At 40.8% G+C, this 144,179-nt stretch overlaps 6 protein-coding genes and 1 long non-coding RNA gene across 12 annotated transcripts in view; 3 read left to right on the top strand and 4 right to left on the bottom strand.

Moving 5' to 3' along the window:
- Window positions 1-517: 517 nt before the first annotated feature.
- Window positions 518-54,271, bottom strand: LOC109624239 (RNA-binding Raly-like protein). Of its 3 annotated transcripts, none has more exons than XM_020078784.2 (8): window positions 54,050-54,271; window positions 44,778-44,850; window positions 27,103-27,153; window positions 12,269-12,453; window positions 10,256-10,369; window positions 7,077-7,216; window positions 3,636-3,687; window positions 518-2,318 (listed from the first exon to the last, which is right to left on the bottom strand). In XM_020078784.2, exons 1-7 carry the CDS (start codon window positions 54,084-54,086, stop codon window positions 3,649-3,651), a joined length of 639 nt encoding a protein of 212 aa, XP_019934343.2. In that variant the 5' UTR covers window positions 54,087-54,271; the 3' UTR covers window positions 518-2,318; window positions 3,636-3,648. The 3 variants fall into 3 exon arrangements, with proteins under 3 accessions (XP_019934343.2, XP_019934344.2, XP_069384905.1); XM_020078785.2 differs by lacking the exon at window positions 54,050-54,271 and adding an exon at window positions 44,957-44,987; XM_069528804.1 differs by lacking the exon at window positions 27,103-27,153 and having other exon boundaries at window positions 54,050-54,226.
- On the top strand, window positions 46,416-54,028 carry LOC138410861 (uncharacterized). The gene is made up of 3 exons (XR_011243494.1): window positions 46,416-46,484; window positions 47,553-47,628; window positions 51,169-54,028. It is a non-coding gene; the product is annotated as an uncharacterized lncRNA (long non-coding RNA).
- Window positions 54,272-62,937: 8,666 nt separating the features above from the next.
- Window positions 62,938-72,031, top strand: LOC109624234 (fibulin-7). The gene is made up of 7 exons (XM_069528873.1): window positions 62,938-63,171; window positions 65,248-65,407; window positions 65,877-66,047; window positions 66,158-66,457; window positions 66,531-66,668; window positions 66,746-66,881; window positions 70,262-72,031. The coding sequence occupies exons 1-7, from the start codon at window positions 63,106-63,108 to the stop codon at window positions 70,620-70,622; spliced, it is 1,332 nt and encodes a 443-aa protein (XP_069384974.1). The 5' UTR covers window positions 62,938-63,105; the 3' UTR covers window positions 70,623-72,031.
- A 2,458-nt stretch (window positions 72,032-74,489) lies between these two features.
- On the bottom strand, window positions 74,490-109,032 carry glg1a (golgi glycoprotein 1a). 2 transcript variants are annotated; one of them, XM_069527916.1, is made up of 26 exons: window positions 108,365-108,740; window positions 100,018-100,047; window positions 99,311-99,397; window positions 98,733-98,948; window positions 96,816-97,019; window positions 95,666-95,737; window positions 93,581-93,767; window positions 92,785-92,999; window positions 91,963-92,084; window positions 90,961-91,062; window positions 90,399-90,552; window positions 89,356-89,397; window positions 88,102-88,326; window positions 86,079-86,141; window positions 85,650-85,763; window positions 85,240-85,328; window positions 84,047-84,164; window positions 83,703-83,795; window positions 81,377-81,514; window positions 80,893-81,016; window positions 80,652-80,794; window positions 80,206-80,307; window positions 79,844-79,951; window positions 79,436-79,556; window positions 78,689-78,795; window positions 74,490-77,467 (listed from the first exon to the last, which is right to left on the bottom strand). In XM_069527916.1, the coding sequence occupies exons 1-26, from the start codon at window positions 108,695-108,697 to the stop codon at window positions 77,300-77,302; spliced, it is 3,477 nt and encodes a 1,158-aa protein (XP_069384017.1). In that variant the 5' UTR covers window positions 108,698-108,740; the 3' UTR covers window positions 74,490-77,299. The 2 variants fall into 2 exon arrangements, with proteins under 2 accessions (XP_069384017.1, XP_069384018.1); XM_069527917.1 differs by lacking the exon at window positions 89,356-89,397 and having other exon boundaries at window positions 108,365-109,032.
- Window positions 109,033-110,856: 1,824 nt separating this feature from the next.
- LOC109644152 (homeodomain-interacting protein kinase 1-like) lies at window positions 110,857-114,638 on the top strand. The gene is made up of 8 exons (XM_020109481.2): window positions 110,857-111,218; window positions 111,687-111,878; window positions 111,974-112,155; window positions 112,346-112,469; window positions 112,562-112,681; window positions 112,806-112,892; window positions 113,001-113,188; window positions 113,378-114,638. The coding sequence occupies exons 1-8, from the start codon at window positions 111,012-111,014 to the stop codon at window positions 113,586-113,588; spliced, it is 1,311 nt and encodes a 436-aa protein (XP_019965040.2). The 5' UTR covers window positions 110,857-111,011; the 3' UTR covers window positions 113,589-114,638.
- A 1,656-nt stretch (window positions 114,639-116,294) lies between these two features.
- On the bottom strand, window positions 116,295-128,521 carry rfwd3 (ring finger and WD repeat domain 3). The gene is made up of 13 exons (XM_069527918.1): window positions 128,293-128,521; window positions 126,376-126,659; window positions 125,949-126,193; window positions 125,690-125,745; window positions 125,386-125,577; window positions 125,102-125,193; window positions 122,969-123,083; window positions 121,686-121,929; window positions 121,026-121,176; window positions 120,741-120,917; window positions 119,760-119,974; window positions 119,190-119,404; window positions 116,295-118,646 (listed from the first exon to the last, which is right to left on the bottom strand). Exons 2-13 carry the CDS (start codon window positions 126,657-126,659, stop codon window positions 118,503-118,505), a joined length of 2,130 nt encoding a protein of 709 aa, XP_069384019.1. The 5' UTR covers window positions 128,293-128,521; the 3' UTR covers window positions 116,295-118,502.
- A 3,306-nt stretch (window positions 128,522-131,827) lies between these two features.
- The window catches only part of LOC109624097 (mixed lineage kinase domain-like protein), a 15,003-nt gene continuing 2,651 nt past the window's right edge, over window positions 131,828-144,179 (bottom strand). For 2 of the 3 annotated variants that reach the window (XM_069527920.1, XM_069527919.1), the window contains 10 exons: window positions 142,575-143,028; window positions 140,685-140,783; window positions 139,605-139,782; window positions 138,419-138,519; window positions 138,200-138,335; window positions 137,027-137,111; window positions 136,775-136,923; window positions 134,312-134,361; window positions 132,566-132,706; window positions 131,828-132,359 (listed from right to left, as the gene is read on the bottom strand). In XM_069527920.1, the coding sequence (XP_069384021.1) occupies window positions 132,313-132,359; window positions 132,566-132,706; window positions 134,312-134,361; window positions 136,775-136,923; window positions 137,027-137,111; window positions 138,200-138,335; window positions 138,419-138,519; window positions 139,605-139,782; window positions 140,685-140,783; window positions 142,575-143,022 (1,434 nt within the window). In that variant the 5' untranslated portion in view covers window positions 143,023-143,028 and the 3' untranslated portion in view covers window positions 131,828-132,312. The remainder of the gene's footprint in view (window positions 132,360-132,565; window positions 132,707-134,311; window positions 134,362-136,774; window positions 136,924-137,026; window positions 137,112-138,199; window positions 138,336-138,418; window positions 138,520-139,604; window positions 139,783-140,684; window positions 140,784-142,574; window positions 143,029-144,179) is intronic. The other variant, XR_011243375.1, reaches the window with a different exon arrangement.

Raw genomic sequence — 144,179 nt, forward strand, 5'->3', positions numbered from 1 at the left:
CATTGTTGTGGCGGCTGCTGTGGAGCAGGAGCAGGCGGCTTCGGGTGAGTATCCAGAGTTCCTGTTGAGGCAGGCCAAGGAGTCAGGCTGTTCCAGGAGGAGAAACACCGTGCCCATCAAGGAGATGGCTCAGCACTGTTGGCGCCGCACACGATGGGCGCAGGAGGTCGAGCGTGTCATCGATGAGTTAGTGGAGGTTTTCATGGTCGCCACAGACACATCCCAAACCTGGACCTGGAGCGCACGAGGGACATCTGGAGAAGAACACACGCAGACACACATATCCACCCCACACACATGTCCTGTATTCACGTACATCTGCTTCACCTCCGACAGTTTGAAGTTGGATTATAGTTTCATCTCGTCAGAGAACTAAACTCTAACATCCTGTTATCACCACATCCAGGATCCACCTGACGTCCCACTCAACACAGGGACAGTGCTTTTAGTGTTGAATTAACCCATAATACTAAAATCATTTCAGTTACCACACAAAAATAAAACATAACTCATATAGTAAGAAAGGTCCCAACACACCTTTATTTTATGAAAAATACCTTTCTACTCTCACATTAAAATACATCACATTCAGCACTGAACAAACACAAACACATCAACAGCAGAAACTACACTGAAAACAAATGAAGAGTTGTCATGTTTCCAAAATGATGATGTACGTTCAGTTACATAATTTCTTCTTAAACATTTTAGAATCATTTTTTAAAAGTTTGAAATAATGTTTAAGTATAAAGAGCCACTACTGTACACATAAATATTTTCAAGTATTCTTATTCAAACTGACAAATATTTTACATGAGCACTGGGTGTACAGTCACAGTTGTCCATATAATCCAGCAGGGCAAAGATGCTAGAGGTCCTTGTGTGCTTGTGTGGTTTGAGACTATAGTTTTGTGGCTGTGCTTGGCACAAAGTCAGTCACCCACAATCTGGAGAAAATAAAACTATGTCCAACAACGCAAGTCAAATATATTGGAGGCAACTCAACAAAAGTTAACAGTGTTTTGAGATTGGACCATATATATGTATGTACACAGGCGTAAGTTGTGCAGCGCAGCACATCATCATGTGACAGTGGGATGAAAGAATATAGTCTTTCCAAAGGTTGTGTGGTAAAGTTATCCTTATTTTTTTATTGAGATAAAAGTTTAAACTAATAGTATGACTTCATGCTGTCTGTCCCTGAATGCTGCAATCTTGACATTAGGTGGAACGCATAAATTAAAGGTTAACTAATGCAAACCCAACTGTTATAGGTACTGAACTATTAGATACATTTAGTTTCAGGTGCTGAACAAACCACAGGTAACCGCTTTAGCAGCTATCGTGAGATTTTATGTCATTAAAATTAGATAAGATCATTTTTTCCAAACTGTTTTACCACTAAAGCTAGCACTTAGCTTAACTCAACAGTTTTAGTTGATAAATTGGAATTTTTATTTCAGTGTTAATACTAATGTCAGGAAATTGAGTCTACCAGTTTATAACTGATTTCCTGAGTGAATTTGTAAAAGCGTGCTCATTGAGCCTTCATCACAGAACGCTACAGCAGTCCTGCACACAGCTGGTTACACATAATAACCACAGGTCCGATGGAAATAAACTGTGTGATAAGGAGCCGCCAGCTGCTGCCACACTTACTTTATTAACATAGATCTGAATGGAGCAAAACATGGGAAGCAACTCCTTAGAGGGATAAATGAGGCCAATGTGATTTAGATAGTTCTGTTGTTTTTGAGCATACTGTGGAATAAATATCGTATGGCCTTCACAGACATGTAGTATATATGTGTGTACTGTATAGTACATGCTTTTGGCCTCTCTTGGCAGATTTCAGAATCAGGGCCTGATGGTGCATGTGTGACAACTGAAAATCTGGCAAACATAGCTCATGAATTTGATACTTATGGGAAGTTACACTGTTCATGTTAAGATGCTGGACCATCTTTGATCACATCAGTAATGCAAGGGCGAAATAAAGTCAAATGAATTGCTTGAACTGCAATTACTGTAGTTGAACTCAAGGGCTGCCTGAAAGGTAGACTTCTTCTATGGTGCTTTACAGGGAACATTGTAAAACGTTTAGTTACTGTGGCCCATGTGTCAGTGTGTTAGCATGGAGCATCAGATCAGGTACACATGGGATTTTGTTTGTACTGCGGAATAGAGACGAGAACTAAGAAGGCATCAACGACTGTGACTGATTCAGATGTGGAGCGTGGTCGATCTGAAGTTGATAATGCCAGCGCCTCCTCGAAAGCAATTTCAATCCCAGCTGTTATCGGTTCAGGCATCAGTTTCTGGAGAGAAAAGAGAAACAAGAGAACGTAAGAAAACATCTAAAGATCTGCGAGACTCAAACAGAGTCTATGAAATATGAAAATTCCACAAGTAGGATATCCAGTCGGAGAGCACAGAGAGTAGATCAGTTCAAACTGTTCCATACTTTTAGATTTGATATCAGATTACACTTTTAACATCATCATGTTATGTGATGATGTGATTATCACAAAGAGGAGCTTCTGATCATTTTAACTAAGCTTAAAAAAACATCTTTTCTTGATGTTCTTGGCTTAATAGGATGTAAATCTCAGTGGGGAAGGAGATGTGTTGTGGTTATACCATTGAATGCTTTACTGACAAATTGCACTTAAATCGAATTAAGTGTAAATAGTTCTTAACAACACTATTGGTAAAGCTTGGCAACAGCTTTTTGACTTCAAAGCTGCTACTAGCTTCAGTTCATTTCACTATGTCATGATTTAAAGAGACTTAAGCAGTTTTCAGATGTGAACACACGACAACACGTATACATTTCACTGTGTAGATCACATGCTTTTGTTTACAACAACATCACCGGTGGGTCCTTATCAGTCATAGCTTTGTCTGCATCTTCTATGTGTATGGCTCCACTTATCATCCTGAGATATTTGTATTATTTTTGTGATTTTCAGTCACAAGTTAGTAACGTCACCGACACATCCACTTGCTTGCAGTGAATCCTGCAGAGGATCTCCTGATGTGTTCTCACATGAGCTCATTAATGCATTTTCCAGAGTTTTTACTAGGGCCTGGATGGAGACTCCAGACAAAAGCCTCTCACATAGAGCCCCTCCAGAGAATGTCAGAAATTAGTTGTTAGATCTTCACAACTAAGAGTTGCCTTTATCTATTTCTGCCTTAACAGTTGCAGGGACTGTGTTGAATTACAGGACACTTTGACATGTGACATTTAACGCTTTCATATGTCCAAACTATTTCAAAAAGGTTATTTCCACACGTGCTGAGATAAACTGAAACTGTTCACCAGCAGCTGAAACTTGAGATCAAATCTTTGGCTAAGTAGTGCTTTGAACTAACATCAAATAAAATAAAAATGCATGCTTATTTCCAACATCTTAGCTTATCATGTTAGTATTTTAACATTTGTACAGCCCCCTGCTGATGAGAATGTCATTAGCTGAGCAAGTATTGTGTCACGAACAGAAGCACTGAACAAATTGGTGGTGGATAAAAAGTCATAGGATCAAAAAAGTTATGATAATTAATCAACATTGAATGTGGAACAAATGTCATGACAATCTCTCAGTTCTATGTCTCAGTTTGAGAATTCATACCTGAGCTGCAGCATCACAGGTCGTCCTCCAGATCAGACTGATGCTGCTTTATCTGGAAACACACAGGAAGACGCTCTTAACAAGACACTGGGTCAGCTACAACACATTTCCACAAGCCTTCATCATCACCTTCATCATCATCATCATCATCACCATCATCCACATCATCATCATCATTATCCACATCATCATCACCATCATCCACATCATCATCATCATTATCACCATCATCCACATCATCATCATCATCATCATCATTATCCACATCATCATCACCATCATCCACATCATCATCATCATCACCATCATCCACATCATCATCATCATCATCATCATTATCCACATCATCAACATTGTCATCACCATCATCATCATCACCATTATCCACATTATCCACATCATCATCATCATCATCATCATTATCCACATCATCATCATCATCATCACCATCATCACCATCATCATCATCATCATCATCATTATCCACATCATCATCACCATCATCATCATCATCATCATCACCATCATCCACATCATCATCATCATCATTATCCACATCATCATCACCATCATCATCATCATCACCATCATCCACATCATCATCATCATCATCATCATCATCATCATCATTATCCACATCATCATTATCCACATCATCATCACCATCATCATCATCATCATCACCATCATCCACATCATCATCATCACCATCATCACCATCATCATCATCATCATCATCATTATCCACATCATCATCATCATCATCACCATCATCACCATCATCATCATCATCATTATCCACATCATCATCACCATCATCATCATCATCATCATCACCATCATCCACATCATCATCATCATCATTATCCACATCATCATCACCATCATCATCATCATCACCATCATCCACATCATCATCATCATCATCATCATCATCATCATCATCATCATCATCATCATCATTATCCACATCATCATTATCCACATCATCATCACCATCATCATCATCATCATCACCATCATCCACATCATCATCATCACCATCATCATCATCATCATCATCACCATCATCCACATCATCATCATCATCATTATCCACATCATCATCACCATCATCATCATCATCACCATCATCATCATCATCATCATCATCATCATCATCATTATCCACATCATCATTATCCACATCATCATCATCATCATCCACATCATCATCATCATCATTATCCACATCATCATCACCATCATCATCATCATCATCATCACCATCATCCACATCATCATCATCATCATCATTATCCACATCATCATCACCATCATCATCATCATCACCATCATCACCATCATCATCATCATTATCCACATCATCATTATCCACATCATCATCATCATCATCCACATCATCATCATCATCATTATCCACATAATCATCATCATCATCATCATCTTCCACATCATCATCATCATTATCATCATCTTCCACATCATCATCATCATTATCATCATTATCCACATCATCATCATCATCATCATCATCATCATCTTCCACATCATCATCATCATTATCATCATTATCCACATCATCATCATCATCATCATCCACATCATCATCATCACTATTATCCACATCATCATCATCATCATCATCATCCACATCATCATCATCGTCATCACCATCATCATCACCATCATCACCATCATCACCATCATCATCATCATCATCATCATCATCACATCCACATCATCATCACCATCAACCACGTCATCATCATCGTCATCATCATCATCTTCATCACCATCATCATCATCATCATCATCAACACAGCAACCACAGCCTTATCTTCACACACACATTGCTGATTACCCACACATATTTGTACATCCTTCACAAACACACGCACACACACACACACACACACACACACACACACACACACAGAACGGTAATTGCAAACGCACTCTTTATTCACACACACTCCTGTGAGAGGAACACTGCAGCTGATAAAGGGCTGTTTTCTGCCTCTGCTCAGAATAATGAGGCAGCTTCGCTCTGACAGGCAGGTAGGAAGCCTGCAGAATAATTCTGTATCATTAAGCTTTGTTGTAAAGGAACAGAAACAGTGGACACACCGTTGCTCCAGGAGGCTGATTATACCAGTGAGGTGCTGAATAAAAAGACCCTCAAGGCAACAGTAAACACGTCGTCCTCTACAGATTATACAAATTGTCTTTGGGACAGTCGGTGTAGTGTGGAGATGTGTGAAACATGTTATTACTGTTTTTAAGACAGAGGAAGGGATGGAATCAGACAGATAAATAGGATCCCCTCAAATTGTGCTTTGTCGTTTACAACAGTAATCTTCACTTGTTCTTTGTACTATATCTGAACTACACATTAAACAGTCCATCGCAGTATCTTTTCTGAAGCTCTACCTCAGGCTAAAGGATTTGACTTGAACTGCTATTCTATCAGGCTTCTACACAGGTATGTATGCTGCTAGAACATCATTGACTGTTGGTCAGTAAATACAGATGCACTTTAAAAAATGGTTACAGGCATTTTACTTTTCTTTGACATTTTGTCGTTTGATAAATTAATTCATTGAGAAAATGATCTACAGATTCATTAACAACAAAGATAACTATTTCTACACAGTTGTGCCCAGCTTTAAAAACATCACTCGAACACATAGACTGTGTATCTCGAACACAACAGTTTCATCATTTTGTTGAGCTAAAAGATGCTGGTGTAAGTAATTGACTCTCCACTAGAGGGCAGACATTAGCTTCTACAGTAATGTTTACTGCCACAAGGCAGTAGTTGAGGTAATAATGTACCCTGTGGGGTTGTAGTTGAAGGTACTTATTCGAAAATCTGTGTGGAAAAATAAGGTATGCACTAGTAGTTGTAGAAGTCTGGGTAGTATTTGACTTAAATATATGGTATATATTTACCCAGCTGGGGTATCAGTGGTATATACATTTACCCTGTGGAGGTAGTAGTGACATATTTACCCTGTGGGGGTAGAAGTGGTATATATTTACCCCATGGAGGTAGTAGGGACATATTTACCCTGTGGATTCAGATTCAGATTGCCTTTATTTTCATTGAACGTGATTCAACGAAAGTTGCATTGCTACAATGCATTGAGGTAGTAGTGGTATATACTTATCCTGTGGGGGTAGTAGTGACATATTTACCATGTGGAGGTAGTAGTATTATGTTTGTACCCTGTGGAGGTAGTAGTAGTACATATTTACCCTGTGGAGGTAGTAGTAGGACATATTTACCCTGTGGGGTTGGTAGTAGTACATAGTTACCCTGAGGAGGTAGTAGTAGGACATATTTACCCTGTGGAGGTAGTAGTAGGACATATTTACCCTGTGGGGTTGGTAGTAGTACATAGTTACCCTGAGGAGGTAGTAGTAGGACATATTTACCCTGTGGGGGTAGTAGTGCTGGTAGTGCAGCTGCTCGTCCTCGCTGGCCTCTCCTGGTTCAGGACTTTCCCTCTCTAGACTGCTGACTGAACCTCGGTGAGGAGAGCCGGACACACTGGGCTCCCTGCTCTGAGGACACTCTGACAAACACAGAGACAAACAGCAGTATTACCACCATTGTGAGGACCAAATCCTGCATTCTTTGAATGAGAAAGAAAGCAGCCATCCTCATCTACCCTTCTTTTGGTCTCAAAATTAATTAACCAATATCTGGGGGCGGCTGTGGATGAGGGGTTAGAGCAGTTGTCCTCCAATCAGAAGGTCACCAGCGAATTTCAGCCCATGTCGAAGCGTCCTTGGACAATGCTGAACCCACACTAAAAATGTCCCCTCCTAAATGGCATGTAATGTAATATCTACTGGGTTCAAGATGGAACTTGTGACACTGCTGAGTCTGAATCTACCAGAACTTTCAAGCAGCTTTATAATTTTAGTCTTTTGGTGTAAAATAATTTATCTAAATGACTAAAAATCATTAATGCCATTTTGAATAATTCCCTTATCTTTTTACCAGAGTGAAATACACACACACACACACAATCACACACAGTTGACTGACAACAAGATAACTCCTGAGCACTGAAGGGAAGCTTATGAAAGGTTATGAGGCCGTTGTTTATCGGTGTTTACTTCACTGTCATAATCCACGCTCCACTGGCGGCAATTTTGTCATTGAACCATTAGTCACAGATAGCAGATCACATCTGATGGTACACACACTGACACCCCTGCAAATCATATTCAATAATGCATTTTAATTTAAAGTTCAGTTGTTCTCTGGCTGGATTACACCTGAATCAGACTGATGCATTAAAGGTCCAGTGTGTAAGATTTAGGTGAAAGGAATTTTTGGCAGAAATTGAATATAAAATAATCCTAGTGATGTTTTCACTGGTGTGTTTCATCTTAATTGTATGAATTGTTGTTTTCTTTACCATAGAATGGACCTTTATATTTAAATACTTTATATTTACATGGAGGGGGGGTCCTCTCTGTGGAGGCCGCCACGTTTTTTACTGTCGTCCAAACTGGACAAACTAAAACCTTTTGAGTTTTCATGACAACTGAAGATCACCACAGGTTCTCCTTCATGTTGGGAAGGGGAGGGGGAGAGGATATCTATTACACACCTCGAGGTGTCGAGTACCTCGGGTGTTATGGACATGCTTCATAATGACAGATATGTTAATTAAAACTGTCTGTGGTGTGATGTGATATAACACCATTGTGCTGTACAAAACAATTTCATGCTATTATTTATTGATTGTCATTCCTTTACTCGCTCAGATGATGTTTTCATTTACTTTCACAATGTTTACAGACCCTGACAAAGCAGGATTACTATTTTACCTAGTTTGAACACCAGCTTTGCACATGATATTCTCCTCCAGAGGCATAGTGGTGAGTAGATAATGAGTGAATTTTCATTTACACCAGAATAAGCCCTTTATATTTAAATACTTTATATTTACATCAGCAGCGGGTCCTCTCTGCAAATGGACAGGCTTGAGTTTCTAAGACAACTGAAGGCTAAAAGTTCACTCTCATGTTTGGAAGGGGAGGGTGAGGTGAGAGGGTATTCAGCTGCACCATGAAACTTCACTAGATTTCACTACATTCTACCCACTGAACCTTAAATATTGCCAAAAAAGAGAGTAAAACCAAAGTTAAAAGTTAAAAGTAACAATCCTAACCAGTTGATGGTAATACAGAGATCATGAAGATGAATGTATTGTTCTTTTATTGCAGTTTAAAGCTAGATTGCACAAATATTATATACTGTAACAAACAATATCAAGCTGTTTTCACATTTGACTTCAGTGTGAAAATACATGAACATGCTCATAGTTTTGGTGAACTAACTTAACGATGGGGGCAATACCTGTTTTGCAGTAATAATGTCACCCTGGAACTGAGAATTAAATGGAAACTCTCATGATTCATTTTCTCAGTAACACAGAGACATTGGATTAGCTGGCTTCATCATTAAAGGTGGGTAGGAGAAGGTTCTGTTGAAAAGAATTTACTTGGAGCAGCTTATTTTAAAAAACAGAAGAAAGAATGTCGGGGGACACATGACACATGAAGCTTCTCTTTCCTCTTCTCCCTCCTTATCACATCAAATAAATTAATGTCTCATCAATACATGTTACTGCTGACTTTCCCCGGAGTCCATGTGCCTTATCGTTTGCAGATCCAGGCCCGCGGCAGCTGCCACCTCGAAGATTATGATGATGGATCGTGAATCAGAGATCGTGATCGTAATAGCGGATCCTGTTTTGTGTTGGCAGTGGATGGTGGTGGTGGACCATGATCGAGGTGGCAGCTGATGGTGGATCCTGATGGCGGCAGTGGATCATGATGATGGATTGTGGATTATAGTGGCATCCGATCGTGATGGTGGCAGCTGATCGTGTATTATGATTACAAGAAGACTGCTTGATATACAATATGTCTACTCAGATACTGTACCATTACTGACAATAATATTTGTATTTATATTTAGCTTTTCTAGTCTTGATGACCACTTGACAGCACAGTTTTCATTTCACTCATTCACACACACATACAGTTTGGGGTTCAGTATCCTGCCCTAGGATACTTTGGCATTCTGAATGGGGAAGACTGGTATCGAACTGCCTTCATGCTGAGGATGACCGCTCTAACCCCTGAGCCACATCCACTCCATAATAAAGGCAGTTAACTACAAATGGTAAATGGTCTGTATTTATAAAGCTTTTCTAGTCTCGATGACCACTCAAAGTGCTTTACAGTACAGTTTTGCCATTCACCCATTCACACACACATACAGTGCTTCTATGTGCAGCACTTTTTCTATGAGAACAGCACAGCCATCAGGGGCAATTTGGCGTTCAGAATCTTGCCAAAGGACACTTCGGCATACAGAATGGGGTCAAACCACTAAGTTTCTGGTTAGAGGACGACCCGCTCTAACCCCTGAGCCACAACTGCCCATTCAAGTTTATACAGACATCCGAAACACACTCTTTGTTGATAATGTACCCTAAGAACAGTGACACTAACAAAACAAAACAAAATCCAGTGCAACAGCGAGTCAACAGATTTGATAAACAGTTAGTATTCATCACTTTCTGTACCTGAGCAGTCCATCCTCTGTCTGTCCATCTTGTCTACACGGTCCAACAGGCCATCGATCTGAACCTTGATCACTGTCAACTCCCTCTTTATGGCCAGAAGCTCTGTCATCTTCACTGCAGGGAGATAGAAAGAGAGGGGAAGATATTTGGTGAATTAATATAGACAACTGGAAACAGTGTAAGCTTTGAGCCCTTAGACAGCAGCAGTTTGTCCCCTTTCTGTTTCATCATGAAGGAAATGTTTAGTGTGGATGATGCTGATTGGCCATCAAACTGTCCAATACAACAGCAGACCTTATCACCCCCCAGTAGCATTGCACCTCAGTAATGCTCTAAAAAGGCTAAATGAGAGAAAATACATGCAGCAGGTTCAACATCTGGTGGAAGGCCTCAACAACCACATACAGTTGTGTCCACACGTCTGGCCTAGTTGGGACCATTATACCCCAAAACAACATGCAAATGTCATCCAGCCACCTCTGCACTCGTCAAGCCTGTAGTCCTGCACCATCAACGACTTTCAGCATTGCACACGTACCTCCTTCAACCGCAGGAGCCTTCACTCTCGCTGTGCTGGCTAATGGACCGCCAGTGCAGCTCGCCAAACGACCCTGAAAACTGCATCACCACTGTAAGCTTTTCGACCTCTGAAGCTTGCAAAGGCAATCTAATTTCCTTGTGATGGGGTGCAGTAAAAACTATTAAGGCTTGTAATAAACTAGTATAAACAATTCTTATTTGCTATGCACTATTAACTCTGTCTAATTGCGAGCGCTGATAGGCTCAGCTGGGTTATAGCAAGGTGGAGAGACTGGCGGTAGAGAGGCGTTTAATGAAGAAACCATCTGGTGCCCCACCCCAACCGCCTTCTCTCCAGTACCCTGGGGCCCTACCAGTGAGACGAGCCACCATACAGGCAGGGGATAACATGAACAGAGTTTTAAAAAGGAAACATCCTGAAGGGCTTCAGGTTTCCATACAGGCACATGCCACTTTCAGATTTTAGATTTTAAAAAAGTACAATAAAATATTAGAGTGGCAAATTTTTACAAATGTGAACACAGGGTCTCAGTCTCTTATACGGGTATAAAGTTTAAAAGCCACTGGACAGGGTTAAATGTAGCACCTGTGTATCAACCTCTACTTAGTGTCTCAGCTCTCTTCAATTAAGTCTTTTAACATTCAATCCCAGACCTGTTTCTGCCACCAGAATGCAGCTGCAGTTAAAATAATTATTTTCGTTCTCTATACAAATCAGAGTTATAACACCAGTTCTTTTTTTTCATATGGTGTGATCATAGTGATTGGATCCTCATTGGAACCTCAGTCAGATGTAGCACTTATGAAGGAGCATTGTTGCTGCTGTGGACCTGCTTGAACCAGACAAACTGAAATGGTTCCAAAGTGTCCGTTGGTGTCAAAGAACTGTAGCAGATCAGATTAATGGTATACCACTGAAAGACACAGCAAGACATTTCCAGTTTTTCTCTCTAGTTGGAGGAATTGTTTTAGACATTATCCTCACCCTCCTCATCATCATCATCATCATCATCACTGCCATCTGAAATCAGACAACTCGCAGAAAGAAAAAACAATTCCAGCCATCGCATCAGAGAGCTTAGTGTGATATATGTGTTCAATAATTTATGATGGTCCTCGGAGGATGTTATTTAAAACTGAAATGGACCATGATAGGAAAGTGTCTCCCCACCCTGGCATTGATGTGTAAGCATCACTTATGTTGCTACATTATATATTACTCTGCTGCTTAATCTTTACTCTCTATTACTTCATCATTTATTAGTTGGGAATACTTTATCGTATGAAACTGCAACATAACTAAGAATTAAAACTGTAAGATTAAAATCGTAGAATTTATAAAATGTATCTTCCTTCCCACCACAAATGTGTGTCACGCCAAATGTTTCCTGATGTCAGAGATGTGAGCTGTTGGTGTTGGTCAGGGTCTGAACGCTGCAGTGACGTGGAGCATGTGAATAAAGCATCTCTTACATTTGGCTTTGCTGCTGCTGGAGGCGGGGCTGAGTGTGTTGTTGGTCCTGCCAGATGCTCTGCTGCTCTTCATCCTCAGAGCCGCTGTGGAGGAGGAAGAGGAAGAGGAGGATGAAGGTCGGGGCCTCTTGATGGGGTTGGGATCCACTGGGACTGAAGATGGGACACGCTGGTAGTCGAATACCCTGCAAAAAACACACATGCAAGTTTTTAACACACAGACTAAGGATGGGACAATATATAATTTTACTGCGCATCCCTCAAAAACTCTCACAGTAAGTTTACCATGGTACTTGTCTATCATCGGGATAACATAAACATGCCAACATTTGTGCACTCTAACTGTTTGAAAAGAGCCGAGGTTTGGCACATCTCACTCTATGATGCTGTGGTGTTTGATGACCACACTGTACCAAACCGTTCACTTTGATTCTAAACCTGGTTGAAAAAATTCAGAAAATAACATGTGAGAAAGAACAGACTCACAATGTTGCTATTTTTATTTATTTCCCTTTACTTTTCCCTTTATCTTTAATTTAACAGGGGACTTACTTATTTATAACTATCTTATTTAAGCTTCTTGTTTTTCACTTTAAAATGTTCACTAGAAATATGTAACCTATCTGTGATTCATTAAAAACATTTGTTTCTTAGCAAAATATAAGGTTAAGTGTCTTAGAGCCAAGAACTTAACTCAAACTGTCACCATTAAATTAATAATATTGTGAATCACAATTATTTAGGCCAGGACACACACACACAAACACACACACAAACACACACACACAGTGCAGACAAACTTTTTTAATGTGCCTCTGCCTGAGGCTCTGCCGTTTGTATCTTGACTGTTTTATTACTGGAATGAAGTGGGGGTAAGTTTATGTCATGAACAGATTTAATCTTTATGTTTGTAACAAAGTGAAGAGCAGTTTGGTTTGTGGGGGAGTCAGTGAAGTTATTTATACAAAACAATAAAACATTTTAAAATAAATCAGTTGGAGTGATTCCCCTTTTACAATGGACATTTTCTTTACTCAAAGACATAAAATAAATCCACCACAAGGTGCGCCACTTCTTTTCTCTTAGGCATTAGTGATTAATACCCAGTGTCAACACTAATTTATTTCTTTTTTACAGATAAGCCTGCAGGTACTTTTTTACTATTTCGAAAAGGCTCAAGTTGTTGGTAACTGTATTTTTTAAACTAAAGGAGAAAATACAGTCTTTTTTGTGGACTATTTTAGTGGTTTAGTATTTTTTCCTCTTCTGAGAAATTGTCAGTGAGACTTAAAATAAACTATATAGTGTATGTGTTTGTTCATGATGATTAAAGAAAATGTCATCCAGTGTGACATGCATTGACAAATTGACAACTAGAATTGAGCTCTATATTTGTTGCTGGATGATAAAGTAAGCAACTGCCCAGGCTCCCCCAAAGCCCCATTATTGACTAATGAATATATTTACTGTGTGATTGAAAAGCCCCACAGATTTAGAAATCCTAAAAAAGAACACGACAAAAGACCATAGTGGGCCAAGGACGGGCAATTTAATTCTTTATCACAGTATCAGCAGATGCAAGCACAAGAGTATGGTTTAGAGGGCTGCATTGGGATTGGGTCCCGCCGGGTCCCGTGGGACCCAACGCAAATCTCGCTGGAGCAGGTGGTTTGAACTTTGCTGCGGGCGGGAACGGGCGGCTAAAAAAAAACACTGCTGGATCGGGAAAATACTAGTCTACAACGTACACAAATCCAGCACCTCTGGGTTGAGGCGACACACCTGCTCTGTTCTCCCCGGTCAAAGTAAGCTGCTTTTCAAGGAGTGCTATTCCTGACCAGTGCGTCAAAGGACATGCAGGCCGGGGAAACGAAACAAACTACCTCATGAATCTCTTTATTAATAGCCCATAAAATGACGTGTTTTCTCCTGCGGGACGGGAGAAGACGCAAAATCAATGCATCTCTATTATTGTGCGGGCATTCATTCTCAGAGTTTTGCGGGTGAGGGCGGGAGTGGACACACACATTGCGGTTGCGGGTGGTAATGGTCAGAAATTCAGCGGGATGAAGAAAACAGTCCCACGCAGGGCTCTAGTACGGTTGTGTGCAAGTAAAGTGTATTGTGTGAGAGCATTACAAAATCTGAGTGTGAAATCAATAAGCCCTCTCAAAGTAAAAGATCACGCTCTTGAATAAAGAGATGGGGAAAACCCAAACATCTATTAGTTAGCAGGATTACAAAAAGCTACAGGACAGATTGAGCGTTGGTGGATGGAGGAGGGGATGCACATGCACACACATGAACCTCACTGTCACGCACAACAGATTCTGAATGGCAGTGAAAGAGAACTTCTCACATGAAAGAGAATTGCAATGCATGCCACTTGCAGATAAATGCAAAACTGCAGCTGAAACTATGAGGTCCGAAGGACATGATAGCTTCGAGCTTGCACAAAGCATATAGTGCTGCACATAGCTATACAATGCAGCTATGGAGCAAACCACCAAGTTAGAGATCTCTTATGTTATTATGTAAAATAATATTTTGGTTCATTATGAAACTGTGGCAGGTCAAATTACAATGTGACGAGATAGGACGTCAGCCTTGGCAGAGGTCTACATACTCAGAGCCCTTGCAGTTGAAAATGTTTTAAGGCCAGAGGTACAAAGCCTTTGATTTTTTCTTTGATTTAGGGCTAACACTGGGATGACTAACCTAGAACAACATTTTTGTCCATAAATGACTACATGAAGTTATTTGGCCTAGTGTTACAAATCGCAACCTTTGCTTCAAGGGGCTTTAAACTCTGCACAGCTAACAATACAATCTATTAATATATCCTTAACATGCCTGCACTTCTATTTGATTACCTGTGCCAAGGAAATGATCTTTTCATAGCTGTTTGTCTATTTGAAGGATTAAAGGTACAGTATAAATCTTACACACTGGACCTTAAAGCGAAAGCTACTGAATTGCATTGAAACTTGATGGAAAGGTGGGTAATGGGCCAACAATAAATACATTAACTTTTGGAGCAGATTTGATGAAAGGGATCGGATCCCCAAGATTTGTTTTTCTTTAACATTGCAACATTGTGTTTTTTGACTATTGTGGCCATCCATCCATCCATCCATTGTCTATACCTCGTGCTGGAGCCAATCCCTGCTGACATTGGGAGAGAGGCCAGTCCAGTTTCTCAAGATATAATGCAGAGATCAAAAACATTAGTCATATGTAGAGTGATATTGCTTATAAACAGGTGACATTTTATGTGGATGTAAGCTGTTTGCTTACATGGTCTATGTATTGGATCTCTGGATATGCCTTATGCAAAAGGCTTATAAAGTGGCCAATCAGCCTTGGCAGAGGTTTTTAGGAGAAACCTCAGTTTCATTATTATCCACATGGAGATGTGGTTCGCAGCCAGGCATTAAATAGTAAACCAATAAAAACTGCACAACCATGAAAGCAATACGAAATATAAAAATATAGATTCAAAAGTAAATGATGTAGAAAAAGAAGCTGCTAGTTCAGCTTCTTCACACCCTGCCGTGCTGAACCACCATAAACAGTTCCCTTTAACACACACACACACACACACACATACACACACACACACACACACACACACACACACACACACACACACACACACACACTGACAGATTGTCAGAAAGTACCAGGTGTATCTGAAGTGATGCCTGCTTGCAGGACGATGAATGAGAGGAGCTGCAGGATGAAAGATGACCTCTCTTCGCACAGCTCTTTAGTATTCAGGCCTGTGGGTCGACTGTAATTGGGTCACATTCATATAATGGCTATTTATTTTTCATATTAAACTTCTTCCTCCATTAGTTTGATTGGCACATTCAACCTTTAGCTGGAGGAAGACAACACAGCCGTTAAATAGGTGTTAGAGCTGAAGGTGGTTCTGTACCAGACTCCTCTCAGCTATTCCATTAATGTATCACTCACACCAGCAAGTCTTTAGTCATGAAATGTTTTAATTAATCATTTTATTAAACCTACTTTTCATTCGGCTGCTGTGTGCAGGTCCTCAGTGGAGAGGTTTGGACTTGCAGCTGTTAAATGTAAACGTTATTTAATGGTTGAGAATGGTTGAGAATGATCATCATACCTCCGCCACAATTAATGTCCTATGTCACTATGTCAAAGGAGCATTTCCCATTAATTATTTAGACTGTGGAATATTCTAATTTGTCCAGCTACAGTTTCATAATGAACCAAAGTATTTTTTTACACTTCTCATAAGAGAGCTTTAACATGGAGTTTTTCTCTGATGCTGCATTTGATAGCTATTTGCAGTACTATTTGCTCCCTAACACTATCGTGTGGTCATATCATCTGGAAAGTTTTTATTGTCCAATATAATCCAGCTAACTGACAAACAAATGCTGCTGAAAATATAACCTCTTTGGTGGAGGTAAAAAAGATACAATGTTATGTAGTGTTGGATGGTACTATTAGAATTGATGGAAATGTTAAATGATCTGTATTTATATAACACTTTTCTAGTTGCCATTCACCCATTCACACACACATTCATACAGTGCATCTATTAGCAGCACTTTTTTGTTCTATGAGGGGCAATTAAGGGTTCAGCATCTTGCCCAAGGACACTTCAGCATACAGATGGAGAAGACTGGGATCAAACTGCCGACCTTCTGATCGGAGGACGACCGCTCTACCCCTCAATCACAGCTGCCCTGTTATATATAATATACTGTAGTGAAGGACAAATATGAAGTACTTGTACTATAGCGAGTATTTCCATTCTCTGTTAAAGGAGAGTTATTATTGGGAACAACTGTTGATATTTGAATACAACTTTCTGAGTGATTTATTCAATAAAAAGAGACGACCCGCATCGATTTCAGTCTATTGAGAAGCCCACATTCCATCTTTTCATTGCTTCCTGCATCTCGTCCCTTTTACTAACAGGTTTCAGTGGCGTGTTCTGATGTGTTTTCTCCAACAGTTGCTTCCTTCTGAGAGAATGTGATGTGCTGTGGTGCCGAGCTGAATGACAGCTCCAAATTGAAGAAGTGAGCGATGGAGGAGGTGATGAGGAGGTATTTCCTCTCCCTGTCAACCTCTGCTGTCTATCACAAGCAGCCATCTCCATCTGGAGGAGGACTGACTGCAGGGGAAACATGAAAACACTTCATCTCTTCCACCATCACGCACATATACACCAACAAACATGCCTAAAAACACACCTGAATGCACCCACGCAGTTCATTTTCAAAAGATGCATTCGTGGCATGGAAACTGCATTTACACTTCATAGGCCTGGCTAAATAATAACATATAGACTATGAAAAATATGGAATAACGCCGAGGGGATTTTCACGTTAACACCCGAAATGAAAGATTACATGCTCTGTGCGTTGGGTAAAATCCTCCATGTGCCCGGTTTTGTGATACACGAATTTTGATGAGCTTGATTCAGTCTGGATTCTGCTGGAGCTCTCAGTGAGAAGACGTTTGTACAGAATTCAATACACAATACTCTTACTGAACTACTTACACTCATGCTTCAGCCACAAACAGATCACAACATGAAATTCGACAATTCCATTACAGTTACTAATCCCAGTAACCACTGGTGGATTATAACTGAGCAAGTGCATTTTTAGCTTACTTGAGTACTTCCATTTTATGATACTTTATACATACATTTATTTTGCAATTACAATTATTAGTTTTCAGATTTGCCTTGTCTACACTACCGCAGATATCGTAGTGAACAGATATTCCCCGTGTTAATCTGATGTCTCTTGCTTTAAAAAAAAATCTCTGTTCACACAACTTTCATTTACAAAATATCTCTGTCCAGGTGAGGAAAGAAAAACGACTACAGCTTTCAAACAAGCATGTCGAGCCAGTATGTTCAATGATCAGTGATCCATCATTCACCAGAGAAGAACGCTGTGGTTGGAATAATATTGGGACAGGGCAGATGCCTATGAATGACTGTTAATGTCATGCAATGATCCTAACTTTAGCTGCAAAATTGTAATTAGAACAAGCAGTGTTTCTAAACATAAAGGAACCGGTGTAAAGCCATCAATGCTGTTGTTGTTTCTGGCTCATGCAGGCTCATTACACAAAGCAACAATGGCCATGTTTGGAGCAAGCTGTGATGTTATTTCCCAAATGCTCTGTTTTATATCAACACAGAAACTGGAGGTTTTTTTTGTTTTTTTTATCTGTAATTTGGAAATTGTTTGTGAAAATCTCTAGTTCAGTGACTGAAATCACTGTTTGTGTGTGGATGAGAGGAGCAAACGCAGATGATTGTTTTGCAAAATATCCTGATATACTAGTGTGGAGGTTTGGAGGATCTCACTAACAAAGTCTCAGCTCTGTAGATATGATGCATTATTATAAATTTAACAATCCAAAAATACATGAAGTATTAAAAAGTATATGTATGAGTACTTTCACATGTAATACTTAAATACTTCAGACTACGGAATCTCTTACAGATTCCTCCTTTAACAGGGGTTTCTGCCACAGAGACAATGTTGGTAGTTCAGTGTTACATTTCACCTGTTGACATCAGCACCACTATGATATATATGCTATCTGGTCATATGGAGCTTGACTTACATTACCATGTAGCTCTGGTGACATTCTTCCACCTTGTTGCTTCACTGAACAAAGGACTGTTCCATGTGGTTTATTGTATTCACATTTTGTTTGCTGTGTTGGAGTGGAGGTGGAAGTGAGTAGACGGTTCGCAGATACTGCAACTGTCCTCACGTGTTAAGAAAAGAGATGATAAGTTGATTCTTTGTTCAACATGCTACATGTTGTATCGACTCTGAAGCAGCATCAGAGTGACAAAATAAACGCAGCCCAACTCGTGTTTTATCTACACATCCAGCTGACATGTAATATGTTGCATGTCTGCAGAGGCACAATGCTCAGCAACAGTGTAGCCTGCAGCGTAGCTTCAGAGTCACAAACATCCATGGAACGTACACCATAGACTCCTAACACAGAAGTAGAAATCCAGATCTAATCTTTAGACTCATCCCCCTGGCTTTAAACCATGCTCTCTCTCATATGGCTGCTGATGTTTCGCTGTACGTTCTTGCATAAAGTTACTTTTAAAATGTAGATCGATCTTCATTTAAAAGTCATTTGTCCTCAAACTTAAGTGTGTTGTTGAGAATCTGTGTAGGTGCAGGATTGACTGTCAGGTTTTTTGTAGGATGAGCATTTAATGAGAAATATAAAAGAGTAGCATTAAATGTCAGTCAATTAGAGCTGGGTCGACACATCTGCATAACTACAATAGACAATTATGACAACAGCTCATTGCAAAGATGGCTGAGCTCAGTCAAAGCATGAACTCCACGGTACACAAGCTGCTGCTACATAACCTGCACAGGAGAATCTAACTGAGGGCTCCAAGTTGAACAAAAGTCATTCACTTGAAGTCAGAACAAGACCGTAATAACAACAAGCATTTTATATATGAATTATAAACAGGCAGAACATATTATATTATATATATATACATATATATATATATATATACACTGCTCAAAAAAAATTCAGTATAACAGCAAGTCAGTTAAAACAAGTCAGCACTGCCAGAGATCTACAAAATGACCTCCAGCAGGCTACTGGTGTGCATTTTTCTGATCAAACTGTCAGAAACAGACTCCATGATGTCATCCCTGTTCTCTTCACAGATGAGAGCTGGTTCACACTGAGCACATGCAACAGGTATGGAAGAGTCTGGAGAAACGGCCGGTTGGCCTGGGGAGGCATATCCTTGGAGGGTCACACAGACCTCCATTCCTTAGCCAACTCTACCCTGACTGCTGTTAGGTACGGAGATGAAATCATGGCACGGCATCATGTAAATGGTAAAATGGTAAATGGTCTGTATTTAAAAAGCGCTTCTCTAGTCTTGATGACCACTCAAAGCGCTTTACAGTTTATTGCCATTCATCCATTCACACATAAATTCATATAGTGCATCTATGGGCAGCACTTTTTTCTATGAGGGGCAATTGGGGGTTCAGTGTCTTGCCCAAGGACACTTTGGCATGCAAATGAGGAAGTCTGGGATCAAACCGCTGACCTTCTGGTTAGTGTGTAGGCAGTTCCTGGACGATGAAGGCCTTGATGCCATTGACTGGCCCTCTCCTTACCCTGACCTAAATCCAACTGAGCACTTATGGGACGTTATGTATCGTGTATCTGACGCCGCCAAGTACCACCACAGACTGTACAGGAGCTCACTGATGCTCTGATCCAGTTCTGGGAGGAGATCCCCCAGGACACCATCCAACCAACTCATCAGGAGCAGGCCCACATGTTGTTGCGAGTGCATACAGACACATGGGGGCCATAGACACTACTGAGGCGCATTATTAGTGGCCCTGATGAAGATCAAGTTGGATCAGCTTGTGATTTAAATTTTTCACTTTGATTTTCGTTGTGGTTTTGAATCCAGTCCTCATATATTTATGCATACAAGCATGTGGGGGCCACACACACAAACACAACACATATAAGTACAAGAATCCTCCAGTATTGAATGCTCTGAGAAAATGTTGAAGATAGTGTATTCACTTAAAGCTCAAAGTTCAGTTCATAAAGATACAAACTAGGTCATGTTCAGTGCCAACAAACAGTCCCAAATATGAATCAGTTCATGCTCATTTCTCCTGTTTACAGACAGTGAGAAAGTAAAATATATGAAGTAATGTTTTGTCAGGAAACACATGCTATACCTTGTTGGAACTGGTAGAAGCTTGGCTGAATGCTCATAACAACCGTTTTTCATTTTTGTGCTAACAACACAAGCATAGACTCCACAAATTCCAGCTGTATCTTTTTTTTATGTATCGTTTTACGACCAACACTCACTGAACCAGCACCTGAACAACAGAGAAAAAACAAAGTTCAAATCAGACATGTAAATTACATCTTAGCCCTGATGTTTTTTCACAACAAGTTTAGTTGTGGTCCATAACTCTGGTAAAGCCACTAATCCAATGTCTCTGTGTCACTATGAAATGACTCCATGGTGTCTGTTATATTGTTATTATGTAGTCTGTATGGAACTGTCTGAGAGACATTCTTGATTTAGATTTCATTAAAATCTTTATCGTATATTTTTGTTTTAATTTCAGCAATGTTAGAATTCAAACCGGTATAAAAGTTGATTAAAAGGTAAAAAATAAAAATGTGACGTGCAACAGGTCACATGCAACAGGTCACGTGCAACAGGTCACATGACATTATGGGTGACCTGTTGCATTGTGGGCAAAAGTGAAGGAAAGAGCCGGCATGGCTGCGAAGTAGAGAGCCAACGTGGCTGCAGAGGCCCTAAAATACTTATAATCTGCACGGTCCAAGAGGCGCACACAGTAACCTGACATTTGTACTTTCATTTGTGTTATATCTTTGGATCATTCTGTTTCTAGTGCCTTTTAATTAAGAATTTGATGCATTTTGTTTGTGTCTTCTATTCTGTTGTAGTTTTCACGGTGTTTGAGGAAGCTATAGAGAAAATAAAAAACTTCGAAAAACATCTGCATGGGGCGTGGCCATCATTATTGGACCGGTGCGGCTACACTGTACTAAAACGATTCTAACTTTGCTCTTCACTTTAATAGAATTAAATGTGGCACAGATAATGTTCAGATGTTACACAATGGATTACAAAAGATATTGGTCTACAACTGCATGATTTCATTGGGGATATTCGCCTTATTTGTTCACTCCTAAATAGGGTTGTTCGGTATACCGGTACTAAATTGGTACCAGGGTACTGATGCATTTAAAATGGTACTATACAGTGCTTGGATAAGACCGGTACTTTTTTTTTTTTTTAACGTCGCCGCGTGACGTCACCGCGTACCAATTTAAGCCGGGGCGAGCAGGTGAGCGAATGCGCGAACAGCGCGGAGCAGCAAACGGAGCAGGAGTCTGGCGACAGAGAGAGGTAAAGGAGAGAAAGTGAGACACAGGAGCAGAGAGAGAATGGCAGCTGCTGCAACCATCACCACGCCGCAACTCATAGATAAGCCAGGTGAGCGAAGTGCTACATGGAATTACTTCGCCTTGAAAACAAATGAGCACGGTGAAGCCATTAACACCGATGCACCACTGTGCAAACAGTGTTACAAAACATGTGTGGCCGAGGGTGGAAACACTTCCAACTTGACAAACGCTTGAAGGACAAGTACCCAGACCTGCACAAGGAGTTCAGAGAACGACAGGTAATAACTTATATACCCATGAAAAAAAGCCACATTCAGTGCTAAAAGCAAGAAACACCAGCTCCCTTCACTCTCCACAAAAGTAGCTCTGGAAAATATTTAAGCCTGTCTTTGTGTCATTTTATTTTAATCACTGATGCATAATGTTATAGTTCTAAGATTGTCTATTAAAATAAAGTCAATAATGACTTTTTTTGTGTTCTCTTTTTATTTCGAAAAGTACAGAAAAGTATCGAAATACATGTTGGTAGCGGTACCGATACCAAAATGTTGGTACCGTGACAACACTACTCTTAAAGTGTAACATCGTTAATTGTACGTATTGTTCAGTCCCGTGAGAGTAAACAACATCACAGTCATGTTCAGCAGTTGTAAACTGATCGGTTCATTTCACCGTGCACCAAAAATATGAACAGGTTTGATAAACGATGCTCTTAAAGCATTTTGAGGTTTGACCCAGTTGCTGACCGCTGCTGCAGTTTGGACGTAAAAGAGAAACATTCAACTCAGTCTGTTCTCTACCCCGCCCCCACGGACTGCTACAAAGTGCCGTCTGTTTATTTATTCTTATTATTATTAAATTTGTATTAATACTGAACATATCAGTCTCCTAGATTTTTTTAGTAAGATTATGCTGTCAAATCTTTGTGTTGAAGGTAAAAGACAATCTTTTTAATGCCATGCAGCTGGTCATTTGTAGTCTGAGTCATATGACTTGTCCTCCTAGATGTATATTTAATCTCCATCTTTTACAGTTCAGAATTCTTTATTCAAATGTCTTTCTGAAGATGAATGTGATGTCTGATGTTTTGTGTAATGCAAATGCAGTTTTCTGTCAGGACCGAGAAGTACAAGAGCACAGCAGAGGATTAACATACCATTAGCAACTTTTTGATTTGTGGGGTTGTGTGATCAGCATGTGTTGTGTGTGTGCGTGTGTGTGTGTGTGTGTGTGTGTGTGTGTGTGTGTGTGTGTGTGTGTGTGTGTGTGTGTGTGTGTGTGTGTGTGTGTGTGTGTGTGTGTGTTGGTCGATGGGGGCTACTGTACCTCACTAAGCTGATAATCCGCAGCCCAGCAGATAAACGCCTATAAATATTTACAGGATGGCAGTGTTGACGCAGCCAGGCTCCACAGCTTTACATCCTGTCTGATTTCACACAGAGGCTGAAGCTGTGTTATTCTCCGGAAAATAAAGAAATAAATAAGATACTCCTGATCATTCCAGGAGGCTTTTCAGAAAAGTCAGTGTGCATGAAATTTTGGCTCAGAGGGTCAAATATTCAGATGTGTTTGGTCAAACACAGTTCAGGTGCTCTGCACAAAGTAAATAGCTGAGTAAAAAAAGTCCCAATGGCAGACGTTCATTATGTTTGTGTGTCTGGTGGTAGGTGATGTATTTAGATGAATGTGCATGAGCTTTGTTTGTACATTGGTATCTACATAAGTAAGATTTTAAGTCTTTATTCTTTATTATTATAAATGTTCTTTCACTGCAAATGCTTTAATCGGTGCATTAGTGCAGGTCAAAAATATAGAAACAAATCTTTTGCTATTTTAGCGAGTCTGCAAATCAATTCACACTGGTATACGCACTGCCTCCAGTGTAGTGCCTGCACTTAAAGTCCTACACAGACAAAAGGTTTCACCCACATGGACTCACATTTTTCTCTGAACCCGACACGTTTCATTCATGCTGAACCGCAGCCTATACGTCTGAGACTGACCCATAGTGTCACTAGTAACATCCATATTTATTTTGTACTTATGCTACTGCAAAACACCAAATACTGGAAAACTCAAAAAACTTTACAGAGGAAAAAACGCCTGACAGTAAGGTACATCACATGTATTCCTCCGTCACTTTCGAAACAATCTTACATTGACAAGAGGGAGACGGGATGACACTTTTCAGACATCTCGTACACCCAACGCTCTGTCTCGACATTTAAAATGTAGCTATGTTCACATTGCTTGAGTTGCTGCTTCGAGAGGACAGTCATTTACACAACCACAAGAGCTACGGGAAATGTAACACAGGCTGTTTTAAGTGATGGAACAAATGACTGACACAATGATTTTACTGGTGAGGGCGGTGTCACATCGTCCTTCAGTCAATGGAGCACAACCAGAGCTGCACTGCACAAATGAATCATCTGAGCTTATCTGTTGGGGTGTGAAATGGAGGCATGTGTAAGGAAATGTGTGAGAAAAAGACAAAGAGGATGATGCAGACGAGTGAGCAGAGGGGGAGGAAGTGTGGATGGAAACCAAGTGGAGCGTTTATCTAAGCGACTGCCGGGTGCCGACATACTCGTTTTTCATGCTGTCAGCCTCTTCCTCTCTCTCTCTCTCTCTCTCTCTGCACTCTACTGTTGTTCTTTGCGTCCTCTGCTCCTCCCTATCATCTCCTGTCTCTTACTCTACAGCTTCCATACAGTTCTCCTCCTCCTCCACCTGTCCTTGGCTGCCTGCAGTGATCTGTATTTGGAGCCTGTGGAGGGGCGGTCAGCTGCTGTCAGTCCACTGTTGTTTGGTTTTGCACTTTTTTTGTCTGTGTAAAGTCAAGTAAATAAAAAAATAAATAAAAAAAATAGATCTTCATCTCTGTAAATATGAACATGTGTTCTCTGTTTGAGTGATGTTTAATGCAAACGTTTGGATAAGAAATGTAACAGTTGATCTGTCAGTTACTGTCACCATCATCTTCTTCTGCCTTTCTCTCCTATACACCAATCACTTCTGGCTGCTTTTCGCATCATTATTTTTATGTTAACTTTTCTCTTTTCTTTTTATTTGTGGGGAGTAGGCTGATTTTGATTTGCTTATAGGTCTGTAATACAGAAAGAGATTCATTATTTATTCATGCATGTTCAGGTTGTCAATTTTTATTTGAACCTTGAATATTTATAGTCCATCAGTGCAGATATATTTAGAAAAATGATATATATATATATATATTATACATATAATATATAAGTTTACCTTGTGATCCAGCAGCACACTCACTAAAACTCAGCTTGATCTATGCTCCATCACCTATTTGCTACAAAAATGGAGAACACTGGCGGGCAAATCCAAATAGTGTTTAGGAAAGTACAGCAGACAGCAGGAAACACTGCAGTGGTTCTACTCCAGAAAACACAAGGACACAGCAAGGTCCATGTAAAGCATGCACAAACTGAAACCTGTTTGCAAATGCCCCCCCCCCCCCCCCCCCCCCCCCCCCCCCCCCCCCTTCACTTCTTTTTAACTACCTCTAATGTTCCTTTGCCTTCCTCATCGTGCTACAGTGCATCCTACTGTTTAAAAATCTCTTTCTGCTTCCATCGCAACCCACATCTATCCTCTGTCTCTCCTTCACTCACTGTTTCATCTTTATTTTCCCTTGCTCTCCCTCTCTTGCCCACAGACTCACTGCACCTGCTTTCTAAACGTTTGAATTGTATTTGCAGTATATAGCACTTTTCTAGTCATTTCGACCACCAAAGCACTTTACAATTCATATTCACACACACACAGTGTTTCTATGCACAGCACTTTTTCGAACACACTTCACGCTGGCGGCACAGCTGTCAGTGGTAATTTGTGGGTTCAATATCGTGCCCAAGGACACTTTGGAATGCAGACTGGATTAGCTGGGATCAAACCAACCTTCTGCTTAGTGGATGAGCTGCTCTACCTCCTGAGTCCAAGCTCCGCATATCATTTATGATTTTTATTCTTTATAATTAAATATTCATTGATCATTCATTTGTCTCTCTTTTCTTTGCCTGCTTTTTATATCTGAGGCTTTTTCGGGAATACATTGCTGCAGTCACTATCTCTTTCTTAATTTCTTGACCTTCAGTAAATCCTAGTGATGGGATTTTAATCCTCCTAACTCACAGCAGTAAGCCATTTTCTCTCCTCTCAGTATTATGTCCTAAAGAGAGAGAATCTGTCGCTCTGTTTTTGAAGAAAAATAGGATAGATGGAGGGTGGAAGGGAGGCCCTGCCCATCCTCATAAAATGGATCTTCAAATGGCTGAAAGCTGAACACAACATGGCCAAACACTCATACTTTCCATCTTTTCCTGGATGTGCAAACAGCTGTCAGGGAGAGCCAGGTCTTTTCCTGACCTCAGAGTTCAGTGTACGCTGCCATCAGAGAGCTTACAAATGGGGAGTTGAGTGGAGTGTTCTCATACCAATTTCCTTCTCTCAGTCTTAGTTTGGACCACTTAGAACACATGTAGGAAACACTCAAATGTTGAGGTGACATCTGAGGTTGTCAAGGCCTCAGTCTTCAGCAGAACTAAGTTTTAGCAAAGAGACTCGGGAAGCCATCACACAAAGCCGTCTGATCTTTTTAGTTATAGGTGAGGTACAAATGAACCATTTGCTTCAGTTTCCTGTTGGAATTAAAACAACTGCAACAAATCTTAATTCGCTGGAGAGAAGCAGTAACTTGCTCAGCTTCCTAACACACTTTCTTGATAATTAGATGACTAAATACATTGTCTGTGCGTACCCTTTAGAATGACGCACAAGACACATCCCACAGATGACTGCCGTACCTGTTATAGTAGTCCTCAGGGTATCTGTCGTATTCAATCTCATAGTCGGATCTGCAGGAAAAAGAGAAGTGAAGGTAACACAAAGCATAGCTTTAGTGCATTTTTATTTAAAATATTAATACAGCTTAAGATTTGAGGTGAAGACCCAGAGCAGACAAAGACAAAACAGATTGATTTAAGGCGAGAAAAAGACGATGATCATGGCCCCCTTTTTAAAATACTTGACGATCAGTAATTAAGAAGCGGTAGCAGCAGGACCGTAAACAGTTTTAAAATGTCTTAAATTCGATTTGAAAATAGGTGTTAAAAAGCTTAGAATTGAATTAAGGGATCATTAGTTCTGGTATGTGCTGCATTATCAGTCTATTTCAGGTTAGTTTTATGCATTAGGCTAATGCCTATGCAGCCAGTCTGATAAATAATTTATGAACTTGTGGAAATGCAAGTTAAATGATTATTTTGAGCCATATTGTAATGACGATTATTTAACACGATCACTCATTGAATTTGGAAACATCACACACTTTACCGATTAGAGTGTTTACATGCCTGAGCAAGCAGCGCAGCTCAGCAGCGTGACTCTGCTCCTGTGACGTTATCAAATCCCTCACACATAGAACTGATCTTTACAACAACCTGCTGAATTCACATTTATGTTCATGAATAAACAGGGCGTCGCTTCCTCTGCAATAATTTAGTGAAAACACTGCTTGCGTCATACAGTCTATGGTCATTATCTGCAGGAAAAAACTTCTGTCTACAGTGTGTGTGAGTGTGTGCGTGCTCGTCTCTGTCACTCTCCACACAAACTGACAATCACATTTATTTAGTTATTAATTGATGCTGTCAGATCATAAATCTGGATTGTTCTGGTTACTTTAACCCTGATGTCCTGGCTGTGCACATCACGTTACATCTCCTGTTGTATAGTTGGTGGACTGCGTGCACGCAAAATGTTTTTCAATTACTTTAACTTCAAGTACTGTACGTGTACTACTAACTTCTTATCAGGTCAGCGTGGAAAGAGCGAGGACAAGCGGCACAGTAATACAGCACGTTACAAGGATACATTTAGTTGAGTACATAGCCCCACTTTTATTCAAGGAAGTAGTCGTTTTACTTTGTTTTCGTTGGAAGCCAGAATCGTAATTGAAATTCAATTCTTCGCGCAGCCCTAATGACTGGTAGTTAAAGCCAGCGCCTTGAGGTGCTGATGAAAGCTGCATGTTGAAAGCAGGTGAATTGTATTAGAAAGCTCTTAAAAAGTTAAATTAACTTTGTTAATGGGTGTAGACACCTTGAGAAAACAGAGTCAATTTCATTTTCAATTGTCAGCCAATACATCAAAACATGCTTGACCTCATTCATTTCAATCAGACCACATCAATGCTGCTCAATGCAACACAATGGATTGGCCAGCCAAAGAATTAACAGTGTGTATTTTTACCTTGTCAGTGGCTGCAATGAAAACTGGAAAATCTACTCTCAGGTTTTGTAAAGCACTGTCGGCGGCTCCACAGGCTGAACTGAGCAGATGGTATTCAGACCTACTTAGAGCCTCTGGGCAGTTTTAGTAGGTCAACAAAACCACAGAGATCTGGTGCAATTCTAATTTTTACACTTTAATGCTGGGTTCAAACTGTTTGCATTTGAGACGGCCAAAGAACATGTGGCATCAAATGAAGGCTAATTTTTCCACACCAGGCTGTTTCTCCACCATATGACTTGAACATGAACAACCTATGGCAATACAATCATTTATGGATTATGACCATTATGACCAAACTAATCCCTTCCTTGCTTGATCAAAGCTTAAAATAAAAAGTTACACTGGGGACCTATTTCACCATAACATAAAGACATAACACAGAGAAGATTGAACTCCAACTGCTGCACTATTTATCCACTGGGAAGGGATCAATAACCATCTAACACGCACACACACACACACACACAGTGCAGACAAACTTTTTAATGCGCCTCTGCTCACTATCAACAAAGCCTCTGTAATAAAGAGAAGACAGGAGGAGATAGACCTGGGCGGCCAGAGAGAAACTGAGGGATGAACAAATAAAGGTAAAGAGAGACAAAAAGGTAACGACTCAGGAAGAGAAACAAGGGATTTGGAGCCGAAATCATATCCTTCTTTTGTAAACAGTTGTATCATCCATCGCTCCTGCTGCTGCCATCATTCATCTTCATCATTCAGGACGGATAGAATTCAGCGATTAACGACAGTATTGACCCGAAGCCGACTTGGTGCTTTGGCTCAGTCATGCGTTTCCAATGAGCTGTGTCGGCGCAAACCTTTAAAACATGACTATTGATCTGCAGGACAGCCCCGCTGTTCTGAGCTGAGATCACATTAACTCTTTTTGGCTCATGCTGCTGGTTTATCTGCTTGATTAGTTCACATATTATAGCTGCAGCTCCAGCTGACAGGACGCTCCTCGCTATGATTATGGGTTCATCACAGGCGATACAACTGACTTGAGTCTCCAAATCCCAGTTAGAAATTGTCCTTCAGCTGTTTTGGATCTCATATACATACAAACTATTTGCTCTCTTCAGTGGTGCGTTAAGGAAAATTAACTAACCCTCACTTATCCTCCTCATCACCAATGAAAGCTGCTGGAGCTCTTTTCCAAATTGGCTTATTTCAATTCCCCTGACCTAATTTCCTCCTGTTATAGGAATTCAGTGATGTTGTTTAATGTTGTGATCTTGTTGGACTTGGCACATTTAAAGTTATTGCATTACCAAGACCCATTTTCTCCAGCCAGTAAAAACAAAAAGCCTGGCATCCACAGATGTCATGGACAAAGTAATTGGACTTTTATCGAAAAAGGAAAAAAGCTCATGCCATCGTGCACTATTGAATGAAACCAGGATCAATAGATAGTGTAATGAAGTGATCATTTACTAACACAAACAAAGTGAACTCTGTGTGAGGTTACACAAATGCAGAGTAGATCCTGAAGTAGAATTCATTATCTGCGGACCATGAAACAAGCAAGCATCAGCAAAAGGCTGTTTGATTGTGATCCATCCAGCAGGGGCAGTGGTGAACAGGCCAACACTGTCTTTCCTAGAGCATGTTGACTATTCAGCAGCATAAGAGACAGTTATGGATAAAAGCATCCAAAAGGTAAAAACAATCAACAAGAATAAAAATATGTTATGAAGAGGCGGGACATAACTTGTGAATTCCATCGTGGAGATCACATGTTTTTACATCAACACCCTTTTCACCATAAGCTGTCAAATATTTCAGAGTTAACATCTTTTTTGAGATTTTTTTTTTTTCACTTTTTGCTTTACAAACATAATCATCACTCTCTTGCGTTGTGGTGTTAAATAATGCTCAGCACAGTGGGGCTGAACCTTGATCTGTTGGACATAAAATGGCATTAGTTTATCCTGCTAATTAGCACATGAGTTCTTGAGTTGTGGCCATAAACATGTTTTGTGAGGCCACAGTGACCTTTGACCTTTAACCACAAAATTCGTATCAGAATCAGAAGTACTTTATTAACCCCCTTAGGCAAATTCAAAAGCTTGTAACAGGCAGCACACGACTTTTGCGCATGCACGCTGATATCTGTCAGTATCAACTCAACTTTGAGTCCATGTCTCTGCCAAATTCCCTCAACAGAGAAATGTGTGTGCCAACATAATATCTTGTTATAATGACTGATTTTACTGTTTACTACTACCGTTACAGCCATTTTACATAGTTGCTTGTATCTGATGGGCTCATCACAGGTTTTGTATTTAAAATCTGCATCTGCAGAGAAATGAATTGTGTGTACTGTGTATATATTACTTGTTTCATCATATGTTGATATTTGGGCATATTTGCTCTTTTTCCTTTTTTCTTAATCCAGGTCTGGATCATTTCAATCATGTATCATTTGTGTGTTAGAAGTAACTCGTGCTGTGCCTGTTCTAGACATGCCTGTTTAAAATGGGCTTTTTGTTTGTCCTATGTTAATGCTCTTTAGAAACGTCAGAATGATCGCTTGTAATAATAGTGAGTCTTCCTCAAACAGTTCTACAATATACTTTCACTTTCTACTGTTTGACTGCTGGACGTTGTGTGTAGAGCTTTTTCTGAACAGTCTATGATGTGGAGGGAAGTTTGTGTTTATCCTACCTGGTTTATGTGCAGTGAAGACTTTATGTTTGATGTTTTCATCAAATGAAAACTGAATTAGCTTTTATACAACACTATAATATTTTGAAAAATGTATTTACCTGGTGTTATGTTTCATATATTGCATGTGCATTATTTCATAGGTTTCTTAAGTAATCGACTAAATCTTCAGACTGAACTCTTAAAATAAAAGTTATGTAATTCAGATCAGGAAGTGATTTTATGAATTTTGTTGCCGTAAAGGGGGTCAACGCCCATGAATGTCTGTCAGTCTGATATGGTGAAATAAAAATAATAAGATTATCAATCTCTGGTGGCAATTTTGATCAGTGCTTTGACCCAGTTGCCAACCACTGCAGCAGTTTATCTAAGGTCTGGCAGATTAAGGCCCCTGTCAAATATTATTTGGAAGATAAGTTCAATACATGGACAAATTATTGTCCAAATAGCAACAAATTTGACACGGCACTTTCCTGGCCCTTTAACAATACACATGTCAGGTGTGAACCAATAAGATGAGCGGTTCTCAAGATATGCAGACGAGAACTCGCACTGCTCTCTGTATCCAGTATTTAGAGGATTAGCCCTGTCAGGCAATCAGTCAGCAAGCCAGCACCCCACTCAGACTTCACCTGTCAGCCAGCACCTTACTCTACCACTTTCTTTCATTAAAATACAGACTAATTGTACCTTGTTACTGGTAGATTTTTGATTCTGCCTTGCATGAGACAAATGCATTTAGAATAGCCTGCAAATTATTTTAGGCATGGCTGTTATCCCTTTAAGGAATTTAGAAACACTAGGGTTCAAGAAATGGAGCTCGTTAGGGGGGGGGGGGGGTTCAGATGTTCTGATGATCTCCTTAAGTTAAGGGTGTCATATGTCATTTTGAAGTGCAGAGATAAAATGAAAATATCTCTAAAACCAAGTCAGTGGGCTGCAGCTTAACATGTGACAATGAATGATTCACACAGCATACTGGAAATGCAGAAGACACCATCTGCTTCACTTTGATTTTGAGTTTGAGTTAGATAAATGTGTCTCACATAACATGGATAGAATAAGATAAGATAATTCTGGATGGTTTTTTGTGTCCACTGTAATAACCACATAAAGCTACATTACCTATAAAGTAGGCCTCAATTGTTGGAATGTGAATAGGTTGGTTTAGTTTACTGTGTGGATCATACAAAGGCAAATTAATATTAAATACATATTTACCCTCAAAATGAGTGGGGTTGAAGTACAAGGTTATAAAATTAAAATAAATAAAATGAAAACAGTCAAATTTCTATTTCGGTACAGTACACAAGGACAGTAACCTTCACCCACTGCTGCTGTGAAGTTATGTCAAAATTGTGCTCCTAATTGCAGTGAAGATGCCATTTGAGGTGTTAATTAGGCTTTTAACTTGCTCTGCGCTGTACTGCTTCCAACCTTAATGGAGTTATTAGAGAACTCAGAGGCTGTTCTCCTGATGGGAATAATTACACAGCAGCGAGGAACGTCAATAAACACTGCAGACAAGCACATTTAGAGAGAGCGCTTGTGGAGGAAGGGAGAAATCAATGATCTGTTTGAATGGCCTTTTTCTATTTTATTTTGCAGCAAGTTATACCAGAAGTCAGCTGAAGCAGGAGAGTCATCTCAGTGGCGATAAACTGGCGATAGATGAAGCATAACAAGGTGTGAGACAAAAAAGTGGAGGTGAGCAGCTGAACTGAGCCCTCTCTGACGCTGCCCTGGAAGCAGCAAGGGAATGATGAGGAATTTGCATTTATATAGCCACTACTTACTGCTCTCTCTCTCCAACACTAATGATAGCATTCAGCATCAATAACCCCCCACCTGCACCCTCACACACCAGACAGCAAAGGGAGTGTGTGTGTGCCTCTGTGTTTATACATATTCATGGCCTCCTGGGTGTGTGTGTGTGTGTGGCAGGTGAGTCCACACTGAGTGGTTTGATTTTGTCATCTATGCAAGCATACACACACACACACACAAACACACGCACACACACTGCACCGCCACATCCATTAATTCTGATTTACCGCTCACCCTCACCAGCCTGCAGTGTCATAAATCAACGGCAGTGTACTGTAGCGTGCCGTGGTGAGAAGGAGGTTAATGGGCCGTTCAGCCGGGTTCTTGCCACCTCAGCTTGCTCGGACCGAAGGGTGGCTCAGGAGGTAACGGCTTTCTGCAGTGACCTCAGTCCGCCACAAGCTCTCAGGTCAACATGAGGTCAATCAGTCAAGGTGGAGCCGGGGGGGTGGAGATGGGAAATGATGCGGCTGTTATGAATCTTGAGAGGGTTACTGTAATTAACTAGTGTCTGAAGACTTTTAATATATTTTTATATATATTAATATGAATCCAGTGCCTGTTCTAAACCTGCCTGTTAGTAATGGGCTGTTCTCTTGTCCTGTGTTCTGGAGCTACTTGAGAATTCTACCATGTCATTAGTGAGTCCAGTTCTACAATATACTGTCACTTTTCATTGTTTGTGGGCTGGATGTTGTGTGCAGAGCTTTTTATCAACGGTCTATGATGCAGAGTGAAGATAGAAAACTTTGTGTTCATCATACCTGGTTTATCTACAACTACTAAATTTAACAGACAATGTTTTTTCATTAAGTGAAATTCAATTTGCTTTATTACTGTTGATGTGTGGTTTATATATAAGTTTGAATGATTTACTGAACTGGTGTTGTTTTTTCATTCTTTGCACGTCAGCTATTTCAGAGATCTGTTACGCAGCTAACACAATCTTTAGACCCAAATTCACAACTTTCCAAAATAAAAGCTCTATAATTCAGCTCAATATAAAGCATTTTACCAACAAAAGAAACGTTATGATTTTACTTTAAAGACAACTTGCTAAAGAGGAAGTCATTCGGATGTTATTGCCATGATGGATATAAGCATGCACCAATGGCACCAATTACACCCATGAATGTCTGGGTCAGTGCAATATAGTAAAATAAAAATACTCCAATCATTATTGTTCACAGGCTGCCAGTGAAGTTTAACAGAAGTCTAACTCGGTCCGCGGACTGAAGGTACACTTACTGCTACAGAACACAGTTCACTTGTTGATACAATTTTTATTCAAAATGAACAGTTCAGGAGATATATGTTCGACAGACTGGAATTAACAAGGTCTATGGATGGAAACAAGCTACCCCGACAAATACTTGCACTGCCTGATTAAAGTCTCTCTTGTGCTGACAAAGAAGGAATTTTATTTTGTTGATAGAGTTTCCATTTTCTCATGGTGATTTTTCAAAGAGATTAAATGAGATTGAGTGAGTGAGTGGTGTACATAAAGGCTATAACCAAGAAGTTACTTTGGATCCCCCTGGTTTACAAGTAAAAATCCCATTCATGTTTCCCTTGGACAATATTAGATGAGTCAAAAGCACTGGATATGTTAAACTGCACAACACCTGTCTCTCCTAAAAAGAGTAAAGAAGAAGGCATGTGGACATAAATAACTCCAAAGTACAAGTCCCCAGGTGTACTTCAGCAAAGAAACCTCCAGTTAGTCATCAAGCTTAAATTTTTATAACGTGAAGATGAAAACTGAGAAACCTTAAAATACTAGCAGCTTAAATCTACTCACTTTTAAATCCTGGGTCATTTTTAAAGAAACACATTATGCATAATGGATATAGAGCTGTGTAGCAGTACAATGTCAATCTACTTTAGCTGCAGTAAACACTACATCACAAACTGTCATCTTCTGCAGAACAGGAACGTCTGGGAAACGTTACAGCAGTTTTACTTTGCACCAAATAAGAGCGAATCAGCAAGAGCATGGTGCTTCTGCTGGTCAACCTGCACTATTATCTTAAATATATTCAAATTGCATGTTTTGTCTGCATGTAAACACATTCAGTCATTTCAGAGTTGATGAGGTGAAACACGGGAAACAGCAGCCGCCATCACAGCTCCATCAAAGGCGACATTTAAATTTAAACAAGGGGGTTATCTTCCCTGTGTGTGTGTGTGTGTGTGAGTGTGCGTGCGGGTGCGTGTGTGATGGGTAAAATGGTTTTGATTTTTTTTGGTGGGGTTTGCAGCCTCTTTATCGAGCTGTTATTTTTCTCCTCAAAGGAAACGCTGATTCATCTCTTTCCACTCAACACTCATCTCAGCAGGGCAATCGAGGGACAAGAACTCATAATTACAATGTTGTGCATAGTGCACTCTCGCTCCATCTCCATTTCTCTCTCTACCCCTCCATCAATACTTTATCTTGTCTCTTGTCCTCTGTCTCTCCTTTGATTTTTGCTGCATTTGCTCGGTTGATGTGAAGTTAATCAGGAGGTTGTAAAAACAAAGTATTTGCAGTCAGGGACTCCACCTCTACAAACCCACAGATCAATGTGTATCAGTGAATCAGTACCAACTGAAGCCTGGTGAGCCTTCTCATCAGTTAATTACACATAGATCATAGGTTCAGCGGGAAACCGCAGGCCTCCCAGCATGCCTTGTGTGTCGGAGCGGAGGGGGGCTTTTGTGATTTAGCTTGTTGTGAGACCTAAGCAAAAGTAACTGAAGCTGTAGTTGTATGGGAAGGTCTCTCAATCAAAGGGCTTCTTTATACTTCATCCATAGGATTATATTCTGATTGAAAATGCTTCAACTCTGCTGCGTCTATGCCTCCACTATTTTTAGAGCCATAAAAACAGATACATTTGGAAATAGCCCTGTTTGAGATTGAAAATCTAGGGCTGTGTTTAGTCTGGACAAGCACAAATGCACATTTTTGGAAACAATGATGTAGACAATCACAACCGCTGGTGATTAGGTCTTTTTAGTCACAACATAGCCTTCACTAATTCATCAGCCTCATCTCCGATGACCCCCATATGGGGGGGAAAGCAACCGGCATCAAACTGAGCTATCAGTGTTATTTATTTTAACTATATTTATTATCAATATAAGTTCTAGATATCTGAAAATATATATAATATGTATTCAAACTTGGAATTATGATAAAATGAATTACAGGTATATGTAAATGAATTAATGGTAATGTAATGAAAGTGAATAAATTACATTTGAAATTGAAATGCTTGGATGCGCTGCATTATTTTAAGTATGAATCAAAAGCACACAGCTTCAGTTTGCTAGCAGGGGTCTGTATGCAACCCTGCCAGGATGCTATGTTACTGCATCTACCTCCTACATATATACATACATATATATATATATATATATCATGTGCAATATTTATATTAAATCTTTAGGTGTGTGTGCAAGACTTTATGAATTATTATATCCAATGTATATTTTCCACTTCCCATGTGCAATATCACTGTGAATTTCCGGTATCTTTGTGTTTACATCAAGTTTACATTTTTCTTTATATTTCTGTCTATATATGTATATTTTTATTCTTATTTTATTTTTATATTTTTATTTTCTCTATCTTAATGCCCTTCTGCTGCTGTAATGTTGAAATTTCCCCAGTGTGGGATGAATAAAGTCTATCTTATCTTATCTTAGAGGAGCAGTTTAGTTCAGAAACGTCGCTGCTATATGTGGGTTCGATCAAGTACACTGTGTGTCTTCAAAGGGGGGGGGTGTGATATTATATTATGTGTAGGGATTATCATGCAAAGAAAGGGTTTTTTAAGGTTGAAGAAATGAGCATAATACATTGAAAGGATATCAAACTAAGATATTACAATCATTATCGTAATTTGTTGATCCGTATTAATGGAGAAATACTACATTTGTGGGTCTCTCTCCCAGCTTGCCAGTGATTCGCAAGGCATTCTGGAAAATTTCCAGACCCCTTGGTGTCAAATGAGAGTCGGAAAAATCTTCGTTTCAAGAGCTCCAATTCCTCACATTTGGCCCTACCCCTCCATCCCATCATGAAACTACCATAGACTGCAAGATGAACCATTAAAATTAATTCTACATTTTAAAGGAAGAAACTATTTCACAAAATTTGAGCAACAGCTGATCCAAGTGATGTAAGCATCAGGAATCAGATTAGGATCAACTATTAGTCTTATCAGACAGTTGTGACATTGCAGAAGACGATAGTAGCACCTGAGATGCAGCATGACTCCCAAATAGTTTTTATGTCTTTAAAAATGAAATGTGTGTCATCTTCATGAAGCAAAAGTGTCACTTCTCCTAGAAAAATGACAGCCCTACCCAAACAGTTGTGCAGAAACAGGGTTTGTATCACCCACTGGCTATCAGGGAGTGAGAGCTTAAAGGGATGAAACCTTATGTTAATAAAATACTGTACATACACAGGTTTTTAAACGCAGGTAAACCAGTTAAAAAGTTGACTCCTTTCCCATTGCCAATTGGGAGTATCATTCCGTTGGTGCGTCATGTTGAATGCACTGCCATCTAGAGACACCTTATCAGCCAATCTTCTTTTTTTCCACTATCAATGATCAAAACAATTAAAACATCTTGGAGTCTGGGGGGGGAGGCTTTGAGCCCGTCACATTAATGCTGCAGGGGAGACGGAGTGTTTTTCTCAAACACTGTGCAGCTTCACTGCACCGGTGCAGTGAAATAACAACAAAGTGTGGCACACACCCACACAGTTCTGTTTCTGTCACTTCAGAGCAGAGCTCAGTCACTGTCTGAAGCTCAGAGTCAGACTGGAGCACTGAGATGCGTATGCTGCTTTAAACAGCTTCTCCTTATAACATGAAAGGACATCTGTGCTGAGAGAAGTGACTTAAAATGCAGGACAGAGCGAGCGGAGGCTCTCTGAGGGCTACAGTGTGAGAGTGGAAGCAGTTGGGGATCGGGCACAGAGCAGACAATCAAAGAGTAAGAGATGACATGACGGTATCCAGATATTTGTCCAATGGTAGTCACAGGGTCACAGTGCAGGAGATTCTTTGATATACAGAATGTGCCGTGCTGCAAGAAACTCATCACAATTTCTAAGGAAGCAGGAAGTGTAAAAATATTTGATCAAAAAAACACCAATCGTACACTGAACTCAGAAACTGAATTCTGACGAGTCAAAACTTCCACAGACCTTAAAGCTAAAAAGTCTGGAAAGTTTGAGCTTTTTAACCTTTAACAGGTAAATGGACTGCATTTATGCAACACCTTTCCTGTGCTAGCCAACACTTAAAGCGCTTCACAGTACAAGACCCACTAACACATTCATGCACAGCTACCAGGAGCACTTGGAGTTCAGTATCTTGCCCAAGGACACTTCATACTACAGACTAGAGGTGCCAGGGATTGAACCAGAAACCTTCTTGTTAGTAGATGACCTTCTCAACCTCCTGAACCACTGCCACCATTCTGCCAAGAGACACTTTGGCATCAAGTCATAATTATAGTACTTTAGGTGTATTTTGTTCCGTAGGTTTGTACTTGTGGCTGTTGTTGTGTTTTATGTTATTTCTACTGGCACACTTTTGTTTGTTTCGTATTCTTATTCGTTACCCTTTTTCAGCAGTATTGGACTCTTGTATTTTCAAGTTGTGGTATTCTCAGCAGTGACACCAGATACAACAAGGTTTTTTCCACATATTACCTTTTTATGGCAAAAAATAAAAAGTAGCATCTGTAAAATGTTTGTGTCTTTGTCGTAATGGTTCAATTCGAGTTTTAATTCAGAGGAAGTCGGTGATGAATATAAGGGTTGAAAAAGAAGATTTTGTAAATATATTGTTATTTTCACTATTGTCAACAATAAGGGGGAGGTCTAGAAACAGGTTAAACATACTCATACTGTGCTGTTATTCAGATGTCAAATAACAACATAACAACATCATCTGAGCTGACAGGGAGAAAACCTGTTCAACCTTTAAGGTGCTGTATGTATTTGCTATTGCAACACAGCCAGTGAACCAGCAGGCCAATCTCTTCACTTTCAGATATCGAGTCCCTGTAGTGTCCAGTCTGTCCTGAAGAAGTAGCCTTGCTCAGAGGGTCAATCGGACCTCTTTTCTTATCAACACAATGATGGCTGAAGCTCTTGACATGGGACCACCTTCTCCCACCAAGAAACCGAGTTCACCAGCGGCAGAAAAGTTACTAATACCTTTATAATTTCTGCAGGATGGAAAAGAAACACCACTGCTCCAATAAAACAAAACAACATATCTCTGTTTCAGTTTTAGGGTAAGCTGTTTTAATCACAAGAATCCTACTACAGCAGTGACCCTCAAATTAAAAAAAGTTAGCCATATCTCATATGAACAACACAGCGAGACATTCTCCACTCAGACATGTTCACAACAACACAGAAATCTCTGCAGGATTCGGGTGAGGGGCGACGCATCAGACAGGGGGAGGATGTAACATGTTAATTCTGCTGCAGAGATTCTGTTTTTGCTGACACCGGCATTATAGGCCATTATCACCCAAAGCTCCCTTGACATCTTTGTCAGTGTCCTCTACGTGTGTGGCATCAAATAAAACATTAAACATGTATAGTCATGTTTGGTATTTTATCTATATTTATATAATAATTGTATGTATACCAAACATAATGTGAAATAATGCTATACTGGAAATTATAAGGTTCAAGGTTTAATCTAAGTTATATACAGGCACACATACCAGTCTTGGGTCAGTGTTCAGGTGGAGGGGTGGAGGGGTGGAGGGGTGGAGCAGCAGACAGAGGAAGGACATAATGTATTCATTCTGCTGTGGAGATCACGTGTTTTGTTAACAACACATCCACACCGGTGTCCGCCCTCATCACCAAAGGTTCCAAAATCTCATTGTCTTTCCAAGTTGGCATCTTCGTCAGGATCTTACCTGCATGACTTCTGTTTTTCATGCTGAGATTTTATTCTTTTGTCCGTAGATGCACTCTATGAATGTGTGTGTGAATTGGTAACAGTAACTGGTAATGTCAACACACTGTACTGTTCAGTGCTTTGAGTGATCATCAAGACTAGAGCATTTTATAAGTACAAACCATTTAACATGTAAGTAAACATTAGGCATTGCAAAACTAATGGAGCAGTTGAACATACTCAATGTACTGGTGGAGCTTAAACAGCTGTTTAAGCTCCACCAGTACATTACCCTGAGGAGTTAGCTGACTCCTCAGGGTAATAACACAGCCAGAGGGACTAAAAGGAACTATCCTAACCTGAGCACCTTTAAGTTGGAAAGGCCAAAAACAGACTATTAACTTTGATTAAACTTTGGACAATATGTTGCAACTTTTCCCTGTTTAAGTGTCCTTTGCTACTGGTGAAAACTTTTGTCATTGATGAATGGTGGATGTTCACTGAGCTCCTGTTTTTATCTCAAGCAACTGCTCAGCTGCTCAGAGCAGGTTTGGTGTCATTAGTTTTGATTGGGACACAGAGAAGGAGGTTGGATCCATCTGGAACACAACCTGGTGTGTTCAAACAGGAAAATATTACATGAATCACACACACACACACACACAATATTGTAATTGAGGCCAAAGAACTCTATTGTTAAGATAAGCTGTAGGCAAAAACTGTTCCGCTGAGTAGTGCATCAGTGGCCACTGCCAACTCCTACAACAACATGGGTGGAGGTTAATGATGATGATAGAATGGATCATCTTGTTTGGTTTATAATTAGAAATGAGCTATTTGGGCTGAAGTAGGTTAGAAGTGGATTCATAGGAATCCCATTTCCTGGGATTTCACCCTATAATGACTACAGTAAAGACAGGATTATGTTTACATTCTACATCAAAAAATGTGAATGTTGACTTTTACAAGTTGTTTTCTTTTTATATTTGTCTAGAATTATTTTTTTTCCTTTTCAGTACATGCATCAGCCGATATATCAGAATCAAATTTATTTTACTCCCCAATAATCTCTTGTACTCACTATGTAAAGGGTCACTCCTCTAAAATCTAACCCAAATTAATTCCACAGGCCCAAACAACACAAGCAAAAAAAAACAGTCTTACAAAAGTTGGAAAAAATAAATAAATAAAATTTGCCCATATCTGAATGACACAAAGCAGAAATGTTACTTATTCCATGTGTGAAAGGGATATGTAATACTCTAACATCTTTTGCCTCCTTCTCCTCTTCACACAAAGGCACGAGGAAGGCACGTGTGTTCAGCTGAACACACAAAACATTTGGTTGTTGGTTGCAGAATTGTCGCAGATTGCCTGAACAATATATAATTTCCTATGCACGTAAATTGTTGTATCACTGGAAAATGCAAAACATAACAGCACAAACGCCGTTAGCAGAGACAACAGTGTCAGCAATGCTTGTAATTAATTATCCATGTTGTGTTCTTCACGTGTAGATAAGGCTAATGTCAGTTGTTTTATTCTAGAGGAGAGTCATGTGATATGGATTCTAACAAATCAGCAAAGGTTACTTCATGACCAAAAAGATTGTCTATGTCATTGTTTCCAAATATCTCTGTTTCTGTTGTTGTATTCTGAACTGTGACCCCAGAGTTTTCAGGCTAAACGGAAACAGCAGAGTCTCTTAACTTCTCAGTTTGAGTGGTTCTAAAACTCAGCAGTAGTGTGGATGCCAGGCATATCAGGAGAGTTGATGTATTTTCAAACTAATAATTTAACTTCAGTTCGGAAGCTGGACCACACCTCGGCCATTCCTCTATTTACCCAGCCTCCTTCTTAATTTCCCACTTGTCTATCCTTTCCTCCTTCCCTCCACATTCCCCAACACCAACCATCCAGCCACCTCTATCACTCAGCCGACCCTCTCCCGTCTCTCCCACATGACGTCAACTGATCCTATCCAGTAACTATGTAGATCTAGGGGAGCTACTTCAACAATCCATCATTGACACTATAGGCAGCTCAGGGAAATGCAGACCAATCCCGGTTCCGTGCACTCCCTCACCCTGATGATGTCCAACTTTTCACGGACACAGCTCCTTCCACAGGTTCTTCGGCTATTGCAGAGGAAGATGGTTCGCCTCTGCTTAGCCGCAGAGCTCAAATCTCTTGGTTCAGACTCCTTCATCTGTGCTTCATGAAAATATATCCCATAATTATAGCTGCCATTCTTTGGGAGCACAAATGGTCCAGGAAGTCTATACTCATCCACACCAATAACACCGCAGACGTAGAGATTCTTATGCAATTCCTGCACTGACTCACATTAATCTCAGCCCAACACCAGTTCATCCTTAGCCCACATCCCAGGTTACCCGAACAACATCGCAGATTCACTTTTTTGGTTCTAATTTCAGCAAATCAGTCTCTTGGCCCCAGAATTGGAAACCTACCCCATACCAGTCCCACCATTTTCAGCCATGATTATCAACTAAGTCCACACTTGGAAATCCTCGTTCACACCTCACAAGAGGCCATCCTGAACAGCCTCGCCTCAAGCACTCTCTCAGCCTGCCCTACTGGAATTTCACGCCTCATACCACCTTCTCTTCCCATCTCTCGACCCCATGTCTATATACAGTTTAATTACCCATTCTCAGTTTATTTAAAAAATCTGGTCCTCCACCATCCAGGTCCTTGGCCGCTGGTCACCACAAGCATTTCATTCCTACATCCACAAAAACCTCAACGATATCAGTCAAGCCCAAACTCAACTGAGCTAAATTTAAATCTGAGTTTTTGGGGGTTAGACATGCAGGTTGGGCTGAAATGTGCCCAGGATGGAACCCCCACACTGAGTCTCCATGTGCCCAGTCCAAAGTCATATCCTCCCAGACCCGCCTGACAGAGACATCCACAAGATCCTATACTTTCCATTCTAACGATACACTGTCGTCCAAAAAACGTAGAACTGTAAAGAACTAAGACTCAGTTGCTGTATTACTTCACTGCAGTTCCAAGGTGGAAACATTGAGCCACGGCATGATTATTACTGAACATGATGATGTTATATAGCATATAAATAAACACCATACGCACAACAAAATTGCTGCAATGAAAGCAAGAACCCCACATGCAGGTTACAGTCTTGTCAAAGGAATTTTGCAATCTTAGGGCCATCGTGTTCAGTGGCACAGAATTAAAGGTTCGACGCACAGAATCAACTCTGTTGATGTTCTGTCCCGAGTAACATGCATGGGGCGCACAGTGAGACAAATTTATTCTGTCCAGAGTCCACTGTCACAGGTCCACATAGACACGAATCACTAACTAGTAAGGTTTGTGTGATATGGCATGCATGAGTAGTAGTAGCCATTAAACTTAAAGAGAAAATGCATGTTTGAAATATTGAAAACTCTTGTTTTCTCCTAACTCTATGGTGAAGCTGCAGAAAATCTTTGCTGCAGATGCGTCCAGTTAGGTCACAGTTCTGACATCTAGTGGCAGTTCTTAATAGAAGTGCACTCGACACACAGGGCGAGAAGTCTCTTTTCAAAGTGAGTGTGCAAATGGAGACATCGATGTGTACCTCATGTCTGTGCTCAATCACAACTTTTGTGCTGATGATAACAGTTTTATTTGCCACAAGGTCCTTGTGCTTGTTTATTTTCTGTGTGCGATTTCATAATAAATAAGCAAACAACATAAAATTTGACTAATTCAGAATCAAACTAACGCACACAAATACAAAAACAACAAAAACAGCAAAAATAGAATCAAGCCAAATCGACCTTAAACTTGTAAAGCACATCTGAAGAAGACAAGAAAACAACACATTGTAACAAATGCAACCACAAATGACTAAAACACAATCATCAGATTAGTACATTTGCCAAACTGTATGGCATTGTTGCTTTTCAGATGATGAACATTACAGATTCCCACTGATTTTTCATTCTAAAATCCACAACCATCCTCTGTCCAGACTGTGAACTCTGACCCTGCCTCAGTTTCTCCCAATAGTTGCGATCTGAGAATTAAAGCTTATTTGAGCCAGCTGTCTCTCAGCGCTGAGTGAATTTTGTAAAAAAGTCTAAGCAGCGTTGGTCCATGCTGAGTGAACTGTTTTCACTGGATCTCTCCACAGAGCTGGCTGTGCAACTGCCTGGCTGTAAATCCCAGCTCTGGCCGGCACAGACTCGTGTTCACTTTAATCCGTCCAGCGGCGGGCGGCGATGGGATTTGTACGACGGTTTGGCTTCAGTTTCCATGTAAACAGAAATTGAGGTTAATGCTGGGGACGGCTGGACCGTCACTCACTGTCAGCTTCACATCAAATACCAACAGCAGAACCACCACTGAAGCTACTCACCACCTGCACAATTCTACTTCTACCACTGCTTGTGTTCTCTTATTAACTTAACACTAGATGAGCATCTAAAACACTACTGTTTTAATCACGCAGTAACTATTACAAAGTAGAAGCTTTTGTGTTTGTGAACTGTGTAGATGGTTATTTTGCCAATTTATGTGCAAACACACACACACACAAAAACACACACACACACCAACGACAATTACGATACACCCGCAACCCAAAAAGCCAGGTGTTTGAAAAAAGAAGGTTGTTGACTTGAAGGCCAGTGGCAAAAGTGGTGCGTGTGTTAATGTTAATAAATAAAAATAACATTGTGAACATATAGACAGATGAGACGTTCAGTGTACAGATGCTCACTCACCTGTTAGAGGCACTGCTTCCTCTCTTGGCTGACGTGCTGCGACCGGCTCTCTGCTCGGTGTTCATTCCAGTTTCTGAAAAACAAACCGTCAATTCAGGTTAGACACTGATTGCTGCTGGGTGTCTCACTCCTGACCGGAGGGAGACAGCAATGAAGGTGGACAAGTAACACTGTCTCACCCTGCTACAGGCTCTCTCACACACACACACACACTAAAAAAAACAACTGCCATACACACCCACAACACAAACTGAAATAGAGGCTACAGCACAGCATGTTGCACACACACACACACACACATTCACACACAGACCCAGCGGGCTCAGCCGGCCTCTTTAACAAGCAGCCTCAGAATCTAATTGGCCTCCATCTGTCAGACCTGAGTTAATTCTCTCTCACACTCATGTTGCTTTGCTCGATGCAACAACACAACATACCTGTCTATGAGCCTGAGAGACGGACAGGGTTTCCACGCCAGAGTTCTGAGATTCATTTTAGAAAATGCTGATGACTCCTGGCAAGTGACCACTGGACCGTTTGTGTGCTCTCTTTATTAGCCCCAAACAGCCAGCGGACAAGTGCGGACATTAGTTGTAAGAAAACTAAAAATGGACTCAAAAGTTGTGAGATGGTGATGTGCCTGTGCTCCGTGAGCACATCGACACAAGCATAGAAAAGTAAAATTATGCTGTTATGATTAAGCAGGTTATGCACTGTAATGTCTGATATTTTGGCGTGAACATTTTTCTATAATGTTAGGGATCTGTAGCATCTCGTCAAGTTCTGCAAATTTTCCCATTTCTGTTTTATTTTGTCATTACTAACATTTCCTGTCTTTTCAGTTCCTGAGTCCAGGGCTGCGTTCAGCCTGGACAAGACATAGCAACATGTTTATTTAAATGTAAACAGCAGTGCAATGAACCTCTTGTTGTGATACGCAAGCATTGCTAGAATTGTTAGAATTTGGAGGTGGATAAAATTGGTTTATATGTGTTTAATACTTCATAATGGATGTTACAGTATGTGCCTTTGGTAATAAAATAAGATAAAAATTAAACAACTCTGATCTTATTGAATAAATCATTATAAAAATGCTTGTGTCTTCTTTCATCTCCAATTGATTTGAACACCAAGCAGAGGTTGCCACATCTATAGAGAACTTAAAAATCCATTTTCTGCATTGTGTATTTAAAACGGCAGGATTCATATACACATCACTGGTGATTGGGCAATCTTGTTGGCTTATCTTACCCTCATGTACACGCATTCCAGCTCTGTTGTGTTGCTTTTTCATGTATGATCCTTGCAAGAGTTTTTAGACTTGCATACATGAATTCATTTCCTCATTATGTTAAAAGAAATCTGTCACATTTGCTGTTGCACTTCAGCTGGTTTCATCTCTCTGTCCCCCTCAAAGGTCAGAAACATCAACATGTATTTCCATTGAGTTAAACTAGTAGATCTTCTTAAGTTCAATTTGGTTCTGTCTGTTATTTCCCTCCTCTCTCCTTTTTCCTCCATTATTCAGACGATTGAGAATTGCTTTCAAGTTGAAATATTTTCACCTTGTGCACTCACAGTTTCTTCACAGTTTACAATGCTTCCAGCATACTCACACTAGTCGTGTCTCGTCACTAACGATTCCCCTCTTTCAGCTGCAGATCCTTAGTGAACAATGGGAGCCAGCTCACAATCGTTGAAGTTAAGGTAACAAGTGGATCCAGCATCCATTTCCCAAAAATGATGTTGAACAACTACAAAAGTTAAATGATTTTTGAATACTCTCTCTCCTCTGTGATAGCTCAAGTTTTGATGAATTTCAAACAGACGCAGGCAGCTAACAATCTAACAATGTTTTCACTGTGAAGATAGTTTGATACTGATAATGATCAGATCACCAATTCATATTCTCTTGCCTCTTTCCATCTAAAAGAAGTCTCCCAATGGAATCTACTCATGGTTAGAATACAATTAAACTCACAATGTTAAGCATACTTTTTCTTCAGTGAGACAAAAACTTAACATCTGGATAGTTCATAGCAGCAAGGTGTTGGGATGATAATATATATCATGTAATGAAAGATACAATTCTATTGCTTCGTATTATGCTCTAAATGCTTATTTTGCTGTTGCAAAAAATATTTGTCATCATTTTGATGGCAGTTTGTGTCTTTACAGCCAAAACAAAACAAAGAGTTTGTATCTAAAAGAGCGGCTACATCTCTTGCATGACTGTGTGAAAGGTCCGACACCGATCAGAGAACTGTACATAGCAAATGATGCCTCGGACAACTCTGAGCTGTTTTTACCTCCTTCACAAGAATCATGTCAAACAGTACAGAGTCGATGGATGAGAGCCACATAAGTATAGGTGAGGGCTCAAAACAAACGTCACAACCTGCGACACAAAATATGACAAGGAATCGTGAAGATGGGAAGAGAGAACAGCTGCTGTGCAACTTAGCTTCTAAGACAGGCAAACAGTTTACACATTCAAATTTGCATTTAAAGTAAAAGGTCATGTTTGTTGGGGATGGCAGCATCAGTTGGTTCATCACGTCTCAACAGCTACTGGAATGATTTCAATGGAGATATTTATGTTGTTCTCAGGGTGAATTGAGATAGAACTGCAGTATTAGTTCAGCTTCACAGAGCCATTAGCATGATTGTGAATTACATGTCCAGTGCTCTTGTGATGTTTTACCGATGATGGTTCCCAGACTCAGGACAGAGTTGAGAAAAAGCTTTTAACTATGCTGCATCTTTCTTCTGCAGCACAAGGAGAACCTGAAGAGCGGACGCTGTTGGTGACATCAAGTCAGTTCTAAAAGATCTGAAAATACTCCTCTTGGTAAATGAAAGGTTTTGTTTTTAAATGTATTGCTCTTGTGTCTGGTTTCTCGTTTTTCCTTTTCCTTTTATTTCATTTCATGACATTTCATCCATAGTCTATTTTTATTCTAAACCGGTAACAGCAAATGCATGGAAGAGCTTGTGGCAAAATCACCTTTTTGGGATTATTTTAGCTCTTAGTCTGACGCAAGCATATTAAATAAACTTACTAAGTGGAGTTATTTGTTTTCTTTATAAATGTGTTGTGCAGCAAAAGATTCAAACGTATCATATGTCTTTGTGAACCCTTCTTTACCCAATCTGAGTTTAGTGATGTGTCACTGTTTGTGTGTGGGGGTGGGGGGTGGTGGGGGAGTGAGAGAGATAGACACATACACAGACCCATTATATGAGCAAAATAAAATGACAAAATCACCTGAACAATCATCCAAAAGAATCGCCAATCCATATGTTCATCCTATCACTCAACCATAATTCTGAATGGCCAGAGCCAACAAGTACACAGTCATCACAGTGAGACTAAGAAGCCCCCACTAAACAACATATAGTGCGATATATAGTGAGTTTACCAGGTTGCAGTGGAGTCCAAAGTTTTTTAATACCCTATCTGGTGCACTCATTGTTTCCCATAATGCATAGTGAAAAGTAGTGTCACTAACTGAGCAGCGTAGAGACAAGAGGAGCGAGAGCAGCAGGAACAGCCCGACCTGTTGTACAAATGTAAACAGAAGCAAATCAGCACAAAGTGCAGGAAACACGTTTATTTCTACATTTAAAGAATCATTCAGTATTTTTACTTAACCTCAAAGTATTAATACCAAGTGTAAAATAAACATTTCAAATTGAATGTAGGATTCTACATCGGTTGACATTGTTGTATGTCGTAATATTGCAATAATGACGTCATTACCGGAGCAGAGAAAATGCGTAGAGTAGTGTTCGAAAGCCGACGAGTTCACTACATAGTGCTCTATATAGTTATCACTGTATAATGAAGTAGGGATTAGTGAGTGAGTGGGTGATTTGTGTGTATAAAGTCGTGCTAGTAACTCTGTGAAGCTGTATTTTAGCACAGGTGCTTTGACCTTAATGTAAACATGCTTGTTTTTAGCACGTGTAATGATTAGAATGTTCGTTGGTTAACCAAATGTGCCCTAATGATTTTGTGAGGATAAGACAGCGCATTGTGTTAGCTGGGCTCAAAAAGTCCCTTCCCTGTAGCCATAGCAACAAACTAACTAAAAAAACTTTACAGCTCTCCCTAGGTCTCTTTATTCAGACCTGTCCTCTTCAGTCACCATGTGGGTCTTGTAATTGAAAGCTGAGAGCAGTGTATCTCTCCATGACCTCCATCAGTGCTCGGTGCTCAGCTCAGAGGACCCCCTGGATGTCAGACTGCGTTTGGCGAGGCAGCAGCTTGCACTCTCTCCTACTGCAGCGCTGACAGTTGGCAGCAGGGTTGTTTATGACTGCCACAACGGCTGCAGCTTGTAGGACATTAGTCTTTTAGTGCGAGGTTTATGAGCACCGTCACTCACCATCTGTTAACTGCCGGGGTGCCTTTAATCGTTCTCCCCACCAGAGACCGATAAAGCTGCCAGGTTGCCGCCGTGCCTGCAGCGTGCTGAATGGGTGATTGTGCATCATCGACTGAGAGATTACAGCTATTTGCTTGCTTATTGCTTTGCATTGTTTTTGACAGCACATCAGCTTTACGGAGGGGTGGGGAAAGATGAAGGAGAAAGAAAGAAAATGGGAAAATGAGAGAGGAGGGAAGGAGGAGAGTGACGACAGAACAATTTCACACACTCATGGTTATTGGTTTTCAGGGACTGGTTATTCAAAGTTTGGCAGGAAATCCACAGCAGAGGAGTGGCTGATCCCACAATGATCACTTCTGTAACTTCTTTCCATCTACAGTCTTGTTGTTCACCATTTGTCAGGGAATGTCTGTTTGCCGTACAGTGACGGGGAATATCTGCGTTCCGCCAGATTTGTGTTTGAAACATTCAAAGAGACTGAACATTTTGAAACAGATCATCATGAGGTCATAATCAGGCAATGGCTCAAACTGCGCCTGAGGAATTCAAAACATTTCAAAGACGAACACAATTGTTAAATCAGATCAGAGTGGCAGCACTTAATAGATCCTGTTCAATAGAGTTTTCTCTTGAAATCAGTCAGACTTGACTGCTCCCCTTTCTGAGGATGTATCCTTGGTTGTGAGGCCTTGAAGTGAAAACACAACATACACCCTCTTTCAGCTTAGAACATCTATATCTTAATGTGCCATTTAACCATAGTGATATTGATAATAGCAGTAGGGTATTTGTAGGGGGGTAAAGGGGCATCGCATCCTCTTTTAACCAAAATTACCAAACACCCATCCCCCAGAGTAGGGCTCCAACAATTAATCTATTTAAACAATTGATTATTATAATTGCTGGCAACTAATTTTGTCATTGTGTGATAGAGAAAGTGCTGCATATGTATGGATGTGTGTGTGAATGGTCATCAAGATTAGAAGGCTCTATATAAATATGGACTGTTTACCACGATCAAAGTCTGTTCTTACTGTGTGGTGACAGTGCTAACCACTGCACCACCATGCTGCCCGGAGAACCGCAGTTAATAAAAACATTCAATAAATGAAAGGTGAGCTGTAGCAGGTGCTGGACCTGAGCATTGCGGTAACGATGGAGCTGAGTGGGAAAGCAAAGCTCTCAATTTACCAGTGGCTCTTTGTTAACCTCTTACCTATGCTCATGAGCGTAGGTTGTTACCAAATCAAACAGGAAGCAAGCGACTGAAATTAGTTTTCGAGCCTCTGCGACTTCTGTAGGAGGTCTTAGAGGTATGTTCAAAATACACTGGAGAGATTATATATCTTATCAGGTCTGGAAATGCCTTGGGATCTGCAGGTGGAGCTGGAAAATGTTATTGGGAGACGGACATCTGGATGACTTTGCTTAACTGGGGCCACTGATATTTGTAATCTTTAACCGACTTAATCTTTGTGTTTTAATTTCATTGTTGCAGAAGAAGTGATGCCCTGTTATCCAGGAATATAAATATGACTTCAGAAGGTTATTGTTTAAAATGAATCTTAATCAAGGTAAAAGTTTGAAATAATCTAATAATCTAAAGTAATATTGATTTTAAGTCGTGTTGGTATTTTTCTGAAATGGGACATTACTAATCATAGGCTTGTGAATGCACACTTGCACATTGCTGCAAAGCTGAGGATATTGGGAAGGGCCAAAAAATGTCATGATCCAAGCTAAAGCTATGGTAACCATCATTTGTTCCTTCCAGCACATCATCTTGAAAGATGACAGGATGCTTTCATATGTTCAGGAGCATCTACAGTATCAAACTTGATTTTACAGGAATCATTTAAGTGTCTTTTGCATTTTGTGTTTCTGTCATTCTGCTGTGGTACAACACAGATGGCATCAAGAGGCATCCTAAAAATGTTTTATTTATAAAACCAATTCAGTTTCACTGATTCTTCTTCTTCTTTTTTTTGTCTGGGCAGGAACTACATCCAGGTGAGCTGCTATACCCCCGATCCCATGACCAACCCTGAGCATCAGCTGTTGTATGGGCAAATCAAAAACAGTGCTGGGATGATTCAAATGCAGCTTACCACCTACATGGCACATAAACACAAATCAGTCACCACCCGTCTGCGGCATTATGTTTTACAGAACACAGACACACAGGAGCTTCTCATTCAGACCATCTGGATGTTTAAAGTGGAAATGACACATCCATTTGGTTTCCTGTTGCTGAACACTTTTCGTCCCCACCACATCCTGGTTGCATTACTGTCTGTCATTCTTCATTCACATGATGACTCAGAATAGAATGATGCTCATCCTGCTCAAATGTTCTGCTGTAAAATGGTCTCTTACAATAACCGTTTTCAGACAATTTGACGTATTGATGCTATCAGGACGTGAACAAGATGTCAACAAGTAAAAGTGTTTCTGGAACAAATCACCACTAATCTTTCCATCCACCCATCCACCCATCATCATCCATCATCCAGCCAGCCATCCACCCATCATCTATCCAGCCAGCCACCCATCATCCATCCATCATCCACCCATCATCCATCCATCATCTATCCATCCATCATCCATCATCCATCCACCCATCATCATCCATCATCCATCCATCCACCCATCATCCATCCATCCATCATCCAGCCAGCCACCCATCATCCATCCATCATCCATCCAGCCACCCATCATCCATCCAGCCAGCCACCCATCATCCATCCATCTATCCATCATCCATCCAGCCATCCATCCATCCATCCACCCATCATCCACCTATCATCTATCCATCATCCACCCCTCATCCATCCATCATCCAGCCATCCATCTATCAGCCTCCATCCACCATCCAACTCTTCAACATGGTGCAGAGTAACCACACTGTCTCACAATAACAACTCTCTATTTTCTTGTTTCTTTGTGTGCACTGCCTCCAGTGTTTCAAGGCTCCTTTCAAAAGCTGAGCACTGTATGTGCTGTTGCCTTCTTCACCACATCACCATCAGTCATGAACAAATGCTTGTTCCTGTGACCTCTGTTGCATTCTGGGAATAAATGAGTGGCGGCCCTCACTCTTGTCACTAAGTTAAATGAACTTTACACATCAGTTCAATGCACCTGAGACATTCATTCCATTGAGATGTGTAGTCACAGGAGTCACCTGTCAGAGTTACTTCCCAGTTGCATCCGTTCTCACTGCAGTAAAATAACATATGAGAGTTCCAGGGTCACTTCTTCACACCCTGCTGATCACAGCCGCTGCTGAAATGTTCAGACCACTTTTAGAAACTCTAACGCCGATTGCTATTTCTCATCTGTGACCAGAAACTGTGAGGATGTGAGCACTGACATTTCAACAATTTTATGGATGACTAAACCGAACCTTGAACTCTACTCGCAATAATGAATGTGCAGGCTGAAGTGGATGCTAATGTCCGACATGGTTAGCAGTTTTCATCAAACACACATTTAACATTTTTTACTTTCTTTAAAAAATACACCTTTAAAACACACACAAACACACACTGTCTTTTCTCCATGACATTGACTTGCATTCATTTCAAGGAGTGTTACTCTAACCAACCCTAACCCTGACCTCAAACCATGTCTTCACCTTACAATTTAAACATTCGTATGATGAGGAGTTGCGCTTTGTGCTCATTTGTACCTCCTTGGCTGAAACCTCATTGAAACTTTACATATAATACCATTATGTTTTTGTCTTTGTTCCATTTTTATTTTTACATGTATGTGTATGTGTATCTTACATATTTCTTTTAACTGCGCCATTAAGGACATGTTTTCACCTCAGTCTGTTTGATTGTTTGTTGGTGTGTTTGCCTGTAAGCAGGTTAACACAAAAACAACTTAACAGATGGGAAGAAACCGTTCAGTTTTTGTTCAGATCCATATCAGCGGGTGGATCCAGGCTTTTTTATTTGTCATTTATTAAGAAATTGTCCTGGGGAATCATTTATTTACCTTGATGAATAAAAATCAAGCGTATTTAGAGGACTAATATCTATGAGTGTGGTTCTGCATTAATGAATTTAAGAGGAGTTTGAGCATTGACAGAGGTATGTGCTCTACTGAATGGTCCTGTGTTAACAGCGAGACACCAAAGAGTCAAACTCGATGTATGCACCGACATATTTTAAGCTGATTGAGATTCTGAAATGTAAAAAATATTTCGCAACAGCTCTATAAAGAAGAAACTGGACAAAATATCCTGGCTGTCAAGAAATGTCCTTGATAGAGTGCACCTGATAAACCAGCTGCTCAGTGTCAACAGCCACTAAGTAAGAGTGCATCAGATCTGACAAGTGATTTTGATAGCTGCTGTGGATGTAGAAACAGTGTCACTGCAGCGTTTGTCCACCAGAGAGCACTGACCTGATGAAGTGTGTCAAACACCACTCATTGGTCTTAATTCTTTACTCTTAACATTTAAGGGATTCTTTCTTGTTACATAAAACTATTGTATGACCAGATTTGTGTGTACTCTACATAATGACACATTGACCTAGATATCTCTACATCAGCAGGCTTTGAAAAGTGTCCTCAGTGTGAGGACTGACAACTTTGTCCACACAGAGACACAAGTACAGAGGCAGGAACACAACGCATGCACACATGCACACACACACACACACACATCTGTGCTTGTGTCCCATCCGAGCAGTTGAATGACACAGAGAGCATCCTCTGCATGTTGAACTGCATCAGCTGTCACACACACACACACACACACACACACACACCTGGACATGCCTTGTAGGATGTGTCCAGTCACAGTGCAACATCCCCACATGTGTGTTCAGTGGCTCAGGCAGCTCTGAGGTGTGTTGTACTCACGTCTGTCTCGGTGGCAGTCACTCCTGAAATGGGTCATAACAAGAGATGAAGGAGAAGAGGAGCAGAGAGATAAAACCTGACGACTCAGACAGTGAGGGAGAGAGAGACTGAGTCCCTGCTCACCATCAACAGAGGGAGAGAAAGAGACAGAAGGATGGAGGGATGGAGGGGGGGGGGGGGTGACCGCTGAGTATGGCAGCGGGTTGTACCATCCAACACTCCACTGAGAGGGGTGGAGGAGGGGGAGACTGATTCATTATCTGCAGGAAGAGGGGGTGGGATATGAGCGAGCATGTGCAGTGAGCGAGAGAGGAAGAGACAGCAGGGGGGGAAGAGAGGGAGAGAGAGACCACTGATGGAAGGGGAAGGAACTGCCACATTGGACTCTGAGGTCACTCTCCACTGAACCCCTCTGTGGAAGTTAAAGATGCTCTGTCATTGACTCACCAAACAGGAAATCCCTTGTGTGTGACCTGTGGAGATGCCATGCCCCCTAGTGGAGGAGGGAGTCTGTGTTCCAGCTGTCCATTCACAGCAGGGCATCTGCAACATCTGGATCAACAAATGGTCCATTCACTGCAAATATCCTCTGCTGGAAAAAGATGTGATGCTCAAGGTTCGTATCATCTCGAGGCGCTCATTACCATGTCATCCAGTCTAGTTTCTACCGTCACAGAGAATGTTGCACGAGTTCAGGTTTCAGTTTTACATTGAAACCGATGTGCACACTTCCATTTCCTTATGATTGCTCCTCTGTCATGACCTCTAATGTCACATAAATCACTTCTGGCATAGAGCAAGAAAATAAAATAAATAAACTATCACTCCTCTTTTACAGTCTTTATGTTTGATTGATTGATTTTATTTGAAGTGCCAATATTTTGTCCATTCACTGGATCTGAATTTTGATTTTAGGGTCAACTACAATAAGTTTTAATGTGGCAATGTTAAAAAAATACACGTTATTTGTCTACGCCATAAATTACTGCAGCGCATCTTCTCATCCTCTGTCTGAAATGCTCCTTTTTAGTGCTAGCAACCAGCCTATGTTCTGATTGGTCATCTTCCCCATAGTTTTTTGTGGTCAACTGCTTAGAGCGTTTATCACTAAACGTAAAGTCTGAATTAAGTCGTGAGTCCCCGGTGTTTGAATCCTAGCGCTAATCTGACTCACCAAAGTTCAAATCTGAATTTTTAAGGTTCAGATCCAAGTCTCCTGAGGACAAACAGGTCCTGGTTCTGTTTACTTGCATTATTATTACAGCCACTATCAGACAATGAGTGTAAACAACTGCAAGCAAACTGCAGAGTGTATCCTTGGCCACAAGGTGGTGCTACATGACTGCTCCCACTGCTCAGCAGGTGAAGGGTCAGAGAGCAGAGGTCGGACTCGTCTTGAAGAGCACAAATAAAGAAGCTCTCTGATAGAAAACCAATTTTTTGCGAAGAAACAAGAAACTGTTGACGTCGTTCAAAAAAACGTCCTCAGTTTTCTGTAGGATATCAAAAGCAAAAAAAGCTGATTCATGCATGACTTAGAGATGCAATTATGCTCCAGGCCGCAGGAAGGAATTACAGAAAACCTGAATGTAATTTCCATTTTTCTCAGAAAGGAGGATGAATTATATATATCACAGTGAGACACAGAAGAGAAAGATATAGACCATTTTCAGTAAAACACAAAGTTATGTTCTGACAACTTTTTTAATAGCAACCAGATGTGAAATAAGTGACAACTGGATCTGGGTCTTGAGGAATGGTTTCTTGGTTCTTCATGGTTCCAAGAGTAGTTTTTAAATCATAGAAAATCCAGGACATGTTCTGGTCTGGCATCTCTTGGTTCTCTACGGGTTTACCTGGACTTTCACTAAACAGAAAAATATCAATGCTCGGGTCCAAGTCCAAGTCAGGGTCATCACTGCTCAGGTCTTCTTGATCAGCTGGAAACACAGCTGTGACCGAGTTAACGATGGCGTCAGTCTTGTCATAACAATTCAAGCCGAACTAGTTTCTGTTCTGCGTTACGTGTTAAACGTGACATGTTGAAGGTTATTTGGTGAAATAAAAGTTTTACAGAAATAAAATGAAGGAATGCCTTCACCCTGTGCAGCAGCAGAGTTTTCTCTGGGACAGAAGGACTCCCATTGCTGTGGAATCTGGCCTTTGTAACTAAGCAGAAAGTTTACTATACTACGCAATATTACATATAATTATGCTTTCTGGGAAAAACCCAAAAGGCCTAATGTGTGCACTTAAAGTTCCTACTCATTACAGCGCTGCATGGGCTGGCCCCAGATTCCATCTCTGAATTACTTTCCCTTTTTTAATGCGGTCTAGTATGTACGAACTGCCTGATGAATTTAGACTCACTAACTTCTTGTTAGACAGTGTTCTTATTATGTCTGCCTTGATGAGTGTTACAGAAATAATTGTTCTCTTTTTTTAAGTTCCCCCATTGTAACATTATTGTCAGGTAAGATCTAGCGACAACATATGACAGGAACAAAGACAGTTACTCAGCGCTGCAAAACTTTCCCCGGGGAACTTATCACTCCCTCTCTCTTTACTGCAGTAGTGATGGACCTGTGAGAGCCCCCACTGACACACTCTAATGTCTTCCCTATGTTTTGTGCCATTGAGAGAAACTGTAACAGAGAAGCCAGGCCCAGCCAGCACAGAGACAATGTTTTCAACTCAAGGCACTTTACATAATAAGGACAAGACCTTAAATGTTATAGAGAAACCCAACAGTTCCCACAACGAGCAAACACTTGGGGACTGTGGAGAGAAAAATGGGGAGAAACTTCCAACAGAACCAGACTCGATGTGGGCGGCCATCTGCCACAGTCTGGGGTGAGCGGAGAAAAATAGGGGAGAGAGGAAAGTTTGGGGTTCAATTTCTTGCCGAAGGACACTTTGGCATGTGGAAGACTGGCATCAAATTGTCGATCTTCTGGTTAAAGGAAGAGCGCTCAAACCCCTGAGCCACAGCTGCATCAACATTGTTTCTTTAAACCACAAACTTAAAATGTTAAAGTGTATTCCACAATACTGCAATGTGAAGCTCTACAAAGTGGAAATGAAGGTGGATTAACATTTATAATGGAGAAGTTAAGCAATGATGATGGTGATGATGATGATGATGTCTGAAATATTAATATGCTCACGCTTTTGAGTGTCCAGTCATTAGTCAGAATCGGTCCAGTGGATTGTGTCCACTGGCAGTTGAACACAGCACAATTGCCCACAGAGTAATCTTAATGTTTTTGAATCAGTTCATATACTGGATAGTGAGCAGCCTTTGAGAACTGTCTGTATCTGTGAAACCTTCATCATGCTAAATGTGCCTAATGAAATCAAATCATCAAATACAAATAGTGAAAAGATTCTAAAATAGGCCCCAATGTCATGCTTCTGATCCAACGTCTAAACCAATCATCTGGGGGCTGCCAGGAGTTACCCATCATGCCCTGAGGTCTTGCAGCTGCCGCTGCCTCGATCTAATGATGTCATCATAGTTTATGATTTCTAAATGATGTTGGAGTGAGGCACCATCAGGCTTTATACTGTGTCCACATATGCACTAAAACCCCCCAACAGGCACAATGGCAGTGAGCAGAGAGACAGACTGCCTCCAGAATTGAAGCAGTGTTAATATGCTGATAAAAGTCAAGTGGAAAAATTGACCGAGGTCAGATGGAGGGAAACGTGCCGCGGCCCGACCAACCACCCTCATCTAACCCTGTTTTAATCACAAAATCCATTCCATGATTTCATTTTAATTAAAGCTGTCCTATCTAATTAAGATACCATGAAGAAGAGCGCTAGGGCATCTCCTGGGCCTCTTTATTTATCTTGGAGTCAACCTCTGTCAGCAGCCGCCAAATAGCCTCCCAGCATGCATTTCAGCGAGGGCTTATCCATCAGACGGCAGTAATTCACCCAGTTTAGTTCTTATTCTGGAGGGTATTTGCATTTGCATGCATTTTGGTATTTTAGCCCTATTGTTTTACACAATATATTTGACTATATTTTTGATTTCTCCTCTTCACACTCAGTGGGCACTTCTAGTTACACTTATATGTTGGTAACTGGATGTTGAGCATTATTGTTAGTAGTATTACTACTATTGTTAGTAGTATTATTATATGCAGTGCCACAAAAGTGATAAAGGGCTACTACTACCTATATACCTACCTACCTATATAGTATATAGACTATATGTTATTCACAGATAAGGACAGCATCAGAGAGAGAGAGAGAGAGATGGATGGATGGATGGATGGATGGATGGATGGATGGATAGATAGATAGATAGATAGAGAGATAGATAGATAGATAGATAGATAGATAGATAGATAGATAGATAGATAGATAGATAGATAGATAGATAGATAGATAGATAGATAGATAGATAGATAGATCATCTTTATTGTCTGTCCCATCAGTGACAGAAAGTCTTTCCTGATCACTGAGCAGCTGCACAGTTCAGATGGTGGAGTTCGAGCTGGACTGATTTTGCCAACCTGATGGTTATAAGTGAAAGTTTAGTTATTGGTTTGATGGTGAGTGAGTAATACCAGGATGTAATATTGAAGGTGAGGATGGATTTGATGAGTGAGCGGTAAAAATGCCCTTGCTGACATTAAAAGTCCTCCGTTTTATCAGCAGGTGGAGGCGCTGTTGTGCTTTTTGAACACTGGAGTACTGTTCCCAGGTACTGAAAGACTGGACCTGCTGACCCTGGATAGTGAGCAGCTGGAACAGCCCCCACTGCACAACTCATTGTTTTTTCTGATATTAAGCTCTAAGTTAGTTTTCACAAAAGGTTTTGACCAGATTGTTGACTGTTCGCTGGTATTAAGACCGAGCGTGGGTGTCACTCAGGTGAGACATGTCATCTGCATTCATACACATCACATAAACATGATGTCACATGAAAAGTGATGTTCCTCCACTGCTACAAGTGATAGAATGATAGAAAGACCTGTTGTGGTCTGTACTATTATAAAATATATCTTATTATTATATCTTATATATTATTATCTTATTACATATTATTTTTAAATATATCACAGACTGACACTCAAAGACAGGAGGTAGAGGACGTTCCGCAGCAGATGGAGCTAACATTCTTTTTTCATTTCATAACAGAGAAGTTTGGCCTTGACGGCACAGAATGATTTAAAAACATTTTGAGCACAATGCAGAAGTGCCTGAAATCTGAACCTCTCCCTTCTCGCTCACATCATTAAACATTTTAATTCAGAGTTTATGTGCTCAATTCAAATTTTCTTTAATACAAAATGATGCTCATTTTGTAAAAGATGGTGCAATTCAGCTTAATGGTATGCATTGATTGACAGCAAGTGAGATGCAGGTCATAGGAGTCAGCGGGTATGCAGTTCGATCTTTTTCCCTTTTTAGTAATTTAACTGAAAACTTATTTCTCTACTGTGACTTGTACTTTTAGTAAGTAAGATATCGATTGCAGGACTCTTGCTTGTAATGGAGTAATTTCATATTATTGTACTGGTACTTTTACTCAAATAAACAGTATGAATACCACCACTGCATGTATTAGAGGACTATAGGACAGTTTTCATGAAGGCCTCCTGTTTGATCGAATACTTCTACATAAACAACAAGAAAACAGCACAAACAATGTGAAACTGACATGAATTTCAGAAACAAAGGGAGCTTGTGTTTGACTGTGGCCAGACAAAGGTTTGTAATCATCTTTGTTTTCAGAGCCGTGAGCCGTCAGGAGGTTACACTGCAATCAAAGCTTCAAACTGTGATTAGTCCCTTCACTCACATAAATAAGCATTTTACATCCACATGTGAGGAAACATTTCTGATTTACATTTAACAATAACACACTCACATACACAGAAGTCCCACATGGTGGACATCAGCTGTATTGCATCAATAGTCAATTTGTGTATTCACACCAGTGAGTCTCACTGTATCATTTACATGTTCTAATCCACATGGTATCATAACATTCTCTACACTGAGGAGACTTGGCCTCATTCGTCTGACTGCCATGTTTTGGTCTCGACTGGGAACCCTTGATATTTCTTTGGACTGTTGATTTAAGTTATGGACTTGTGTTTGGACTTTGCTTTTGTGTGTTTGTGTTTTTGTGCTTATATTCTGTGTGTAATTGTCTCTTTGTTGTTGTCTCTGCATCAGTGTAGTTACTTTCCTTTGATCCCTCGAGTTGGGTCATTTTCTGTTTTCTTTTGACCTTCACTTCCTGTCTCCTCTGTTTTTCAATGGTGGTCACTTCACTTCCTGTTCTTTCCTGCTTCTTTGATGACCTGTTGCCATCTTTGACGGCATATCCACATGACTCGATGGAGTCAAGTGTGTATATATATATGTTGAGTTCTGTACCTGCATCATCCCAAAAGTTTCCAGTAATTTTCAAACCCGCAGAAATCTGTTGTTTTAATCAAGGTAACAGTGCGTAATATTTGGTTGCCTATCCGTGGCGTCATTTGTCACCTTTGTGCACATGTCAGTGTTGTGTATGGCCACCAGAACAGTCACAACTTGCCTTTTTGTCCAGTTATAAGTCACATTTTTACGATAGCTCAGGGAATCAACACATTCATTACACCTCATCCTCTGGAGACCATGAATTTCAGTGGTGGATCCAACGACTCCACCAGACATAATGTCAATTCATCTGTTTATTTAGTGCTTACTATATCAGTTCATTCATAACGCTCCCTCCTGCTTGGGGTGGGGAAATCTGTCAACTCTACAAAGTTTCAGGATGGACCAGCAACCTTAACCTTGGTGCTTTTTATGTTTCAGAAACATTTAATTATATGTGCCTAGTGGTGCAAGCACCATATTACTATTATAATTATGTGTTGCTATTATTATGTGTTACTATTATTGCTCGTGTTTATTGTTATTCTGTGTGCATAAATAAGAGATGACAGATCATCTCTAGAGTGAGAGACGCTCTGACAGAATTCTAATACCAATGTTCTTAAACTGCTCTCAAAGCCACAAATAGAGGTCGTCATTCATGATTTTTAGATCAAATCGTAGGAAAACGTGTGGTCTTCTCAGAAATGTCAGTATGAAAAGTCACACTTTTCTAACTCGCTCCCCTGTCACATTGAGGCTGGATTTTCCAAATATAACCCCCCAGATAATTAGAGACCCTTACCAGGAAACCTAAAAGGAGCCTGGATTTTCAAAATAACCTCCCCCAGATAGTTACAAAATGTTACCAGGAAGACTGAAGGAGGCTGGATTTTCATACTTAAAGCACCCAGGTGGTAAAAATCCCCCAGATAGTTACAGGATGTTGCCAGGAAACCCAAAAGGAGGCTGGCACAGTTTCTCTATCTTTCTCAAAATTAAACAGTCTCTCTCTGTCTCTCTCTCTCTCTCAAATTTGCACAGTTTCTCTATCTCACCAAACTGGATCATGTTATAAACATGCAACTTTTATAATATCTATCTCACTCTGTCTGTCTCTCTGTGTGTCTTTCTCTAAAGTCTTTCTGTGTCTCTCTCACCCTGGGTCTCTCTGTGTGTCTTTCTGTGTCTCTCTCACCCTGGGTCTCTCTCTCTCTCCCTCTCTCTCTCTCTCTCTCTGGGTCTCTCTGTCTCTCTTGCTCTCTTAAACTGGTACAGTTTCTCTCTCTCAAACTGAATGAGTCTCTCTCCGGACCTAGCAGCAAGCACTAGGCGGGAGGGATTTTCTAGAAACTTTTTATTATTGTTCAAATAAACAAACTTTCAATGACACTGAAGGCCTGTGCAAGTTATTGTTATTATTATTATTAACCTTATTTAGACTCGAGGAATCATTGAGGGAGGCCTTCGCTTGCAATAGAGTTGAGTGATAGGATACAATAAATTATATATAAGATATACAGTTAGAGTGAATAAATAAACACATAAAGCCATTAAGGAAAATCAAATAAAACATAAATACAGAAGATAAAGCTAAATGGCCATCAACCACGGATTTGAATTTCTCAAGAGGAACTAACATATTCATTTCTGAGACACGCAGTTCTGTACAAATGCGATGAACAAAAATACAAATGCGAAGTATGGCAACAATAAAAAAATGTCTGGGTACATGGTTCCTAGAAAAGGCAACACTTTCACAAATTTTTAATGACTTTCAAGAACAAATCCACAGAACATTTCTATAGCAGTAGTGGTGCTTGGTCGTGGCCTTAATTAGATACTCATAGCTTCAAGGTCTTGTTCGGAATGTGTAGGGACAAAAATCTGGCCTTTTTGGGGATCAGTCAAAACCAGCAATTGTAATGTTTTATTTGCTTTTCTCAAATCCACATTCTTCTAAGGATTTCCATGGAGTCGTGTGTAGAAGTGCTTATAGGAGATTATAGCGTGTGTTCATACTCTGCCATTATCGTGCCTTATATATATGACTCTTAGTCTGTAAGATTTAAGTGTGGACTTGTAGCTGCGGCAGGGTGCTTTTAGGATCTATTCAATTCATGCACTTTCTTTTCTGGAGGGGCAGGGGGTGGAGGGGCAGGCTATTGAGGCGGGGCCATCAGACGCCCTGTCATTTAGGAGCCACATGGCATTATAATGCAAGAGAGCATGTTTTAAGGCTTCAAAAAAGTGGGAGTTTAAAGTTGCCGTAATTGGAGCAGAAGTCACATTCCTGAATTTGAAGTAGTCACCACAGTGTAGCTCCTTTGTTGTGCAGATGATGATTAAAAGACACCACCAGCTGACTCTCCTTATAATTTACCAGTTTATTTTTGGCTTCATGCTGATAGTTCAAAATTAGTGAAAGTGTGTTCCAGATGTGGGAGCTGCACTCCTCCTCCTCCTCCTCCTCCTCCAGCCTCCACAATACCTGACACAGAGGAGGTGGAGGAGGGTGGTTGTCAGTGAGGGAAATTTGGCAAGTGCCCTCAAAAAGAAACAGAGCAAGAGAGAGGAGATGCTTTAGGTTTGGAGGAGCGGTGGAGGAGCTGAAGACACAGAGCTGATCTCCTGCTTGTCCTGCTCTGTCCGGCTGAGGGTTCATCAGGATGAAGGCCGCTGGGCTCATTATGTTGCTGCTGAGTCTTCATCACATGTGCTCCTCCTTTGCTCAGGTGAGTACAGGTGACATGACGGAATGTGTTGGTGTTTCTACTGAGGATAGTCATGTTCTCTGTGTGCAGAGGTTTCTAACAGCGGTGTCTGTTCCTCGTCACGTCCTCACATGGTAGATTCATATATTTGTTAGAAAAGTGGTGCCCAGCCTGGGGATCACAACAAATTATTCTGATGTGTTTTTTATTTATTGTTTTTTTTGTGGAATACTGGACACTTTCAGCTTATCACATCTCTAATAATATAATATAAGTTGAAAGTTTAGTCATGTCCACAAGATGCTTGTAACCAGTGATTGGGTCACATGTAAACTTTCTTTCTTCCAAGAAACATAACTGAGCAATGTATATATTAATGTTTACCACACCAGTGCAGCTTGAAATGTAGTTTTATTCATTGAACTCTTAATATGAATGTGTTAAATATTTGTACATGTATTTAATAAAGTCAATTAAAACTATTTCTAATGAGGGATAATAAACAGAGGCAGTTAAAACAAGTTTCTTTTTTGGGGACTTGATCATTCAAATGATTTTTATTGGGTAATGCTGTTGTTACTGACTCAGTGTAATGGCTGTTATTGTCTTTTCTTCACCAGAAAACTCTTTTAGAGCAGAGTAGACTTTTAAATCAAGAGAAAATTTAAAATCTGTGTAAGATTGTGTGCAGAATTTTAAAAAGCAAATGTCTTTTTATTGTGAACCTTTTTAAGAGTCTCAAGGTCTATTGAGATGAAACCCTCTTTTTCAGTAAAGATTTTGATTCTGAGGACTGAAAAATGATATGATACATTACATGAGTCTGTATTGTAGTAGCTGATATATGTTATATACGTCTGATATACAAATTATCAAAGGGATAAAATAGTTGAATCCAATGATTTTCTGAAAATATAATTTTTCTGATGTTTGTTACTTGATGAAGATCAAATCAGTCAGAGCTGGTTATAAAATAATAAATAATAAGAAAATAAAAATGATTGACAAAATACTGTTTGGTGCTGCACACTGTTAATAATTGAGGACACACAAATGTAAGTATTCAGCTGAGAGACTCAGCTGAGGGAAGTGAAGGGTGAGAAATGAATTTTGTTTTTTGAGATGGAAGAAGTCTCAGGTTTTGGTATGCAAACATGAACACAGTTTATTCCTAACTGAACCTGAAATCAGTTGGAACAGATGAGTGTGAGTGAGACTTTCTGTTTTGAGTAGTGACTGAATTATTATAGCAGGTATCAGTTTGATTATGATGAGCTACTTCTCCTTGATTTAAGAAATAAAATGATATTTATTGATTTTAAAAACACTCTATAATGTCCTGAACACACTGAACTCAATTTCACCCTCATCATATCCACCACTGTGTCAATCCACACACCACACGTTCATTATGTGGCTGCAGCCTCTTGTTTTGTTGTATTTCTGTTGTTTTGTGTAACTTTGTGTTGATGGCAGTAGTGTGTGTTTTTGTGTTATGCTGCAAGTGTTACATTGTGTTGATGACAGCGTGTTGTGTTGTGTTACATTTTGTTGATGCAGCAGCGTGTTGTGGTACGTTGTGTTGATGGCAGTAGTGTGTTGTTTTAAAGGCTGTAGTGTGTTGCTGGCAGCAGTGTGTTGTGTTGTGTTGTGTTGCATTACGTTGTGTTGATGGCAGCAGTGTGAGGTCAGGGCCCCGGGCCAGTTTTCACCCAGGTGTTAGTGTGCGTTTGAAAACCTCACCTCTATGTTTGGAGCTCACACCTGAAACAGGAGACAGACTGAAGTTAGTCTGGTGTCATCGTCCACTCGGAAAAATACATGTAGACAGTGTGAGTCCCTTTAATAACATGATGTAGCTACACATTAGTGTTGTTGTTGTACAGATTTGTTTAACTGCATGTTTGTTTGACGATTCTTATATTTTAAAGCTGTTATATTGATGCTGGATCAAAGATCCACTTTCACTTGTTGGTGTTGTGGCTCACAGATTTACTCTTCCCTCTCGTTATCGCTCTGGTCTTTTCTTTTACTGTAAATAAAAAAACACTACGCTCAGCATCATAATCAGTCATCTTGTTTTCATCCCACCCACAGGAGTGTGCGTCCACTCACAACCTGCTGACCTCACTGCGACAGGTGGAGAAGATGCTGGCGGTCCACGAGGCCTCGTACCAACAGGGCCTCCGATCCCTCAGGAAAAAGATTAGCGCTCTGCACAACAGCACCATCGACATCTTTAAGACGGCCAGGAAATGTGAGAAATACGGTGACACTTTATGACTGTGGTGTCTCTTGGGGCAGTGCACCTTGGTAGCAGGGGGCTGAGATAATATCTTCATCTCAGGCCATGTCAGTGACCCATGAGGAGGAGGAAGTAGATGTCAAGCAGGTTTATAGAAATAACACATTAGCTGCATCTTTTAACGTTTACCAGAACTCCATCTGAATCATTTCCCGCCTCACTTTGAGTTTTCTCAGGATTGTTTCCTGCTTGCTAACTTCATGAAGCACCCTTGATGGGGGTTAAGGGCAGAGGATGCCACACCTCATGATGCAAACTGTGATTTGTGAATATTAGCCAAACAAATAAAATTGTATTGATTGATTGATTAACCTCTGGGTTAGTGGACCACCCACTCTACTTCTGCCCCAAACCAACAATAATCAGCATGTTGAGTAACATCAGCTCAGTATGTAAATCAACATGTCTCTATCTGGTCCAGTATCCTGCACCAAACCTGAGCCCCCCCCACACGGCCGCAGACTGGGCAGGGTGTTTGGCGTTGGACACGAGGTTCACTTTCTGTGCAAACCCGGCTATGACCTGATTGGCCCACGGACCCGGGTGTGTCTGGAGTCTCTGAAGTGGAGCGGCCAACAGCCAATGTGCAGACGTGAGTCAAGGGATCAGCTAACTGAACCACTCCCTCTGGTTTCATGGCTGCAGTGTTGCTACTTTTTCTAAATTTGTCCTCTAAAGTTGTCTTTCTCTTTTTCTTCTCAGGCTTCAACAGCACCGCTAACTCCCTGGCCTCCTTCTCTCCGGCTGCTCCCTCCTCCTCCTCCTCTTCCTCCTCCTCCTCCTCCTCATCCCTCCCTGTCTCTGCTGCTCTGTCAGGGTCCTCCTCCACCTCTTCTTCCTACTCAGCATTTTCAGCCTCTACTCTCTCCTCCTCATCACCCACATCTTCCCCTCCCTCCTCTTCTGTCCGACCATCTCACTGCACCCACTTCCTGGGCTCCACCCGCTGCACCTGTGACGTGGGTTTCACCATATCAGGCCGCGACAACAACATCTGCACAGGTGATAAATATTTTCATATAAATAACCAACTTGTCCCTAACTACCACTAACCGCCCTGTGCCCTGTGTTCCAGACATCGACGAGTGTCGTCTGTTTCCTCTCGGTCAGCCCGGCCGGCTCTGCGTCCATCAGTGTGTGAACACTCCTGGCAGCTTCCACTGCTTCTGTCCAACAGGATATGACCTCGCCAGTGATGGCCGCAGCTGCAAAGGTCAGAGTTCACCGGTCATCTCATCAGTTACTTGTTAGTTGTGGTTGTAATCCTCCCCTCTGCTCTTCTTTGTCCAGACATCGATGAGTGTGAAAACCGCATGCACAACTGCACAGTGAACCAGTTGTGTGTGAACACATATGGGGGGTTCCAATGCGTGACGGTGGAGTGTCCTCAAGTGAAAAATGCCACGTACATCAAGACGTCACCAATGTAAGATCCTGTCCTCCTGACTTACACTCTCTATGGTCAAATCATCTTTACTTCACCTGAGCTCTTCATGTCTCTCTGGCCTTTACCAAACCCTAACTAGGGTTTGTTAACTTCTTAAACCAATCACTGTGTATCACCCCAAGCCAGGAACTACATTATAGCTGCTTTCAGACGTCCACTGAATCTGGAGAATCTCCTGACATTTGCTGGAGTGCTTCTGAAAACAAAAATGTCAGAGTGCGATGCAGAAAAAGCGAAGCCATGCACGTAGAAGACACCAACGGACATGACAGGAGAGCTTTTGGTGCTCGGGCTAAGGCCGGTGTCGAAGCACTGTTAACAAAAACATGTGATTTCTGCAGTAGAATTTATACGTTACGTCCTGCTTCAGCCTGCTGCACCACCTCTCACGTGGATGCTCTGGAGATGTCTGGGTTGTGTCTGAATGGAGAACCTCCTGTTGTCTTCATTAGATGAGAAAGTCTGAACTCAATTCTGTGAACATTCTCCAGAGTTGAAAATGTTGCCCTACAGTCCTGGATTGGAAGCTTCCTGAACGGTTGGTACACTCTGTAACAACCATGGTAAAATAGCAATGATACATTACTCCCACCAGATGGTTTTATTTAGTAAAAAGGCTGAAACTTAGCTTTCAGTAACCAGGACTCCATGAAGAACCCACGTCTCTTCCACTATCACAGCTTTGGCTCAGTATCTGTAGAGCTCTTACTGTGGTCAGCCTCACTCTTGTGTAAAGTAAATGCTCTGTATTTATATAGTGCTTCTCTAGTCGACCACTCAAAGCACCTAACAGTACAATCCAGAGTCCAGTGTCTGTGCAACATTTTGTATTTCAGAGTTAAATACAACACATCTCATCGACACAGATTCACATCTAAACAAAAAAATAATTTCAGTTCATTCACTAGTTTATTTGTATAGTGGCAAATCACAACATATAGTCTCTCAAGGTGCTTTACATAGTAAGACCTTAAATCTGATCCAAGCCAACATGCTTCCTGTGGTGGGTTTCACAGTAGTCCTTAAATATCAAACATGATGCGGTGGTACGCTGATCTGATCTGTACCGTGACCCAATCCCCTTCATCTCCTCTCAAAACACACCAATAATCAGCACATCAATATATGGGGGCGTGATGTCCACTAACCAGAAGATCGTATGTTTGATCCCCGTCTCCCCCATTCCGCAGGGTTAATGGTCTGTAATTATATATCGCTTCTCTAGTCTGATGACTCAAAGTGCTTCATATTACAGTTTTGCCATCTTCCCATTCTCTCACACATTCATGCAGCACATCACTTTCTCTATCCTAAATCTTCCTCATGAACCACACCAAAGTGTCCTCAGGCAAGATAATAATGATGACAACTGTATTTGTATAGCACTTATCTAAACAAAGTTACAAAGTGCTTCACAGGAAAGATAATAAAATCCACGGCTAGAAGAAGAATAAATTGTAATAAAAAGGGATTTAATTCAGTTAGATTTTTTCAGTTTAACTATCACATTTGAGCTCTGTAAGACTGGTTGTTGTAATGAAAATAATAACAATTGTACGTTGGTGTCATTAGGTGTTTCAGCCTATTAACCACAATAAGTTGAGAGAGGCTAAAGGTAAATCTGACTGGCTACTGGCTTGTATGGCAGTGCTATGAAAGCCATGTGGCCCGCTCAGTAGATCAGACGTCATTACCTCTGTGCCTTTATTATTCTATTTATTTATTGGTTTTTAAACTAAATTGAACTAAATACCTACTCTCATAGGAAGCAGAGTCAGAAGCTGTCATATTAAACCCAACAGTTCCCACAATGAGCGAGCCCTGTGGCGACTGTGGAGAGGAAAAACTCCCTCTTTAACTGGGAGAAACCTCTGGCAGAACCAGACTCAGTGTGGGCGTCTGCCTCGACCGGTTGGGGTGAGCGGAGAGAAATGGGGAAAGAGGAGGTGGGTGGCAATGAGGGAGCACTGATACTGAACCCCAGGTTGATGGCTGTGATGGATGTATGATAGAGAAGGAGCGACACATAGATGCACGGTGTGAATGTGTGTGAATGGGTGAATGGCAATAAACTGTGCTGTAAAGCGTCTGAGTTGTCATCAAGACTAGAAAAGCTCCATGAATGCAAACCATTTACCGTTAGTAAACTGTCTAATGTCATCTTACTGTTAAGTACAAGAGTTGTCCCCTGACCCTGGAGACACTGGTAGACAACATGTAAGCCTCTGACAGCCCAAATACCTCAAAATAAACTGTAACAATGGAACTGCAAACAAAGCAACTAGAGAAGAATGCAAACAGGCAGATGAGAGATAGAAAACCATGAATCTGTCCTCTCAAAAGACCTAGATAGGATTTATGACAGGGGCAGAGATGGAGAGAAATTCCAAAACAATGACTTTCACATCCTTGTCGGCCACCTCCGTTCTCCACCCGTCATTTAGCTTCCCTCCACTAACAGCAACCGAGCTGCGAGGCAGACTGAGGTTTGGCGCTCTGCAGACGCCCTGCCGGGCCTTCAGGCTCCAGTCAGGTGATCGGCTGATTGGTCCAGAGGCATAAAGCATGTTTATGGTCGTGGATGGGAACTAAATATGGCTGCCTGAGTTTTGATTTATTCCGGCAGCTCAATTATAACGGTATGTTTCAGAACGTTTTTTAGGCCAAAGTTTACTTTACACATATTCATTTGGTCGATGCTTTTATCCAAAGACAATTAAAACTGAGGGACAACACAAAGCTTCTGTGCAGTAGGGGTCTTCATTGAGTAAATCAGTCCAATAGGACAAAGTGGAGGTAAAGAAGTACACTGTAAAGTGCTAGTTAGGATTTCTGAGCGGAGACAGAGGAACGAGCCGGCTCTGACAGCATTCGGCAGCTCGCTCCAATGAAATTACCGATCCTCTGACTTTTCACCTATTCATCATTTTGATTTGCCCTATATGTTGACAATAGAATAAAGTGATGTTGAAGGTTTTTTTTTTTTTTTTTCCCTGCAACTCACAATAAATGTACTAAACAACAGATCTATTCTTTAACCAGTACGTTCATCTTTATTTCACCATCAATAAACTTTGTCATTATAGTTTCCAACTATCGAGTGTGATGTCTTCAAATGCCTCGATATGTCCAAACAACAGCTCAAAATTCAATTCTCATATCTGAGAAGCTGTATACAGTAAATGTTTGGCAAAATCTAAATTATTATTATTATATATGAATATTCTGAGTGTAATTATTGTTACTCCCTCTTCTGTCACCATTGTCACTGCCAGAAGTTTCTGTGTCATTAAAGCTTTGATCGTTTTATCCCTCTGTGAATAAAGACAAAGCCTTTCTTTATCTTTCACCTTCTCCAGGCGCTGTGAGAGGAACCCATGCATGCTGGGAGATAAGGCGTGCACCCAGGCGCCAAACTCAATCTCTTTCCATTTCCTCTCCGTGGTGTCCAACATGTCCGCCCCTCGGGTCCTCTTCCGGGTGTCGGCGGCTCGCGTGTTGGGCGACACTCTGCGCTTCGGCCTGGCGGGCGGCCGCGGACGGGGCCACTTCAGCGTGCAGCGCTCAGGCCGACAGACTGGCACCCTCCTCCTGGTGACGCCGATAAAGGGTCCCGCCACTTTGGAGGCTGAGGTGGAGATGAGCGAGCTGGAGCGCAACGCCCTGCTGGGCCGCTACCTCACAAAGGTCACGCTGTTTGTTTCCTCGTACGAGTTCTAACTGGAGGATAGATGGGTGGGGGGGGTCAAACCACTTAGTGTTTCCGGCCTCTGTGTAGGTGATTAACTGTATCTGTTGAACTCTTTTAGACCTCAGTTATCCAGTGCCTAGAAGTTCATCTAAACCCAACAGGTTGTTTTCTTCTCTTTCTTTTTTCACTGATATTTTTGGCCTTTATTGAAATGGAGAGCAAGAGCCGGTCACTACAGTGCAACAGCAGTTTACACTAAAGGTGCATCAATGTCTCTGTTTGATCGGTTGATGCTATTACAACTAATGAAGTCCAGGCAGCAATATTACATTATCAATTTATAATTTATATTTTAATCTTAAACCAAAATTGTCATTAATTCACTGGTCCCAGATTTGTTTTAAAATGTGAGTATTTCCAGATTTTTGTGACTTGACCTTAATAAAAAGTTTGTAAAGTGTTCCACTGGGCGGAGCTGGATCGACAGAAGAGTTTGAAGGGTCTGTTCATGTTCACGTGATCTTGGCACTATGGTACGGAAACATTTTGCAAAGAATATATTCCCTTGATTGCAACTTCAGTATCTACAGTATTATGCGCTTGTAATCTTATAATCTTGTGGGGCTAATTTGCCTTTTTATTTGGTTTTCATTGAACAATGTCATTGCTTTTAATATGTGATATGTATATTTGTATGTTTGTTATTGATTGCCTGTGTGTTTCTGTGTCTGTAGTCTGTGTCTGTAGTCTGTAGTCTGTTCACTGTGTGTCTTTGTTGAATCTCTCACTGCTTGTATTTATTTTAAAAACATTTTAATTCTTGACCAGAAGAGATGTTTTATCTCAATTGGACCAAAAGAAGAAATTCAATAAATATATTACATAATGATAAGGTTCTAAATAGTTGTGAGGAAACATGCTGAACTCCTTTCTGTGTAAGGCACCGAGCCCTTTTTCAGCTCAGCCTGATATCTCCATAAATCTTATTCTCTGTAGACGTCATGGTGTTTGAGCTTTTCTTTGGTCAACAGACATGTGCCAGTTTTAAAGAGACTCCAACAAATGATTTATTCTGGGAGGAGAAACACTTTCAAAGAGAAATCAGCATGTGGGTTGCTCAGATTCTGGCTCCAATGTAAATTGCTGAATTAACAGCAGTTTGCTGTTTGAGAATTTCATATTGTTTGTTGTAAAGCACTTTGTTACTGTAATTGAAATGTGCTATACAAATAAAGTTATTATTATTATTATTATTTCAGATGATTAATGCTCAGCTATAAGATCTGAATGTGAAAATGCATGAGCGTCACAAACTGGGACTATGAATATTTCTTTTTTTTCCCACAGTGCTGAGAATGTGTGCTTCGCCTCGTTCGCATTATATTGCTAAAATAACCTCGTTCAACATAGAATAAATATGTTTACCCCGTCATCGTGACACATGCATGTTTTAATTCTGTTCTTTGTCGTGTGAGAGGCCGTGAATACTCCTGGAAGTGAATTTGGATGTTTTGAGACATTTACATTGTGTTCAACAGAAGCTGCGAGGTCGACGCGTTTCAGTCTGTGGGCCTGAAGAATTTAACACGGATCTGTGAGACAGCCTAAAGAAGGCACAGACCAGACATACAGACACGTGTTGACACTGAATGTCTGCGGACACATTCTCACACACATGTATGCTGCATGAAGAGTACACACACTATATGGTATCTATATTTTTAGACAAATCCTATGAGGATGAACGAATCATACAGAGACCACATCATATAGGAATGAGTGATTGAATATTTGTAAAGGAGCGCAGCAACATGAGCCAACAAGACACCGATCACATCACATTCAGTTGAGGACGAAAAAGAAAGGAAACCAGAACCCGGACCTTTTCACTCGTGTCAAACATGTAATAACAGATATGAACTGAATTAAAGATTGAATTTTCATTATATGTCGATGGTAGACGTGATCTCAAATGTGTTGTATAAACGTGTATTCAGCGATCACATGAGATCACGAAGCCCAGCAGATGTGACAAGAGAGTCGTGACGAGGATGACAGAGTCAAAGGAGTGTTTCATTCTCCACCCCCACAAAAGCCACATATGAAATCCTGACAGTCAAATGGTGTCACAGTGACCTGTAACACCAGTGACCCGTACTACTGCTGATAATTCATCTGCAGGAGAACACGGATGTTTGAACAACATTTTATGGCAATCCATCTTACAGTTGAGAAATTACACACGCACACAAACAAACATGTATATATAAACCTCATGTTGGTGCCAGTGAAATATCATTTATCCTCTGAGGACCACGAATGTCTGAACCAAATGTCACAGCAGCCTGTTAACACACTGAGATAGTTTGGACCAAAGTGAGTGACTGACTGAAACTGTCTCTCAGAGACACACTACAAACACAGCATCTGTCAGCGCATTCGTTTGGTTTTATATCTCCTTTCAACAGACTTAACATTAGTTTAGTCAAAATAAAATTATCTGATAATGACATTTATTTATCGTCTCATTTTCAATTGTCAAAGTATCATGTGATCATGTGGGTTAAAGTTCTTATAACAACATTAAAATGGTCATGATGATGATTCCCTTCAGGTCAAATGTTGAGTGCAGCACCAAGAACCGTTTGATTCCACAGTGTAACAAACCAAGACCAGTGGCTGCAGGAGGGAAGGAAGAGAAAACACTCAAACAATCGTGGGCTGGAATGTGAAGATCACTGTAATTCAGTTACCAGAGACGCCTCCTTCAGTTTCTTCAGAGCAAATATTTTTCATTTCTGACATTCTATAGTCAAACATATTTAAAGACAAAGCTGCAACAGTATTACAGTTATTGTCTGCATGTTGTTTTCCTGCTGCTGACAAGTCGTCACTTGGAAAAAAAACAAGCAAGAGTTGTAGCCTGATAAAGACTCTGAACCCTGTCTTCTGGGATTTGTCTTCAGGAAACTGAATCACTAGACAATACACACAGTATGTCAATCACTTGAAAAACAGAGATGTGAACGGTGAGAGTTCAGAGAGGCTGCTTCATGTCCAAAAGTCCATGTCAGCTGTCCATCTCTGGGACGAGTTGAAGAGTTGTACGGCCAGGGGGACAAGAGTCTGTCCGTTGAATACAATGTCTCCAGGGGGGCTGTGTGGAGGTTTATAAATGTCCTCAAGTGATGTCACCTGAGTCAGTGTAGGTTTGGTCTGAAGTCTACACATTTATAAGAAAGAAGAGGAGGTAAATAGAAGTGAGCTTATCCCCGACCGCTGCATGAACCTGCAGTTGTAGAAATGTGTTGTGGGTAAAGTGGGCATCAAGTTTGAACAAGAAAAAAGAAGGTCTCTCTTTCTGCTGCAAGGAGAGTTGATAGTGGATAGATATATGGATAGTTGTGATGTATTCCCTGCCTCAACAGTAGGTGCTGTTTTTTCACCCAACTACTGGATATAAAGATGGACGACATGATGGCTTCCAAAAGTGAAGCCAAAGTGTCTTGATTGCCCCCTGCAGTGAGTTCATGTCATTTAAAGGTAGTTACCACACTGATGTGTGTTTGAGCTTCCATGTTTCTGCTTAATTTGTTTTTATTCATTATTTGACGATCTGAAATCGGGCTGTGACGTCATGATTGACACTTGGTATCAGCAGGTGAATAGGCCTCACTCCCTGATCACTGCTACAGATTCTGGATATCTGCTACCTCAACAAAGCAGCTCTTATATCCAGGATATGTTGGCTTAATTTTAGTGTTACAGCACAATTAGAACATGTTTTTATTTCTATTATTCTGGCAGTTATTCCACGTGCAGTAAAAGCCTCTCATAACTGTATTGCTATTGTAATACTTTTCATTGAAATAAAATGAAATCAACAGACATAACAGTAGAATAGAAACCTTGCAGACTTTATTATTATTAACAAACTTTCCAATTTTCATCTGTACAGAACAAAAAAAGTGTACAGGGAGAAAATAAATCAGATGATGACTGAGGAGCTCCACCGATCCTGACACGAAATATTGTTTACAAAAACATCTTTATCATCACAAACGTTCTGGTCGTCATAGCTTGGGACAACGAAAACCGAGAAGAATCGAGTGGACACACACACACACACACACACACACACACACACACACACACACACACACACACACACACACACACACACACACACACACACACACACACACACACACACACACACACACACACACACACACACACACACACACACACACACACACACATCTCTGCTGGGTGCCTCAGGGGGTTCTGGGATGTTCTGTACAGTGGGATCCCTCAGCGGGACGGCGCGCCAGAAGTAGGCACGCTTTGATAAAACTGACTTCAAATGGGGGTTTAAAAAAAAATAATAATAACGAAGGCAGTTGAATGAATCAGAGCGTCTCATTTTCAAGCAGGGAGGGCAGCGCTCACCACACCAAGCTGTAAACGACTAGAAAATAAATCAACAGTTCAGGCTAACTGCAAGGTGCGTAGTTAACAGTTTGTGACGCAGTACAGTGCACATGAGTACACATGACAGGCTCGAGCTGGGAGAGGACACGTTCTCCTCTCGTGGTTTTCAAGTCGGCAAAGTTGCTCAGATGCACGAAAACCTTTCCTTTAACGCCGACACCTTGACAAGTCTGACTTACAATAACAGTGAAACCTGGACCGGCTGGTTCCTAAAACATCAACCTCCAGGTTTCCACATGATGCATCAAATATACAGCCAAACAGGTCACACAGTCCCGTTGTCTGCTTTGCTTTAACGCCACAAACTTGACCTTTTTTTCATTTTGCAAATCAGTCGTTCTGTTTCATACAGAGTTAAAGCAACATCTTTTACATGATCCAAACAATATGTAACAGTTTAATCAAACTTCCTGTTTGGTCTTCATGTCCACATCTCTGATCGGTATCAATAGATTACAAAAGCAGCAGTGGTCATCCCCAAAGTATCATCACATTCGAGACATCCATGTAACGACCTGGTTTGTCTTTTTCAGTCACAAACTGTGATTATGTGGAGCCTCACTGATCAAAAGTCACTGAGTGTTCTGGACACCGTGACAACTCACTCTGCCGAACAAAGAGGTGTTTGCTCTCCCCTGTGGAAAAAAAAGAAAAACATCAGCCAGCTGCCGGAGCAAGTTGACACCTGGGGGATGCTGAAACCTTGTCCACCTGCACCCCCCTCCCTCCCACGCTTGCTCGCTGGAGAAAAGGCAACCAGAGAACATTCAAATCATTAAAAAAAAAGTTTGTCCATTAGTAAACAAATAAATAAGGCTATGACAAAACAATATATATATATTTATAGATATAAAAAAAAAGAACTAAGAATGTGCAATGATTCCAGTATCATCTTTACACAAAATGTTCACATCTCTATGATAATGTAGAGTATTTTTTTTTTCTGTCTTTCTTTTTTTAATTTTTTTTTCCTGCAATGCTCTCAGCTTCTCCGTGCCAACCAGCGTGACGACAACAGTCACTCTGCGAGTTCATGAGTGGGGGAGAGGGTGGAGAGAGACGAGCCAGGTATCCCAGTATGTCTGCTCCACCCAGTTCAGGTTCAGACTGGGATCACTATTGATGAGCTGGCGTGATGGAAAGAGGCCAGAGTGGTGCCAAACCAACTTCCCAACCAGCTGCTGAAACTGTGACATCAGCTAAACTGGGAGCAGCAAGTGGATGTGTTGCACGTATGGCACAGATTAAGCTTTAAAAAAAAAAATAATAATATGATCAGACAACATAAAAGGAGAGCCGAGGTTGCCAGGTCTGCTGTTTTAAATAAAAAAAAAAAAGAAAGAAAACTTAACCATAAAACTTTCCTGTTGTAGGAAGAGCTTTGAGCGACCTGGCTCCCCCACCCCCCTTTTTTTCTATTCTTTGTGGCTCGGTGGAGGGCTGGCTGGTTGGCACCGCCCGCCTGGCAGTCCCATGGCAATAAAATCGAACACACATCAGCAAAAAAAAAAAAAAAAAAAAGATATATATATCCAGAGCCAAACAACCCAAACAACCGTTAAGCAGGAGGACAAACTAAGAGAATATGGTGGTTCAAAGACAATTTGCATTACACACACAAACCTGCACTCACACATACAGACTCACACACACATACACTGTAGTCTCTATACATGAGGATTTCCCCATCCCACTTTCTACACATTTACACTTTACATTTTCATCCACATCCCTCCCCTTAAGTTTAACCTTGGACCCCGCATCCTTAAAACCCACCCTACCTCCTCCCCCTCCCTCTCCTCACCTAACCCAACCCCTCCCACCAGAGTTAAGGGGGCAGGGGGAGGAAGAAAAAAAAAAAAAAAAAGTAAATCGAGTGAGCGCAGGTAAAACAGCAGGATGACCCGGTGCTCTGTACTGAAACGATCTGAAGTAAATTCCATATGGGTGTGGTCTTCCTGGGGAGTGTGCGATTCACATGAAGCACAGGCAAGTCACTGTTCACACCCACTTTCACTTGCGAGACTGTGAGTGATGTCCCTCAAGAAGAAGCAGGAAGTGATTTGAAATGAAACAGGAGCAGAATGGAGAGGCAGATGGAGTATCTGTGGCTGACGGGGGGGGGGGGGTTAAATGATGGGGGAGGGATGGTCCGATTTCAGCTGTGGTCGTCTCTCCTGTGGGTGTGTCCTGACCCCAGATTGGTCATGGTCTACCTGTCCTTCAGCTCCTGAGTGACACGCTTAGTGAAACGGCCGCAAAGCAGCCCCATCAGGAAGAGCAGTGCCACACCAGCACCAATCACAGTCAGGATGTAGTTCTTGGACGGTGATGTCATCACCTGCATGGCCAGGTCTGAGAAACCCTCAGCGGGAGCCACCTACAGGATCATACAGGACAAGACAGTCCTGTCATACTCTTTTACAGAAATGTTTCCATGCTCTATTATAAGCTTCTGTCGAAACACCTCAACACTACCTGCAGTTAATCACATTCCCTCCAATCTGGAGGAAATGCTCAGTTTTTTCGAGGCGGCTCAACAATATTCAAGGACAAAAGAAAGTGCCCTGTTGCACTGAGCATTTTTTTCTGTTAAACAGGTAAACATGGAGAAAGTTCAGAGCTTGTTATAACTGGAGAACAGGAAATGACACAAAGCTTTTCCAAAATAAAGGCTGGCTTCTCTCTGCCACTAAGAAAACTAAAAGACCCCATTTTAAAAATGAAATACCATTTCAACCAGCTTGTCTACAGGTTATTATGTACCTTTGAAACTGTTTCAACTCCATTCTGTATTTATTTAGTTTTCTTTTTGAATGTTCTTTCTCGCCTGTTTGTTTTGTATTAACGCTGCTTCATTTATCCTTGATAGATTGTCACTGCGCTACATTGTCATTCTGGTGGACATGGACTTGGAACAAAGGGGGATGCAAGGGGGTGGGGGGGTGTAGGGGACAGTGAGGTAGATGGGGTACCTCTCATAACTAATCATTTAATTAACACAGCTGTACTATACTTGGATTTTTTTTCAATATATGCTGTAAACAAATATACAATGGCTCTAATAGAAAACCAATGAAAATGACTAACTAAGCTCAGCATTCCAATTTAAAGCTTTGTGCAGCTCAAGAAATCAATTTCAAAATGACAAGTGTTCACTTTATTTCAATAAATGCAAACCTAAGATTTAATCAGCTAATCTTGTCAACCAATTTCATAAAAAAAGGAGCCTGAAAAAAAAGGTTAATGAAGCACAATGACTCAACTTCAAAATGCACTGTTAACAGATTTAATGCAGATTAAAAAACAATTTAAAACTGATTTCATACAGCTCATCAAAATCCCAAATAAAGAAATTGACATTTTGTTTCTCAAGTTTGTAAAATGGAAATTCCTCTGCTGGATTGAGGATTAGATACTCTTACTTAAGTTTGTCTCCACTGACTTGAGAAAACTAAAAGCAGAGATCCTGTTTTTGTAGTTATTTTGTGTTGTGGTGTGAAGAGCTCAGAGTGTCTCCTGCTCTGTACCATCACCAGCACCTGTGTCCTCAGAGTTTGAACGGTTCCGCAGACAGTGCAAAGAAGGCGGGGTCCTGTACCTTGGCGGCGTAGCTCCACATTTCTATGCGATCCTGAAGTCTCTTCTTGCATTCTGGCTGCAGGCGAATGCGTTTGTCCTGCAGCGCCTCCATGAGACAAGACATCTCTGAAGAAACAAACGTTAAACAAACATTACTCACATTAACGTGTTATCTTGACTTGTAGCTGCATCGTAAGAGCTTAGATGATTTAGAGTCAATGCTACTCAGTCTTTACTTTTGAAATTGTTTTAGATGTAATTATATGTAATTCAACTTGTGGAAGCTTCTGGTAACAGAGTGGTTAACATGCAAACCATATAACTGCAACACCACTGGTACAGTTTCAGCTGGGACCTTTGCTGCATGTTGTTTCCTCCACTTTGCCCCGTGCATCTCCTGCTTCTATCACTATCAAATATAGCAGTGTGGAATATGGTAGTTGAACCAGAATGTTGCAAGGGTGATGTGAACTGGAGTTTTACTTTTAAACTACTTGCATATTGTTTGTTGGAGTTTTATTATGGCATTTAGTCTTTACTTGTGCTTTTATTTTGCAGGTACTTATTCCCTGTGTTTCGGTAATGCAGCATCAGTTGGTAGGGATAGTAGCACTTTGATTTACATGGATTAATAAATGTCAGTTTAATGGATGGTAAACACTTTAATATTTCAAATCTTTTATGACCACTACTTGTAATAAAAATGGGAACTTTTTATTTTCATGTCTATGTCACAGCTGAGGTGTTTGATGGTCTGTGAACTCACGGCGCCCCCTGCCAGGTGGGATGGCGGCACAGTGGTGCTTGATGTCCAAAGCACAGGCTGTGTGGAGGACAGGGTCGACGAAGATGTCCGCTTTACTTTCCTTCAGCATGTTCAACACCTCCTGCAGGACGAGGGGGGAGGCAGGGAAATAAGAGGGGAAGGAGAGAGAGAGGGAGGGAGGAAGAAAGACAATGAGGAGAGGAAAAGGAAAAAAAGACAAAGGTTTCATATGTTAGAATAAAAATCCAGAGAGGAAATGTGTTTCCTCCAATTCTATATAAAGGAAAGAAATTTTGTACAAACAAAGGGAATTGTTTTGAAATATAATTAAGCAGCATCTGTGCTGGCTGTACGCCATGTCGCTGTGGTTAACGTTTCGCTCAGTGATGCAGCAGTGGGTTGGTTTACCTTCTTACATGCGTCCTGTTTGATCTTCAGCAGGTTGACCTTGAGACACTCCTCCACCTGTCCCGTCTGCTCCTGAGCTGCTGCCTCCTCCGGACACAGACTGGAGATCTACAAACCAGATGACATCCCGTCATTGTTTTCATATTGGTGCCATTGTTTATATGAATTTCTATTTTAACTCAACATTTTGTTTCCAAATGCTTTGTATGACCAGTAGCACGGCTTATTAGTGTGCATGAAAGAACTGAAAGCCTTTATTTTTTATTTTAATTTATCATTTTGAAGAATCAAATTACAAAATCCTACACCCAGAATTCTCAGCATTTTCACAGTGTGGTGTTTGAAAGCAAAAATGTGTAAACCTCCTGTGTGCAATGGATCTGCAGCTGAAGGTCCAGTCTGTAGTCCAGCGCTGACTCTTGCAGGATGACCCTGATCTGATCCTCACAGTCAGAAGACAAACGCTGCCACAACGCACAAAAACAGGCATGAATACATTTGTGTTGTGGTAAATATCACTTGAAGAATTAATCATAGATCCTTGTGATTTCCCCTCTTAATTCATGTCCACACAACCATTTAACTGTTGGTTGTACAAAATATCACTGTACAAACTACAATTCAAACACAACCACAAACAACCAATAGGTGGTGACAAAGTCCAGATGACACATCACACACCACATGATTGTATCTGCTTAACTTAAACACCTACTGATCCAGGCAGACTTGTCACGGTGTAATCATATTCATGGTCCGCACAACAGTCCTAATGTGTGAATAGTTTGTGGAGAGTTATGATTCTGACCTGGTCAGCATATTTGAGTTTGAGGCAGGAGATGACCTGACCCTCCAGCTCGCTGTCTGCAGTTGCTTTGTTCAGGATGGGCTGACAGAACTTTGGGATGTCGGCTTTACAGGCTTTCCTCAGCACCGGGTTCAGCCTGTAGTCTGGACACGGACACGCACACGCACACACACACACACACAAAAGTCAGCAGGCATTCTTGTGGTCCTGATGATGCTGAGAGATGAGAGAGATTGTTTACCTGTGTTCTGGGTGATCTGTCTCTTTGTGATCATCTGTTTACATTTAGGATCCATGAGCTCACTGTTCTTGTTCTGTTTTAGACACTGAAGAACGTTCTTCCCCTCTGACTCTGTACAAAACCGCTGAAAAAACCCCAAAAAACCAAACACGTTACATACATAAAAACAAACATAGCACACAATGTGCGTTTGGGTGATCTACAATTTCATGGTTATAATCCATCTTCAGGAAATGTATCCAATTTACGAGATCACTGAATCATAATTGGACCAAAAAAAGTCAGGTGACACATGCAGTTTGGTGGAGTGTTCAATATTTACAAAATATTCAGCTCATCCAAATTTACAAGTGTTAACTGTAAAGTGACAAATTAGCTTTATTATGATAATAGAGAAAAAAGAGCTGAACACGCTAAATCTGCATCAGGAGCAGCAGGCGGGGGATAAACAGCCATCATTTTGACAAGGAGTTAGTGGACCTACCCTGATCATGTGCTTGCAGACCCTCATCAGCTGGTAGTCCAGTTCAGGATCAACCATCTCCACCTCCTGCAGCTTGAAGATCCGCTGGTGGCAGCGAGAAGTCAACTGACGCTTGTTCTCCTTCAGACACTCAATGACCTACAGTGAGACACGTGAACAGATTGGTGAGTCATACAGAACATTCTTACAGAGTGGACTGATGAGGAAAGCAGAGAAGCAAAGAGGTTTTCAAACCTTAAAATGTACACGTCTTGTTTTTCAAAGCAACACATAGACCATGCACATAATAAAGTCTTAACTGTGTGTACTGCACACACTGCTGATCATATGTACTTCCTTCATCAATTGAAATGCATTCAAGTGATTGACCCCTTCGTCCATATTCTGGTAAAGGACAAGATAAGTCTGGTAAATAATATAATAATGATAATATCTACTTTGTTGCCACTGTCAAATCAGTGTTATGGTATCATCAGTGGAGTCTGCTGGCTTAGAACACAGAGAACAGCTGTTTCTGGTTCAACATAAAGATCTCTCCCTCCAACATAAAGACATGTCTCTGAAGTAATCCTGTCCAAAATGTTGTCAGTGCAACCTGAGTCTGTTCAGATCAACAGACAACAACACTGCAATCCACATCTTGTGATATAGACAAAAGTTTTGGAGTTGCCTGGTTCACCATACTTGATCAATACTGAACAAATTGAGAATATTTTTTTCCTGGTCAATCATTTACAACTAGGGATGCACGGTAGAAATCAGCCTGATATATTATCGACACGACAATGGGAATTTTAAATTTTTATTATTGATCGGTAAATGAAATTGTAGCTGATAAAACGTCTGATAAACGGTGGTCATGATGTCATGACGCGCGTCTGTCCATACCCGTGGTTTACATAGGAACTGAAAGTGAGTTTTTCCATAGTTTCTGAGAGCTACTGTAGTTTTACAATTTGCAATAAATGTTTTACAAAGGTTCCGAGAGGGGGAAAAACATTTGCAAATTCTATCACTACCAATCTCACAAGTCACCTTAGAGTCCGTCATCGTGACGAGGAAAAAGGCCACAGCGAGGGTCAGTGTGGCAGTGCCTATCCAGCAGGCATTTGAGAACTGCAGGGAGTTTGCTAGAGACAGTCCAAAGGCTAAAGAAATTAATAAAAAAATCATCATCATTTTCCCTGGTAGAAGACCAAGGATTTCGCCGGCTCATGGAACATTTGGAGCTCCGCTGCACTCTGCCAAGTCGTCACTAATTTTCAGATGTGTCCCTGCGTGCTCAATATGATGTGGTCGCCGCACACATTCATAAGTCTGAACATTAGTTTTACTACGGACATATGGACCTCAGACGTCAGTCTGGTGAGCGTGCGTAGTTCGGTGACTCAGAGGCCGGTTGATGATTTAAACATGAAACGGACATTGTTGCATGCGCAGCAGTGTTCTGGCCCACATACAGCAGCAGCTGTGAAGCTTTTGAATCTATGTTCCGGCAGTGGAACATTACAAAGGAGAGGGTTCACTTTGTACTTTGGGACAATGCTCACAATATGACCGAGGCTATGGAGGACTGTGGGGTTGCAAGCTTGGGCTGCATGGTGCACACTTTACAAAGAGCTGTAAATGAGGCTACATTTTTTTAAATAAAAGATGCACTTGATAATTTGTTTCAACTAATTGTGTTTAATAATTGATAATTGTCTGTTCAGAAATATTGTCAGTGGATTTAATTTATTTTGCATTTTTATGCGGCCATGCTAAACAGGTCGTTATTGGTATCGGCTGGAAAAATCCATATCATGCAACATCCCTATTTACAGCCAAAAATATGGGGAAATAAGTGCTGGGTTCAAATATCTCAAAGTTATCCTGCCTGCATGTTATCTAATAAAGGAGGCAATAACACATTTTCTATCACCTCGTCTGAACATTTCTCTCATTAAAGCCAAATTATCATGTGGCTCCACTTCACTATCTGAGAAACATAATTGTGAATTTTCATGAGAATATTCCAGATGACTTTTGCCCTGAAATGAAACTATTTCTATAAGCGGGTACTAGCCATCTGCTGGACAATGATAGTGTCCACAACTGTTTCAGGTCTTCAGTGCTTAAACAATAGTTACTTAAACTGACTGAAGAATGTTTCTCAATAGTTAATCACCTGAACTGACCACAAACCTATGGCTAAAACATTTCTACCATTTCTGAAATGTTCATTAAACTGAACTGAAACTACTGACCACTAAATGCAATAAAGGTGAAATGTGTCTTTTTTTAAGTGAACAGAAATGAGTGCTTTTGCATATGTGTGACTCCTGACCTGTGCGTTGCCGTAAGCCACATTCTGACACAGTCTGGTGATGTCCTGCTTACAGGAGTCGTAAAGCTCCGGCTCCAGACGGATATCCTCCGACTGCAGAGATTCAAAAAGGATTTAGTGGACATACAGAAAACATGGACACACAAGGAACAGCTTACTTTTAATTTGTGTAGGCATGAAAAAAAAATGAAAATTTAGTTTGGTTCAGGATCAAAACCACTACACCTCTCACGTCCCGCCTTATGGAGGAATATATATCGATCAGCCACAAAGGTTAAACCAGTAAAGTAGGCTCCCTGTCTCGGTGACCGACTGACGTGATGTTGCCGTGGCAGTGAACGTACCATCTCTACCTCCTCCACCCGCAGCTGTTTACGACATTTGACGGACACCCGCTGCTCCTTGGCCTCCTGCAGCGTGTCGTTCCTCACTGTGATGCTGAGGCACATCACTACGTCCACCCTGAATGACAGGAAGACATGAGGTCATTCAACTCAGTCTGATTGTTTCTACTTCTCTATGGAAAGTCTGTTGATAAGTTGTGGAATTAACAGCAGAAGGAATGTGTTTGGCTTCCAACAAATTTGTCCTGTGAGCCCATAAAAACTAACCATCTATCATTCCATGCTTTACATGATCATGAGGTGTTTTAGATATCTGGTAAACTTCACTCTAACCCTGATCCTGATCTTGAAGCAGAGGTGGTTATAATTATTCAGCGGAGGAACACTGTTTAAAACATTTAATGTAGCGAAAAACTTGAATCAATTATGTTCTGTCACTGCATCGAGGCAGAGTAGTCCCTGTCCGCATCATGATGCATTGGAAAAACTGTAAATTTCCGCACCTCTAGTTGTAAAACATCGCTTTTGTTACGTTATCGCCTCACGACTACAATAATTTCAACCCCTTAAACGTAAACAAATTCAACTGAATGAGCGTGATTTGGGCCATTGCTATTTGGTAGGAGTCAACGCCTGAGCTACGACCTGCCTCCGGACATTCAGTTGGATTTCTAGCATGTCACTGATGTTTGGTTACATCATTCAGGTTTATAAACTGCACCAAGCTTGTTTTACATTTCTGTTTTACAAGTTGTGGCAAAAACTGAAGTCTTGAGAATGAGCTGTGATAGAAAACTGAACGTGACTGCAGAACAGACAGATTTACTGATCGCATAATTCACATATTCAATTGTTGCTGTTTATTCCAACAGCTCCTTAATACATGTTTGATTTATAGTTTACACTGAGCTATTGGAATAACATATTTAAAATTAAGTACAACAGCTCCTGAAAGTGACAAGAAGAAGACCTCGATATCTGGTTATGACCTGTTGACCTCAATCAATCCTGATGACAGATTTTTTATTGGCAAAGCTTTTTAACTGAGCCAAGGAATAACTCTGTTGTAAAATTCTGCTGAATCATCTGTCTGGAGCCTATCAATCATATTTTTCTCATGACTGAGTGTTAAGCCAAAACCCCATCAGTACCACAAGGACCATTTAAAACCACTTTGATTTTGTGGGTCTTACTTCTTCTTTATGTTGGGACACAGTTTGAGGACGTCTTCCTTGCAGGCTGTTTTGAACTTATAGGAGAAACGGAAATCTTTGATCTGAATCTGAGGAAAGAAACACAGACATTATAATTAGTGATACATTTAACAAGTAAAACAAATGCCTAAGTAATATAATTGAGAATTGGGTGAAACGTCCAGTTTGGAGGATTTAGGGTGATCTATCAGCCTACATCAGACAAACCAAACACTGGATCTTGAAAGGGATTATTGCCTTTCTTCCTCCTCAAGGACCTGTGGTTCTGCTACACACTTCACTACTCAAAGCCACTGAATACTACACACTGAAGCTTTACAATGTGCTTTTAGTTCAGAATGAGGGCATTTTTCTTCTTGTGTTGAGCATAATGTGATCCGTCTGCTCACCAGCTGGAAGTGTGTCACTCCCACTGCACACTTCTCATTCATCTCCTTCTGGTGTTTGTTCTGAACCAAGCACTCCATCAGATCACCAGTGTCGATCTGATTATCAGCTACCTCCTAACAAACAGAGACATATAGACAATAAAAAACAGGCAGTATTGAATATTGACATCTGAATAACTTTCAACAACCAAAATCTCACAGTTCTACAATACAAATTATCCATCATGCATTTAGACTCCATATAAAATACTTCCTGCTTTATTCTTTCTCTTCAGTATTTTGGCTTTAGAAACCAGTTTTAACACAGTCGACTTCCTTATATCAGGGCAGCATATCTCTTCTTTAGGTGCCAAAAATTCCCGAAATTCTTCCTCTCGCTCAAACTGGATTTCAGAACTACCAACTGTGAATTTTTTGGAAAAGACTTACGTGGCAGTGGGACTGGATGACGGGTTCACAGGCTCTCATAAGCAGTGCCTCGATCTGAATATCCTGAGGACAGAACAAATGGAGCGATGCAGTTAACACAAAACATCCAGTAAGATCAGATCAGTCAGCTACGATGATGCTGCCTTTATTCCATCAGGACGGCTAACAAAGTCAGTGTGAGAGTTAGATTCAGCGAGAGGACGTTCCCTACCTGAGGGCTGGCATTAAGTACGATTATTTTGAGATATTGTCATGAGTCACGATTTCAGTGGAAATTGTCAATTATACATTTCTTTTTAACTGAAGAGAAACATATATTAAAGACTTAAGATTTGCGAGTTAAAATAGGAGATAGACGTAGCAAAAAATAAGATAAAGGGAAAAATCAATACATTTTCATTTCTTTTTTGAAAAGCAAGCATTATTAATTGAGATACTTTATTTGTCACATACCCAATAAAAGCCCTGCACACTTTAGACACGAACACTGCTTAGAATTATTACGTAGTGTAAACTCGGAAAGGGGGTATTGTCTTAAGGTGCTTTCAGACATGCAATGAACAGCAGACATTTTATTGAAATTGCCCATTTTGTCTGTGAGAGGAGTGAGCTGCTTTGGACATTTTACAGAACTTTTCCTGCTAGCCCCCTAGTAAAATGTCTGGGAAATGTGAGGATACAGCAGAAAAATGTCTAGGGAAAATAACAGTGAGTATGTGGCCGTGTCAATTAGGGATGGGCATGATTAATCGATGAATCGATAAAATATGCAAATAATGCGCAGAGGTACCGATGCACCCCGGCGACGTCAGTCCCCTCAGAGCGGGTGTTTTCAGCGGCTGGACTGACGGTCACCAGGCTGCGGTTGCGTCTCAGGTTGTGTGAGTTTATTAACAGCTTCCTGAGAGCTCGCTCTATGAACTGGAGGTGACTCGACCAGAAAACGTCCCCTGTAATAACTGGTGCTCCCTCAGTGATGTTTAAACAACAACAAGCCTTTGTCGCACAGTGCCTGGAAGTCATGATGATTCTTAAGGTGTGTATGTTACATGTTTTTTCTTTAGTTGAGTATTTTTTAAACCACAGTATCAAATCAGACCGTAAAAAAAAAATGATGTGGACTCCGGTTCGGGAAAGTGACGCCAGTACTGAAGCACCTGAAAAGTTATTTCCTCCTCCTGTCTTCATAGACTTCTTCATCTGCAGGATTTACTCTGTGTCAATAAACTATCGAATAATGTGCGGGGTACCTCTGCATCCCGGCAACGTCAGTCCGCTCAGAGCGGGTGTTTTCGCTGGCTGGACTGACGGTCACCAGGCTGCGGTCACATCTGACCCCTGACAGACCTAAGTATTATTATGTTTTTGGTTAAGTTATTGTTTAACAAGATTTTTTTTATTATTATTATTTTGGAACAAACGAGGGTCAATTGTGTTTAAGAGCACCGGCTCGCAGCTGCAGGTTCCTATGCTTTAAAGCGCTGCAGCGCACACCTTCAAGTCTAACCATTGAACGTCAGTTTAGCGGCCACAAGAGTTTTTCTTCTCATTAGAAAGATTTCATCCAGGAAAAACACGCTGTATTTTGTATTTTCATTGCATTTTTAATATATAAAAAGTTAAATAATGTATTTTAATTAATAAAAAAAATTAACGATTGATCGTTAATTCTCCCGACGATCGATTAAGAAAATTTAATCGAATGCCCACCCCTAGTGTCAATGACGTTTCTCACAAGTAACTGATGCAAAAATTGAAACAATACAAATATCTCAGGAGAAAACAGAGAAGCAATGCAAGTAGAAGACGCTGACAAAGATGTCAACTTGAAAAGACAATGAGATTTTGACAATAAGGGGTGATGCAGGAGTGGATGAGCAGTAAAACACAATTTCCACAGCGGAATTTTTATGTTATGACGGGCCTCCTGCCTGCGCTACCCAAAGGCTTTATTGTGTTAGCCGCTGAAACCAGAGAGAGTATAATGGAATACAGCAGCAGTTGCAGCAGCTGTGGTAGTTACCTCAGATTCTAGCTCTGTCAGGTTTCCCACCACAACTCGGCAGTCAGACACCAGGTCCTCCAGGTGGTCCTGCAGACACTCAAGCTCCTGTCCTGCCTCGGTCTTCTCGCTACACCACTTCCCCAGGTCGGTCAAACAGCGTCTCTGCAGCTCAGGGTCCAGCTTAACGTCCAGTGCCCTCTGGTGGAGAATCCTCTGCACCTCCACCTTACAGTCCCTAGAGAGCTGCAGAAGGATTACCATGTCCAGTTAGAAAAAGACCAGAGAAACAGCTCCCATTTATTGTTCATTAAGGCTTTAAACTGATACTCCACTCCATAATTTTAGTGTTCCTATCCTTTAGAAAGGCATTTTCCCCCAAAGGTGGCTCTTTGAAATATGCAGATTTGTATGTTGAGACAGTCATTAAGTGCTTTAAAACGTGTATAGGTATATATACATATATACGTACAGCACTTTTCTAGTCTTGATGACCACTCAAAGCACTTTAGTTCACCCATTCACATACAGCACTTTCATTATCACACATCATTCACACACCATCAAGGACAGTCAGAGCTACAGCCAGAAAATACACTATGGACATGAAAAGAACAATGTGTCATTGTTTGGCCAAAGTAGAGCTGCATAAACAGAGTCGAGTAGTTTCATTTTTAATTTTGTCGACTATACAATTACCTAAAACAAGAATTTAATCAGTGAAGGAAAAAAATAATGAGTTGGAGCCTTTAATAAGACATTTGGGATTGGTTAACTCCCTATTCCTCTTCTGTGGAGCAATGACATGAAAATTATATGTCAAAATTCATCAACGTCAAACTCAAAGCAAACTGACTGCATAGATCGACGTTATCCCAAAAATGATCCACTGATTGTCATGATTCCATTAAACTTTATACTGAATTTCAGTGTAAAATCTAGCAGTGTAAATTCTGGTGTGCCCAAACGTTTATACAGAGAATTTAAATTTGGAGTATCATTTTAAAGCACATGTAACTCTGATGATTTGGCAAGAACTTGTTTTACAGCATTTGATTAATAAATGTAAGCACCTTAAGATTGTCTAGAGCTTAGAATTGATTCTTCGCATCACATCACATTGCGGTAGCTCACTTCAGTTTACCAATTCCTCTTGAAAATCAGTTCCCACATGCACCAATGCCAGCGTAGAATTACCAGAACACAATCACTTCCCCCAACAAACCACCAGTCGTCATGACAGACGTCCAGTTTACTGTGATAGTACATACTCACAATAAAACCTTGGTTTTCTGCTTCAGATGGCCCACCAGGGAGCTATGAGAACATGTTCTGGTCAGTGAGAAAGCTCACAAAAGCTGTATTTACCATTGGCTCTATTTTCTTCTCGATACACCTACCTGCTGTGATAAATGTATATTTGTCAAGGACAAAAAAGTAATTCACTTGAATTTTCCAGAATTAAGAATCATCGTGCTGATGCTAGCTGATTAGCTTGTTAGGATGAGCATGTGATAACAGTTTGACTTTCTGCTTACAGCTAACTGTTGTTGTCTGGATGTCTTGACTGAGAGTCTCAGGTTCACAGCAACTACATGAACACTTCCTGCCCCAGACGAGCCAGAGCTTCAGAGTAAAAGCATCAGTGATTCTGCTTCGATTAGTTTCATCAGAACCGGTCTTTATTTTACTTTATCATAGAAGTACTTCATTTTACTTTATCATGAAAGTACTTTATTATTTTAGAACACTGCTTAATTTCACTTAAAGCTAGACAACCTCCTCAGAGTTTATCCTACATGGAGATTTATCATTCGCATTGCTTGAGGCCAGAACTAAGAGATATGCTGCTGAATTAAAACTCTAACAGACTGACATGTGATGAGCATTGTCTGTGTTGTAATAGTTTTGCATTGATTGTTAGTATTGTAGTAATTCGTATTGAATCGTCCAAGCCTCTAATATCTATATTGTCAGTTGTTTTTTTAATTCAACAATCTTTTTTTGAGCTCTCCATTGTTGACATTTCTGCTGTTGATCCTGTGTGAGAGTATCAAACACATTCTGTCCCTATAACACAGAATCGTTAGGTAACCACCATGTGAACAGATTCTGCTTTTTTTTCATGTGGTGGAAAATAGTTCAGAATGAGAACTGCAGTTATTTGTAAGTGACTGAGCAGGTCTATGTCAACTTTGATCTGTATGGACAGACACCAGTATTATCATTTGGGTGAACAAATCATTTCAAATTATTTTAAAAGGAGATGAGCTAAAAAGTCTCTCTTTGGTCCTGGAGTGATCACAGTAGAGACTCACCCTTCGCCCCTGCTCCACAGAGCGATAAGCGTGGCGGTACAAGCAGGAGAAAATGGCACCCGGCGGCATCATCTCGCTGGTTTCGTTCCATCCGTGAGTGTGACAGAGCCGAGCTGCGTCACCCTGGCATTTCTTATACAGGATGGGATCCAGCCTGAGCAGCAGCACAAGCCATGATTAGCAGATGGGTTGTTCACTGTGGGTACCTCATGTGTCAGTGTTCAAACATTACGTAGTAATGTGGCACCAAACTGAACAAATTTACTGCACATCTGCTACAACAGATATTTCTGTTGGTGAACATTCAATTATATTACCACATAAATAAACAAAACATACATTGATACTTACTAAAGACAGACTATTTACTGTTAAAGGACCAGTGAAGAGTGTTATTTTACATCGCTCTATTTAAAAAAATAATTCTGACTGTAATTCAAATTTAAACAAATATACTCTTAAGGATTACATGAATTTAATCACTGTTCCTTAAAGATTCTGATCTCACCCTAATTGTTTTTGTTTATTGTGGCTTTGCATGAAAAAGGTTAGCACATCTTACTTCCAGTCTCTGGCGATGAAGTACTGCAGCTCCAGCAGTCTGTGTTCACAGTCCTCTACCATCTTCTCAGTGTACAGATGCTCCATCAGACAGGATAGGATCCTGCAGGAACAACACCAATATATTCAAGTCTAACAGATGTTACACACCAAACTCAACACTGGAGAATGAGACTCATTACATGTCAGACATCATTAGAAGTTCAATATTGATTTTCCTTCATCATTTGAAATGAGCAGAGGCCATTTTACCCTAACATTTAAACTTTTTATAGATTCTTTGAAGCAGATTAGATTCTACTACAATGTACAATAATGATAAATGCAATATCTGTTTTTAATGATATTTTATGTTAGTTCGTCAACTCTCAAACTGACAGGTTTGATATTTTATCAATGCAGAATAACAAAATAACACATCAGTAAATAGCATGTGATTTTATTAAATATACCAGTCACATGATAGACAGTATCTACCAACTAATTCCACAAATGTTTGTCTATGTGTCTGTCTGTGGAATCTATATCTCGAGAACTGTTCGTCTTGTTGGCTTCACACAAACCTGAGTATTGTTAATGGCCCAGGAATGTGCAGTGCCCTTTTGGTGGGATCTGAATATGCTATAAATTCACTTCCACTTTAGTAAGTTGTCTTCAAAGTAAAAGCACAATTTTGTTTTGTTGCTATAAGGCTTAGTGTGCAGCTGAATGGCAGAGCTTTTATTTTGAAAAGTTGTGATGTTTTAAGTTGATTTGATTTGAGTGTCAATTGCATAACAGATCTCTGAAATAGCCAACATGCCATGTATGAAAAAATAACACCGTTAAGTGAACTATTCAAATTTATATGTAAGCCACATGCATGTTATAAAGCAAATACAGTTTCATTTTATGAAAAACATTAACCATGTTAATTTTGCTATCAGGTAGGATGAACACAAAATTTTCTATCTTCACTCTGCACCATAGACTGTTTTGATTGAAGAGTGGGAGGGCGACTCACATGGGGTCTCCATTGCGGATGTGTTTGCAGGCAGTCTGGATGACAGACTCACACGCCTCATTCAGTGCTCGATCTATGCGGTAGTCTGCTCCTGGATCGGCTTCCTGAATCAGAGTCTGGAGCTAAGGACAGAGAGGAATAATCCTATCAAGAAAAAAAAGTCTGACAATGCGCCACACCAGATGGGGCTCTGCTCTGTGGGGTATTGAAAGACATTCTGGGAAATGTAGTAAGTAAAAGGTTTTTCACTTTTTACCTGACTGATTCCTGAAAACAAATTTTAATTGTTCCAGACTAAACTTGCCACGTCAACATGGAGGCTGCATTTATATCCATGTCTCTCTATGACTTAACTTTAAATGTGATGACTTAGGAGCCTGTATGTATTAAACATATTAAGTGTATTTTATCATAATAGGCATACGAGTACTGGACTTATGACCAAAAATATGTGTTGTGAGCTCACAGTGACCAAGACCTTTGATCCCAATATTCCAATCAGTTCACGCTTGAGTTAAAGTGAACGTTTCTGCCAAATGTTGGGATTTTCTCAAGGCGTCCTAAGACTAAAACTGTGCTACTTTTAACAGCTGTATTCTGTTTCACTGTCCGCCTCACTGGTTTACAACATCCTGTTATTAGTGTGAGGTGAGAGTGGCAGCATCCCCACTGAGTTGGCTGTGTAACATCATAGGTGTCATAGTGGTGTAGTAAATTAACAAAATATTTACATTTGTTTACCAGACTAGTATTGCTGGTGCTGAAGGTAAGGTATTATTCCCAACCTCATCTAGATTATTGTACCTATTAATGTAGACTTACCGCCCTCTGACAGTTGGGGTCGATGGCTCCCATGTCTCCTCGGCCGACCCTCATCAGGCAGTGCAGTGTTCGTCCTTTTCGGTGCAGACCGGAGCAGTGACCCTCGATCTCGCTGCGACAGTGCAGCACTATCTCCGGGCTCAGGGAAAAGTCCTCCATCAGCATCCGCCTGTAGTCCATCATCTCGCCTTGACACTCGCCGCCGACCACACGGCCTAAAAACACACATTCATGCACACGTTTAAAACTGTGGGGGCTTGTTTAGGTATAAAATACTGGACTCAAAATATATTATCAGAATATAATATAAATGTCAATGGAGGTAAACAAGATTTTTAGACAATCACATTTTTTATACAATCATTAAAAAAGGTTTAGCAGAATTATCATTCATAATGGAGTAGACTAAGGTTTTATAGTAACAACTTGAATTTATAAACATTATTTTATAACCCTTCATTTGAAGATAGATTTTTCTGATAATTAACTTTTTGCCTAGTTTAATCACTGAGCTTTCTGGGAAATTAGGCGACTTCACAGATATTTCTTCTTTTTTACTTTCCCTGAGCTGCTCACATTCAGAGCACAAGGTTTTTGCCTCTTAGAGTTTGTACTAATGATAAGACGTGAGACAGACTGACAGACAGTAAATAAATCACAGGTGAAAACACACCAGTGAATGACAGGTAATCCAGCTAGTAGTGGCTTCTGGCTGCCAAACAAACAATCAAGGACAGTGATTGGTGGTTGGGACTGAGAGTGATTGACAGGTTCACAATGAGGCGAAGCTGCTCACCTCGATGCACAACAGACTCCAGACAGAGAAGCAGGTAAGACAGGCGAGCTTCTCGAGCTCGGGGCATGTTGGTGTCCACGCTGCAGTGGTACTTCCTCAGGTCTGACTTGCAGGCTTTGGCCAGCGAGTAGCTGACCTTATAGTCCTGAGCAATCAGCTTCTGCCTGGTGGTCAACGCCTCTTGGCACTAAGGACATGGAGCCAACATCAGCATCACAACAGAGCTAATCACAGGCAGATCAGGTTTTTTATTTTGGATTTGCCTCTGATGTGACAGATCATTTATTTACTCTATATACACGCACACACACACAGCTCAAAAAAATTAAGGGAACACTTAATCACACTTCACATCAGATCTTGATGAACAAATTGTTAATTATTCAATATGAAAATCTTTACTGATGTACATTCTATAATTTGTTGAGAGCAAAATTATGTAACAACGGTCAAAGGAAATCAAATCATTAACCCACTGAGGGCTGGATTCAAAATCATACCGAAAATCACAGCAACTCCTAATGTTACTGAGTACTGTATATGGTCCCCATGTGTCTGTATGCACTTCCAACAACGTGTGGGCCTGCTCCTGATGAGTTGGCGGATGGTGTCCTGAGTGATCTCCCCCAGAACCGGATAAGAGCATCAGTGAGCTCCTGCACTGTCTGTGGTGGTACTTGGCGGCAGATACAACCAAACATAACGTTCCATAAGTGCTCAATTGGATTTAGGTCAGGGGAAGGTGAGGGCCAGTCAAAGGCATCAAGGCCTTCATCGTCCAGGAACTGCCTACACACTCTGGACACATGAGGCCGGACATTGTCCTGCACCAGGAGGAACACAGTGCCCACTGCACCAGTTTTAAGTCTGGCAATCTCTCTGAGGATTTCATCCTGGTAACTAACAGCAATCAAGATACTGTTGGCTATGACATAGAGGTCTGTGCCTCCCCAGGTCCTACTAGAGGTTGTCGGGCCCTCATGGAGTCACTTTCTAACAGTTTGGTCAGAGCCTGCTAGAGCTCATTTTGTAGGGCTCTGGCAATGCTCCTCCTGTTCCTCCTTGCACAAAGGAGCAGACAGCTGTCCTGCTGCTGGATTGATACCATTCTACAGCCCGCTCCAGCTCTCCCTGTGTAACTGGTATCTCCTGGTATCTCCTCCATGTTCTTGAGATTGTGCTGGGAGACAGCAAGTCTTCTCGCGACCGCACGTATGGATGTGCCTTCCTGCAGGAGCTCGACTACCTGTTGTGATTTAAATTTGCACCAAACCAAGTGCAACTTATTAATTATCACTTGTGCTTCCTAAATGGACAGATTGATCCCTGACTTAGTGTTACACTGTGACGATGAAGTGTTCCCTTAATTTTTTAGCTGTGTTTGTGTGTGTGCGTGCGCATGGGTGTGTGTGCTATATATACATCTTACTTCCAGTACTTTGAGGGAAAAAAATGAAGGGAACGCTTCATCCTCACAGGATAACACCAAGTCAGTTAAACTTCAGGGATCAATGTGTCCATTTAGGAAGCACACGTGATAATGAATCAGTTTCACTTGCTTTGGTGCAAATAAAGGTGACAACAGGTGCAATGGAGAAGCAAAATCAAGACAACCCCTAAAAAGGGAATGGTTTTACATGTGGCTGCCACAGACAGCTGCTCTCTCCTTATGCTTCCTGACTGACTCTTCTCTAGTTTAAGTCGTGCTAGTGTCCTTGTCACTACTGGTAGCATGAGGCGGTACCTGCAGCCCAATCAGGTTGAACAGCTAGTACAGGGCTCCTTTGTCTGAGGAGGAACAGGAGGAGCACTGCCAGAGCCCTACAAAATGACCTCTAGCAGGCTACAGGTGTGCATGTTTCTGATCAATGAGGGTGGCACGAGGGCCCGACGACCTGTGCTCACAGCCCAGCTTGGGTTGCTGGGTTTCCATTGACCGTTGTTTCCTCATTTAGTTCTCAACAAATTATACAATGTACATGAGTTAAGATTTTCAACTTGAATAATTCATTTATGTTAATCTACAAAATTTCTCTCGAAGATGGTGAAGAAAATAAATTCTTGGACTGGGTGAGCAGCACTCACCCTCTCAGTCATTGCCTCCTCAAACTTGTGATTGAAGAGGCATTTGTAAACTCGTCCCTCTCCTGCCAGTGTCTGGAAAATCAAAATAAAAAACACTTATTACACCACAGCTTCAGTTATTTAGTCAGTCAATAACTCAGAGGTGAGGGTAATGTCACAGATGATGTTAAGCACACTAACAGTCGACTTTGTCATCAGGTTGTGTTCTCTTTGTGAGTTTGAAGAAATCTTCAGGAATAAAACATTGTCAAAGATAATGTATTTTCACTAAAAATGAATTTCCCCCATTACACTTACTTACTCTGAAAATAACATACAAAGTTGCCTATCGACGGGATCCGACTACACAATAGGGTGTAACATGTGATTGGTTAGTGTGTCATAATGGTCGACAACCCACATTAAATCCAGGGTGCCTCACAGCGTCCTTAAAGAAAGATTAGCATGATTGACTTGTTTTTAACCTTCCACGATTGGTTTTGTAATTTCTGTGATGTTAACTAATAGGATCACAGCTAACCACGCTTTCCCGGAAGAGAATAAACTGTACATGAATGAAAGGAATAATGATTACACACAAGTTTTTAGGCTTTTCCAAGCACAAGACAGCCAGTGTCATACACACTGCTTCTGATGCCATCTGACAAAGAAACCATCTTAACAAACATAAATATCACCAGCATTAGGAGTTGATAATTCCATACTAGATCTGATCGTTTCATAAAAATATATTCAGTATGTTTTCTAACCTAAAAACTGAGTTAAGAAGCACAAAATGAACTAGAAAAGTTGCTACCGCCAATGAGTTTCAAAATGTAGGCAACTGATGAACTTGTTTATAAAAATAAAATGATCAGAAAAAGAAAAGATAAAGTGATTACATCCTCAATCAATCAAATTCTATTTGTATAGCCCCTTTTCGTAAATCAGTTTGTCTCACTGGGCTAAACAAGATGCAACCAAAGAATAAAAACCTATTAACATGTATATTATTGTTAAGCAGGATATACAATTTGCAGCATACGCTGAAATCAGTCTTACAGAAGAGAAATAACATTAAATGCAATGATGAAAGTTGTCTCTTTTACAAAGCTGTAAGTCAAAATCATGAACTTGTCTTGGTCCTGTGGAGATGTGAATACATCCTTACATTTTCACAGAAGCGCTCCCGGTCCTCACGGCAGGCGAAGTAGAGGTAGCGGTCAAGGTGGAAGTCATCTGAAGACAGTTCAGCCACTCTCATGATGGCCTTCTTACAGTCATCCTTGATGGCGTGAGCCCCAGGCTGCTCTTCGACCTCCCGTACCAAACCTTTCTCCAGACACGCGATCACCTCACCCTGAGAGTGGACGTCCTGCACGGAGGTCAAAGATCCAACCACAGCAGAGTTTTAGCAATTAGATTTCAGTGTCACAGTCAATTTTGTTTCGGTGTTACAACCAGGATAAATTTATGGAGAACAGATAATCATTTCTGTTTTGTTCTTTCATTTTATTCATTCCTGTTTATATCAGCCTCATGTTCCATGTATTTAGTAAGACACAGACTTTGTACAGCTACAGTACATCGCAGCAGCTTCTGTCCTTTGCTTTGACTTCTTCACACTTATTAATAGGGTCAGCTCCCCGAAATTCAGTAACAAACAGTGCCCTTGTTACTTTGAATATGAACAGTATAAAGCAATAAAATGTTTGTTCTGTGTATTATCCAGACAAAGTTGTTATTATTATACGGATTAACTGAGCCTTTAGAAAGATTCTGCTCTAGAGACACAAGTACATATGTGAAAATACACATTTTAATACACTCATTGGTGCTCAGCAACACCGGGGAACATTAGAGGTTTGAAGTTTTACTGGGTGTTTAAGTGACCGAAATTCAATAATCTTTGTTTCAGAAAATGCATCATTTAAATCCATACTGCAGCCATTTTTATTTTTGTGACTCCACACTTTTCTCCACTCAACATATCTGATGTGTCTGCAAATATGTCCTGGTACAACAGTAGCTACTGCATGAAAGTTTCATCAGCCACAATGACTTGTTGCTCTGCTTTGTCCCTTGTGATTGTACACTAAATATCCTTTTATTTGTATTTTTCAATTTTCCTAAAATATTAAAGAAAAAAACATTAGAAAAAAAATAATGGAAAACAATCATTATCTATGTGCCTAATACACAAACTCACAAATGTTCCACTGTGTGGATCATAGTATCACCACAACCATGCCATGTGTATAGCATTTGTATTGCAGTGTGGTTGGTAGCCAACGTGGTAATCTCAATCACATAGAGGTCAGCCGCCATGACAAATTCATGATAATGAAAACAACCTCGCTCCCCCTGACCAATGAGTCATTTGCTCTGAGTTCTGATTGTGCCGATGTGATATCCCATAATAACTGCATGTCTAATGTGTTTATGAGGGTTTAGCTTGGCTCAGCAGAAGGAAAACATGTTCAGAGATTGATTCGCTCTGCTCGCTCACAAACTGCCATCAAACTTGTCTTTTTTCAGTCCAGCGTTTTCTGAGGGGAAAGCAGTGACAAAGGATCATCAGACCCACCACAAAATCTGGAAAAACTTCAGCTGCTTGATGAGGAAGCAAAGACCATAAAAAACACTTTCACCGCTTGTTCTTTAGACTTCTTTTCACCTGTCCTGCTGAGGACAATCTACGTGGATGCCTCTCACTCAGTCAGACACCCATCAAGAAATTCTTGTGCTCTACTGGTGTAACATTTTTTGATTATGTTCCTTGACAGTAAATCTAGAAGATCACCAGATCTTTTACAGCTGCATTCAAGCAGCACACCATATCTCGGCCAAAGTATGTGCATCCTGTCAGACAAGTCAGCGACTTTGTCCATGACCTGTTACATGTTACTGACTTGACTTCTTCCAAATTATATATCATATCTATATATGAATATGTTGTTTATGTGTATGTATGTATATACCTCTTACATGTGTGTATATGGTGCTAGTCCAAAAACCTTTCTGGCTTTATTACTTGTGCATTATTACTACTGCATTATTAATGCTATTTCAGGTTTTAAAATGTTACCTTTTCTCCTGTGCTGATGCTGCCGCAGCGCAGACTGTTGATGTCCTCGCGGCACTTGTCCATGAAGCCGCAGATAAGCCGGTAGTCGCTGAAGACGATGCTGGTCATTTTGGTGATGTACTGGTTGCACTGGTAGTCGCTGATGTTGCTGCGGTGATCCACCAGGCAGGACACCAGAAAGCCTTTACCCAGCTCCTCCGCCGCACACTCTTTAATCTGGGCAAAGAGAGCAAGTGTCACGTCTCTTGAACTACCCTTGTTAGTGAAAGGTCCTACACAAATGAATGAAAAATTATAAATAAAGGATACAGCACAGAAGTGAGATTAATAAAACATTGTGTCCAGGAAAAATAATATGACATCGAGGCTTTTTAATAACTAAAGGGCTGATGAAGTTGTTTCAAACACAACTAATAAAAATGTTAAGTTTTCATTTCCCACATGTGGCATGCAGTGTCTTGAGACCAAGCACTACCTGAAAATAAAATAAAAAGAATAAAAACTTAAGACTTAAAATTTCTGAAAATTGAAATAAAAAAACAGCGGGGAAGATAGAAGATCGAGTGCAAGGAACTGACATCAGAGATGGTTGTCTTGCAGACCTCCACAGCTACAGACTCAAACTTTGGGTCGGTGGTCAGGTTCAGCTTGTAGTTCCACAGCAGCTGGAGGAGAGAAGACACATGAAACTAGTGCAGGCTCATGTGCTTTCACTTTTCTTATTCTCACGTCCAGTATTAAGAAAAATACACAATCTGAATCAATGTGGTAAAATAATGAAATGTGACAAATTCCTTAGGCATTGACTGCTTTTCATACAAACTGTACAACTTAACATGGTGGATGCTGTGTTGACAACTCTTGTTTTGGCTGAATACAGTTTATGCACATTCTACCCTTCTCTTAGGCTGCAACTATCTCATGGGTCAAGAATAACATTTCATGCTTAACATTCAAGCCGATACAGATGTAAAGTGCTGAAATTCAATATTGATAGCCAGATCAGTAACTTGCTTCTGCAAGGAGAAAGCTTCCATTGACTTCTGAGCAGTCTTAATTTTGTCCCTTACCCTGCACCATACTGAACCCACATATCTAAATATCCACTGAACTGCGATTCAACAAATGACCAATCATTATTTTAGTGAATATACAGCAAGTACGATATTTCAGCATGTCTTTGGAAATGTCTGACTTTCTAGCCTGCACATTCAGCACGTGGAAGTAAAGTATTACATAATGCTGGAAAGTTGTGTTTTAGGGTGTGGCACCAGAAGTCACTTACATGGTTGCATTCGGCAGCAATCTCAGTCTCCTGAAAGACAGAGAGAAAGACATTAAAGACAGTGATTTAGAGTGCAATGTAAAGATAACCACAGGTTCAAGTTCATTCCTGCTGAACTTCATGTCTCTTGGGGTCGTTCAACACTGAATATAACCATTTCGAAAGCAACCAATTTCCCAACCAGCCCATAATCTTTTGCAAGCTTATTTGTAGAGAGATGGTGCGTTCAGGTGTTTGTCATCAAGTCCACCTTCATAGGTGGCCCAGTGAGGCAGGCCCTGACTCAGGACACAGCTTCTGGGGCCCAATGCGGCCTCTGAGTTATTTTCATGCAGTGCTGTGTTGACCTGAGGTGACATCTCTGACTTTCTGCCTTGATCAGCGGCCAAGCCCCTGCAGACCAATGGGCTCCCCTCCCCTTTAACCAGAGAAAACCCCAAATCACTGCTGTATTCCCAAAGGAGGGCCAGCTTCTGTGTGAGTGTGTCTTTGAAATAACAACTCTGCAAACGGATGAAGAGTTTCTGACTGTTTACCACATGGCAGCCACAGCATGGGCCAGGAATAGGTTGTCTGTCTGTCTCTCTCTCTCTGTGTGTGTGTGTGTGTGTGTGTGTGTGTGTGTGTGTGTGTGTGTGTGTGTGTGTGTGTCCTATTTACAGTGTATTTTACACACTAGTGTTACAATGCCCTTCATACTGACAGTAAATGCAGTGTGATGAGCAGGTCTCAGCCTGGGTGAAGAACGGGAAAACAGGATAGTAGGGTGGGAAGAGGACAGACAGAAGTTATAAACTGTGCTGAGCAGCCTCAGTGGGTCAACTGAGGGGAAATAAATAGATAAATGGTCTTGGAAATGTGACTCGGACTAACCCCAAACAGCTGACACACCCACCACCACCAGAAAAGCAGTGCTGAAAGAAAAAGGGCCTTTCATTATTGTCTGGATGTTCTTTTAGACCTGCTGCACACTAGAGGATTTTCAACTCATAACCGCTTATAAAAACGTGAGAGAGCACAGACATAATAACAGATTTAACTAATTTTTAATATTAAAAATCTTTAGAACACACAACACAACACAGAATGTAAGACGCTTGCTGTTTGTAGGAAACAATTTCACAGTGATAATTCCAGTGACTTGGGATCTCACATAAAGTCATGTGATTGTTCTACTTCTCTTTTATTATGGTGCTTGGTAAACAACTTTTAGGTGCATTACTGCTACCTTCTCAACTGGGGTGTGGAAAACGTGCATGATAAAACGTGACCTCATAAAAACAAAACACGGAGGGCGATCAATGTCATCAGCTGGCTTCACTTGTGGTTGTTCTGTTTTGGAGAGAAAAAAAACCTATGGATGCAGGCATGTCTGCGCATACGTATATATACATACATACATACATACATTCATTCACACATGCATTCCCCTAAAATCAGCCGCAGAAATCCACTACGGATTGGGCTCTCTGTATGGAAGTGGGAAAATGTACAAAAGTAATCAAGAGAAACACTGTTTCTGTTTCTTGTCTTTAGAGAAAACCCCACCTCTGCACCATGTTCTGTCCAACTCTGGACTGAAAAGCCAAACATCGCCTCACACTGGTAAAAACATGAATGTGATTAATATGGGCGTGTGTCCAGCTATGCATGGGACTTGTTTAAGAAATGTTTAAGAAAACCAAAACTTCTCATCTAGTCAATGTGACACTTATTTTAAAGCCAAAATAAACTAACAGTGATGAAACAAGATTGTTTTTGATAGAGTAGCTTAGTAAGACTGAGAAAGGCCAAACAAGTCCAAACTCAAAATCGCGAGGCAGCTGTTGGACCTGTTATCACACACACCAGGAGGAAATTAAACAAACACAGCTGACACACCCATTAATATCAGGCTGAAATTCAGCCTCCTTTTGTTTGCCATCCTGCTAACTGCTCTCAGTGAACATGAAAAACTTGCTGCAGCTAAATTAACCTTAATCAGCTCTCGTCTTGGGAAAACAAAAAGTAAATGACACCCTGATACAGAGTTTGTCCTTGTAAGCATTAGGTGAAGTCTAAACTGAATGAATGTGAAATCAGTGTGAAAACCTCATTTTGTAAATTACAGCTGACTTGTAATAACAGTAACAGTCTATAATACTTTTTAAGGCACTTTCTAAATAAAAAATGAATTCATATTTGTCTGACTGTATTAATTGATGAAAAGCAGCAATGTGCAGAAATATAGAAAATTGTGGATGTGATTCATTGAAATGCATCGAGATGCATGGTTGTGCATTTGAATCGTTGACTGTTGGATTGTTACAGAATCGAATTGTGAGGCTAGTTAGGCTAAGATGCACACCACTAAAGAAGAGAAAACAACAGGAGGGAATTCAGAGGGAAGCCAGCCATATCCAACACCTTCTGAATCAAGATCGATGACAGCAGCTACACGTTAGCATTTACACAGCATCCATCTTCAAGAGTGTTTCAGCCCAACTATTAAGGTGACATCCACACTAAAACATTTCCACAAATTGTGGAAAATCTGCTGATAAATGGTGAACTCATCAGTGAAGATAGCGTTCAGGAGTCTTTTAACGTCTTATGCTGAAATATATATTGTAGCTTGGCCAAGGAGAAAATCAGAATTCATCCTAACAACATATGTACATGATGCTCTCTCATATTCTGAAGTCTGCTTTCCTGCAATCACACTTTAAACCCCAACAGATCATTTAATCTATGGGTGTGCTTGTTCCTAAACAATCAAATGTATTTTCTAGTTATAGAGACAGTAGTGCCTGCTTACGCAGTCTCATTCGCCAAGCTCTCGCACTTCCCCAGAGAGGACAAGAGTCAGCGTCTATGAAAATTCAATAACAACAGGTATAAGTGCGAGTAGTCGTTTGTAGTCGTGACTGATAAGAACGAGTCAGGATTACTGGAAACTTCTGACTTGTGGTCTGAGAGCAGACTCTGTAAATCAGAGGGCAAAGTAAACCATGCCATTTCTATTTTGTATGTGTGTTATCCGAACAGAGAATATTGACACAAGCAAAAAACATGACATTCCATCTCCTTTCTGTAGTTTTCAGAAATGATAACGATAATAATATAATAGTTATTTCACCGATTGTGTTTTATTTGCATGGTGTATAAAATGTCAGAACATAGTTAAAGGTGCCCACAATGAACCAAATTGACACAGAAAGCTCAGTGAACTATCATATAAAACTAAGAGAGGAAAGCATATATCCACATTTGTATTGTTGCAAGAAATGAAAATAAGAAATACATTTCTGTCTTGTATGTTTACACAGACGTTCAATGCAAAATATGCCAGCATTAATGCAACTAACATGGAAGCTCAAAGGCAATTGGAACCACTTCTGAATTTCAAATTCCTAAGATTTATATATATTTAAAAATGAGCAGGTTCAGCTAAATCTGGATCCATTTGCATGAAGATAACAGAGCAGAGAAAAGAGCCACATATGAGACGCTCTGGTGAACATCAGCACAGCAGGAAAGTCAGCGAATCGTCTTCGGGAGCTGCTACAGGGCAACTTGGTGCAGCCACACTGATAAACGCTGAGCAACGCATGCTACATTTTCAATTAGCTAATTAAAGACTAACCATGGTTGACTGGAGGCAGCACATCAGCAAACAGAAAGTGTTTAACCACTTTTCTTGACTCAGGTCAGCCCAAACCTCCCTGCAGCTTTGGCTGACTATTTTATTTGACTCTCCACCTAGACAACACTGCTATTTTATTCCTACTCAACAGCTGGAGAGGGCGGTATTCAGTTCAGGTGTGTGACAGATGTGTGCGTTTTCACCACCAATGAAAACACACACAAAAGAGAAAAGAGCGTGGGACACTAACATTTCATCAAACTGTGAAATCCAGAAGAAAGAGAAGAAGAAATCGTACAAACAAGAAAACAAAATAAACTGCACACACACACACAAACAGAATAAATCCTCATAATAATTATACACTTGTTTAAGCCAATCGCTTTCTGTAAAATAAATGTTTTTTTTCTAACATATTAAAACATACGCCTGTGATAAGCTGACCAAACATTCAGCGTCATGTTTGCTTTGGCAGCTGTTTGATATCCTTCAAACAAATGTATCTTTGTTAAGCTTCGACCTGAATCAAGGCAGAACACAAAAAAAATCATCAAGACCCTTGAGAGAATTTTCAGAAAAGTCACCAAATAAAAAGGAAGAGAGCTAGTTTAGTGATATTAGACGGAAGATGCTGGTTTGTGTCTGTCTTCAGACACATTAAGGGGGCATCCGAGCCTTTCTTTTAAACATTGGTGATGACGGTGTTAAAACTAAACTGCAGTTGGATGATCACTTGAACAGGTTTGGGAAAATATCAGTAAGCCTGAATGAACGGGGCCACACAAACACGAGATGCTGAGAGGGTGCAAAGGGATGTTGCTTAGCAACCAGGAACCATTTTTTTTGGCACAGTATGAAAATAAATATGTCACAACAAACTAAAAGCTCAGTACAATTGTGGTGATTCAGGACCCAGAGATGCTCAATGTTGCCATCACTTCTTCATTATAATACAATAACACTGAATAAAATGTTTTTCCTCCATCAGAACACTGAATCTCGGACTGACAACCTGTTTACCATCTACTACCTTGACTGTGGTGGCCCACCAGTGTCATAACCGAAAACATTTTTACATGATTAGCTCTCTAACGTAATGTTTTGCACTGCTGTTTCATTATAGAGCTGTGCACATTGATTCACTCAGCTGGGTGGATCACAGAGTTCCAATGATGGAAAATCTGAATATTGACAGCTGTGATATTTTTGACAAAAACTCTTAACTTGATGTCATCAGTTTGGGAACGGTACTTCCCTGTTTCAGCCTGACAATGTCTCAGAGTGCAAAGCCAAGTTTGATGTGAAGGAGTTGACTGGCCCGCACAGAGCCCTGACCTCAACAACCCATTTAAGAGCCTTGAGTTGATCCAGAACTCCAACTGTGAGTCAGACCTTATCAGCCAGCATCAGTGTTGGACCTCACTGATGCTCTTGTGCCTAAATGAGAGCTAATCCCTGCAGCAGGTTAAACATCTGCTGGAAACATTGAGCCCATTGGAGTGGAGTAGCATATAAATGTTTTTAATGTCAGAGTAACTTGTTCAAGGATTGCGTATGATCCCATGTTAGGGTGTCCACATACTCTTAGCTTCATTTTTTCTTGACAGTTTCACAGAGGTGGTGATTCTTTTGGGTGTAAAAATACAACTCCTGGCTATCAGACAAACAGTGAGGATTAAAGCTCCAAGTGATATTTAGGCAAGGCACCGGTTTGGGGGGTTCCACTCCCTGTGTTGCTCAACAGGCTGATCACAACAACTCTTTTTTTAAAAGACAATATGTTGCAGCTTGGGCTCATCGATAATTACTTAAATTGCAAAAAATATTGTTTGAACAGAGAGAACAAAGCAAAAGCAGACATACAGAGGCTTCACGTAACTGACAGGCCACAGGGAAGCAAGTCTTCAATCTCAAGAGCCTCCTCCCTCTGGACTCAGTGCCTTTGCACCACGTACACAAAACCACAGCCACCAGCAGGACTGACAGTGGGTAGGCCGGAGACACACAAAAATGCTACAAGTCTAAAAGCAGCTCTTAATCTCACCCTCGAACCAGAGAACAGCAGCAGCAGAGAGCCAGCTGGGTGACTCGGGGCATTCACACTGACACTTCTGATCCAAAACTACATCCACTAAAGGTGTCTGTCTGCTGATTACGCCTGGTAGATTTTCTTTTTGGGCTCAAATGACTAATGAAATATCAAATTATGTGAGGATAGAAAATCCTTTTGAGAAGTGGCAAGTGCTTAACTGATCTACTGATTCCTTTTGTAGTTTTTTGTATTATGTAGTAGTATTGTAGTAGTATTTATGATATAAAGGAAGTTTATTTTAAAATTGTTTAGGCTCTTTTGTTCTTTTAAATCAATAATACATTTACATATTGTAAGATGTATATTGCATATTTTTCTTTTGATCAAGTATAGAAATAAAATATAATTTTCAGTTTATAGGTTTTGTAAATTATAGACACGTTATTTTAAAATATTTTGAGGCTACATCCGACTATATTCAAAGAAAGATATAGTTGTAAGTATTTCATGACAACTGTTACCAGCAGAGAGGACGCCGTCTTGTGATTTGGACTAAGCAGATAATGAGCACAGACCAGGGCTTGTCTTAGCTGCTATAAGCTCTTGCTGCAGTGTATAGAGAGCTCTGGGTCTGCTGCAGTTCTGCCGTTGACAAGCAGCTAATGAGCTTAAAGAAGTGAGTGAGCAGTCAGCCACCCAGCCAACAGCCACAGCACAGGGTGGATCTCTCAGGACGCACTTGAATGGACCTAAAGGTCACAACAACAACCTAGTGACATGAAATCAGAGGTAGAAAAAAAACAGCAGGCTTGAGTTTCTTGAGCAGCAACAATAATACTGTAAAAACTCAATGGTATCTCTCTGGAAACCAATGTTTAATGCAAGTAAACTAACTAAGGAAAACAATGAGCGAAGTCGAAAGAAGGACAGAGACATCCGTCAGTATGGGTCATCTCCTCCATCCTCCCTCTGCTGGAGTCATCAAATCACAGCAGGTAACGCTGTGACACCGGGGGTGGCAGCTCGCTCCGCCTGAGGCTACAAGTTCACAATAATGTGACAAGATATATGGCAGATGAAGCTGCCAGTAAACACACAGAGAGCTTTCCTATTTGCTTGTTCACAATGGTTCACTATACGCTTAGAGAGTACACTGAGGTTGTGTAAAATATAGTGACGTGGGTGGGATCAGTTCAAAGTGTTTTTGAACAGGTGGTGTCACTGAGGACTCCTATGGGCTTTTTACTGGTGAGGCTGCTGGTGATTGTTGCCTCTGGCATTCAGAGATGCTTTTCACTTTTTGTGAAGGTAAACTGACAAAATAATTATCTGATTAATCAAAGAAATGCTGCTGATAAAAAAATGGCTTTGTCAATGAGGTGGTAATCGGCTCTGCAGCCAAGTAACACCTCATTGTTACCTAAGTTGACTTTGTGCAGTATTTCCATTTACTAAAGTTGCATTAGAAATGTGTGATTTACTCCTGAAAATAAAAAAACAGCAGCAATGGTGCTGCTTTTGACGGAGGAAGGGGGCGAGTGAGGAGTAGATTTTACTTTCTCTGGCCATTTATTGCCTTAACATGTCCGGGCAACATTTACTACCCCTGGACTATAATGACGGGTAAACGAGAGATGGTGGTGCAGCAGCCCCGGGCTGAAGGGGGAGGCCACTGACAACCTTTCCCCGGGGACAAGAGAGAGAGAGCCTCTGCAGACAAATGGATTCAAGCTGCTCCGTTTGCCTCACAGCAACGTTAGCTGCCGAACTAAATGGAGAGCTGGTCGACCCCGCCTGTCGTCGGTAACTAGCTATGGTCAGCAACCAGTCATTACGGGTTAGTGCTGTGTCACACGATGGTCTTAACGTAAGAGAGAGGCTGTCATTACCGTAACTACACAAAGGCAAACATCACCCTGCGAGAGGATGAGGTGTATCTAGACTAGCATGGCTAACAGGGTGAAGGTAGCAAATATTAGCTGCCTTATGCCTCACTGACCAAGTTAACAGGCTACTGTCTATCTAACACGTCTGGTGTTGGAGTGTTCCTCTGGTCTGTCACGCTTGAGGCTTCGCAAATAACGCGGCTAATTGGACATTTAGCCGATTGCAAGTTCCAGTCCAGATGCACGTCGCCCTGTAACCGTCCAGAGTGCCCTGGTAATGAACCAGTTTGTTGTGATCTTACTCACAGCGACGTGACTAACCACAAGCCGAGCAGAACTTCGAAGTCATGCAAGAGCAGCTGCCCTTTCTGGTCACTTCGGCTTATGAGAGTACCACAGAGCCGCTTTGCTTCAGTGTGACCCGCTGCTTTTCCTCCTGATCGGTATCACGATGCTCCAGTTCCATGTAGCGAGGTGAGACAAGCAATATGAGGCGACGTGATCCAAAAACTTACAAGTCGTAAAGAACGCAAACGCCATTAGTGGAGTTGCATCACGACGAATTAAAGAGTGGCTCCTGGCAACTTTGAAACTGCGTGCAGTCTCGCTGTGTGCCCTGTGCCAGGTTGAGGGCGATATCATAAGTCATAAATGGAGGACTTTTTGACCGGCATTTGGCGTGACGTTCTCTCAATACCAGGGCTAACGACTGGCTAACAGTTGCAGCTAACATTAGCAGGTTCGTTCGTCAGTCACACCCCGCTTCTTCCCCAGCAGCCACAGGACCCAGTCCCGCCGACTCACCTCTTTCTTGTCCTGGAGACACTCCAGCACCGCCAGGTTGTTGTTCCAAGAATGTTTGGGGCAAAGCCGGGTCAGGTCTTCCCTGCACACCGCCTCCTCTGCCAACTTCCAGCCGGCAGAGCGCCTCCGAGGCAGCGAGGCCCCAGCGCCCAGGTTCCTCTCAGCGGCTAAAGGGATGACCGCGGCCGGCCCCGGACCACCGGCGGGATTCTGCAGGTTATCAGCATTGCCTGTAAGTCTGGCGATAACACTGTTGTCTCCTCGGGTGCGATGCACAGCCGACAAGATGCACATCAGGAGCAGGAGCAGAGGAACACGTATACAGTCCGCCATCTTCACAGAGCCAGTCAGCCTGCTGCTGCCTTCGGGGGCTGTCGGAATTCTGGGAACTGTGAATAAAGATACACCGGGACTCTTTTTTTCTCTCCTTCCAGGATGACCGTGGACAGCTCATGAATAATTCACGAGTGTACGTGGGTTCGTGCTCTGTGTCATCCAATCAGATAACCACCACGACTACGTGCGCTGCAAATGAATCTAAAACGGGACAGCTATAGCTACAGCTAATCGTCATGTGTGGACATGTGGCGAAAAAGCAGTGGTGTTGGTGTCAGGCATGAGAACACAACAGGATGAGGCCATTTAGAAAAAGAGTTAAAGAGATTGAAGTCGAACTTTTAAGAATATATCAACCTGTCATAGGACTGCCTCTAAAATGCTTTGTATAGATGAGAGGGTGAAACTGTGCTTCAGTATTAGTTTCAACAACAGGGACGTTCTTTCTTTGTGAGATTGTGTCAACATGTGCATGTGAAGCAGAGAGCTGGGCAATAACACAATACCAGTGATCATCACAAGAACACATTCATCAGTAACAAGATAACAAAAGAGTGTGTGTGTGTGTGTGTGTGTGTGTCTGTGTTTATGACTCAGGATAAAAAAGAGGCTTTAAAGGTCCAGTGTGTTAAAGTTAGTGACATCTAGTGGCGGTGTTGCAGCTGAACACCCCTCACCTCACCCTGCCCTTCCAAACATGAGAGAGAACCTGTGGTGAACTTCAGTTGTCATAAAAACTCAGAAGATGTTTAGTTTGTTCAGTTTGGACAAACGTGGCGGCCTCCGTAGAGAGGACCCCCCTCCTAATGTAAATGTTAAGTATCTAAATATAAAGGGCTCATTATAGGGTAAAGAACACAATAATTTTACAATTAAGATGAAAAACACTAGTGAAAACATCACTAGGATTATTTTATATTCAATATCTGCCAATAGGTCCCTTTCACCTAAATCTTACACACTGAACCTTTAAAATATACATAAATTACGATGTGACATTTATTGTGATAACTGTAAATATTGAATATAAAAATTATATCTTGATATAACATTTGGCCATATTGTCTATACAGACAAGCTTGGAAGAGGTGAACACACTCCTCTAACTGGATCTGATGGAACAGAGGAGTTACTCTCAAAAAAGTATTTCAACTTTAAAACTATAATATAAAACTCAACTATATCTTCTTCTGATTTAGTTTGACTTTATTTGTTTATTCTATATTATATGGAAAAATTTATGAAAAATGAAAAGACACCCTCCTCCTCTTTGTTCTTCCATAAGTGGGTGACAGTACAAAGCTGAGTATCATTTGACAAAATGATCTGTACTAGCCGTGGTATGATAGTTGGGCTCAGGCTACCAAAAAAATCTTGCTTTGAAAATATCAATATGCTCTTCCTTTACAAATGTAGTTTTGGAATTCATCCAGACTTACATTGTCATTTGTTTCGACAAATTGTGTCTGTTTTTTTCTCTGTTTGAAAAACTTCTTAAGGTCTAATTGGCTGGAGCACCAAACCCAAAACTAAATACCTTGATATTAGTATGTGACCTAACGCCGAATACCTTAATACTAGTATGTGACCTAACCCTGAATACCTTAATAATAGTATGTGACCTAACGCCGAATACCTTAATACTAGTATGTGACCTAACCCTGACTACCTTAATATTACTATGTGACCTTACCCTAAAATACCTTAATATTAGTATGTGACCTAACCCTGAATACCTTAACATTAGTATGTGACCTAAAGCTGATTACCTTAATAATAGTAATAATAATAATAATAATAATAATAATATTTCAAAAAATAACTGGAACAACTGGTGCAAACCTCTGCCACAATCCTACACATGATAGGCTGGTTCATATAGTAGAAATATAAAAAATATTATTTGCATCTGCACCATCCCTTCACCTCATTTGTAGAAAATCAGTTTTGTTTTTCTTGTGTAATCCTGTTTTTAACAAATAAACCAACATTCACAGGTGAAAACATAAGTTCAATTTGATAATTTAATTTAATAATAATAATAATGATGAGAGAGAGAGAGAGAGAGAGAAAGAGAGAGGGGTTGCCATTGTTACCTATAAATTAAAGATATCAAAGGATCACGTAGTCACAAATCTTTGAAGTTAAGACAGAGGTTAATTTGTTCCAGCATTTCAGCCTTTGCTTTGGAAACCATAACTCACTTTGTGAATTTGTCTTCATTTTAACGCCATAATTTGAGGATTTTTCTGCATTTAACGCAATAGTTTGAGAATTTTTTCTTGATTTTAACACCATAATTTGAAGAAACATGTCTGCAATGCTACCTGCAAAGGACAACCAGTTGGTTCCCATGAGCCTGCTTACCTCTGAGTCTTCCAAATACCAGGTGCAGTCACTTCTCCAAAACGGAACTTTTGGAAAAGTCGTAAAGTGCATGAGACTGGAAGACAAGAAGACCGTGGCCATCAAAATGGTTAAAGTGCAGGGCAGCACTGCAAATATGGCATATAATGAGGTAAGAAACAAAACTGTGTGCTTATAATAATAATAATAATAATAATAATTATGTCTGTGAGGACAATACAGAAGAGAAAAGAAAAAAGTAATAACACAAAACAGGATAAAATTTAGCAGCAGGGTGGAGCATTAACTGAGGCCAAAGGCCTTAGTGAAGAGGTGGTGCTTGAGGAGTGTTTTTTAAGATTTCGAGAGATTAAGCGTTGCGTATTTCGGCGGGGCAGAGAGTTCCAGAGGGGTATGACACAGGTTGAATTATACCATCCTGCATTGCGATTAACGTCCCTAATTAAGAATTGTAATAACTACGCTATCTAACTAAGTTGTGCAGACCTAACAGCCTTGTTTCCACCAATGCTGGACAAACAGCTCAGTTCACAGCGAGACGGGAAATCCTTGTTTACTCTCTATTTCTGACCAGCTCTGACTGACAACAATCTCTGTGTCACCTGCTATGTTTCTCCAGGTGGCTACTCTGAAGAAACTTAAATCGGTGGACCCGAACAAATGCAGCATTGTTCAGTGGAACAATTACTTTGTTGACAGAGGACACCTTTGCCTCGAGTTTGAGTACCTGGACAAAAGTCTTATGGTTTATATGAAGGAACATAATTTCAGACCTCTCCTTCTGAAAGAGATAAGACCAATTGTGCAGCAGGTATGTCCATGTATGTTCACCTCTGCGCTAACAAACAGTATGAACATATATACAGGTGGAACATTGTTGACATTTTTATGAAATTCACTTTTCAGATTGCCCATGCACTAAAACACTTGATGGCTGCAGGGATTGTCCATGCAGACCTCAAGTTGGACAACGTCATGTTGGTTGATCAGCTGCGGGAGCCCTTCAGGGTCAAAGTAATCGACTTTGGACTATCGCGTGAGGCGTCAGATGCCAAGTTGAAGACATACATTCAGACCCGTCCATACCGGTGAGTACCTGGAACCATGAGAGATCTTAGCACGTAAACTGAAACTAACAACATACTGTCTTTATCCATTCACATAAATGTCTTTGTGAGGTGTTTATTTGTGTAGCAGTAAGAATTACTGAGGTGTACTTCAAAACAACACAAATATTTGTCATGGTTTGTGCGATCATGGTTTATGTTTCTCTGTCAGATCTCCAGAGATCTTGTTGGGGCATCCCTTCAACGAAGCCATAGACATGTGGTCCCTAGGCTGCATGGCTGCTGCTATGTACCTCGGGACCCTCCTTTACCCTGGTTTGGGTGACTATGACATGGTACACATATTACTTGAAGTGCACTGTTTTCAGTTCTATAGAAATAAATCAGTAGTAGTTCACCTGGACTCTAAGTTGTGTTTTATTTTCAGATCAAGTACATCATTGATACACAGGGTCAGCTACCTGAAGCCATGCTGAACCGTGGACATAAGACTCCTAAATTCTTCAAATTAGAAGTCAGCTTCAGCTACTCCTTCTGGAAACTCAAGGTGCTGACCTAAAAAGGCATGTTATATTCAAATATGTCTATATACTTGCTGCAACATATTTGGTTCCCTCTATACATTTGTGCAAGTCTGATGTACTCTGCTAACAACAACACTTTTTGAACAGACACCAGAGTTGTACTGCAAGGAGACGGGGAAGCAACCAATAGAGAACAGGAGTTTAAAGTTCACCTCCCTGGACCACATTGTGAACGTATGTCTTCTTTCGAATAGTTCATCATGAGCTTATTTCTCTAAGACGTCCAAGAGAGGTTTTCTTTATTCACTACTGGAGCTAACTAATGACATATTTGTTTTTTAGGTCCGACCCATCAACATTTGCAACCCTGCAAATAGAGCTGCAGAGATTTCCGACGTCCACATGTTTGTGGACATGCTGAAGGCGATGCTTAAGCTTGATCCCAAAACAAGGATCACACCCCATCAGCTGCTGGAGCACAACTTCATCAGCATGCGCCACATCGCCAGCATGGACCAACAAAGCAACTAGTAAGTCATCAATGTGATCTGGTTAAATGTTTTTTAATATATCATTTATTTTTTTCTGTATTTATTCCACTTGTACCTTTGTTTCTGTGGATACAGTTCATGTACAGGTCCTTACAATATGTCTTATTCATCTTCACTATCTCAAACACATGATAAACTGAGCTAATGAAAGAATTCATTTTCTTGCAGTGTCAGGTCCAGTTTTCAAACTATGGAACTCTTTCAGAAGAACATCCTGACTTCTGACAGCAGTGTGTGGGCCACTGATGCATCCCCAGCCCACTGCTACAAACCCCTTCTAGCAGAATCCTCCATCTCATTCCGAGGGGAGAAAAATGACCAGCCCCATGCAGCACACCGGCCTACTTTCCTGCACCACCACCCAGTCCAGCGGAAATGAAGAGCAGAGAAAGAAGAAGATTAATCATGATGATGGTCTGCCTCCCAAGAAAATCTGTCTCCACCGGTCAAATGCTGAAAGAAGGTTCCAGGTTCCAAAATGTGAATCCAGCACCAGCAGAGAATACTCTCACAGTTGTCATAATCAGTCGGATCAGAGGCCCAGGCCTGCTGATCACCACCACAACGCAAAGGGTCAGGCTTTGCCGGGACAGAAAAGAAAACCAGGTGACCATGTGCCGCCTCAGAAGAAAATCTCTCCTTCCCGTTCACCGACCGAAGGTTCAAGGAGCAGACACTGTGAGAGGAAACAGTAATAACTGTCTGGGCAGATCCACCTGCAGAGATGATTCTTCGGACTCCCGCCACCATCAGTCGGATCAGAGGGGCAGGCCTGCTGATCACCACCACCACCACAACGCAGGTCCGTCAGGCAGAACCCGGACTGAGGGTCAGGCTGAGTCTGGACTTAAAAGAAAAGGAGGTAAACATGACGATGTGCCGCCTCATGTCCTCCCCGTTCAGATACTGACAGAAGGTGACAGGATAATTGTATCCACAGCAGGAGCAGGCACTGTGAAAAGAACAAGAAAGAACGACTATTGCGGCTTTCCAATCCCTATAGAGTCGCTTGAGAGGCTGAGAATAGGTCCTGCATATTTGTAGTGACACACTGATGCTCAGTGAAGCACGGTGAGTCTAAGTAAGTTTCAATGTATTTATTAAAGGATCCAACTAAACAAAATGTGGTCACCAAGAATTACGGCTACCTAATTCGCCTCTCTCCTCCCCAGTGCGGGTGATTCAGCCATTATTATAACCTAAGGCAATCATTTACGGCACCCATGTGACCCAAACCCCACATATCACAGTGGCAACCAGGCCAAACAAATCAAAACCCGAATAATGATAATCAAACAATATATATGGCTCCTACAACACCAGCCCCTAATTATTAAGTTACTCTTAATAATTAATCACATTCAAGTAGAGACAAACACATGAAAAAGACTTTCAACAATAAAGCTCAACAATGAATGTCCATCAATAATCCACTCTCAAATCTTCTTTCTTCTTGAATCACATGTATATGACTCAAAGGTCCACAGTATCACTGGTTAAAGTCAAATAGTCAAAATCCAGCAATGTGAGTCTAGTTAACAGTCCAAAAAAAGTCAAAGAAGTCACAACTGAAGCCAGTATGTCTTCAAATGGCTTCAGCCTCCTGCAGCAGGCACACCTTCGAGATAGGCCGGTCCAGGCAGCTGCTCCCGGTTTTAATCCGCATCAATTGCTTTAATTTAGATACAAAAAAATCCAGTAATATACTATAATTCTTTTTACAGTACATTATTGGCGCATTTTTTGCCAGGTGTTTTCTGTAAATTCTACAGTCAATTCTCTACAGTGTTCGCTAAGTGCTGGATAAATTAATTTCCAAAAAGTCACTTAATCAAACTTAACTTAGAACAAAGTTTCACCTGATGCAGCTGCTCCAGTCTGATTGGCTGTAAATACTGATAAATGTAATGTATTTGAGTTTTAAGCTGTTGTTTGGAACAAATGAACAACATCAAGCTTTTGTCTTCCATTTTTAAATGCAAATCAAATCGATGGTCTGCAGATTACAGATTTTTTAAGTGCTAACAAGCACTTACCCATACTTCAGATACTTTTTCTAAACTCTTAACACAGACTCACACCTACAAACCACAATTGGCCTACCTTGCCCTCTCCTTGGGCCTGCTCTTCTCCATAGGCCCCTTGCTCTTACTTTTCCTCATCCAGACAGATTTTGTCTTTTTCTGTTTCTGTTTCCTCAAAGTCCTCCTTTTACTGTATAAGTAATGCCACTGAGTCTAAGCCAGACTGGAATCAGCTGTGGTTTGCCCAATTTACCCAACATACATCAGCTGTGTGTGAATTACTCAATTGTTTGTTTATTATCAGCTGAGATATATTGTTTTAGAACTGATATCATTGCAGAAGAGGTTTTTAGACTGTATATAAGGTTTGGAAAATTGTTTTTGCCATTGTGGGATGTTGTGTGTTAACATTCGTAAATAATACAAAAACAACCCATAATTTTGTTGGGAGGTATAGCTTGTCTGTTAAGAAAATGTAAGCATTGTGGAAATGTGTTCATTGACTGCATATTGTGTGAAAACGACATGAAATGTGTGAATGGTATGGCCACAAAAGACTGATGCTGTGCTAACTGTGTTTAGAGTTTTGAAAATGTGACCACTGGTTGGACAAATGCTTGTTAGCGACTGAAAAAAAACTGTCATCAGTGATGACCATGATTGGTATGGCTGGGCCACACTGGGTGCCTGAGCGGCAAATGGCGGCTGCGTCAGGGATCTGCTGTTCACACAGGAAGCATGTCTGCTGTGGAGCTGCTACATTCTAGTGTGATTAAAACTTGGTCAGTGTAAACATTCTCAACAATACGACAGGACTCTATGGTATGAAGCGGTGCAACTACAAAAACCAAATCGTCCCAATTCAAAAATTTTCATTTTTTCCCCTCACAGCCAAAGTACTCTGAATTTCATTTCATTTTATTTTTTTTCCCAGTGTGGCCTGGGCCTCAGTTGTGGTCTTAATGCTAATCTCGTCAGATCTCTGTGTAATAGAGCCAGAAGAATGGTGGAAGTGTGAAGGTATTCTTCAGATCAAGTATAGTCAACTCAGTCACCACTGATTAAAAATAACATGTCATTTTTATTAACCTTGAAGTTGTACTCAAACAGTTGGTAGAAAATATACAAATATACAACATTCTTAAAAAATTTAAACAAGGAAAAGTTTAAATGGGTCCTTTGGCAGTGTTCATTGTTCTGGTTCAGAGAGGAATGAGACGAGAGGACAGAAAGAAAGTGTGGTGATTATGGAGCAGTTTTCGGTTTGTGATGATTAAAATTTAAACAAAATCAAATGTGCTTTAAAAGGAGACATGGGCCAAGGACGATCAGTTTTCACGAACAGTTTCAAATCTGCTCTCAATCCTGCTTCACTTTGATGCGGCCAGGCTCATTTTTGAAATCCAGGTTTTTCAAAATTGGATTTTTAGAACCAGATGCTGAGGATCTGGCTGCAACATTTTTTTTTTTTTTAAATCAACAAGCTACAAGTTTACCATTCACTCTAACAAAGCACAGCCTAACCTGAGCACCACACGACTGTCAACCATGTTGAACATGAAGGTATTTTATCTGACATACACTGCTGGGCTCATGTTAGAGCTCATACTCACAGTGTTATCCCTGTGTCAACAAATAATGAACATTTGACAGTAGAGTGAGTTTTTAGATCAGTGTCAGATAAGATGTGCTCAGAGCGAGTGATGACGCTGCAGCTGCCAGATCACTATTTAACTTCTAGTTTGTGGTGGATTCAAGGGTAATCTGACGTCTGAGCGTTCAGTAGAGCAGCTACAGGAAGGCACTGCAGTGATGAGCTGACTGTGAAGAGTAGAAAAAAGATAACAGGCAAACATAGAGGTTGTGAGAACAAGGACACACGTTTCTGATGTGCACCCTGGTCTCAAATCTCAACGCATGCAACAGTTTGTAAGAATCTTTCTACTCATAGCTTAATATCTTTCAATCTTCAGCAGCTTTCAAGCTAACACCACAAACAAACTGACACCACTGGCTGCCTGAAATGAGGAAAATAAATCTCTGAGGTGACAACAGAGTCAAGGCAAATGATCCATAGCAATGTGCAAGACACACTATAGCAGCAAACTAGTGGTAAAGGTCCTTTAATATTTCCATTAGAGGACCACACCCATGGTTTTGCACAATTTAGCCCTTTAGTTACAGTCACATCAGAACTAAACTAACTTTTCAAGCTAGGCTGCCGTTTTGTCTTGAGGTGTATTTGTGCAACCCATCTCAATGACAATACAGCTGTGAATATAGACCAACCAATAAGGGACTGCCTAAAAACGATTACTTAAAGTTGATTATAAAAAAAAAAGAGAGACCGTCAAAAATTTATGTGGCAATGGAACAGTGTAAAACTAGCTTCAGCACTCTCTGGTGGACAAACACTAGAACTGTCATTTCTTGTCACTAATATATAAAGGATAGTTTGAAATCAGCTGATGGTATGTGTCCTGCCAACATATTAATCAGGCTCCAGTTGTGAGGTAATGCATTGTACACTTTACAATAATGTACTGAGTGACAGATGAAACAATGTCAAATATCTGCTGCTTCCGGTTTGTGATCATAAACAAAGCAGTTTTGGACCATGGTTGAAGATGTCACCCTGGGCATTGGGTCACTGTTAACAAATTTACAGAAAAATAGGGAAATGAACCAATAGTCGAAGAAGTAGTTGCAGCCATAGGCTTGATGTTGACTGTGATGGGTTACACAAGTCTTAAAAAAGATGAGTCAGAGCAGAAGCTGTCAACATTTAAGAAAAAACTCAATTAGAACAGGACAGCCTGAAGATGAAGAGACATGGTTTGTAGTTGTAGTCTGTGCTTTAGTGGCAGGGCTGATACCAAAGTACCAAAATGATCAAACCATAACACCAACACACACCTGAGAGCAGGTGAAAATCACTATCTTCACCTTTTCAACTGCAGGACCTCAGGACAGACACACACGCAAAATATGAATAATTTGACCTCAGACTTGTATAAATATAACAAACATATTCCGTAGTATGGGATCATGGTTTAAGGAGAATCTCAGTGTGTCTATACACACCTGACAGAGGCGTTCTGTCTCAGGTCAAAGGTCAAGAGTCGCAGAAACGTGGATGTATGCTTATAAAAAAAGAAACTTAAAACGTGGGTTCTGTGTGTAAACAAGCAGACAAAGGTTTAGCAGCATTCGATTTCCAGCACAGTCAGATCCTGTCCTTGTGCTGTGGGATTGTATCTGGTCCTGGTTCACTCCCACTTGTAGAGCTTCAGCATCTTCTCCGTTAGCGAGGCCAGGAAGTGCTCCCCGTTCACCGCAAATGGACTGATGTCCAACACGGGGAGGTCGGCTGGAAGCTTTTGCAGCAGAGAGCCGCTGCTGGCGTCCCACACCTGAGGAGGAGGAAGAAGATGTTTAGATTGTTGTTGGGCAACAAAAATGAAATTAAGAATTGTATTCAACAGCTTCAGTCTACATATGATTGTATGGATAAATATAAAAACTGAAATACTTATACTTAAAGGCAACTTAATGTAAAATTAAAATACACAAACAGCAAAAAAACATACAAAAATAATAAAATAAACTGAATGAGGCTATTTCATAAAATAAACAAAAGTCAAAAATATAATAAGTCAGCTAAACAAATTAGGAAACTTTGGGCTCTATGAAATGAATAAAAATACATAATAAAAATAACATTTAGAACTAAGGACAAGATGGTGAATATCCCTTGTACGTTTGAAGGTCTTCTACACAACTAAAGTTACCAACTACCAGTAGATGTTAGCAGGTGTTAGTGGCACCAGAGGGACATAACTTCAGGTTGAGGTGAGGGGTATTCAGCTGCAACATGCAACTTCACCACTAGATGTCACTAAATTCTACACACTGAACCTTGAATTAATTCTCTCTATCTCACACACAGGACTTACCATGGTAGAGTTTGAGGCCTCGTCACCAGCACAGACCAGGGTTCCCACTCCATCTGGACTCTTGAAGACGGCGTTCTTGGTGAGCAGTTTACAGGACGAGCCAGCGCAGAACGTCTGCACAGGAGTGCAGGAGCAGTTGGGCAGCTGACTCGAGTCCTGCTGAGGCGTTCGGTTCAGAGCCATCAGGACGCAGCGCAGAGATGGATTGGAACGTCCTGCAGGAGAAACAAGGATGCTTCTTACAGAAAACTCTAACTAACATGTCTGTTCCAGCTAGAGACTTTCACTGTCTACTGGAAATACATTTCATTTAAAGCCAAATTTAAAAGATTATCATTGAGTTTTTGACTGATTGTCGGACAAAACAAGGCATGATGACAACATATCGGGCTCAGAGAGATAGTGATGGTATTTTGCCCGCAATTCTGTGACATATTGTAAGTAAAATGAAAATAATTAGCTGACATAATGAAAGTAGTTGCCAGATGCAGCACTAATCTGGACTCCATGTGAGTCTGGTTCTCTGCAAGGGTCAGAGTATAAAGAGTATAGATGATCTCTGGACCTCACCTGGCCTGTACGTGACCAGACAGTGGCGGCTCTCTGTTTCCACCTGGATGTCGGTGCAGCCAGCTGTCTCCAGTGGCAGGACATGGGGTCTGTATGTGGCCTCGCTGACCTGCTCCCAGAAACAACCGCCCTCCAGAGACCCTGCGATCAACCCGCCGCAGGGGAACGAGCTGGATGCTGCCCGAGGGACATAGCACAGAGATGCTACCGGACACCTAAAGAAAAAAAAAAAGAAAAGAAGAATACCTTTTAGCTTGTAAATGCTAATAAAAGCGTGCAGGGTTAAGGCTACATTAGTGGCAGCCTGCTGCATGTCCTCCCTGACCACTCGCTGCAGGCATACACTCACTAATCACAGGTTTTTAGGACCTGAACTGTACATGGAGTTTACTTTTCAGGATTTATGAGGCATGTATTTCAACAGGTCGAAAAAAGCGTTTTGTTCACACGCATTTCAACTGCTACGCACAACACGAGACAAGAAGCACAAAGCCAGGACATGAGGGTTAAAGTGACTGGAACGATCTGGATTCATGATCCCACACCACCGATTAATAACTAAATGCTGCAGACAGGAGAGAATTTCTTTTCCTGCACAACACAGTTTTTTTTTTTTTTTTCTTTTACATCATTGTTGCACAAGACATTTATCCAGGAACATAAATATGAATGCACAAGGTCATTATAAAGATCTGTACAACAGGAGAGTCATTAGAAAAGAAACAGACTCTTGTTAAAAGTTAAGTTTAAGTTAATTATTGCTCCTCAATGCAGGTGCACTGCCAAGGGAGGTGGGCATGAGGGGCCACCTTGACACAGTAAAGGTTATAATCAGAGATTTTTATGATAAGAGTGAGGTGTACATAAGCCTTAATGCATCAATGCAGAGGGCATCAAATTAACTAGATCACTTATTATGTGGGGTGGTCAGATCTCAAATCGCAGGTTGGGTTGGCCGGCACACTGGTGTGTGTTGCTTACCTGGAGCGAAGCGGCTGTAGCTCCTGGACGTGTGTGGTGGTGTCTCTGGTGTCGTAGACGAGCACCGAGCCGTTGTTCAGACCAGCATAGATGTAGTTAGGGTTGTCCAAACACCAACAGCAGCTCCACACTGGTTTGCCCGCGTTATAGGTCTGAACCACTGTGTTGGTCAACAGACTGAAACACACACACAGTCAGTCAGTCCACTTGACACCACCGATTCGCATCATGTCTGTGTGGCTGATCACAGAGAGGTGTGATATAAGAACTTGTGTGTCTGTGTACCTGGTCAGTTTGATGGTGTTGTCCAGGGCAGCAGACAGCAGCAGACTGTCATTCTGTCTATTGAAGGACAAGCCTCGGATCTGTTTACTGTGGATGGGGACGTACTGACTCGCCTTCATGTTCACCACACTCACCTTCTTCACCCCACAACCTGAGTGTAGGAGACAGAAAGGTCATGAGTTAGAGAAGAGGGGGGGAAACCTTTCTGCAGAATAACTTGTGTTACTCTGCAATGTTCATTTTCCAAAGAGTAAGAATGTGCTCAGAGAGGCTACATCCACAGTAATATACGTTTTCATTTTAAAACTCAACAAAACCATCTCCATCTAGAAGAAACCTTCTGACGGTACGACATGATTACAGTTTCAGATTACTGCAGTTTCGTGATCCCAATGCAGGTATAGTCCCAGAGTCCAAATAAAGTTCCTACATTCAAAAGCTCCAATAAATTTGTATTTGGGATGAAGGTGATGCTACAGGGAAGCTTAAAATACATCTAAAAACAGTAAATGTGGTAAAGATAATCCTATGGAGAGCATCATGTCCTCAATACGTTTCATATCTGGCCAGTAATGACATGTTAACCTGGACTGAGCTGTTGTGAACAGAGGACAGATGGGCAGATCTTCCCTGCTGCTGGTCCAATAGTAAAAGACTCACCAGGCACCAATGTGGCTTGCGGGGAAGGCTGCGAGGCAAGCAGGCAACTCAGAGGTTCACAGTATGACAAAACCCTGCACCCTCCAGCCTGAAACACTAAAACTGCCTTGGAGAAGCTGTACTGGGCCTTCCTGGAGCCCTCTGGCCTCTGAGTAAGGCCGTGGAGTATGGCTGACCCTGAGGAAGAAGAGGAGGAAGAGGGAACTGAGCTTCTACCAGCCTGAGCCATTAGAGTCCTCAGCTCCTACACAAACAAGAAGAGAAGAGGAACGATTTTAACCAGGACAACGTCAGGAGATTCTTCTCTTGACATTTCTGTAGCTGGAAGAGAAAACTCATCTGAATCAGGTTACTGGACATTCTTAAAGGGACAGTTCACCCAGAAATGAAGCTTCAGGAGCAGTATGGAGTCATGTTATGTTTTTTCTATTGTTATTACTTCTGAAGAAGGACTCACCATTTACTCCAATTGAATTGGATTCTGCAGCAACAAAGTTTACCCCTAAAACTCTAGAAGTGGTTTGTGGAATCAAACCCTACACCCACCCACCAGCTGCATAGTGGTAAGTAGATAATGAGTGCTCGTTCAGTTTTCAGTGAACGATCCCTTTAAATGTATGAGGTCTTGTGTAAGCCAGTTTAATTGTAATCAGCTAATCAATGAATGCATTTATGTCAGTAAAAGACATAATAATTAGTTCCTAAACTAAAGGCAGAAGAAACAAATATTTTTTTATTTTGGAACATAAGAGATGGAAGATATCTCTTGTATGTTTGAAGGTCTACCACAAATAGTACAAGTACAAGCCGAGTACTATGAAATCAGTATACCTCACAGTATATCAGATATCATAACCTCTATGCGTTTAAACTGAACACCTACTGTCAGATGTTAGTGGCTACCAGCGGATGTTTGGGACATATCTTCAGTTGTGTACCTTAGCATCATCAGGTGTTTCAACCTACTGTACCGTCACTTCTATGAAGTAGACAGTGCACAGGGTATTGGACCAGAGTACCAGGTATGGTCTCAGGGTGGTAGTGACAATGTGTGGTGGGACTATAAGCCGCTGGCCTACATCCATCATTATTTCCCTATCTCAGGCTTGCTCCAGCTGACCACTACTGACCACACCACGAAAAGGCTTATTGGTTACAATCATAATTTTAAAATATTAGTATTTTTGAATACCTACATGTTTGTATTGTAAATATAAATACTGCTAAATGATTTAAATATTATCAAAGTATCAAGAAATCTGAAAATGAACTGTCATTGGTACCTGCAGCTCTTGTTCTACTTGGCCATATTTGCTGGTGACGACCTGTAGTTTGAGTTTGTACTGAGCTGACTCCAGTTCAGCCTTCCTCCTGAGGGACTGCTCCTGCTCCAGAGACCTACACAACATCACACACATAAGGTAAAAAATGTCGATGTCAACCCATAGGTTTATATCAAAACCTGTCCTGTGACACGTGGTTGAAATGCTGTGCAAGTTGCACCTAAACCATAGAACAACCCAATTTATACTGCATATAACTTCATAGTTAATTTCCGTACCATTAATATATGCAACCCAAGTTTGCATTATAAATGTATCAAACTGTATTTTATATTTCTTAATAACTTGAAAAATGGATTATAAAACAACTAAAACTAGCAGGACTGCACTAACCAGTGCAGTTTCAGTTTACACATGTTTTGCTCATGATTTCACTCATGTTTTTCAGACTCTTATCAGTTCATCTTTAAGTCCAAATGACAACTGGTCAAAATGTAAAGAAATTCCCTAAAGGCAGACTTAAGATATCATGTTCCAGAGGCTAAAAACATGTTTTGAGAGGTTTAACCTTGACCTATGACCTCTAGCACTCCACCATCTCTCTCCACTTTTGCATGTCTATGAGCCCTTTGTGTGTGGGGGACTGTGTTTCAGTGTTAAAAAATGCAAGAAAAAAAATGAGTGTAAAAAGAATTTCCCCTTGAGGGATCAATAAAGTATCACTCTTCTTCTTCTTCAAAATCAAATCAGTTCATCTCTGAGTCTAACTGAATGTCTGTACCAAATTTGAAGAAATCCCCTCAGGGTACTGGACAGTTGGACAACCCTGAAATAACTCCGGCCACTGGGACAGCACATTGTAGAACAAGCGATAATATTAGATGACAGGTGATGCCTGGTAAGATCTCTCCCCAACAAGATGGACGAGCTCACGGCGCTGACCCGGCAGCAGAGGGATTACTGGGAATGCAGCCTCATGTGCTTCACTGAGACGTGGCTGAGTGAACATTCTCCGGACTCACACGTCACTTGACGGATTCCAACTAGTCCGGGTGGACAGGAAAGCAACGGATAGCGGTAAGAAGAAGGGAGGGGGAATCGCTGTGTTTGTGAACGATAGATGGTGCCACCCGGGACACATCAGTGTGAAGGAGCAACTCTGCACCAGAGACTTGGAGCTGTTAGCGGTCAGCATGCGGCCATACTACCTCCCGAGGGAGTTCTCACATGTTATTGCCATGACTCCCCTCGGCGGTCGCTGCTGCTGCAGCCACAGACCAGATCCACACTGTCATCTCGCAGCTTCAAAACCAGCACCCCCCAATCCCTCCTCCTCATCTCCAGTGACTTTAATCATGCCTCCCTGTCCTCTGCTCTGCCCACCTTCACCCAGTATGTGAAATGCCACACCAGAGACAATAAAACTTACCTACTGTACGCAACTGTATGCAAACATCAAGGATGCATACACCTCATCCCCCCTCCCCCCGCTGGGTCGCTCAGACCACAACCTCATCCATCTGGCCACAGACTACACCCTGTGGTGGACAAACAACCACCTGTGAAGAGGCTTGTGAAGGAGTGGTCTGAGGAGACCAGTGCCAGGCTCAGAGACTGCTTTGAAACAACAGACTGGGAAGCACTCTGCAGCCCCCACGGCAGTGACATTGACAGTATGACCCACTGCATCACGGACTACATTAATTTCTGCGTGGAGAACACTGTGCCCTCCAAGTTGGTACGGTGTTTTCCCAACAATAAACCCTGGGTGACCTCCGAGATAAAGGCCCTGCTGAATGCGAAGAAGAGGGTCTTCAGTTCGGGAGACAAGGAGGAGCTGCGCAGAGTCCAGAAGGAACTCCGGCTGAAGATCAGGAAAGGGAAGGGAAGGACAGAACAGCAGAACAACGCCAGGGACACCTGGAGAGGGCTGCAGAACATCGCAGGCCATGGAAAAGGAGTGGGGAGAAACCAAGCCAGCGGGGACAAGGACTGGGCAGATGAACTGAATCTGTTTTACAACAGATTTGATTCTGCCTGTTCTTTCAACAGTGATACCTTTAATACACATATTTCATCAAACTTGTTGGACCTCTGTAAACTTGGCGTTCAGGCAGAGAAAGCATCACTCACTTTTTTAAGCTCTCTTCCTCAGAGTTGTCCAGCGCTCTCAGCTTTGGAGCGTACAGCAGCACGATGTCTGAACGCTTCGCTTTCTTGTTACACTAAAGACAAATAACAGGAACAACCAGTAGGTCAATAAACAAACTCATCAAGACAACAAAACATGGCAGCCGAAATAATCCTTCAATCATGAAGGTCACTATCTTAGCTTCAAAAATTAAATTGACTTTTGTTGAAACTTGATATTTACAGGGCTGATGTGACTGCCTGTTAAAAACAGTGACCTCACTGACCTGTGGACATTTAGCGGCTGAACCCTGAGCTTTCAGCCAGCGCTGGATGCAGGTGTAGCCGAAGAGGTGTCCGCAGCGCAGAGCGGACAGCCTGTGCTCGCCCGCCGTCGTCCAGGCCTCGAAGCAGATAGTGCAGTTGTCGCCTTCACCCTCCTCACTCGACTGGATGGAAGCCAAGGCCTCCGAGGGCAACTACGGATGGTGATGACAGTCAGATTGACATGAATGATAAAAGACCCAGAGCAGAAGAACTATCAAGTTAAAGAAAGAGAGAGAAGTGAAGGAGTGAAGGATTGACTGTTACCCTGACACCCTGATGTTGATCTTCTGTCCTCTCATTGTCTGCAGCTGAACTGGGGTCTGAACACAAAGGAGATACACATAAGATCTACAGTAACAAACTAAAAAATTATTGTGTGCCTGGTTGGAGCCTCTTTATAAAACCCTTGTTAGACCACGACATATTCTATGAGATTAAAGAGTCTGCACTCGTGTAGGAAAACTAGTTATTTAATTAGTCATTTAGCCCAGACGCCAGGAATTGAAATTCTGGTTGGACTCACTGGCTGAGCTGACATCCTGTGGCTGCGTGTGATATGTGGAGGGGTTGGGGTGAGGATTGGTTGGTGGGGCAGGGTCAACAAGCAACACGGCGGCAGAAGCATCCTCTTCATCCGACTCGCTGACGTCTGTGGTGCTGCCTGACTCTGGCTCAGCCACGCTGGCAGCCGGCGCTCGGAGCAGAAAGTCAGGGAAGCCTCTGGATGGTGCTGCCGTCTGGCTGGGGTAGTGCACCCTGAGGCCCTGCCTGCCACAACACGCACACACGAGTGAGAGAGAACCAGAACAGGAAGCGTTGAGCTGAAACTGCATCAATCTTTCACATGTAATTTCATAAATTGATATTGAGATTATAGTCACTTTAATATAATTTACAAGTTTCAAAACAGAATATATTACCAACGTAAAACACAGACTAATTCTGGGTACCTGACTCTCCTCCGTAGGGGTGCCCCCCGAGCTGCTGATGGCGTGGCTGCAGTCCGGACTGCCCTCTGACTAAACGCCCAGGTTGCTGGAAGCCTCGGAGGTGGCCGAGCTGCCGCCTGTCCTCCATTGTTATCATGCTCGTCCTCCACCTCGGTACTGCTGCCGGAATCTGAGATGACATGTGGTGCGTCGGCATTCTCGGCCTGGCCAGCAACAGCTGCCTGTGGCGGTCTGCTGCCTCCTCCTTGTATCTCCGCAGGAGAGTCTACCTCCATCGCCTCCATCTACACAGCAGCACAGTGAGGAAAGAGCAGAGATGATATTGTTAGTCAGTCTGCAATACAGCACATCAGCAAGATTGTGGGTCAAATTTCGATTTTCCGGAGAATCTGTGGATTTTTTCCAGTAGGTCTGTATGTGACAACGCAAATGTCCGAGTGAGTGCCTCCAAACTTCCACCAGAAACGTCTTGTGTTAATGTGAACACGTCTCAGCGAAGAATCTCCAGCTGCGTTGTTCATGTGTCAAAAGCAAAATCTGCAGAATGTTTGCACTCAATTGTGTGAATGAGCATGCAGTTCTGCTTGACACAAACTTTCAGCTGCAAATGGAAACCCATAGCCCATCTGATAACATCATCTTTTAATTTAAAAAGCAAAAACTACACATTATCATTTGAAAATGTGTGGCTAACATACATGGCGAGAGGAAGATTTCACTCACACAACTTGGAACTTGCTCTGATGCACGAATAATGCCATAACGACATTGTTTCTGAACACTGTTTACTTGAGAATCACAGCATAGTTAGCTTCGTAACTGCATTCAGAACCCCTCTGTCATGAGAATTTCAGAAACACATTCATATGCATTTTCATGGAGGATTTCCACTGTTGTTTACAATCTACAGTTTTACTTATGAACTATTTTGCATCACAAATTGCAGGATATCAGAATGTTTGTGAACACTGTGCAGCACCTTTCCACCTAAAGAAATGTGATGTATGAATAAAGATAATTAGTATTGTCTTTAACTGCTTCACACTATTTGACACACCGTGGTGAAGCTGTGATCCAGACTTCTATGCAGACATGATAATGCCCCACTAGACAAATTACCATTGAATGAACACCAAACCTGCTCCTGAGGCTGATCCTGGGTCACAGCCAGACACAGAGAGGAGCTCTAACACAACACAGTCAAAGGTTATCTGACCCAGTGTGAAAGTCCTGAGCATCCATTGAGAACCTCCTCCTCCTCCTCCTCCTCCTGAAGAGGTGAAGTGCACATCTGGCTGCAGCAGCCTCACTTTAACACAGGAGCGGCTCTAATTCCTCCGGGTAAACTCTGCACACTGAACAATACAGGTGCAATTTCAAATAAGGAGACTGGTTGAATCTTTAACAGACATGTTTAACGTGTCACCAGCTCACGTTCCTACATCCAAACACCCCCCCCGCTGTCTTTGCCGGGCCCGGTGGTGCGTTCTCCGGCTAAGCACAAAACTAGAGCCCGAGGTCACTGAGGCCTGCGAGTAATAAAAGCTAACAGGAGGTCCCTCTATTCATTTCTAACGCAGGACAGCTTGTGTGTTTTAATGTAGCAAGTTATCACATGAGCACTGTTACAGCAAACAGTCAAGAAATGATTGAAATACGATTGTGTTTTGATTTCATGGAGACAACCTGCGGTTAAGCTACATTAGCTTTAGCATGTGTGAGGCTGCCAGCACACGATTACTACTTTACACCGGGCTCACTATGTGCCCGATCACTGATGATGGGCACGGTGCTGCTCGCATTATAAGCCAGCTTTAGAACGGAGGCCGGTGCACTCGTGGTTGAACCGACTCGGCTGTGCTGGGGCCGGGCGGTGCAGCAGGAGCTACACACACACACACACACACAAACACCGACCTGTCTGGAAGAAGTGCCGGTTTAACAGCAGCGAGTCCCGGTGGCAGATGCAACGACAGGCTGCAGCATGGCTCCAAATCAAGCTGCTCTGGCTGCAGACGGCTTGCGGTGGACATCCACTCAACACAGCGGTGTTACTTAAGTCAGGTCCGCGGGAACAGGGCTCGAATCTCCCGGCTCAGGTCCCACTCTGCCCGCCCCATCCTCCCGGCGCGTCACCGCCAAAGATCGTCTGGAGCGAAGATGGACGACGCGCGCACTGTTTGATGAGCTGATGTGCTGCTCTCTTTCTCGCAGCATCGTTTCACACACACGCTGCAGAGGTTTGAGGGGTTTCATGTACTGCATTACATTAAAGCTGCGGTCTGCCACCATCAGGCCAAGCAAGTCAGTCACTACTCGACCCGGATGAGATAAAACTAGTCATCAAGTGATATCTCTCCTCACCATGTCCCAGTCTTCCTCATCTGCCTGCAGAAGTTTCCTTGGGCTAAATACTGAACCTCAAATTGCCCCTCCTAACTGTACTGTACAGCGTTTTGAGTGGTCATGAAAACTACAAAAGTAATTGTACATATATAATATATATTATATATACAGACCATATTGTCAGCCAGCCTCCAGACCAGGGGTGAACTTTGTTGCAGCTGAATCCAATACAATTGAAGTAACTGCTGCGCTTTGATTCAGCACAAAAACTGTCTAAGGCATTACGATTGATGTTGGTCAGGCAGGATATTTAAAGATTAAGATTAAGATTCCTCTTTATTGTCCCACTCACAGCATGCAACATGCAAACATGGGGAAATTTGACCTCTGTATTTAACCCATCCGTGTGAACACAGCACACACGGAACACACGGAATACAATCCACACAGTGACCACACGGAACAGTGGAGCAATTGGGGTTTTTTAAATGTGTATTAAGCAACTAGAACAAAAAAAGAGAGAAAAATTGAGAATTAACCAGAAGTAATTACAAGAGGAAATTACTATTGGTTACATTATACTGGGGAGTTTCCTATTGCTCCTTACAAAAATGTTTTGGAGACTGTTTGAAGACTTAAGGTAAATTTTAGTATGTTTTAGTATGAGGCAGCTGCAACAGCTGAGACAGAAGTTAGAAGAGAAAGAAAAATGTAAGTCAAGCCAGGAAAGTGCAATGAAGGGACAGAAAACAAACACTGGCAGGGACAGATAATTCCTCACAAGTGTCTCAGTGTGTCATAATGCAGGATTCCGATTCCGACTCAGCCCCGCTGACAAGACAACAAGCTGAACAACACAAGCGGATGTTCCACAGACAGGAGCCTGAAAAGATGCAGGTTTTGAGAAGAGATGGTTCAGAGTAAGTTGTAGAGAAGGTTGTTTGAGAGAGAAATGTGCTCATATTGCAGTTCATTTATGCTTAACTATGCTTTCCTCGAGGTGCCCCTCGGCGCAATCACACACAGGCAAGGTCTACAAGCACATACTAAGGTCATATGGACTGATGACGCAGAGAAAGCTTTCAAGGACTTGAAACTGACCTTACAATCGACCCTGACCTTAGGACTCCCTTACCCTGACCAACCTTTCACACAAGCAGTTGATGAGAAGATGGCATCTGCTTCGGTGGGTCACACAGTACACATACATGTTCCAGAGAATACACCTGTACGAGTGACGACTGGTCCCCTCCATCGGACGACGATGGAACTCTGACCTCCATGGCATCCCTTCAGACAGCCAGGCCTGTGTGGCCTTAGAAGAAATCTACTTTCCCTCCTGTCAGTAACTGTAATAGTTGTTTTCCCTATCATTTGGATATTTGGCTGGCGCCTTGCTTCCAATTACAACCCTCTACAGTTCCATTCAACCACAGGTTGACACAGGATTGTAAACAGTGATCTCCACGCCTTGCTCTACATGTCAGAATGCCTGTGACCACAAACACAGCAATTGGCTTTACCCTACAATATTGGTGATGATAGATTTTGCATTCTTGTGAATTGATGTATTTGATGTTTTACTGTGGTTGTGCATTCTCTGATGTTGTCATGAATGACAAAAAGGGGGAATTGTAGTGGAAAAATAGCATTGTGTCAGCAAGCAATAAATAGCTTGCTTAAAAAATAACTACTATGGTAATTGTCTTTGTGAATGCTGACTGTGAAGTGCAAGAACAGCAATAAGAATTAAAGAATGTATTAGTTTATCTGGTATATAGGCCTTAATTAGTGTTGTTTTTATCTTCTTACATATTGTGGCCAACCCATAGACTGATCTCAGAACAGTGTTTTGTCTCATAAAGGAGCTGATGTTTCCTTTTTGCATTCATCTTGTAATTTACTGCCTACCTGTGAGTGCAGCAGGTTATTGTCCCTGGAAGCTAGTTTTGACATCCAGCCACTTATCAGACCAGTAGCCTTGATATACTCAGTATTATAAGAGAAGCAACAACACCCATGAACTGAACCAGACCTAATGTCTAATTACACAAGGCAGATCTCTAATGTTTTGCTGTCAGTGTGTAAAAGAGAGTTTTTCCTCCACAGTCGCCAAAGTGCTGCTCATTGTGAGAACTGTTGGGTTTCTCTATATTAATACGATTTTAAGGTCTTGACTTTCTATGTAAAATGCCTTATGATAATGTATATTATGATTTGGAGCTATACAAATAAGATTTAATTGAAATTGAATGAAAAGTTCAGAACACTATGAGGCCTGCAATAAATTTACATAGTGTTTGTTGCAATCATGTCTTCATTTATATCCAAGATTCTACTGGAAATTACTACATAAAATGGTTTTGGTTTTACTTTGGGGAAGTTCTTCTCAAATATAAAGACATATATATTTATATAGATATATATCTACATTAATATTATACTAATATATCCAAAAGATCAATATTTTCAAATGAAAACCTGTAGTGAATGTAATGGAAATTTTACATTTGTGTATGTTTAATTGCATGAGCAGACATGTATGTGGAGGACTGACCAAATGGTTGGCCAAATTGTTAATCTAAAAGACCAACTTTAAGGTTTGCGATGGTGGCTTAAGAGATTTGAGTTTTATGGCCTCGAAAAATAACAACTTTATGGTATCTCTGATTGGGATCAAATACCAGGGATCTCACAGGGGGGGTCATCCACAGAACATGTAAACATAAGGACAGGATGTCTCCTCCACTGAGTGAAACTACAGGAGGGTAATAAATACCTTTGCATGCTTAGTGGAAAGGGGCTGAGAGTTATAAGAACACAGATTCTCCTATGTTCTTTGCTCATTTGTGCATGTCAATCAGGTGATGTGTACTAATGAGTCCATCTGCTGAATTAAATTGTTAAGTGTTTGACTTTGTGCTTGTTTCACAGAAATTGCCACCACATGAATGCAACCAAGCATTGTGTATGTATCATTAATACAAATCTGAAATTTGTAACAAACCAACCTGATGAAAAATCAGTTGAGTTATCAACACTTTCATTGTGGATTGACCTAATGCACAAGATTCGACAGCGAAGCAAAACAGCAAACAAGATGTGGTCTGGTTAGAATTGAGAATATGCTTTATTGAATTTACCAGTAGAATTAAAGCAAACTGTCTGACACATCCTTTGTTTTAAGTGGTGACTAACTGGAGGTCAGCCAAATCAGCAAGGTGTGTGTGTGAGTGTTCCTTTACTTACTGTATATCTTTGTGAGGACCATTTGAAGCATAGACTTTACGGAGTCAGGACATTATTGGAAAGTGAGGACATTTTGACAAGTCCTCATTTTTTCAAAGGGCTGTTCTAGGGTTGAGATTTGGTTTTAGGGTTAGGATTAGAATTATGTTTGACGACTCTCTGCTACCCCCAGACCCCAACCCCCTGTAAAGTCTGCCCCTGGTCACAGTAAACTTGTAGTAACTTTTAGTTCCTTGTAAACCTTTTTGTGATTTTAGCTTTTCGTATATTACAAATCCTATTAATGACATAACACTTGTTTCTGATCTTCCTTCAAAGACACTGATGATGATGAGAGTTTCATTACTCCTCAATCTGTGTCATCACGCTCCGCAGTTTATCCAGCAGCACTGTGGAAGAAAAACCACAGTGTTAGTGTTATTATTTTAGATGCTTTCTAACATTGTGAGCTGTTTTTCAGAGTAAGGGTTTCAAATGATGTTACTTTCATCCCCACAAACACAGACTGTCAAAAATGATTAACTGAAACCCACTTGATATCTAAATACCTGCCTCAAGACAGCCGTACATGAGGCGAGGACAATGATTTATTTACCTCCTGCAGATGGTCTCTGGAAGCTATCATAGTCCCGGCAGGCATTGATCAGATGTGCCAGTTGTTCAGGACAGTCGTCAGGAAGAGGTTCTTGAAATTTATCTTTGTACACTTTCTGATAGATGTCCTCATTTGAACACCCTGGAAAAACCAAGAACCACAAGTGAGTGTGTGAGTGAGTGAGCCATCGATTGAGGGACTTTTAAACAGCTGCTATCTTGTCATCAAGAAGTGGTCCTCTTTTACTCAGCTCTGGTGTCAGGCCCTGCCTGCTTGCTAAGAACTAGATGCCCAATGTGCCAACATGTACAACTAAAACTATTCAAAGGTGCATTGGGATTTTATAAATGAGCTGTAACTAAGATTCCAAATTCATGTTTGGTATATTCAGAAAGAAACTAACAGTCCAATCTTCAGTTTCACGTACTCATACACAGTCCTGCCATTATCCAGTCCTGTTTATTCAGCAGAATCCAAGTTCTATCAGTTCATTCTGTCTTATCTATTCATTTTTTTAAGCTCTTTTAATCTGAATCTAAAAGCAAAACCAACCATGTTGGTTGCAAACAGGCTTCACATAAATGACCCATAATGCATTTATGGTATTTATGCAACAAGCAGTCTGGCTTTACACATGCTTGTACCACTGTAATTGCTGCAGTTGCTGTTGTGGGTGACATTGTTAACTTGCCTGGAAGCTTTCTTTTCTTTCCAATGCTTTCTTTCTGTTGATTGCAACACTTTGGTAACTTATCTGCTTTCTGTTGCCTTTGGTTCAACTCATATCTCTCTGATGGTTTATAATCAAGTACCTTAATAATTGATGAGGATTTTCCTCAAGCATCACTATCATTCTATCATCTATCATATCGTTATTTACTGGAAAATTATGTTTATTTCCAACTCAGGGCTATAACACCCATTTCCAACAGGCTGGTTTCTAACAATCTGATTGAACTTTGCAATGCATTGGCAAGCCTCTCTTGTCACATCTTTGAAGAGTTCCCACTTGGCGACTGGCGACTGCTGATCAAGCATTGATCTTGAACTTTTGTCAGCGAGTTGCAAAACTCGTCTGTGACTCACCATTTGAGCTGAAAATCGTTTAGTGCGAACTAAGCTTTAACTAACTAAATGACTGTTAATCTGCACGCAAAATTGTATATTATCTAAACTAAGATTTAACATGACAGGGAAATATATAATATTGCAGTATGTAGCATATTGAGGAATATGCTACATACTGAGGAATATGTAGCATATTGAGGAATATGCTACATACAGGAAGTGCACAGTGGAGAGATAATTTACACAATCACATACTCCAATTCTTCCTTAAAGCTACAATCCACTTTTCAAGTTTCAATGTGTGATTTGACTTTTGTGTATCCAAAATCTTGGAGTGGTGCAGGATGGTTTTTAGAAATGTAAAACAGAATTATTTGTTTGTATCTGAAGCTAATCTTGCTGACTGGCCTGCAGCCTCAGTGACAACAAATTACTATCAAACAGAACACAATGATATCTTGCAAAAAAAAAAAAAAAAAAACTTGACAATGTAAATCTTAAACAAGAAACAAGTTGCTGAGAGATAATTGGATGGCTATTGTTAAAAAAAAAACACAAACAGTGGAAAAGGAATCCAACTATTCAACTTTTAGCAACTGACTTTCTTTACTATAGGAAATGAATATCTGAGATGCCAAACTAAATTTAGGGTGGAGTGGGATATCCGCACATACACACCTTCAAAAGGTCTCCTACGAGTTGCAATTTCCCACAGGACGATACCAAAGCTGAAAGACAACATTCTCCATGATTGAGTTGTTTATCAATGGTTCATTGACAATATGAGGCAGGGATTACTGAGCAGCTGCTGTGTAAACACAATTAGTGCCACCATCAAGTAAATTAACCATTATAAAGGGTTCGTAAAGTATCTGCAGAGCATGTGGACCAAAACTGATTTAGCAGAAACTTTAAGAATACTTAGATAACTCGAGACTTTGACTGATTTAAAAAAAGTTCATCACCAATTAACTTAAAGGTGCTTTCCGTACATTATTCTCTGTCACAGACGACAAGGTATCAGGATGGCCGGTTGGGGCTAGCTGGTTAGCATGCTAGCTTCCATAGAATCAAAGACATGGTTAAAGCAGAAGTAAAATAACACTCGTCATTACTTTGCACCACTTTGAACTGGAAATCTTTCTGCCAGGTTCTTATGTGAAGAGCTGTTATTGCTAATATAAGATAGCAATAGCAAGCATACTTACAAATAGCACCTATGATGACCTTTGGGTATTTAAAACTCATGAATGTGAGAAAGTCACAACCCTGAAATTAGGATTTATTACTATTATTGTTATGTTTGCTTCATAAAATGTTGAATTGTTTTTAAAATACGTAGGGTGAATTCTGTTAATCTGGGACATTTCTTACATATTACATATTCTATGACTTATTCAGATATCTGTGTTACTTATTAGATCAACATCGTATACTTTTCTGTAATTCTTAAGATGTTTTCTAACCGCACCAGAAGAAAGAATGGAGATATCATACTGAGAGGAGACATGGCACACCTATTGGTGTTCTTTGTGCCAAAAACAAGAAAATTCTGCCTGAATTTGATCATCTGGGACAGGTCACTCTCTAATCAGGGACACTTGTATTAGGCTTTAAAAAAAAAAAAAAAAAAAATTCAAACAATTATTAGGTATTATGTTCTGTTATGATATTAAAAGTATATTTTAGAGTTTCTCTGAAGATTAAAGGGTGTTTTAATCATTGAAAAGGGTACTGGCTCCTACTCTGTTCCTGACTTTAGTATTTACAACCTGCTCCTCACAGGTTATGCCTGAAGACTTGCCCCCCTTCACATACACACACACACACACACAGACAGACACGCACTCACACACACAGACACACACACACACACACACACACACAAACACACACACACACACACAACCGCACATAGACACACACACAATGACACGCACGCACACACACACGCACATAAAGTGTGAAATGTAATGGGTAAATAATAATACATTTTATCTATAGGACACCTTTCATACATAAAATGCAGCTCAAAGTGCTTTACAATAAAATCAAAGACATGAAATAAGAGTTCAGTAAGAACACGTTATCGATAAAACAAAGACTTTGTAAAAAACCTGTAGAGATACAGTAGTATTTTGCTACTATGCCATTTTCTCGAAATACATACAAAGGTATGAAGGACCAAAAATGACATAAGTATAAATACATACATACATAAATAAATGCATAATTAAAGAAAATAAATAAATGTCTTAAATTTATTTCCACATTTATTCATTTATGTATTTCTGTGTCCGTATGCTAATGAGAAAGGCGGTCCTAACCTCAGTCTCATTCAGGATTGGTCACAGGAGTGTGACGATCCAGTTCTTCTACTTCTGCCTGTCAATGCTGACTGTGTTGTGTCAGTTCACACTTAAAAAGAACAAGTTCAAAGTTCAGTTCATGCAGATGAAAATGAACTAGTTCAGTCAATGAGTCTCGTCACTAAGATAGAAGTACAAATGTGTGTGAGTGTGAGTGTGTTTGATGGGGGGGCAAGTCTTCAGGCATAACCTGTGAGGAACAGGTTGTAAATACTAAAGTCAGGAACGGAGTAGGAGCCAGGAGCCTTTTCAATTTTTCACCCTTTAATCTTCAGAGACTCTAAAAAATAATTTAAATTAAAACAATATAAACTTTATATATATATACGTATATACATATATATATAATCTTTCACGTCTTTTATCCTTGCACGGTTCAGATAAAAGGCTTGAAAATCATCGGGCGGGGGTGTGGTACCTGTCACGTTGATGAAGACTTGGTGACATCAACCTTCAGGAAGTCATGTGATTTCAGTCACATGATATCCATGCTAACCTATAGTAAAATTCATGACTAGATTTTGTTAGAACAGGAAATAAACAGACTGAAGCGTAGGTTTTCCACATTAATGTCCCAGATTACCTGAATTCACCCCTATGATCAATCAGAAAATATTTGTACCACCCTTGGATATCGCTCCGTCACCACTGCTATAAAGCCTTAATAATTGGTGATTTAACAGAATGTGCTGCCACATAATTGACATCACTGTAAAACTGATGCGCTGCAGGTGTAACGCAGCGGTTGGTTAATCTGTGGGAGGTTTCTGACCTGTAAATCTCACACTCTTTGTTGTAGACGTGGTTGATGTCTTTGAGCGTCTGAGGAGAGGAGTAACACAGGGACCCACTATGTCTCTTTTTTTCCTTTGCTGGCTTTCTCAGTGACGTCTCTGTTCTTGCCAGTTCAAAACCTCCCAGCTGAAAAACAATAAAGTAAAAGACTTCATTCATGGTCCTCAGCACCTCAACCGCATCAATCCAGAGGGATTGAAGCCACCCCGGCATGATCTGTTTTCACTACCTTGACCCTGTAGCCTTCAGCCACCAGGAACTTGCTGCTGTTGATGCATCCATGAACCTTACTTTTTTCTTCAGTTTGGTGCAATCTTAAAAGAGAAAGAGATACTCAAATCATTTGATCACAATTATGGGCTTATAAACTGTAACTTAGTGTTTTATATTAACACTAAATAAAATTATGGAAGCTTGTATTTGTTGTTCTACGTCCACAAATAATTCTCACCTACTCTGCAGCTCTGTCTGCAGCGTCTTTACTCATTGTTTTGGTTGAATGGCACATATATTCAGTTCAGCAGCTGTTTACATCGAACAAGCTCAAAACAGCTTTTGCTGAGCAGGTATGCAAACAACAGGCATGCACATCAGGATAAAGAGTTGCTAGAGACCAAACACAGAGCTAAAAGCGAGGGAGAATACTGGACCAAAGAAACCAGAGCGAAGTGTATGTGGAAGGTAAAATTTACGCACAGTATTTTATGGAGTTCAGCTTTTCTGTTGCGAATAAAATAACTGAAATAGTTTGGTGGTATATCCTGGAGGAGAATCAGTGTCAGCCAAAGTGAAGTTACTTTCTTAATTGAAAATAACAGCCTTGACCTGACTGATCTCTTCTGCCATCTAGTGGCTAAAGATTATTCATTTACAATTTACACTATTAGTTTACTATTTTAATTTCAAAACAATGTTTTCTCGTTTGTCGAAGAACACATACATTTTTTGTTGTGACTAGCGCCTCCGTGTGGCCATCAATAAATCCCTTTACTTTGAGTTGTTGAAACTTTATTCTGTTATTTATTTAGTAGGTTGTTATCATTAGTTATTTTACATAATGTCTCAATATTATTTTTAGACGATACAATCATTTTAATTTAGACAATACAAATGTATGAATGAATCACTGAGCAGAACTCATTTACAACAAAGTACAAACTTTACTTTGTCAGTGATTCAATCCACTGAATTAAAGAAAATAGATTTTCAAGATCATTTTTGTATTTTAAAATTTTAATCAATATCATGTTGGAAGATTAAATACACCTTTACGGATGATTTTGTCATTTTACCTCACCTGCTCGAATAAATCTCCACCCCTCTTTTCTCTGTTAAATCTTTCCTTGCACATTCAAATTTGTCATTAAATCCAACACAATAGGATTAATCATCGTTTACTGACCGGTAGAGTCCTTGTGCTGCGTCCAGACACATACGAACTTTTCTGGTCCAGGGCATTTTAGAGGCAGAATCCAGAACCTCTCGGAGACTCCCCTTCTCACAGTACTCCATGATAATCAGGAACTGAGGGTTGGGCGCTTCACAAACATGCACATTGTTTTTATTCTAAAGGTTTAATGTGAATGGATCGTCTGTGATTTTCATCTTCACTCCTACTCACCATCCTCATCCAGGACACAGATGCCAAACATTCGCAGGATGTTGGGTGACTCAAAACGTCTCATGGTTTCAACTTCCTTATTGAAAACAGACCGTACCTCCCTACATTTCAGAGAACATGTTTGGATTGATACAATACAACAGACTCATCTCAATGGGGACTCAGTTTTCAGGCCAATCAACCATCATTCACTTCTTATTAGTTAATTTCAGTGTCATTTCAGTTCAGAGTCTTTGCGAAACGTAAAAGAAGCACTGAAAAGAATGTAACATTGGAGTCTGCTGCCACTCCATACAGGCTTCAGATAAACTCTGAGAAACATTTTTGTATTTTGTGGATGTTGATCCCCATCACTTCCATTGTAAATGCAAGACGTTGGGATTGCAAAAGGCCCAGCATAGAAGTGATTACCTGACACGTTTTAAGACAGACTAATTGTCAACCTGTCCCTTAATATCCCCTGACCCATGGTGATCAATACACTGGTGTTATTCACACGCTGATTTCATCTGAAGAACTGAAATTACATTTCTTCAGGACTGTTTTGTTTGTTGTAAAATTAGCCGAAATAGATAATGGAATATTTTTGAAATGTCGCAAAACGAAAACAAAACAAGCTGTTGCTAAAGAGAAAAAGAACCCTTAAGAAAAAAAAGAAGAAACAATCTATGAGAAAAAAGAGAGAAGGACTGAGTAAACATTCTCTTCTTCTTCCTCTTCTTTTTTGAGTTGTTAAATTAGTTCAATAAAAAGGTAAAAACCACCTCAAGAGAGTGTAAAAACTTTTTTGTTTCTAATCTGTTTTGCAAAATGTAGGAAGTTATTTTCTGTCATTTTCAGGGGTAATTGTCCAAATTACACAAAAAAAACAGGAGGAATGTGGAGCTCCATGCAGATCTTATAACAACCAAAAACATTATAAAAACAGAGGAGTGAACCCTCTTGCACTTTGCCTTTTAATGGATTTTTGAAAATGTTGAATATATCACTTTAAGCCTGCAGCCTCAAGGACTGTAAAAAACAACATCATACTTTATATTGGACGGAGTCATAATAATTAAAATAAAATAACACAGGTAGTGTTGTCTGGCCAGTTAAAACTCAATGAAATTAATAAAGTACTCAATGAAATTAATAAAGTACTTCTGATTCTGATCTGAGTATCCTTCTGCAGTGGAGCACTGACCTTGGACTGGCTTTCACAGGGTCTGTATATCTCTTGATGACCACTGTGAATCCATTATACTCTCCTTTGTAGACCTCTGAGGTCAATGTCTTCATGAAGGGTTTTTTGGGATGCTCGTACTTCAGTTCATCTGGTTTGATCACTCGAATATCCACGTCGGTCATGCTGGGCTTATTCACTGTGGAAATGCACAATTCAATTCAATTTTTTTCGTAAAGCACTCGAATCACAACACACATCATCTAGCGAGAGACCAGGAACATTTGAGTCTGTCATCTGTCATCATGGCAACAGCTATGTCACATGACACAAGACTGATTTTCTGACAGCATGAACAAGTATTGAATATAACACTGACATACCATCACCAACTTATCAAACAGCTGCATATTTCCACATCCAGCCATTCCAGAACTACACAATCATTACTCTGGAGTGGCGCTTGTGTCCATGTGATAAATCTACATCCAATATTGATTTTCTTTGGGTCCCCACCACCTCCTGAGGGAAATAGCAGGCTCTACAGAAGCTGAATGCTCAATGTGTGCTCTGCTGATTGCTGCTGACACGATAGTAACATAAATAAGCTGAAACTCACTATGAAGCTCCATAAAACAAAGGGGGGCTTCAGATTCAGGAGATGATTCTCAGCAGATTCGTCACTATCATAAACATTATTTCCACATTGCAACTTGATGCAATGTCATCATGTCATCGTCAATATATAATAGAGCTTTTTAAACAAGCTGGAGACGTTACATGTTCTGTCAAGTTACAGTGGCAATTAGTTTAAATACGGCAATCATTCGGATAGCGAGCCCATGAGTGTTAGGAGTCGATGCAGAGTGGAAAATGACATAGTCACAATTGTCATAGAGTTTCATCACCAGAAGAAATATTTTGTACATTGTACTGGGCAGCTCTATTTTCACCGAGGTATTTACTTTACAGTGTGGAGCTGAGACAAGTACAACTGTGTCAGCTCCATTATTTATTTCTATGGTTTCTACCATTGCTACAGCATGTAGCACGATTTGCAATGAAATACTAATCTAGAAGCTTGTGATCGGGTGTACTCACATATCTCCACAAGCTTTTCCACATTGATTTTGACATGTTCAAATTCTCTTTGCATGGCGTCCATTTTCTCTTGCTGCTTCTTCATGTACTCCAGGAGCACTGAGAAAGAGATGAACACAGATGACACAAAGGCAACGAGACCTGCTGATCCACAGGATTACAATGTCAATTTAGAAAAACGCTTGTGAAATAATTAAAGTCTAAGCACATCACAAATACTTCCAGCCATAAAACTTGATGAAAATCCAAACTTGGTCAAGACAATATCTGTTTGATTACATTTTGGGTCATGTGCAACACAGACAGACTTCTACCATGAGGGTGTTTCATTCAGGACACAGAGGAATTACAAGGTTCAGTAACCTTCATGTAAGAAATACTGTCCTGTCCCACCTCAAGAGTGAAGTGACAATGTTTGTGTTAGATTCTTACAAAGTTCGCATTGGCAAAACTTCTATTTCACCAATTAAAGGTTCTTGCATTGCTTTAATTTGACTGGTTGATGAGCGAAGAGAAACTTTACTTTGAATCTATTAAATACTCTTTCAAAATATTCTTCTAGATTTCTTGCTTCTGTTTGATCAGTCAACGAATAACAGAAACCCTGAAACTGGGGGCAACATATTAAGCCTAGACAGGTCATCAAGTCGATCACAGGCCTGAAACACAATTTTCAGACATGAACTCCAGAAAAGCTATCTCTAGACTCTAGAGTCTAGAATCTACCTTTCACAGATGAAGAATGTAGCAGGAGATTCCTAAATCAGATGTGTTCACAACAGTAGAGTTCATGTAAGGAGAGGCACAGCAGGAGGCAGGTTATAACATATGAAGTGTGCTGCGGAGACCACATTTTGTTTACCATTTTAGGTGTATGGCACTTTTTTTTATCTTAAGAAATTTTTAAAAAAAATCAATCCATTTTTCGAACTTCATTTGTTTGAAATATGATCAAGATGTCCACTCGCTTGTGGTAGATAATCTCTGGCTCTCTTCTCACATGGGCTCATCCTAACTTTGTGTGTTTTCTAGGGGGCTGGCAGGAGAAACTCCAGAGAGTGTCTGCAGTGATTGACTCAGACATTTGCGTTACCATGTTCAGCCTCTCCAAATATAATCAGGAGATTATCCGGAGTTAAGTGAATATCTTAAACTAGCTAGTGACAAACAACAATTCGCACTAACAGTCACACAGGCAACTCAGAGTCACTGGTCAACCTAACCTGCATGTCTTTGATGAACTCCCACACAAAAATGTAACCAGGGTTCAAACCCAAAACCCTCTCGCTGTGAGGGGACAGTGACACCTGCCTATTGAAAAGTACTTTGAATATAAAAAAAAGCATAGTTCTTCTAGTGACAGTGGAGCTGATAATGTGTTCATCTTATACTGAAGTTGTACTAATCACCAATATGTAACTTGTAAATCATGCTCATGTCAACATCAAGGAAATTAAAAAAAAAGATTCAATACATTCAATTTGATAAGATAGAAGTGGCTGATGAAATGAAATGGACATGTACGCCTGTTGTAAGCAATAGTCTGTCCTTCAATGAAACTGAACAACCTACTCAGCATCATTACAATGGTCCTTACTGAAAAATGATCATTCCAATCTCTGCTCTCATGTGCAAGGATGTTTCACATGTTTTAAAAAGGTTCCAGAGTCCTGAACAAAGTTTATGCTAATATTTTTCCATTTTTAAAATTAAGGAAAACGATGAACATATTACTTATTCTAAAGGGTCTGATTTACATTTCTATGAACATAAAATTGAATAGGTCAACTTTAAGTAATATCAAATTTAAGCGTATGCAGACACATACTGAGTTTGGATTTTAAGATAAATCTAAGCAACAAAACTAAAGTCAAAATCAGCTTTCCTCACATTTCTTGAGCTCTGCATCGTCCTCCTTCCCATCGGCCTCATCGATTTTCACCCTGGAGGTCAGTTCAAACACTTGGTACAGCGCGTTCCCCTGCTCCACCTGCAGAGCACCCGACAGCAGCTGGAAGGCATCATTGAGGCGTTCATTCACACTGTTGAATTCGTCTCCATGGCTGTTGGAGCTCAGGATGCGCTCCATCCAGTTGGTCAATGTGTACTTCTGGATGAGATGCTTTGCTGATTTCAGAGTGATGGAGAGTTCCCTGAGGGCTTTCTCCACGTCAGCAGAGGCTTGAACCGTGTCCCTCTTTTTGATGGACCTCACCAGCTCCTCCAGGGCTTGGACTCGGCAAGACACACGGCGGGAGCGTTTCTTATTGGCCTTCACATTCTCAACCAGGGTGTAGATCTGTGAGGCAATGGACAGGATGGGATCTATAAAGTCCATAACCAGCTAAAGAGAGACAGAGAGGAAGTTATGTTATGCCAATGAGATGGAAGAAATCAGAGATGCATGCAAATTAAGGTGTAACTACTAAGATTAAGTAATCTACAGTTTTCCCAACTGAAATATCTAGAAGTAAAGTGAGTTAATCTTCAATTCCCTGAGCAAGCCTGATTTTAAAAACTTTCTCTGCTGCTGTGGCTTCTTGCCAGAAGGAGAGGGTGATGATGTTGGCTTGCCAAGAGCTTCATTGTGATTATAATAAAAGAGGTTAGAATTCTCCCTCCAAACAACCCTATCTCTTCAAGCCAGACTGAACACTGCACTGACTGGACCTACTGGATTAGGACTAGCTGGTTAGCATGCTAATTTAAGGAGACCAAAACAAGTGATTGAACCTTGGCCCAGCTTCTTTTTTTTTTTTTTAAAGAAAATAATTCCTAACAAGGAACATATTAGTGATGTTTTTTAAAAAACTACAGCAACCAACTGTTTAAGCAGATTACTGACAATTTTCTGTTAATTAATACCATAAGTAGTGTCAATTTATTTTACTTCTGTAGGAACCACTGGGCACACAAACTGAGTAGGGAAGTCAAAAGTATTGAGATAGATACAGCCGTTGTTTATTTCTGTCTTTTTAAGGCATTTGCTGATGGAGTAAAATATCACGTCCTACAGCAGGAACTGAAACTTTCCTGATGTTACTGAGTCTTGATTTACTTCAAAATAAAGAAGAATTCAGACAGATTTAATGCTGCAGGTCTCTGGACATACAGTATTAACATAAACAATGTACTGTATCTGAATTAAACACAAACTGCTCTGTATGTGGGCCAATCGATCAATGTTTTGAATCATTGGAAGGCGTCATGGGCTATGATGTTAAGGGTTCTTTATTACAGAGCCTGTGTACTGATTAACTGTCATAGAGAGAGACAATCTGAGCTTACTCCTTCATTCACAGAGTACCTGGTGAGAAAAACGTTACCTTCATGGTGTCCATATTGGGATGAATGCTGAAATGAATAAAAACCCTTTGGGCTCTTTGTCATGTATTGAGTATTACTAGTAATCATTGTTACTCCGGCTTTCTTGTTAAATAACGATGAAATGATTCACAAGTTGGATTGTGTCTTTTTTAAGATCTTGGACTTTTG

Source organism: Paralichthys olivaceus, chromosome 7 (genome assembly GCF_024713975.1).
Source record: "Paralichthys olivaceus isolate ysfri-2021 chromosome 7, ASM2471397v2, whole genome shotgun sequence".
NCBI lineage: Eukaryota > Metazoa > Chordata > Actinopteri > Pleuronectiformes > Paralichthyidae > Paralichthys > Paralichthys olivaceus.

What these genes read in the sequence shown, in the direction of transcription:
- LOC109624234 (XM_069528873.1), top strand. Translation starts at nt 63,106, where the DNA reads ATGAAGGCCGCTGGGCTCATTATGTTGCTGCTGAGTCTTCATCACATG. An exon ending in CCAACAGCCAATGTGCAGAC is followed by an intron (nt 66,048 to 66,157) that starts GTGAGTCAAGGG and finishes TTTTCTTCTCAG; the next exon opens with GCTTCAACAGCACCGCTAAC. An exon ending in TGATGGCCGCAGCTGCAAAG is followed by an intron (nt 66,669 to 66,745) that starts GTCAGAGTTCAC and finishes TTCTTTGTCCAG; the next exon opens with ACATCGATGAGTGTGAAAAC.
- LOC109644152 (XM_020109481.2), top strand. Translation starts at nt 111,012, where the DNA reads ATGTCTGCAATGCTACCTGCAAAGGACAACCAGTTGGTTCCCATGAGC. An exon ending in CAAATATGGCATATAATGAG is followed by an intron (nt 111,219 to 111,686) that starts GTAAGAAACAAA and finishes ATGTTTCTCCAG; the next exon opens with GTGGCTACTCTGAAGAAACT. An exon ending in GTTTGGGTGACTATGACATG is followed by an intron (nt 112,470 to 112,561) that starts GTACACATATTA and finishes TTTTATTTTCAG; the next exon opens with ATCAAGTACATCATTGATAC.
- glg1a (XM_069527916.1), bottom strand. Translation starts at nt 108,697, where the DNA reads ATGGCGGACTGTATACGTGTTCCTCTGCTCCTGCTCCTGATGTGCATC. An exon ending in CAGAAAACCAAGGTTTTATT is followed by an intron (nt 88,327 to 89,355) that starts GTGAGTATGTAC and finishes ATCCTTCTGCAG; the next exon opens with CTCTCTAGGGACTGTAAGGT. An exon ending in TGACAGAGCTAGAATCTGAG is followed by an intron (nt 86,142 to 88,101) that starts GTAACTACCACA and finishes TTCTGTCCTCAG; the next exon opens with GATATTCAGATCGAGGCACT.
- rfwd3 (XM_069527918.1), bottom strand. Translation starts at nt 126,659, where the DNA reads ATGGAGGCGATGGAGGTAGACTCTCCTGCGGAGATACAAGGAGGAGGC. An exon ending in ACAGGATGTCAGCTCAGCCA is followed by an intron (nt 125,746 to 125,948) that starts GTGAGTCCAACC and finishes CTTTGTGTTCAG; the next exon opens with ACCCCAGTTCAGCTGCAGAC. An exon ending in TCTGGTCACGTACAGGCCAG is followed by an intron (nt 119,405 to 119,759) that starts GTGAGGTCCAGA and finishes TTTCTCCTGCAG; the next exon opens with GACGTTCCAATCCATCTCTG.
- LOC109624239 (XM_020078784.2), bottom strand. Translation starts at nt 54,086, where the DNA reads ATGACCCATTTCAGGAGTGACTGCCACCGAGACAGAC. An exon ending in CCTGAGGACTACTATAACAG is followed by an intron (nt 12,454 to 27,102) that starts GTACGGCAGTCA and finishes TGTTTTTTGCAG; the next exon opens with GGTATTCGACTACCAGCGTG. An exon ending in ACAGAGGATGGACTGCTCAG is followed by an intron (nt 7,217 to 10,255) that starts GTACAGAAAGTG and finishes TGTGTTTGTCAG; the next exon opens with AGTGTCCTCAGAGCAGGGAG.